This window comes from Haliotis rufescens, unplaced genomic scaffold (genome assembly GCF_023055435.1).
Source record: "Haliotis rufescens isolate VD_foot unplaced genomic scaffold, xgHalRufe1.0.p SCAF_32, whole genome shotgun sequence".
Taxonomy (NCBI): domain Eukaryota; kingdom Metazoa; phylum Mollusca; class Gastropoda; order Lepetellida; family Haliotidae; genus Haliotis; species Haliotis rufescens.
In genome coordinates, this window is record NW_025964024.1 from 3,151,195 (window position 1) to 3,295,373 (window position 144,179).

General features: G+C 42.0%; 3 protein-coding genes across 10 annotated transcripts in view; 1 reads left to right on the forward strand and 2 right to left on the reverse strand.

Moving 5' to 3' along the window:
- Positions 1–1,749: 1,749 nt before the first annotated feature.
- Positions 1,750–48,977, reverse strand: LOC124116619 (tyrosine-protein phosphatase 10D-like). The gene is made up of 28 exons (XM_048380660.1): positions 48,571–48,977; positions 42,450–42,506; positions 41,297–42,209; positions 39,567–39,821; positions 37,492–37,653; positions 37,282–37,371; positions 36,210–36,406; positions 35,483–35,645; positions 34,928–35,080; positions 33,045–33,164; positions 32,321–32,466; positions 27,647–27,727; positions 26,394–26,460; positions 25,557–25,718; positions 23,911–24,012; positions 22,826–22,898; positions 21,406–21,473; positions 20,601–20,712; positions 19,120–19,212; positions 18,478–18,559; positions 17,871–17,961; positions 17,561–17,637; positions 16,860–16,994; positions 16,372–16,494; positions 15,763–15,914; positions 15,125–15,260; positions 14,349–14,454; positions 1,750–3,737 (listed from the first exon to the last, which is right to left on the reverse strand). The coding sequence occupies exons 1-28, from the start codon at positions 48,619–48,621 to the stop codon at positions 3,718–3,720; spliced, it is 3,987 nt and encodes a 1,328-aa protein (XP_048236617.1). The 5' UTR covers positions 48,622–48,977; the 3' UTR covers positions 1,750–3,717.
- A 7,681-nt stretch (positions 48,978–56,658) lies between these two features.
- On the reverse strand, positions 56,659–91,271 carry LOC124116620 (feline leukemia virus subgroup C receptor-related protein 2-like). Of its 6 annotated transcripts, none has more exons than XM_046478023.2 (12): positions 91,106–91,271; positions 82,612–82,639; positions 80,331–80,908; positions 79,071–79,212; positions 74,007–74,144; positions 65,365–65,432; positions 63,785–63,888; positions 61,114–61,224; positions 60,515–60,620; positions 59,617–59,728; positions 57,837–57,886; positions 56,659–57,531 (listed from the first exon to the last, which is right to left on the reverse strand). In XM_046478023.2, the coding sequence occupies exons 1-12, from the start codon at positions 91,169–91,171 to the stop codon at positions 57,457–57,459; spliced, it is 1,578 nt and encodes a 525-aa protein (XP_046333979.2). In that variant the 5' UTR covers positions 91,172–91,271; the 3' UTR covers positions 56,659–57,456. The 6 variants fall into 6 exon arrangements, with proteins under 6 accessions (XP_046333979.2, XP_046333978.2, XP_046333982.2 ...); XM_046478022.2 differs by having other exon boundaries at positions 80,331–80,911; XM_046478026.2 differs by lacking the exon at positions 91,106–91,271 and adding an exon at positions 83,464–83,599.
- A 14,181-nt stretch (positions 91,272–105,452) lies between these two features.
- The window catches only part of LOC124116623 (feline leukemia virus subgroup C receptor-related protein 2-like), a 40,305-nt gene continuing 1,578 nt past the window's right edge, over positions 105,453–144,179 (forward strand). The window contains exons 1-11 of one of the 3 annotated variants that reach the window (XM_048380696.1): positions 105,453–105,604; positions 122,381–122,922; positions 127,916–128,057; positions 131,405–131,542; positions 132,721–132,788; positions 133,375–133,478; positions 135,234–135,350; positions 138,831–138,936; positions 139,308–139,419; positions 142,176–142,219; positions 143,115–144,179. The exon at positions 143,115–144,179 is cut by the window's right edge and continues 1,577 nt beyond it. In XM_048380696.1, the coding sequence (XP_048236653.1) occupies positions 105,601–105,604; positions 122,381–122,922; positions 127,916–128,057; positions 131,405–131,542; positions 132,721–132,788; positions 133,375–133,478; positions 135,234–135,350; positions 138,831–138,936; positions 139,308–139,419; positions 142,176–142,219; positions 143,115–143,243 (1,506 nt within the window). In that variant the 5' untranslated portion in view covers positions 105,453–105,600 and the 3' untranslated portion in view covers positions 143,244–144,179. The remainder of the gene's footprint in view (positions 105,605–122,380; positions 122,923–127,915; positions 128,058–131,404; positions 131,543–132,720; positions 132,789–133,374; positions 133,479–135,233; positions 135,351–138,830; positions 138,937–139,307; positions 139,420–142,175; positions 142,220–143,114) is intronic. The other 2 variants (XM_048380697.1, XM_048380698.1) reach the window with 2 other exon arrangements.

Sequence of the window (144,179 nt, forward strand, 5' to 3'; positions counted from 1 at the left end):
AACGTATGCGTATCTATAACCTTAAATGGTTAGAAATGCTGAATGCGACCTAAAACATAGTTGGGGCACAAAAAACGTTGTCAATAGCGCATGCTGGGCAACCAGGCCCACGTGTTTCGATGAGACCATGGCGACGTCTTCAACTAAACACTTCAAAACACTGCAAACCTAAGGTCCAAAACATGGCTATGATACCCTATCAACTGCATCACCATCTCTCTCTCTCTCTCTCTCTCTCTCTCTCTCTCTCTCTCTCTCTCTCTCTCTCTCTCTCTCTCTCTCTCTGTCACGTGTGTGTGTCGAATAGGGTGATATCATATAGTAAAATAGCATCACCTCTCGAGTCCTAATGTGTGTATATGTGTGTGTTCTGTAAACTCATTCTAAATTCATACACTCCTTTCAAGTAGCCTTTGTGTCTTAGTTATTTATACATGTATCGAATATTTTGGTGTAACGATGTTTCCTGTGTGAGTTTGGTTAACGTCCCACACTCAGTTCTGTATTAACCGAGGTCTTTAGATCTCCTAAACACCGGAATCAGCTACTCCCAGTTGTAATGACCCCCTTACCACAAATAACTACGGAGAAAGTGGCTGATAATGTTTTTTTGAAGCACTAGTCTTCGTTTATTTATACACAAGTGGACTTCAATAGGTCGTTTATCAGCATCAAAACACCGTGTCAAACACAATATAAAACCAATATTCCTTTACGATAACAAAACACAGCTGTTTGTTTTCTGTTTTGAGTGTATGACTCACAAAATCACTGACATGTAAACGATAAACTTCATTTCAAAACCCACCGTGTCAGGCTTTCCCAGTGCATCCGGGTTTGATTCCTCGTAAAATGATACCAGATCCTGGTGAACCAAACACTCTTCGAGGTTATGAGAGTCATCTTTAAACAAGAGTTACTGTGTCCAATGCACGCCCATGTTATGCAATAGCCCTGGTTATCGAGAATTGGTGAGAAAATGAATATGGTTTTGCGCCGCTTTTGCAAGATTCCAGCATGGCCGTGGACACCACAAAAGGGCTTCACGCATTGTACCCATTTGCAGAATAGAACCCTGGAGGGCGAACGCTTTAACCACAAGGCTACGTCTACGATCAAGGGTGTTACTGAGGTATAGTGAATGAGTGAGTATGGATCTACGCCGCTTTTGCAAGATTCCAGCATGGCTGTGGACACCACAAAAGGGCTTCACGCATTGTACCCATTTGCAGAATAGAACCCTGAAGGGCGAACGCTTTAACCACAAGGCTACGTCTACGATCAAGGGTGTTACTGAGGTATAGTGAATGAGTGAGTATGGATCTACGCCGCTTTTGCAAGATTCCAGCATGGCCGTGGACACCACAAAAGGGCTTCACGCATTGTACCCATTTGCAGAATAGAACCCTGAAGGGCGAACGCTATAACCACAAGGCTACGTCTACGATCAAGGGTGTTATAATTACTCAGGTAAAATGAATGAGTGAGTATGGTTTTACGCCGCTTTTAGCAATATTTCAGAAATATCACACCAAAAATGGGCTTCACACGTTGTACACATTCTGGGGAATCGAACCCGGGTCTTCGGCGTGACGAGCGAACCACTAGGCTACCCCACCGACCCTTACTCTGGTATAAAGAGTGTTCACATAGAGCCTATACCACCTGCCATACGTGTGCAGTATTTGTGAAGCACCTTCAAACAGTCACCTGTCACTTGATTCATATGAATATAAAATAAAACTTCACTTCTGAGAAAATATTTATATGCAAATATATTTAATGATATACATTGATTACATCTGGAGATGGCTTCCAAAGGGATGTGAGGAATGTCTTCTTGTGGAATGCATGTATGCATGGCTGGAACATTTGACCTTCACGCCATATATCACTTGAAACAATTTGACCAAACAAAGAGTTTTGCCAAAACACTGGTTTTGTTGTAACACGTTCAGTATAAACATATCTGATTATATATAAAAGTAAGGTAAACAAACAAATAACGCTTTAAATATACATATAGCATAAATTCTAAAAAATGGAATATTATGATATACATGTTAATAAGTTAACATTTCATCACGGGTTTGTTCGTCAGTGCGTGCAGTGCACGATCTCACAGCTTGGGATGTAGATACCTGGTTGTAAAATCCCATGTGAACGTGTTGCCAACTTATTTTATACAAACAGTTGCATGTTACAGCTATGGTGGATGATCTATATATTACTCATTGGCATTTCAAGAGAAAAAATGAGGAAACATAAATGAAATGTCAACCCTGCAGAGAAACTTCATTGAAGGCAGCCTATTGTTCAGATGACGTAAAGTATTCAATTATTGACGTCATAAAACCTGGATATCGAATTTCGAACAATGATCATTGTGACGTGTTATGGCTTCAATTGACCAATCACCATTGATAATCTCTAAAATGCACATGTGCAAATATTGGAACGTTTTTACACACGACCATTCTACCGTTATGGGTAATATAAGATGGATTAGGTACAGTTTGTGCCGTAAATAACGTAGGTACCTGACAGTGGTATACATTCTTTAAAAGAAACAATTCTGTTTTCTTACATTTGATACTTTGTTATAGTCGGATTCCTAACGGAATTGAAGGGTGGTGGAATTTAAATGTTATGGAACGTTCTGGTCGTTTGACATACAGGTAAATATGATGTGAATATTACTTGACATATGGTTTGCTCATGTAGTTTTCATTACCGTTATAGCACTCGATAGAGTTTGTTTATAGTGAATGGTATTTGCCAATATATACAAACACAAATATAAAGTGGAAAAATGATTGACAGCCAGCTTTAAAGCGATATTTCAGCACAAACAAAAAAAAACCAATAAAATATCAAAACAGATAAAAAACTATCTCCGTATCTTATATATCTAACCATCTCCTTTGCTCTCGTTATCCCCTTTAACCGCCCTAGGAAACTCGTGTTCGAGAGGGGAAAAAGAATAACCCTTTCAGCCTTGATCCAAGCGGAGACAACTCCGCAAGAACGCTTGATTCAAATCGTTGACGTGAAAATGGTAGGTACTGAAATTTCTTCTTGTATCGCAAGAAAAATGTGAACAGTCATCTTGAGACATTAAAAGGGGTCTATATATCTTCAGCAAGAACGAAATGTGGATGAGACTGTAATATGATAATATCCACACAGGCGAGTATTTGGATTCAAGTCTTAGTCATATGACTACCGTAGGCTTGTCCTACATCCTGAAAGACTCGTGCATGTCGTTTGTCCACACAGCCGTTGAGTCACAGTAAACAGAATAAACAAAGTAAACAACACCGTCCGTTGAGGCTTCCGAAATAATCGCATCGTCTTCCTGGCTGTCATTACGCAATGCACCACGGCGCATCAGTCGAATCCTGGTTCTGTGCAACATCCAAGTTTGGCGTTGAATCCTCCTTTGCACATAGATTACACAAATTGATGATATCACTATCCCGTGCAGTCCGGCAACGGGTTCACTTTCACCGGCTGTAATGTGTCTGTTGACTTCAAGGACATTTTACAGCAGGGTGGCTGCCACAGAAAGTTCAAAGTTATCGTTCCAGCGTGCCGTGTGCACACAACTCTCCGCACATATATCCAGGGCGTCTCCCGCGCTATGGTCCACCCTGAAAATTCTCACACTGTCAGTGTTTATCCTGTGGAGTTGGTCAGCCATTGTGGTGTTACCGCCTAGGCGTTCTGGTAGATGGCTGAAAAAGACAACTTGATTCATTATTCATTGACTGAATAGAACATTTAAAGAACCTATAATGATGTATTAATTTTGAATGCATTCAAGACATCCAACGCACCAACCACATCAAACATTCGAACACGCACAGACGCTAGAACACACACATCAGCCAACCCTACCTACCTACACAACCACATAACATCAACACCCACCTGACATTAACATCCACATCCAACACACAAACATCACCCATCCCTACTCACCAACACCACACACACGCACATACACACACAAAGACACACGCACACAGACAAACACCAAACACACACGCACACACAAACACACACCAAACACACACACACACACTTCCAATATTGCCCATAAATGTTAACATTAAGAGTTAATAACTGTTCGATATGTGCACATGTGCATTTAACAATGCTGACTTGTTAGTTGAAGCAATATGACGTCATCACTTGTTCATGATGTCATCAAAAAGTTGCCGCTTTGTCTTTTTATGTATTTTTTTTAACCTCGGTGAAGTTTCTCGGTGGTAATTATCTAAATATCAATTCAATGTAGCCCACATGTCACAGCTCACAGCAGGCCGTTGCTTAGTTTCACATTCCCACAGTAGACCTATGAATGTGATAATTTTGTAAAGATATTAATTAACGTAATGATGTCAGCCTCGATATAGCAATGCCGCGGAAATAGCTGCTAACGGATGTGTGGACGTGATAAAGACCATGTATGCCGATACACCACTAGGAGGCAGATAGCGTTAGGCACATTCACCAAGTCAATTATGTAATAGAAGTATCATGAGAATAAGTTGGAACCGGAAGTAGAATCAAATGATCCAACTTCCTGAATCAGCCGATTCGAGCGATTTCACTGACTTAAACCATGTTATGGTTGATATATATTATAATGTCTCTGTAAGTTTGCATAATGACCTATGGCAGCGTTGTACTGGATCAGAATCAACTGCAATAATAATAGCGGGACGTCATCGTAATGGTTTGATATCCATGTTAGTAATATGTTATTTGGGGGCATTTGAATAGCGTCCGGAGATAAATGTATTGTGGTGTGGGCACAGGCTACACATTCTCCGGCTAACCGGCGTATGCTGTAGTTCTGCAGCTGCTTTGGAATAAATAACATCAAGATAAAATTCGTGGATATTACATATATTTAAATAACATACTCCCCTAAATTACATTTTCACAATAAATGTTACAACGAGGCATACTCTTCATGCAGTTCCGACGGGGCTCCCTAGGAGACAAACCGTTTCCATATTCATAACAAATCTCTGCCAAAAGCAGAGTCCATTGTACGATTCCGACTATTTCACGAGCATGTGTTTATGTTCGCGAAAAAGTGAGCGTATCCTGCCCCCTGGTGGCACCCATCACAGACACATGCAAAGGCAATTCAATTGTTCACTATAAAAACACGGGAACATATGGTCCAAGTCAAAATAGGGAAATGCATAGGACATCATTTTTGTCACTGATGCGTCAAATTTGAAAATTTCCTCCACATGTCTACCATAAAACGCTTTGAAAGCTTAACTGAGGCCTTGAAGAAGAATAAGGTAATCTTGATGAAACAATTTCTGAGCAAGCGTCTCTTTGAAATATTGGTAAAAAGAGCATGCTTGATAGCATCTCAAAAGTTGTGAAATGTAGACACTAAGTGCTGGAGATGCTAGAACATTGCTCGACATGAAGGTAAAGCTGACTACGGGAAGGTTGAAGTCATCCATCTTGTCATACAGCCTTGTGGAGAGTGTTTTGTCATTCTGAATCTTTATGCATAGATCTAAATATGAAACAGATGAGGTTGTCTCACTGGCCTCCTATATTTCTAGTTCAGGTGGGTAAATCTGTAGAGGGCATTGGCTATTTGTTGGATATAACTTGTTCAAGTCACGATATGGCTGAAATATTGCCGATATGACTTTAAATATAAACTCACTCACACTCACTATTTGTTGGCCATTAAACGATTTCACATCATCGATACACGTGAAGCTTACGTGTAACTTCTTGGCCAAATTACTTTGTTTTTTTACTTTTTCAAATCCGAGCAGAAATTCCGATCCATATGCATAAAGAAACAGATCCGCAAGAAGGGCCATGGGGATGCCATCTTCTTGCCTGAATGTCTTATTCACCCAAAACATCAATGAGGAAGTCCAGTGTTTCGCATATTGTTTTCTCGGTAAAGGGCCTGCCACACTACCAATGTACCTCGCCGGGACTAAACCGGAGCAAAATATTAACAACGGCGAGAAAATCGGCGGAGCTCCGACGAGCAAGCACTTGAAAAATAAAAATTGACCATACCAATACCGATGTAGTACCGGCGTTCCCGTTGTGATACCTTTGTCCTACCGATGTAAGAGCCGATGTGCTACCGAATACCACTTTTCTGTCACCTAAGGTGATATACGGTTGTACTACGGTATGACATCGGTACCAGTACAGTACACATTGAGGCCACCGCCGATCCATTACGGGGCGCTTCCTGTGCTCTACCGACATTAACGAAGCGATACCCTGAGTATTGCCGTTGTACTGCCGTTGTACCGATCCCCCAAATCGCCAAATTTGTCCTCTGGTATAGCTCCAAATCGGCTAGGTGTGACAGGCCCTTAACCTTCTGATGGCATTTTCTTTCATCTTTTACAAAGTGCCCTGAACTTCTGAAGATAGGTATCTATAATCAACACGTTTTGTAACCAAAGTTCCATGGATCAAGGAATGAAGCATGAGTCAATTCAAAAGTTGACAGTACTGATTTATGGTTTTGGCAGATGTTTTCCTCACTTAACATACTGGCCTTATGCGCGGCATTTTTTGATATGTCACTTGTACCAAGTTCTTTGATCAAACAATTAACGTAGTGATGCTTACATATAAAAGTTAGGTTATTTGAGGCCTTGTCAGTGAGAAAAGCTACATACTTTTTTATATAAGGTTTGCCAGACTTTGGGTGACAGCTGGCTAGGGCAAAATGGGTTTATTCCCCTTCTGTTTCCTCTTTTCCAGTTTGTGCATTTTACCAATGACCACATCTCGCACTGACTTAACCCATTTGGGCCCATTTTTTGCACATGCTTCGACGGCATCCATAAAATTATGGAACACTTTGTCTGAGAATGTTACTTAAATTTAAGGCATCAATTCCTTTTTTGCAAATTTCACGGCTTTTTGTGATACCAGTCGGAATAAAACATATGTTGTAGTAGCAGTTGCCACATACATGTATGTGTGTTATAACAGTTGCCCCATACATGCATGATATGTTGTTATAACAGTTGACACATATACATATATATGTTGATATCACAGTTGCTCCAAACATGTATATGGTGTTATAACAGTTGCCACATACATGTTTATGTGTTGTTATAACATTTGCCACATACATGTATATGTGTTGTTATAACAGTTGCCATGGTATATGTTGTTATAACAGTTGCCATGATATATTTTGTTATAACAGTTGACACATACACATATATATGTTGATATCACAGTTGATCCAAACATGTATATGGTGTTATAACAGATGCCACATACATGTTTATGTGTTGTTATAACAATTGCCCCAAACATGTATATGGTGTTATAACAGTTGCCACATACATGTTTATGTGTTGTTATAACAGTTGCCACATATATGTTGTTATAACAGATGCCACATACATGTATATATGTTGTTATAACAGTTGCCATGGTTTGTGTTGTTATAACAGTTGCCACATACATGTATATGTGTTGTTATAACAGATGCCACATACATGTTTATGTATTATAACAGTTGCCCCATACATATATATGGTGTTATCACAGTTGCAACATACATGTTTATGTGTTGTTATAACAGTTGTCACATATATGTTGTTATAACAGTTGCCACATACATGTTTATGTGTTGTTATAACAGTTGCAACATACATGTTTATGTGTTGTTATAACAGTTGCCACATACATGTTTATGTGTTGTTATAAAAGTTGCCACATATATGTTGTTATAACAGTTGCCACATACATGTATATGTGTTGTTATAACAGTTGCCACATACATGTTTATGTGTTGTTATAACAGTTGCCACATACATGTTTATGTGTTGTTATAACAGTTGCCACATACATGTTTATGTGTTGTTATAAAAGTTGCCACATATATGTTGTTATAACAGTTGCCACATACATGTATATGTGTTGTTATAACAGTTGCCACATACATGTTTATGTGTTGTTATAACAGTTGCCACATACATGTATATGTGTGAGTATAACAGAGTATTGCCACATACACGTGTATGTGTTGTAACAACAGGTAGTTGGGACTTTTGTCACAAAAACAAACCACTTAAATCTTTTTGAACATTTTAGCACGAAAAATATTACAAAACATACAATGTATACAACGTATTTTGTTACTGTTTGAATTAAAACCCTAAAATTCAGGAGAAATGTATGTGTGAAATGTATTTCCCTGGCGTTAGGTTAGAAATATCTACTGAATTTCCGGTCAAGGGGCGTTACCGTACAAACTCCGTGGTGTTTTCATCTTTTAACCGGAAACATCTGCATGGCTGGGATGAAATAACGTTTTGCGTCACGATGTTTTCTTGTATTGTGTGAGCGGTGGGTGCGACCGGTAGGGCAGGGTATGCTTACCCTTCTGGTGAACAACCCGTGTCATCTGGTTTTCAGTGATCAGTTCATATCATTCTAACCGCTAAGTAACCATGTACGCCCAATGGAAATCTGTTTCAGTGGGTAATTGAGACCAGTTATTCTCTGGTGCTGATGTTTTATAGTTTAATAAAGTTTAAAAGTTTAACAAAAAGTGTTTTAAAATGAGTTATTCTCTGGTGTTGATGGTTTATAGTTTAATAAGTTTAAAAGTTTAACAAAAAGTGTTTTAAAATGAGTTATTCTCTGGTGTTGATGTTTTATAGTTTAATAAAGTTTAAAAGTTTAACAAAAAGTGTTTTAAAATGAGTTATTCTCTGGTGCTGATGTTTTATAGTTTAATAAAGTTTAAAAGTTTAACAAAAAGTGTTTTAAAATGAGTTATTCTCTTGTGTTGATGATTTATAGTTTAATAAAGTTTAAAAGTTTTACAAAAAGTGTTTTAAAATGAGTTATTCTCTGGTGTTGATGTTTTATAGTTTAATAAAGTTTAAAAGTTTAACAAAAAGTGTTTTAAAATGAGTTATTCTCTGGTGTTGATGTTTTATAGTTTAATAAAGTTTAAAAGTTTAACAAAAAGTGATTTAAAATGAGTTATTCTCTGGTGTTGATGTTTTATAGTTTAATAAAGTTTAAAAGTTTAACAAAAAGTGTTTTAAAATGAGTTATTCTCTGGTGTTGATGTTTTATAGTTTAATAAAGTTTAAAAGTTTAACAAAAAGTGTTTTAAAATGAGTTATTCTCTGGTGCTGATGTTTTATAGTTTAATAAAGTTTAAAAGTTTAACAAAAAGTGTTTTAAAATGAGTTATTCTCTTGTGTTGATGTTTTATAGTTTAATAAAGTTTAAAAGTTTTACAAAAAGTGTTTTAAAATGAGTTATTCTCTGGTGTTGATGTTTTATAGTTTAATAAAGTTTAAAAGTTTAACAAAAAGTGTTTTAAAATGAGTTATTCTCTGGTGTTGATGTTTTATAGTTTAATAAAGTTTAAAAGTTTAACAAAAATTGTTTTAAAATGAGTTATTCTCTGGTGTTGATGTTTTATAGTTTAATAAAGTTTAAAAGTTTAACAAAAAGTGTTTTAAAATGAGTTATTCCATAGGTGGTGGCCATACGGAGGTCAACTCTCGGATACTGTCTGTAAGGTGCAATGAGAACCCACTTTATGTCATAAATAGAGAATACTACACTCATTCTCGTTAGATACCATTTTTACGAAACGAGTGGACTTTCTACATGATATCTGACCGAGCGAAAGCGAGGTCAGATACCACAGAAAGTTCACGAGTTTCGTAAAAATGGTATCTAACGAGAATGAGTATGGTATTTTATTTATTACCAACGTTAAATATATATTTAAGTGTAAATACATAACAACTTTCGTTCGTTGACAGACCAAACTGAAACCAGTTGCAAAATCTGGTTTGGCATGACAACCGTGATGAACAGCGTTTTACGCTAGAGATAGTGAATGTTATTGTTCACATTTGGGATATTTTAGGCAACATAATCAGAAATCAGGCACACTTCTACGCAGTTTTCGAATGGTTTGTTCACTTTGAGTGATGTGGTCGTGTAGTCGTGAACAAACAACTCCCGAAACAGTACCACACAATACGCTTCGAAGGGGACACTGATGGAACAACCGGATCATCACAAATAAGTCTAGATATCTGACCAGATAGATTAAACTGACTTCATTTCACCTTGCTTATCCCTTTACGTTAAATCAAATTGAAAGTTGCGAAAGTAGTCGGGTGCGTCACGCTCATGGGGACCCTCGATCTATTGATCGGCAGTCGAACATTGTAAATTGATATAGCTCGATTATATAATGTCCATAGAAGCTCTATGCACAACTTTCATAGAATGCAAACCGAATTTGATGCGTGTGACTATCTTGAATGAAAAAAGTAGTCCCGGTGTGACAGAGGTCACGGTTATAAAATCAAATCAAATCAAATCAATCAATAAAACAAGGTCAACCTTGTACGACACACGTGTGACTTGCGGATTTATAATCTTATCACATGTATCTACACCACGTGGGCAATAACTTGAGACTAGTTATTCGCTGGCGTTGATGTTTTATACAGTTTAAAAGTTTAACTGATACACTCGAAAGCTGTACTGTCACAGGACTCGTGACACATTAACAAGGAAGAGATTTGTAAACCAGGAAGTGAAGGATCTACTTGACGTCATGTCTGTATCGCCCATACTTGTCACAAGAGACGCCGGGCCATCAGGCAGCATCGGATATGAACACTAAGTCCTGAACATGATATTATAGCAAGAGTAGTTTGATATCATTTGATATGGTATAAATGTGGAACACTCGACAAGGAGAGTGGTAAGGATGGGGTGGTGTTTGAGAGGGATAAAGAGGCAAACGGGGCGAACGAAGGAGAGCGAGAGAGAGAGAGAGAGAGTGAGAGAGAGAGAGGGGGGGGGGGGGGGGGGGGGGGGGGGGGGGCGTGTGTGTGGGGGGGGGGGGAGTGAGGGGCGTGTGTATGTGGGGGGGGGCGTGTGTGTGGGGGGGGGGGGGGGCGTGTGTGTGTGTGTCCGTGTGTTTGAACGTGTGTGTGGTTGGGAACAACGTGTAGCGGCCATTACTGACAGTTAGTTCACTAAATTTAGGGATCAGTAGATCGTCTATTAATCTAGTTACATGCCATTCAGTGTGTACTCGCACCTGGTGCCTTAACACAGTGTGTACTTGGACCTGGTGCCTTAACACAGTGTGTACTCGGACCTGGTGCCTTAACACAGAGTGTACTCGGACCTGGTGCCTTAACACAGTGTGTACTTGGACCTGGTGCCTTAACACAGAGTGTACTCGGACCTTGTGCCTTAACACAGTGTGTACTTGAACCTGGTGCCTTAACACAGTGTGTACTTAGAACTGGAGCCTTAACACAGTGTGTACTCGGACCTGGTGCCTTAACACAGAGTGTACTCGGACCTGGTGCCTTAACACAGAGTGTACTCGGACCTGGTGCCTTAACATAGTGTGTAGTCGGACCTGGTGCCTTAACACAGTGTGTACTTGGACATGGTGCCTTAACACAGTGTGTACTCGGACCTGGTGCCTTAACACAGTGTATACTTGAACCTGGTGCCTTAACACAGTGTGTACTTAGACCTGGTGCCTTAACACAGAGTGTACTCGGACATGGTGCCTTAACACAGAGTGTACTCGGACCTGGTGCCTTAACATAGATTGTACTTGGACCTGGTGCCTTAACACAGTGTGTACTCGGGCCTGGTGCCTTAACACAGTGTGTACTTGGACCTGGTGCCTTAACACAGAGTGTACTCGGACCTGGTGCCTTAACACAGAGTTTACTTGCACCTGGTGCCTCAAAACACAGTGTGTACTTGGACCTGGTGCCTTAACTCAGAGTGTACTTGGACCTGGTGCCTTAACACAGTGTGTACTCGGACCTGGTGCCTTAACACAGTGTGTACTTGGACATGGTGCCTTAACAAAGAGTGTATTTGGACATGGTGCCTTAACACAGAGTGAACTCGGACCTGGTGCCTTAACACAGAGTGTACTCGGACATGGTGCCTTAACACAGAGTGAACTCGGACCTGGTGCCTTAACACAGAGTGTACTTAGACCTGGTGCCTTAACACAGAGTGTACTCGCACCTGGTGCCTTAATACAGTGTGTACTCGGACATGGTGCCTTAACACAGTGTGTACTTGGACATGGTGCCTTAACACAGTGTGTACTCGGACCTGGTGCCTTAACACAGTGTGTACTTGGACATGGTGCCTTAACACAGAGTGTACTCGGACCTGGTGCCTTAACGCAGAGTGTACTCGGACCTGGTGCCTTAACACAGTGTGTACTCTGACCTGGTGCCTTAACACAGAGTGTGTACTTGGACCTGGTGCCTTAACACACAGTGTGTACTCGGACCTGGTGCCTTAACACAGAATGTACTCGGACATGGTGCCTTAACACAGAGTGTATAATTGGGACTGTTGCCTTAACACAGAGTGTACTTGGACCTGGTGCCTTAACACAGAGTGTACGCGGACCTGGTGCCTTAACACAGAGTGTACGCGGACATGGTGCCTTAACACAGTGTGTACTTGGACCTGGTGCCTTAACACAGAGTGTACTCGGACATGGTGCCTTAACACAGAGTGTACTCGGACCTGGTGCCTTAACACAGTGTGTACTTGGACCTGGTGCCTTAACACAGATTGTACTTGGACCTGGTGCCTTAACACAGAGTGTACTTGGACCATGTGCCTTAACACACAGTGTACTCGGACCTGGTGCCTTAACACAGAGTGTACTCGGACCTGGTGCCTTAACACAGTGTGTACTCGGACCTGGTGCCTGAACACAGAGTGAACTCGGACCTGGTGCCTTAACACAGAGTGTACTTGGACCTGGTGCCTTAACACAAAAGTGTACTCGGACCTGGTGCCTTAACACAAAAGTGTACTCGGACCTGGTGCCTTAACACAGAGTGTACTCGGACATGGTGCCTTAACACAGAGTGTACTCAGACCTGGTGCCTTAACACAGTGTGTACTCGGACCTGGTGCCTTAACACAGAGTGTACTCGGACCTGGTGCCTTAACACAGAGTGTACTTGGACCTGGTGCCTTAACACAGAGTGTACTCGGACATGGTGCCTTAACACAGAGTGTACTCGCACCTGGTGCCTTAATACAGTGTGTACTCGGACATGGTGCCTTAACACAGTGTGTACGCGGACCTGGTGCCTTAACACAGAGCGTACGCGGACATGGTGCCTTAACACAGAGTGTACGCGGACCTGGTGCCTTAACACAGTGTGTACTTGGACCTGGTGCCTTAACACAGAATGTACTCGGACATGGTGCCTTAACACAGAGTGTATAATTGGGCCCGTTGCCTTAAACAGAGTGTACTTGGACCTGGTGCCTTAACACAGAGTGTACGCGGACCTGGTGCCTTAACACAGAGTGTACGCGGACATGGTGCCTTAACACAGTGTGTACTTGGACCTGGTGCCTTAACACAGAGTGTACTCGGACCTGGTACCTTTACACAGAGTGTACTCGGACCTGGTGCCTTAACACAGTGTGTACTTGGACCTGGTGCCTTAACACAGAGTGTACTTGGACCTGGTGCCTTAACACAGAGTGTACTTGGACCATGTGCCTTAACACAGTGTGTACTCGGACCTGGTGCCTTAACACAGAGTGTACTCGGACCTGGTGCCTTAACACAGAGTGTACTCGGACCTGGTGCCTTAACACAGTGTGTACTCGGACCTGGTGCCTGAACACAGAGTGAACTCGGACCTGGTGCCTTAACACAGAGTGTACTTGGACCTGGTGCCTTAACACAAAAGTGTACTCGGACCTGGTGCCTTAACACAAAAGTGTACTCGGACCTGGTGCCTTAACACAGAATGTACTCGGACATGGTGCCTTAACACAGAGTGTACTCAGACCTGGTGCCTTAACACAGTGTGTACTTGGACCTGGTGCCTTAACACAGAGTGTACTCGGACCTGGTGCCTTAACACAGAGTGTACTTGGACCTGGCGCCTTAACACAGAGTGTACTCGGACCTGGTGCCTTAACACAGAGTGTACTTGGACCTGGCGCCTTAACACAGAGTGTACTCGGACCTGGTGCCTTTACACAGAGTGTACGCGGACCTGGTGCCTTAACACAGAGTGTACTCGCACCTGGTGCCTTAATACGGTGTGTACTCGGACATGGTGCCTTAACACAGTGTGTACGCGGACCTGGTGCCTTAACACAGAGCGTACGCGGACATGGTGCCTTAACACAGAGTGTACGCGGACCTGGTGCCTTAACACAGTGTGTACTTGGACCTGGTGCTTTAACATGGTGACTTTATCCGAGTCTATAGTACTCACGTTCCTCCTCCTCCTCCTCCTCTTCTTCTTCCTCCATCTCGCATTCATCGTCAGTTTCCTCCTGAAGAGCGTCCCGGATGCAGTCGTGGATATAGATGTACTGACTCTGTGGGCACAGAAGGTCAACGTTACAGTGGAGCCGATTAGCTGTAACTGCACTGATGTAACTGAATGAGTGGGTCACATCACGGTGTGCTCAGTGTGGAATGAGAGGACATTCAAAGCCAACCAGCATGGGTATGGTGTCTGTAGACCAAGGATAATAATCTAGGTTCGAACTAAAGGTCAAAGGATCACGGCAAACCGTGACAACGAGTCCCTTGCTTAAATTCCCAAACAACTGTCGTTTGCGTTGTGTTCGGCGTGGTTTGCGTATACTTCAGCTGCTCATATATGTATCAGATCACTTGCTGCAAGTGAGTTATGGTATTGCGCGTTGGGTCAGGGCGGGGGGAGGGGGGGGGGGGGGGGGGGGGAGTGGGGGGAATTGGATGACCCTCCCAATGTCCTCGTACATATTTTTTCATGACCCTCCCCGAAAAGGCTAAATGCAAAAGCATTTTACATTTTATTATGAATTTGTCCTTTTTTCGTTTCATGACCCTCCCAAATATGTGTATTATTTTTAAAACCCTCCCCTACAGACTGTCATATTTTGGGTGACCCCCGATTCCTCTGATCCACCCCTCACAATAATATAGGACTGGCCCCCTTCAGTACCAGTTTGGAATAGACGTTCAACGCTTGGTTCTCCCTACTGTAGACGTCCTACCCACCTCTGTCTGGACCATGTGGGGTCGGTTGTTCCTCATCTGCAGCACGAGGCCAAAGATGTCCAACTCGCCGTAGTCTCGGATCTGTTGCAGCAAGACGTCCACGGCAATGAACGTGCCAGTTCGACCTACACCCGCACTGGAAGCAGAACAAGCTACCCGTAACAATCAGTGTTACATCACTTGAAACAGGGTTCCTTAGCGTCATTTTCTTTAGCAGGACGTTTCATAATGTACCTTTGTAATATTTTTAACTGCCATTTTCTACGCTGTAGAATGAACGAAGACACGTTTCACAAGCTAGCAAGCTTCGGTAAGGACGCTAATGCCTTTACTTAGAAATGACGCCTGATAAAGGTACTAGCGCCGGTAACCCTGCATGACATAGTACCCCAACTTTGTAAATGGATGCTCTTTATGTCAATCACTGGATTGTCAGGTCCAAACACGATTATTTACATACCGCTGGACTCTGCTGTGCTGTGTTAACCAACAAACAAACAGGCGCCTTTCCGAAAGGTCGCATTACCATATATACAATTTTAAAGAAGTTGAAAACAATGTCAACTTTGATACCTGTTTATGAATGCACGTTCTGTCTGCGATGCACGTGTTGACAGTCTTCCTACCCACACACATACCTGCAATGTACAACCGTTGGTCCCTCTTGGTTGTGGGGCATGTGCGCGCGCACCGCCGACACAAAGTTGAGAAGGAGGCATGTTCTCTCGGGACAGCCAAAGTCGGGCCACTTCAGGAAGTGGAAGTGACGTAGCACACGTCTTTTGTTACCCTGGTAACGACAAAAAAGTTAAATTTGACTCAAATTCAAATTGACTGAATATATCGTTCTGAGTACATTTTGTTTTTCTGCTACGATTAATAATAATCGTGATCTTTACATGTATGTCCTTATTTCGGGATAAAGGGCCAATTTAATCAAACGCAAAAAAACTCACGTAAAAGTCAGAACGAGGCTTATATGTGCACGCACCCAGTGTTTCTCTATGGGGTCACCTGTAAGTCGTGATTCACGTTGCACATGGGTGGATAGAAAAAGCAAATACGTTCTGGACATTTTATTTCTTGCAGTAATGAAAAGCATCGGCGAAAAAGTCGTCATTTTCGTGGAGACACCTGGTTGTTTCAGTTATTGGGTATGGGACGCCCGTCATTATCCCTGCGTAAACGTGAGAACAGGGGTAGTATTTAACGTTATCATTATGTCATAGTGAGAACGAGGCTAGTACCTGTCTGACGTCAAGTATCCGGATGACGTAGTCTGGTAGGACGGACTCTGAGCGGAGTTGCACTATGAGGTCCCCGAAGTACACAGGTTCAGAGTTGTCTGGCCAGTACTTCTCACACTTGATCTGGGAACATTTATACAGTAAACTACGTTTATAACGAGCACGCTTATAACGAACTGACGGATATGACGAACTTATTTTTTGGTCCCGGCCACTGGTGTATCTATGCTGTACATATGCTTATAACGAACTACGGTTATAACGAACTAAAATTAGTGGCCCCTTTGAGTTCGTTATAACCGTAGTTTACTGTACAGAAGTCACGTATACACAGATTTCAAGAATAAAGCTGGAATATTGCTTACGATGGCATCATTCACTCACTCACACCAGTAGGACTCATAGTCAACAGCACCATACATTACGATGATGAGGGACACGCGGCTGTGGAGCATGCACCACATGATCATCACGTGACGTGTTCTCACCCTGCCCTTCTCCTTGCATTGCGTCAACATGACGACCATGCTGATCCTCTGTTCCCAGATGAGTCTCCAGAAGTCATCCTTCGTGCTGGGCAGCGGGCCCTGGGCGGCGATGTACTCCCGCTTACAGTTGTAGCCCTGTCAATGTAGAGAACAGCGTTACGTTTTCAGTCCTGGGACCAGAAAGTGGCAGGACGAAGAGGAACAGTGCCTAGGATTTTGGTTGCCTTTTGCAAGACATTTGGAAACGAGACAAAAAAAATAGATGTGTGACCACACGCATTGACAGATGTTTTAAAAGAAATTATTTCGACATGGTGGGAAAAGTGAATCATTTTGGTTTAACGCCACCTAAAACAATTTGTTTGTTTGTCGTTTAACGCCGCAATATTCCAGATATTTGACGGCGGTCTGTATCTGGACCAGACAATCTAGTGATTGACATCATGGACATCGATCTACGCATTTGGGATACGATGACATGCATGAACCAGGTCAGCGAGCCTGACCACCCGATCCCGTTAGTCGCCTCTTAAAACAAACATGGTTTGCTGAAGACTCGGACTTTTCACGGGACACCTTAAACAATACGTCAGTTTTAACATTGTTTAGGTGGTTTAGGGGAACGAAACTAAAATTGATGAAGGGGCGGTGGTTCTGGTGCTTATAAGACCCAAGGGCCCAATTCGTGTAACTGAACTTGCCGTGATGAAGTTGGCGTTGATGTAGTCGGAGCCCTCCTCGTCGTCCTGGGACAACAGCTTCACCCTGGAGTGGTCATCTACACAGAAACAGGTGGTCAGATTGATGTGATTGGCTGCCAATGGGTTGGTCATCTCAGTGCAGAGAGAGTTATTATTATTTTTTGTTTGTTTGTTTGTTTGCATATGCATCTGTTTCCCGTTACATAGTTTGTATCAAATCATCATTCAAAAGAAAAATTCTTCAGAAATGTAGAAATTTCAAGATACTCATCTGCATGTACATGGATGCGAAGCAGGCCGTTAAACTCACATGGTAGGACGTTGGTGTATCTGTTCTTTGTACGGCACGCCTGCTGTTCTGCTGACTTTGTAGGATGCCGCCCACACACCTGCGCCACCATCTGTCAAACACGCCAGAGAGATTCGTCATAGGGTTCGTCATAGTGTTCGTCATAGAGATTAATAACTGAGATTCGTCATAGATAACATCGTGGAGATTCGTAATAGAGATTCGTTATAGGGTGAGTCATGAAGATTCGTTATAGGGCACATCGTGGAGATTCGTAATAGAGATTCATTATATGGTGAGTCATGTAGATTCGTTATAACTTTGAGGAGTACATAGCAGTAATTCGTCATAGGCATGTTTATGTGGGGCTCGTTAAAAGGATAGCTGTATGAGCTTCGACATATGTACTACAGCAATACATGTTTATCATTTAAGTTCGTCGGAGCAGTTTGTCAAAGAGCTTCATCATAGAGAAAGGTAAAAATCACACCTATTAATTCAAATGTCTCGTGAGTGTCAGGTCACTGTTAATTAAGCGTTGTAAACATTGGGACATAGACGTCAAAATGAAAAGTGCATCCAGACACCACAAAGGTGTAAGGTGGTGTTTTAATGTGGAGGTGCCTACCTTAAATTCCTCTGCAAAGCCGAGATTGGAGTCTCTGTGTAACTGTTCCACGTGGTCCGAGAAATTCTGCAGCTTCACAGGTCTGAAACACGTCACAATCCAACTATGAATGTTTTCGACACCGGTATGATTGTCGTTACATGAACATACAAACACTTATGAAATTGTCTATTGGGTTAACGTTTACATTTCACAACTTTTGAGATATAATCGAGCATGCTCTTTCTACCAGGACTTCAAAGAGCGTCATATAAATCTGGAAAGAAGTTGTTTGATCAAGGTTACAACTTTCTAGGCCTCAGTGAAGCTTTCAAAAAGTTTTATGGTAAACATGTGGAGGACACAGTGCGCATCAGTGACAAAAAGATTGACTTGCCTTTGCATGTGTTTGTGACGGGGCGGATGCCACCGGTAGTGCAGGACAAGCTCACCTTTTTGTGAACACTATTTGATTGTGATTCATAAACACATGCTCATGATATCGTACTCTCGATTCAGCTTTATGCAAAAAATTCTATCGAATATGGAAACTTTTTGGTCGCTTCATGTATATATCGCAATGGCGTGTGTTGACCAATCATATGCTAGGACACATACTGGTGATTGGTGTGCCCTGAGGTTCACTGTGTATGCCAGACATACCTTGACTTCTGGGACTGCGACACAATGCTCGCCTTCTTGGCTCCCAGCTCGATGGTCGCCGGGTCGAAGTGGACACTAGGGCGTACTGCGGTCCTGGAATAAAAATCAACGTAGTTGAAACTATGCATCATTCAATGTAGGTGAAACTATGCATCATTCAGTGGAGATGAAACTATGCATCATTCAGTGTAGATGAAACTGTGCATCTTTCAATGAAGGTGAAACTATGCATCATTCAGTGGAGATGAAACTATGCATCATTCAGTGTAGATGAAACTGTGCATCTTTCAATGAAGGTGAAACTATGCATCATTCAATGTAGGTGAAACTATGCATCATTCAATGTAGGTGAAACTATGCATCATTCAACGTAGTTGAAACTATGCATCATTCAATATAGGTGAAACTATGCATCATTCAGTGTAGATGAAACTATACATCATTCAATGTAGGTGAAACTATGCATCATTCAGTGGAGATGAAACTATGCATCATTCAGTGTAGATGAAACTATGCATCCTTCAACGTAGGTGAAACTGTGCATCATTCAATGTAGGTGAAACTATGCATCATTCAATGTAGGTGAAACTATGCATCATTCAATGTAGGTGAAACTATGCATCATTCAATGTAGGTGAAACTATGCATCTTTCAATGTAGGTGAAAGTGTGCATCACTCTCTGTTTGTGTGTTTGTTTTGTTATTTAACCCCGCATTTAGCAACATTCCAGCTATATGACGGCGGTCTGAAGACCAATTCTAACCCGGATCTCCACGGTCGCATCATTCTGTGAACGCTGCTAAGATGTTCAAGGGGGGCACTGGTGGCCCAGTCGTCTAAGGCGCCGCGATTCGCTGTGCAGAGTTGCGTCCCTTAGGCACGCCAGAAACCTATGATTGTGGGTTCGAATCCCGGTTCGCCCCAATTATGTTTCAAGGTTTGTCAGCACCATACCCGTGCTCGTGGGTTTCACCGAAGTGGCAAACGTCTGAGACCTGCATCACTTCGGGCTTTCCTCCCACATTAAGCTGACACGCCGTGGTATAACTGGAATAATGTTAAAAGCGGCGTTAAACCCAACTCACTCACTCACTCACTAAGATGTTCTAGGCTCTAGGATGATCCAGCCTTAGTGGGAGTGTACTGCATGCAAGTGTTTGGCCAATCCATGTGTCTCGTTGATGTTCTGAGGCAGAATACCTGCTCAGTGTCCATGTATTCAAACATGTCAATGTTTTTCTGTTTAGGCCCTGGAGCCCGTTCCCCAAAGTGATCGTAGCACTACGATTTTCGTAAGTCTATGTCAAAGTATTGGAATTACGTTCCTCATAGAGATAAGATCGCTTTGTGGAAGTGGGCCCTGGTCGAGTGATCTGGGATTTTTCCAGTTCGATCTCACTGCTGCCCACCTCCCGAATGATCTGACTGTACTGAAAGAGGACGACCAAGCCCAGTGCTCACTTCCGGCCCCCTTTCTTACCTCTTCCGCCACAGCTTGTACAGCACCGCGGCCAACAACGACGACAGGGTTATCAGCACGATGCCAGCAACCACTCCCACTATGTACGTGTTTGACTCCTCCTCCTCGCTCGCTGTAACACCAACACATCAACATGTACATGGGATAGTAAATAATAACAGTCCTACTTGAGTCATCTTCCCGAGGCAGAGGAGTTAACTGACTGAAGTCCAGTTTCCACCCTTGCGAACTAGGCTGGTATTATGGAGTTATGTTTTATGCCGGACCAACGAGTCTATGCACAGTCCAATTAAAATCGCACAACGAAATCGAAATCCGGCTCGTAAAACGTCGTGCAGATTTCGGTCGATTGCAGGATTTACAAAGCATGTGCACCGCCAACTCGTTGTCAACAGATATCTCCAAATCTTATCATGTTTTTAATCAAGGTGCTCGCGTGATTTGATGCACTTTGCGGTGTATGATCCGTTTTAACACAACATAGATATTGATTGTGAATCAGATTGTCTTGACTGGGCGCCGCCATTTTGTTTGAAGCAAATGGAAGTGAAACGAGAGGTGGAATCTGATTGGTCCAGAGGAGAGGCATAGAAGGGACATAACTCGTAATAGCCACTGGTGGCGCTACGATCGAGCCCAGGAATTCCAGCCTAGTTCGGAGAAGGGTGGAAACTGGACTTTTGTAGGCAGTTAACTCTCTTGCCTCGGGAAGATGACTTGAGTGGGAATTCAGGCGAATAACACACGTTTTAGGCAGTGCCATTTAAAAATCATATTGTTGAGATCACTCTAACATTGTACATACCTGTCTCAAGAACCACAGAGAGGTGTGTCTCGCTGCAGCCCGTGGCCGTGCATGCGAACACAACAAACCTGGAACACAGAGCCATTAAAAGTGAGCGAGTTGAATTTTATGCCGCAGCTTTGAACAGTATTTCAGTCATTTCAAGACGTGTCAGTTTAATATATAAGGAAAGCTTAAACTATTGCAGATCGTAGACGTTTTTTAAAATTTGAAATGAGTTAGAGAGAAACGAGCACCTATGTGGCCTTGTCAGATCAAGGTCATATTCAGAGGTTATGTATTATGAAGGTTGGATGGATTTGCTTTTCGAAAAGCAACATTTTAGATAGCGGAGGTATCTGTGTAGGTGCCTCCTATACTATACAACGAGAATGGAACGAGGTCCTAGGTATTCACCTGTTAAACGCATTGTGAAATACATATTACAGAACAACGATATCAAGCCCGAGCTATAGATGCAGTTACGGAGAGGTGCTCTGTACAGATTTGCAGCTAATCCAGTAAATTGTGACAAACACATACATGCCGTCCATTTAAACAGTAGTGTTAAATAAAGCGACAAAACCCTTTCCATATCAATTTGAAATCTTTGCATAAAGCAGAGGCGACAGTACCATTCCGACTATGTCTGAAGGTGTGTTTATGAATCACTATCAAATGGTAATGATACCAGGTGTTCGTGAACAGGAAGATTGTTTAGCATATGTCACGACAATGGTATTATACACATATGTTCCGTGCATTCTGACAGTGGTGTTAAGAATATATATACTTCTTATATATTATTAAGCACATCAATTACGTGTATTTATAATATGGTGATAAGCACATATGTCACGTGCAGTTAGACAGTGGTATTAAGCAAGATGTGACGAGCAGTTAAGAGGTGAGGTGAAAATTTAATGGGGTTTAACTTCGGGTCGAAGATTAGTGCACTTATATAGCGACGTGCATGCACGTGTATGTGTGTGTGTGGGTGGCTGTTTGTACTAGTTCGGAATGATGCCGATTTATAGTGCTAGCACACTGAGATAGCATGCCGCAGTTTAACATGAATATCCCACTCAGACACAGTATTCTGACTCCGAGACAACCAGTCCTTGTTTTAGCCCCTTAATGCCGAGCGCCAGACAAGGTAACAACAAGTACCATCTTTTAACGTCTTTTGGTATGAGGCGGCGGGGGATCAAACCCCGGACCTTCTGCTCCCCGGGCGGACGCTCTACCATTAGACCACGGGGGCGGTCTCGTATTAAGAATATATATGTGACGTGTATTTAGACAATGGTATTAAGCTGATATGTGACGTGCAGTGACATAGTGGTATTGTTATAATGAACATATATGTGACAACAGCCTTGTGTGCACATATACTGTCTATTATATAATACATGCAAAATGGCCGGTGGCGAGTGTGTACCTATACTTGCTGGCGGGCTTCAGGCGGTTGTTGCAGACATCGTTTCCGCACCGGCCATCTCCGATAATTACGTCTGGTGTCAAACAATACACAGTGTAACTTCACGACAACAATATACAGGGGAACATCACGACAAACAATATACAGGGGAATTCACGACAAACAATACACAGGGGAAACATCACGACAAACAATATACAGGGGAACATCACGACAAACAATATACAGGGGAATTCACGACAAACAATACACAGGGGAATTCACGACAAACAATACACAGGGGAACATCACGACAAACAATACACAGGGGAAACATCACGACAAACAATATACAGGGGAACATCACGACAAACAATACACAGGGGAATTCACGACAAACAATATACAGGGGAATTCACGACAAACAATATACAGGGGAACATCACGACAAACAATACACAGGGGAATTCACGACAAACAATATACAGGGGAACATCACGACAAACAATATACAGGGGAATTCACGACAAACAATATACAGGGGAATTCACGACAAACAATAAACAGGGGAACATCACGACAAACAATATACAGGGGAACATCACGACAAACAATATACAGGGGAATTCACGACAAACAATTTACAGTGGAACATCACGACAAACAATACACTGGACATTTTAAAGAGACTAACAAACCCCACGAAGCGATATTAACTCAATAAATGACCATCTGTCATTATTTTGTCTTGTTAATGTGGAACTAACGTAAAAAGGAAGTCAACAGGCCTAAGACATTTAACAACTTTGGTGAAACCCACGAACACGGGTAGGGTGCTGACAGATCTAGAAACGGGGCGAATCGGGATTCGAACTTACGATTACAGGTTCGGTTGTGCCCAAGGGAGGCAACTCTACACAGGAGGTGGTGCCTTAGACGACTGGGCCACCCGTTCCCCACGCATGAACTGTGATCCATATTAATAATTAGTGACGCCCCACACCACGCAACACAGTGTTATCACACACGGAGCAATACGGAGTTAATAAAGCCATTCAATGACAACACTGTTATTATCGAAAGTTGCAAAAAAATCTTTCAGTTACCATTATCCTGCCTGAAGTCACAGTGATCCACGGACTTGTTGATGACGATCTGGGACGGCAGGTAGCGGTGGAAATACCCATCTCTCAGTCCACGGTATCGTCCTTCAACCCAGAAACAAAGGATCTTTCAGGGACCTCGCCATTATACACAAACACCACCACGTACAACATGAACACCCCTACATAAACTGCAGGGCAGAGGAAAGAGTGCAACTATGTTTGATAGTGGCTAGAGTGAGTGAGTGAGTGAGTATGGTTTTACGCCGCTTTTAGCAATATTCCAGCAATATCACGGCGGGGGACACCAGAAATGGGCTTCACACATTGTACCCATGTCGGGAATCGAACCCGGGTCTTCGGCGTGACGAGCGAACGCTTTAACCACTAGGCTACCCGACCGCCCCGATAGTGGCTAGAAAACAAACAAACAAATGATGGTTATTCAATGGTGATGCACTTGTTTCGAACTGACGTTCGCAGTGTTTCGCCGACTGTGTTCAACCTAGTTAGGTTTTGATAACGTTTGTGTTATTTTGGTCAAATCCAATTTCCAAGTGTATACTTCCTTTTGCTTGAAGTTTAGTTGAAGATGTCGCCATGGTCACATTGAAAAATGTGGGCGTGATTGCACAACGCTGCCGGCAGTATCGCAGCAACATCACGCCGGCGGACACACTTTGAAGAAGGTGTGTGCTCCAATACTTGTTGCCACTTTCAGAATGAGTCTGGACATTGCAAGTCAATGCTCCTGTTACAGTAAGGCATTGTCACCATATGAATAGGTTAACCAGTATATGCTAGACTTATGAGCCAATGAGCAAGAGATCTCATAACGATGACTCGGGGCGGTCAGATAGCCTAGTGGTTATAGCGTTCGCTCGTCACGCCGAAGACCCGGTTTCGATTCCCGACATGGGTACAATGTGTGAAGCCCACTTCTGGTGTCCCCCGCCGTGACATTGCTGGAATATTGCTAAAAGCGGCGTAAAACCATACTCACTCACTCACACATAACGATGACTCACTACCTAATCATATATGATAACATATTACTCGAATATGTATCAGAGTAAACATAATTTTATTTATCACTTAACTTAAACTCTTTAAGCGCATAATGTTAATGAGGGACTGGCATGTTGGAATCAAGCCTTTAAAAACTACTTACGACAAAGTTTTAACGGTTATAACCCTCATACTCGCAAACACCTGAATTCTTAAAAATATATACGTCAATAACAACTTCACATGCTGCTTATTAAATTAATAACATCCAAAATAACTGTGGACAACTATACGAAATTAGTGATATCGTTCAGGGGAAGAATGTAACACAAGCACCGCCCATTATATATATCATCAGCCAATCAGGAAACAGTGGTCCTTTAGTGGGCGTGACCTGTGTGTATTTTCGGTCAATAGGAACATAAACGAAAATAAATTGTTTGGTAAGCGAATCAGTTGCCAGGGAAACACTGGCAATGTATTTAATTGCATGTGACCTTGACATTTTAAACTACACAATGGGCACAATACAACCTTTTAACATGAAGGGTGTGATAACAATCGTTACCATGGGGATATCGAGGTATTAAATGTAAAAAAACATAATTCGTCTGGAATTTCAGAAAATTACTATGTCTCACCTTGATATTGGTCTATGTTTCTGAGAACCACCACGCCCCAAACTCGCACCTTCCCATTGGAGCTGTTGCACACGTCACGTGGTACGATTATCGCGATCTGGCGCTTTGGGTCGTCGACTCGGCTGTTGGATGCCATGACCCTCCTTCCCATCTCTGGCGGAGCTGGTAGATAACAACCATAATACGTATATCATTCACAACATTATAACGATTTCATAATTTGATGAAGTGAGTGAGTGTATGGGTGAATTTGGTTTTACGCCACTTTTAGCAATATTCCAGCAATATCACGGCGGGGGACACCAGAAATGGGCTTCACACATTTTACCCATGTCGGGAATCAAACCCGGCTCTTCGGTGGGACGAGCGAACGCTTCAACCACTAGGCTAAACGACCGCCCCTTGAGTGAGTGACTGAGTGTGTGAGTGAGTGAGTGAGTTAAACGGTTTTTGTAAAGGTAGTTCAGTTTAATCACGGTTGCTGAACATTTGTTGGAAGGACAACCCAAAGTGATATTGGATGTATCAAGTCGTGAACCAAGGAACATCAAAATCAGTGTGAATATAGGATTCCAACCTATGAGCAGCGTATCCAGGCATGGCTAAGGTGCGCAACTCTGCACAGCATACGCGACGTTTTATACATATTACATGTATCTAAACTTAGATTATTCCTAACGGTTTTATAAACCATTTTGCATCGTTTATCCATGTGTGTATGTGTTTAGTTAGACGTTGGACATATTTGAACTTTGAACCATAGCGGTGTTCATAACACCCAGAAGCCATGAAGTCATGTGACCTTGTCGCGTGTAGGTCAGTAGGTAGCGTCCTTACCCCCTGGTCTTGTGGTCAACTGACGGCTCACCCGGCTGCCATTCCCTTTACTTGTAGAAGCAAACACCTGCAAATGTGGTAGAGACGGATATCATACGTGGATTCAAAATGGTCTTAACACATTATATAAAATAATATTATATAATAATAAATTGACATATTGTTGCAATGTGTAGGCATTTGCGATCCAGTTATAAAAAAGCTAGGGTAAAATAACGGGTTAAAAAAAAAATCAAAATTGAATTCGACCCAAAAAATTACCAGGGTGAAAAAAATTGCCGAAACAATGCAAACTTAAGGCCCAAAACACAGCTATGATACCCGTATCAAATGTATCACCATCGAATAACCATTACTTCTTTGTTTAATTTCTAGGCACCATTAAACATGGGTGTATACTTTAAAGATTATTTTCGTGTTTTTTATCGATCAAGATTTAAAGAAATTCCGGTTGGCGTAGCCCGATTTAGATGCAGTTCTCAAGATCTCCTTATTGAATCAGGTAGACACCGCAGAATTCAAAGAGAAGGCAGAATCTCTCAGCTGTGTTGTTTTAATAAAACATAAGATGAATGTAACTTTTTACTTGTATGTCCATTTTGACATTAAAACCAATTCATTAATGATTATTTTTTCAAAGATCCTCCTCAAGACTAAAAATTCCGTCACAATTAAAAACAATTCATTTTCCATTCCATGAGTGAGTGAGTTGGGTTTAACGCCGCTTTGAACATTATTCCAGTTATATCACGGCGTGTCGGCTTAATGTAGGAGGAAAGCGCGAAGTGACGCAGGCCTCAGACGTTTACCACTTCGGTGAAACCCACGAGCACGGGTATGGTGCTGACAAACCTAGAAACATAATCGGGGCGAACCGGGATTCGAACCCACAATGCATAGGTTTCTGGCGTGCCCAAGGGACGCAACTCTGCACAGAGAATCGCGGCGCATTAGACGACAGGGCCACCCGTGGCCCCTTCCATGCCCTGGATCTTAGAAAGCATGCACTTCCTTAAAGACTTGATGTAACAGTTATCATGGCTATTGATGTATATGCTATTGCATAATAAAAAAATATATGCATAAATATAAGATTGATTGATTATCGTGTTCCGTTAAGTTACTTTACACGAGAATTCAAACTCCAGGTATAGCACAAAGTGACACTGTAAATCTCCTCTGGATATACGACCACCAGCCCGTGTATGTCAGGGTTGTCATCCAGTGATGAGGAGGTACATCTGGCCACTCACCGTGATGTTGTAGCTGCACTCCGGCTGCACATCTCTATTTAACGTCAGCGTTGTCTTACTCATCTTCCACGACGATAATTTCTAAACATACGAGTTCAGTACGTTAATAATACTGGAGAATAGAATCTGGCTTTTCATAAATGGAAGTAATGGTAGCGGCAGCAGCAGTAGTAGTAGTCATAGTCGTAGTCGTAGTCGTAGTCGTAGTAGTAGTAGTAGTAGTAGCAGCAGGAGTAGTAGTCGTAGTAGTAGTAGTAGCAGCAGAAGTAGTGGTAGTAGTAGTAGTAGTAGTAGCAGCAGCAGGAGTAGTAGTAGTAGTAGTAGCAGCAGTAGTAGTGGTAGTAGTAGTAGTAGTAGTAGCAGCAGCAGGAGTGGTAGTAGTAGTAGCAGCAGTAGTGGTAGTAATAGTAGTAGTAGTAGTAGTAGTAGAAGTCGAAGTAGTAGTAGTAGAAGTAGTAGTAGCAGCAGTAGTAGTGGTAGTAGTAGTAGTAGTAGTAGTAGAAGTCGAAGTAGTAGTAGTAGTAGTAGTTGCAGCAGTAGTAGTGGTAGTAGTAGTAGTGGTAGTAGAAGTCGTAGTAGTAGTAGTAGTAGTAGTAGTAGTGGTAGTAGAAGTCGTACTAGTAGTAGTAGTAGAAGTCGTAGTAGTAGTAGTCGTAGCAGAAGTCGTAGTAGTAGTAGTAGAAGTAGAAGTAGAAGTCGAAGTAGTAGTAGTAGTAGTTGTAGCAGCAGCAGTAGTAGTGGTAGTAGTAGTAGTAGTAGTAGTAGAAGTCGTAGCAGTAGTAGTAGTAGTAGTACTTATAGTGGTAGTAGTAGTAGTAGTAGTAGTAGAAGTCGTAGTAGTAGTAGTAGTAGTAGTAGTAGTAGTAGAAGTCGTAGCAGTAGTAGTAGTAGTAGTACTTATAGTGGTAGTAGTAGTAGTAGTAGTAGTAGTAGTAGAAGTCGTAGTAGTAGTAGTAGTAGTCGTAGCAGTAGTAGTATTAGTAGTAGTAGCAGCAGTAGTAGTGGTAGTAAAAGTAGAAGTCGTAGTAGTAGTAGTAGTAGTAGTGGTAGTAGTAGTAGTAATGGTCGTAGTAGAAGTCGTAGTAGTAGTAGTAGTAGTAGTAGTAGTAGTAGAAGGAGTAGTAGCAGCAGCAGTAGTAGTGGTAGTAGTAGTAGTAGTAGTAGTAGAAGTCGTAGCAGTAGTAGTAGTAGTAGTACTTATAGTGGTAGTAGTAGTAGTAGTAGTAGTAGAAGTCGTAGTAGTAGTAGTAGTGGTAGTAGTAGTAGTAGTAGTAATGGTAGTAGTAGAAGTCGTAGTAGTAGTAGTAGTAGTAGTAGTAGAAGGAGTAGTAGCAGCAGCAGTAGTAGTAGAAGTCGTAGTAGTAGTAGTAGTAGAAGTCGTAGCAGTAGCAGTAGTAGTAGTAGCAGCAGGAGTAGTGGTAGTAGTAGTAGTAGTAGAAGTAGAAGTAGTCGTAGTAGTAGTAGTAGTAGTAGTAGTAGTGGTAGTAGTAGTAGAAGTAGTAGTAGTAGTAGAAGTCGTAGTAGTAGTAATGGTAGTAGTAGTAGTCGTAGTAGTAGTAGTAGTAGTAGTGGTAGTAGAAGTCGTAGTAGTAGTAGTAAAAGTAGTAGCAGTAGTAGAAGTCGTAGTAGTAGAAGTAGAAGTCGTAGTAGTAGTAGTAGTAGAAGTCGTAGCAGTAGTAGTAGTAGTAGCAGCAGTAGTGGTGGTAGTAGTAGTAGTAGTAAAAGTAGAAGTCGTAGTAGTAGAAGTCGTAGTAGTAGTGGTAGTAGTAGTAGTAGAAGTCGTAGTAGTAGTAATGGTAGTAGTAATGGTAGTAGTAGAAGTCGTAGTAGTAGTAGTAGTAGAAGGAGTAGTAGCAGCAGCAGTAGTAGTGGTAGTAGTAGTAGTAGTAGAAGTCGTAGCAGTAGTAGTAGTAGTAGTGCTTATAGTGGTAGTAGTATAGTAGTAGTAGAAGTCGTAGTAGTAGTAGAAGTCGTAGCAGTAGTAGTAGTAGTAGTAGTAGTAGTAGCAGCAGGAGTAGTGGTAGTAGTAGTAGTAGTAGAAGTAGAAGTCGTAGTAGTAGTAGTAGTAGTAGTGGTAGTAGTAGTAAAAGTAGTAGTAGTAGTAGTAGAAGTCGTAGTAGTAGTAATGGTAGTAGTAGTAGTCGTAGTAGTAGTAGTAGTAGTAGTAGTAGTGGTAGTAGAAGTCGTAGTAGTAGTAGTAGTAGTAGTAGCAGTAGTAGAAGTCGTAGTAGTAGTAGTAGTAGTAGAAGTAGTAGTAGAAGTAGTAGTAGTAGTACTAGTAGTAGTAGTAGTAGTAGAAGTCGTAGCAGTAGTAGTAGTAGTAGTAGTAGTAGTAGTAGTAGTAGTAGTAGTAGTAGTAATGGTAGTAGTAGTAGTCGTAGTAGTAGTAGTAGTAGTAGTAGTAGTGGTAGTAGAAGTCGTAGTAGTAGTAGTAGTAGTAGTAGCAGTAGTAGAAGTCGTAGTAGTAGTAGTAGTAGTAGTAGTAGTAGTAGAAGTCGTAGCAGTAGTACTAGTAGTAGTAGTAGTAGTAGAAGTCGTAGCAGTAGTAGTAGTAGTAGTAGTAGTAGTAGTAGTAGTAGTAGTAGTAGTTCTTGTTGCTGTCCTTGTTTACTTCTGGCGCAGACATCTGCTACCACGCCTATGTGTGTCAGTGTGTGGTCAGTAAATGACTACCTGTGATCTCATGCCAAATGCGTCCCAACACCTTTGACGTACAAACATAGACACATAAGGGACCAGTTCAAAAGTTCGATTTCGGATATAATTACTTAAGTTTAGGGGTGGGTGGTTAATGGCCCAGCAACCTTTCCATCCGACAACATCAACTTATCTGATTTATCATTGTTTCATGTAGTAACTAAACTAAACCGATCATTTTTTTCATTCTTATTCTGTTAGGAGTTGTCATCAAATACATCCAGTCTTTCCACAAGGTAGGGTTTTATCCTCACCAGCTATAGTGGTAAGTCCTTCAAGTGCACATCTTCCTAACAGTTTTACTAGATACCCTACTTTACACACCTGCCACAGTTTTACCAGATGACCTACTTTACATGTCACACCCTCAGTTTTACCAGATGACCTACTTTACATGTCACACCTCCTACAGTTTTACCTGATGACCTACTTTACATCTCACACCCCACAGTTTTACCATATGACCTGCTTTACATGTCACACCTCCAACAGTTTTACCAGATGACCTACTTTACATGTCACACCTCCAACAGTTTTACCATATGACCTGCTTTACATGTCACACCTCCAACAGTTTTACCAGATGACCTACTTTACATGTCACACCTCCTACAGTTTTACCTGATGACCTACTTTACATCTCACACCCCACAGTTTTACCATATGACCTGCTTTACATGTCACACCTCCAACAGTTTTACCAGATGACCTACTTTACATCTCACACCCCACAGTTTTACCATATGACCTGCTTTACATGTCACACCTCCAACAGTTTTACCAGATGACCTGCTTTACATGTCACGCCTACTTTACCATTCAAACATCAAAGTTTTACCACTTGGCATAATTTACAAGTCACACATCAGAGTTTTACCACTTGTCCTACTTTACAAGTCATACATCACAGTTTTACCACTTGGCCTACTTTACAAGTCATACATCACAGTTTTACCACTCTACCTACTTTACAAGTCACACATCAGAGTTTTACCACTTGGCCTACTTTACAAGTCACACATCACAGTTTTACCACTTGGCCTACTTTACAAGTCATACATCACAGTTTTACCACTCTCCCTACTTTACAAGTCACACATCAGAGTTTTACCACTTGGCCTACTTTACAAGTCACACATCACAGTTTTACCACTTGGCCTACTTTACAAGTCACACATCACAGTTTTACCACTTGGCCTACTTAACAAGTCATACATCACAGTTTTACCACTCTCCCTACTTTACAAGTCACACATCAGAGTTTTACCACTTGGCCTACTTTACAAGTCACACATCACAGTTTTACCGCTTTACAAGTCACACATCACAGTTTTACCACTTTGCAAGTCACACATCACAGTTTTACCACTTTACAAGTCACACATCACAGTTTTACCACTTTACAAGTCACACATCACAGTTTTACCACTTTTCAAGTCACACATCACAGTTTTACCACTCTGCCTACTTTACAAGTCACACATCACAGATTTACCGCTTTACAAGTCACACATCACAGATTTACCGCTCTGCCTACTTTACAAGTCACACATCACAGATTTACCGCTCTGCCTACTTTACAAGTCACACATCACAGATTTTCCGCTCTGCCTACTTTACAAGTCACACATCACAGATTTACCGCTCTGCCTACTTTACAAGTCACACATCACAGATTTACCGCTCTGCCTACTTTACAAGTCACACATCACAGATTTTCCGCTCTGCCTACTTTACAAGTCACACATCACAGATTTACCGCTCTGCCTACTTTACAAGTCACACATCACAGATTTACCGCTCTGCCTACTTTACAAGTCACACATCACATATTTACCGCTCTGCCTACTTTACAAGTCACACATCACAGATTTACCGCTCTGCCTACTTTACAAGTCACACATCACAGATTTACCGCTCTGCCTACTTTACAAGTCACACATCACAGATTTACCAGGCCGTCGTTGGTTCACTCACCCCCTGGCACTGCACGTGCACGGTGTATCCCCGGATCCTGCCGCGCCTCTCCCTCAGTGTCGGGGGCCTCCAGGTGATGGTCAGCGATCTCAAGTCGAGGATATTATTGACCCCCGTCACATTTAACTCAGTCACCGGTCCCGGAACTGTAACCCATGATACAAAATACAGAACACGCGGTACATGGCACATGATTCCTGGTAAATAACGACACATGGTACACAACACAAGGTACGTGACACATACGGCAATATAGCCGTATAATTATTTTTTGCAGTTATGGAGGCTACAGTACATGACTAAGATCATAATTTCGAAATTATTTATTAAAAGCGACAAAACCCTTTCCATATTCAACAGAAATATCTGCTAAAAGCATAGTCGATTGTAGGATTCCGACTATATCATGAGCTTGTGAATCACGTTCAAATCTTGATGATACCACGTGTTCGCGAAAAGGGGAGCGTATCCGGCCCAATTGACGGAATCCATCACAAACACATGCAAAGGCAAATACAGTAAAGTACGGTTATAACGAACTCAAAGGGACTATCAATGTGTAGATCAATGCTCATGATGTCAATCACTGAATTGTCTGGTACAGACTCGATTATGTACAGACCGCCGTCAAATAGCTGGAATATTGCTGAGTGCGGCGTTAAACAACAAACAAACAAATAAACAAGTGAACGCGTGAGCTTGGTATAGTGTAAACACCTCTCACCGTCTTCCTCCGTTGAGAAACTGACGTTGTTGGAGAGTTTTGTATCCTTCGTATTTTTCGCTCTCACTGTTGATGTGTAGTTCCAGTATGGCGTCAGACCAACCACAAGACAGTGTCGTTCTGGGCAAATTGAAGACAAAATGAAGTCAAGCGCAGAAATCACTGGTATTCCTTATTCGCTTTAAATATGAGAATCAATCATTATTGATTATTATCAATTGTTATCATCCCCGCTCACCCCACCCACCAGGACCAATCCCCTCACCCCACCCATCTCTATCATCCCATCCGCTTACCCCACCCAACTCCCTCGCCCATCCCCTTCACCCCATCTCCCTCAAACCCAGCCCACCCCGCCCATCCCCTTCACCCCACCTCCCTCATCCCTACCCGCCCATCCTTCACCCCACCCCCTCATCCCACCCAAACCCCTATCTCAACACCCCACCCATCCCCTTAACCCCACTTCCCTCATCCCACCCAAACCCCTCATTCCAAACCCCTCATTCCAAACCCCTCATTCCAACCCCTTCATCCCCACCCCCCTCATCCCAGGCCATCCCGCCCTTCCCGTTCACCCCACCTCCCTCATCCCACCCCGCCCATCCCCTTCACCCCATCCACCTCATCCCACCCCAACCCCCTATCTCATTACCCCACCCATCCGCTTCACCCCCAACCTTCCTCATCCCAGCCCATCCCCTTCACCCCACCCCACCCCTTCATCCCAGTCCACCCCTCATCCCACCCAACCCCTCATCTCATCACCCCGCCCATCCCCTTCACACCACCTCCCTCATCCCATCCCACCCCCTCATCTCATCCCCAATCCCCTTCACCCCAACCCCTCATCTCATCCCCCATCCCCTTCACCCCAACCCATCATCTCATCCCCCATCCCCTTCACCCCAACCCCTCATCCCAGCCCAACCCCTCATCTCATCACCCCACCCATCCCCTTCACCCCAACCCCTCATCGCATCACCCCACCCATCCCCTTCACCCCAACCCCTCATCCCAGCCCAACCCCTCATCTCATCACCCCACCCATCCCCTTCACCCCAACCCCTCATCGCATCACCCCACCCATCCCCTTCACCCCAACCCCTCATCCCAGCCCAACCCCTCATCTCATCACCCCACCCATCCCCTTCACCCCAACCCCTCATCGCATCACCCCACCCATCCCCTTCACCCCAACCCCTCATCCCAGCCCAACCCCTCATCTCATCAACCCACCCATCCCCTTCACCCCAACCCCTCATCCCAGCCCAACCCCTCATCTCATCAACCCACCCATCCCCTTCACAGCACCTACCTCATCCCAGCCCAACCCCTCATCTCATCAACCCACCCATCCCCTTCACCCCAACCCCTCATCCCAGCCCAACCCCTCATCTCATCACCTCACCCATCCCCTTCACCCCAACCCCTCATCCCAGCCCAACCCCTCATCTCATCAACCCACCCATCCCCTTCACACCACCTCCCTCATCCCAGCCCAACCCCTCATCTCATCACCCCACCCATCCCCTTCACCCCAACCCCTCATCCCAGCCCACTCCCTCATCTCATCACCCCACCCATCCCCTTCACCCCACCTCCCTCATCCCAGGCCAACCCTTTATCGCATCACCCCACCCATCCCCTTCACACCACCTCCCTCATCCCAGGCCAACCCTTTATCTCATCACCCCACCCATCCCCTTCACACCACCTCCCTCATCCCAGGCCAACCCCTCATCTCATCACCCCACCCATCCCCTTCACCCCACCTCCCTCATCCCAGCCCACCCCTTCATCTTATCCCCCCGCCATCCCCCACCCATCCCCTTCACCCCACCTCCTACATCCCAAACCATAAAAAAGCATGCAACTCTTACTGTCGCACTGTGTCTCCCACGCTGTGTGATTCTCGAGGTCCCGCGTGATGACGACATAGGAGGTGTTACCACGAGGGCGTCCTGCTATCGACCACTTGATGGTAGCATTTATTGTTCCGGCTTGTACGGAAACGTTCTCGGGCTGCCGAGGCTCTAGAACACACGAGCGAGTGAGTTACGTGGAACACCGCTCTTAACAGTACATGTATTCCAGTTATATCTAGGCGCGTCAGATCAATGCAGGAGATAATCTCGAAATCTCAGACGTTTACCACCTTGACGAAACTTACGAGCACTTGTATGGTGCTGACAAACCTAGAAACATAATCTTGACGAATCGGGATTCGAACCCTACAATCAAAGGTTACTGGCATGCCCAGGGGACGTAACTCTGCACTGCGAATTGCGGCGCCCTTGACGACTGGGCCACCAGTGCCCCAGGGCACATGAAGACTAGACTACGTCATACAACGGTACACGGTGGGTGTAAAATAATGTGGCAGAAGCAGAATCTACGCGCCATCATGATTCATACGAGGATATTGGGTTACTCACTTCCTTCCAGCGTCGTGAAGTTGATGGAGACGGCCTGCCCAGTGTGATTTCTCGTAACGGCAACGACATCGACAGCGTAGTACGTGAACGGTTGCAAGAGAGAAAAGGTAGCGGTTAGCCTCTTCTGGGACGTATTGAATCCGGACGACTCTCGCAGTGACCCCTGTGTATAAAAAGAAAGGTGTCAAAACTTCATTTTCTGTAATAAAAATATGAAAGGATGGTACAATGTGTCTGTCAGAACCGGTATCTCCGTCATACGTATCTTTCTCAAGACACACAGGGTGGCCGGATAGCCCAGATATTATAGCGATCGCTCGTCACTCCGAAGTCCCGAGTTCGATACCCCACATACAATCTGTGAATCCCATTTCTGGAGTCTCCCTGATGGAATAATGATAAATCCATTCACTCAATATATTCACTTTTATTCTCAAGCCATCCAGCTGTCACGCGAACAAATTATTTTAAAGGATATATGTTATTATCACCCACTAAAGCTTTCAACGACTTGTACAGATTGACAAGTCTGCACAGGAAGACGATTCTGTTGTATACACCCCAGGGAGCTGAGAATGATATCCAAATAACATGATAACCGGGGCATTAACAAGTCATACCTTTGATCTGGGTCCGATACTAAAGCCACATTGATGTTCATGACAACATTCACGTGCCTGTCTCGTCACATTCTACACAAAATGCACGTGCAACTGTTGACCACTACCTGTAATTGCCCGGAGCAGGGTGACCCGCAATCTATACAGGTGAGCTTCTTCATCTTGACCTGCCCGGTCGTCACGTCCTTCACGGTGATATTGTACGCCATGACTGTTCCATTGGCGTCAGGCGGGGATGTCCACGACACCATCATCGTCCGCGACTTCACGTTGGTAACTCTCAGGTGTTGCACAACGCTCGGGACTGCAGCACACACCGAATGTTACACATTTAATTCCGAGGATGCACGAAAGATGTCGAGTAATCGATGTCTTGTCTGGATTTGTATTTGGCAAATGTTACCGTTATCACACATTCTTTACAACTAATAAAAATCATAATGAAGACTAAACGGATTATATGATAAAAAGATTATTACACAATTTGAGTGAAATAGCTGGAATAGTGTTAAAAGCGGCGTTAATCCCAACTCATTCACTCACTTCAAAATTTGGTGTACTTGGTGACTTGATGGAGTGTTAATGTGTATTTGTGTCAAGGAGAAAGTCACTATTCAAATTATCAAATTAACTGCTTTAACTCTCCAAGGTGGAATGATAATAACAAGGCATTTCATCATACTTGTATATGGGGCGGTCGGGTAGCCTAGTGGTTAAAGCGTTCGCTCGTCACGCCGAAGACCCGGGTTCGATTCCCGACATGGGAACAATGTATGAAGCCCATTTCTGGTGTCCCCCGCCGTGATATTGCTAGAATATTGCTAAAAGCGGCGTAAAACCATACTCACTCACTCACTCACTCATAATTGTATGTAAAGCACATAACGGTTGCAAGGCAGCATTGTATTCCTTCAGACCAAGCAAACAGTCGACGTTCACCGTCCAAAGAAAAGGAGTTAAGAGTTATGTGTTAAAACATCTCAATATGATGAATAAAACAGTCACCGTTTCTTCTGGCTTTGGGTCTATGTAAAATATTACTTCGCCAAAATATGGAACCTTATTCTTTCCGTTTTGATTGGCTGCTTTATTCCGAAGTAATACAGTGATATACGGTTGACATGTTTTGCCGGAACACTGTATTCACTCACTCACTCACTCTGAATCCTCTGTACTTACCCCCAGCATCTGTGGCAACCTGGACAACACGTGACTCAGGTCCTAACCCGGCCCTGTTCCTACCTAGAACGGTCACGTTGTAACATGTGTCTGAAAAACATCAGTTAACTAACAGTAAAATCCATTTTGTTATGTAAACACTCGATATCATTTGTTACATGGTACATTATTGTTTATGTGTTGGGTGGCAGTGACACAATGCAGGCGTACCGTATTCTGCTTTTAGTCTGATTTCTGTATCCTTCGTACTGTTAGATTTCCCGTTGATGTTCACAACGTATGATACGTTTGGTGTAGCCGGTAGAGAATTCCACCTGATCGTTATCTGCTTGTCTCTGCTAGATACAGCCACACCTTCCACGCTATCCGGGCCTGAAATAACATATATCCAGTGAAGTGAGTGAGGGAATGTACGATGGCCCATAAGGGACATGGAGTCTGTTTTTCCATATTTTGATATTTCACTTACTTTTATCGTTACCTTTTGCAAATTAACACGATTTGTCTTACAAATATGTGATAAATCATGTGTAAAGAAGATATTGAATCGCTGAAAAGTGAAACGAAAATGTCAAAAACTAAAACGAAAATGTCAAAGAACAAAAACGAAAATGTCAAAAACTAAAATGAAAATGTCAAAAACAAAAGCAAAAATGTCAAAAACTATATTGAAAATATAGAAAACTATTTCCAATGCGGTAGAAATATTATCACCGCGGTGGAAATAGTTTTCTGTATTTTCATTTTAGTTTTTGACATTTTCGCTTTTGTTTTTGACATTTTCGTTTTGGTTTTTGACATTTCCATTTTAGTTTTTGACATTTTCGCTTCATATTTCAGCGACTCAATAGCTACTTGAAAGTACATTTTCCATGTTTTCGGTTGTTTTTATACATGATTTATGACATATTTGTATGACAAATTGTGTTAATTTGCAAAAGATTACGATAAAAGTAAGTGAACCATCAAAATATTGAAAAACAGAATCCATGTCCCTTATGGGCCACCGTAGGAATGAGATATTACGAAGCATGTTAAAACAAATATTCCACCCATATCACACTACAGGAGACACCATCAATAACCATCACGCATTCTATGTTTTGAATGTAACCCGGATTCTCGATGACGAGTGAACGCTTTGACCACTTGACTATCCTGAGGCTACGATAAACTAATTGAAGGCAAATATTATTTCGATGGAGAGTTTAACCAGGACAGTGTCAATCGGTAACCAGTTATAGGAACATAGTTAAACCCTCTCAATTCGGACATTGCCAATCGGTAACCAGTTATAGGAACAGTAAACCCCCTTAATCCGGACATTGTCATTCGTTAACCAGTTATATGAAACAGTTCACCCCCCTTAATCCGGACACTGTCGGTCGGTAACTAGTCATTGGTAACAGTTAAACCCCCTTTTTACGGATATTATCAGTCGGTATCAAGGTATCGGAAACAGTTAAACCCACTTAATCCGAATATTATCAATCGGCAACCAGTCATTGGAAAAGGTTAAACCCCCTTATTCCGGACATTATCAGTCGGTAACAACTGAAAGGAAACAGTTAAACCCGCTTATTCCGGATATTATCAGTCGGTAACCACTGATAGGAAACAGTTAAACCCCCTTATTCCGGATATTATCAGTCGGTAACCACTGATAGGAAACAGTTAAACCCCCTTATTCCGGATATTATCAGTCGGAAACCACTGATAGGAAACAGTTAAACCCCCTTATTCAAAGTATTATCAGTCGTTTTCCACTTATAGGAAACAGTTAAACCCCCTTAATCCGGACATTGTCGGTAACCAGTTGTATGAAGCTGTAAAACCCCTTTAATCCTTTAAACTGGTTACCGACCGACAATGTCCGGATTAACCCCCTTAATCCCGACATTGTCGGTCAGTAACCAGTTTTAGGAAACAATTAAACCCCCTTTATCTGGACACTGTCAGTCGGTAACAAGTTTTAGGAAACAGTTAAACACCCTTAATCCGGACATTGTCGGTAGGTAGCAAGTTCTAGGAAGATAGTTAAACCCCCTTAATCCGAGTATTGTGAGTCGGTAACTTCTTTTCTAATTTTTAATCATTTATAATTTTTTAAATGTGAAAGGGGAGGCTTTTTAGACGTGTAAAACATCAATCTGTCGCCTGTGGTGGGAAACGGATAATCCATGATTAATGCAGCTGGATAAACTGAATTTACCAACGATCATTTCTACGCTGTAATCAGATTCTACGTCCGTCTTGTGCACGTCGTCACATAGACATGTACTCACGTGTGGTGTATTGGATTGTGTTAGAGGCGAAGGTCCGTCCATCTTTCGTCGTTACAGTCACTTGTATGTTGTAGTCCGTTCCAGGTCTCAGAGAGTATAATGTGGCGTTATCCGTGGTAGCATCAACGCTTAGACGTCCATAATATGTGACGTTGACGTCCATGACGTCACTGGAGCGTGCAATTGACCACCTCACCACGGCAGTTGTGTAGCTGAGGAATGTTGCCGTGATGTTTTGGGGAGTCACCTGTAACGCTGTAAATATAAATTGTCGATACAAGTGAATAACCAGTCTAGATCATCCGAAACAGATTAAATATTGTCGGAAAGGTCAAAATAGATTTGAAAATTATATGAATGGACCACTGAAAATCAGTGATGACTCAAGGTGGTCGGAAAAAAGTAAAACACATGTGTTCATTGTGTAAGAGATGGGTGCAACCTGTATATCAGAACACCTGGTGCTCTTGACGGTTTATATTTACATTCAGTGTACTGTGCACACGTGAGCGAGTGAGTCTGGTTTTACGCCGCTCTTGACATTATAACTAGACAACTTAAGAGGAGAAACGTCCACAGTAGCGTATGTCATGGACGCTGATAAAACTCCGAATATATTCGAGGTTCAAGGGTTTCCGAACCGACAAACACTGTATCCTGGCCACACATCCACAGCCGAGGGTAACAAATGTGTTACGCTATACTCTTGATAGGGTGGGCAGCCTCCGTGGTCTTGTGGTAGAGCGTCCGCCCGGAGAGCGGAAGGTCCGGGGTTTGATCCCCGGCCGCGTCATACCAAAAGACGTTAAAAGATGGTACTTGTTGTTACCCTGTCTGGCGCTCGGCATTAAGGGGCTAAAACAAGGACTGGTCGGCTCGGAGTCAGTATACTGTGTCTGAGTGGGGTATTCATGTTAAACTGCGGCATGGTATCTCAGTGAGCTAGCACTAAAAATCGGCATCAGTCCGGACTAGTACAAGCAGCCACACACGCACACACACACACGTGCATGCACGTCGCTATATAAGTGCAATAATCTTGGACGCGACGTTAAACCCAATTTCACCTCACCTTGATAGGGTTGCCGTTAAGGGAGGTTACTCCCAGTTGACGTTTCGAGGTGACGTGAAACCGGGATTAACGTGGCGTCCAAGATTATTGCATTTATATAGCGACGTGCATGCACGTGTGTGTTTGGCTGCTTGTACTACTGATGCCGATTTATATTTACCCCACTCAGACACAGTATACTGACTTCGAGCCAACCAGTCCTTGTTTTAGCCCCTTAATGCCGAGCACCAGACAAGGTAACAACAAGTACCATCTTTCAACGTCTTTTGGTAAGAGGCGGTCGGGGATCGAACCCCGGACCTTCCGCTCTCCGGGCGGACGCTCTACCATTAGACCACGGAGGCGGTGTTGACGTTTCGAGATGGAAGGAGTGTGTTGTATTTCAACATATTTTCAGTTTGTGTCACGAAGTGTCAGTTGAATGTGGGCGAAACCTCAACAGTGACGCAAATCCATAGTTTATCTCTTTGAATACCTTGAGCACGGTATGGTACTGACAAACCAAGGATTTGAACTTATGACTATTGGATGCTGGTAGCCAAGGGGCGTAACTATGTTCTCTGGGCTTCGACATGGACGTATTTCAGAACTGTTGTGACAAACTAAGGCCTGACGGTGCTGGTAAATGTAATTTATATTTCTGTTTCGTCATACTCACCAGAGACACATGACTGGTCCGACTGATAGAATTTGGCACTACACTGGCAAGTATTGACACAGTGAGCATTCGGAATGTGGTTACAACTGTCTTTGTGACTGCATGGAGAACCAAGAGTAGGTGGAGGAGTTGTCGTAGTCGGTGGTAGGGTTGTGGGTATGGTGGTAGGGGTGGTTGTCGTTGTTGTTGTTGTTGTTGTTGTTGTTGTTGTTGTTGTTGATGTAGTGGTAGTTGTTGATGTAGACGTGGTCGTTGACGATGTGGTTGAGGAGGGTGACGTTTGTGGGAGGGTGACATCGTCACCTGTTGTAGATGCACTCTGATCAAAGGCGGATGCTGTAGTGGGCACAGGCGGTGTGGACGTAGATGGAGACGTGAATGGAGACGGTGAAGTAACAGGAGCGTCTGAAGCAGATGGGGGTACTGTCTGCATACCCTGCTGCACTGTTACCGTGTTTGTTGTAGAAGAATCCCCCGTAAACTCAGTCGAACTACTATATGTCGAATCAGTCTTAGTCGATGTGGCAGTTGCAGTTGTTGACGATTCCGACGCCGTGCCCTGATCCTGGGACGTCTCTTCCTCGTGACCAGTCACCCCCTCTGATGTCATTTGTTTATCAAAAGGATCAGTCGACTTCTGTGTGGTGCCGCGAGTAGTTATCTCCCCTGCACTACCGCTTGTTACAGTTGACCTCGTCGAAGAGGACATTTGACTTGGGGCAGAAAATGTCGTCGCACCGTCGTCCCGTATCGACATCTTCGACACCGCACTACCTGGTAGAACATTCTGTTGAGTAGAGGTGTCTCCAAAGGGCGTTGACCCCTCCCATAGGGACGGCATACTTTGGGTTATCTCCCCTGATCCTTCGTGGGCAAGGTTGGTAGTGTCCGCGCTATCTGACGCATCTGTTTGCTGAATATAACAACAACATATCTCATCAGCATGGCATCAGAGAAAATAGAAACAATACATAGGACAAAAGAGAGATTTGATGGTTTTTGCTCTCGTCACTTGCAACTGCATAACTGCTTATTTATCATCATCATCATCATCATTATTATTACTATTATTATCATTATTACTTTATTATTATTATTATTATTATTATTATTATTATTATTATTATTATTATTATTATTAACAACAACTGACCAGGTCGGAGGTTCCATCCCACACAATGACGGTTGTGTTCTGCTCACTGCTGGACACCTGTAGACAAGAGGAGGACATGTTATTGGTCTAGTTTACTCATATAAGAATGGTATCGTGCAATTATATTTCAATCTCATGCTGACTGGCCAGTGCATGTCAACTGTTCCATTGTCTACAGTGTTTGCGACGCGGTCCGTAGCAATATGGCATCATATCAACAACCAATTGTCGCAAATAATTCCAGATGACCCCAGATGGTTGTTCACTCATTTAACACTGAAAATAATTGATTCCAGCCATCTGGATTTATTTATTGTTTAGTTGTGTGTGATGCCTCCCTCATCAAGGTGACGTCATTGTGAATTGAGGCCCAGAAAACTGATAGAACATATGCTTTCAAATCTAGTGAGATATACATGGCCATAGAAAAAGACGATATCAAATCTAGTGAGATATGAATGGCCATAGAAAAAGACGATATCAAATCTAGTGAGATATGAGTGGCCATAGAAAAAGACGTTTTCAAATTTAGTGAGATATGAAGGGCCATAGAAAAAGACGTTTTCAAATCTAGTGAGATATGAAGGGCAATAGGAAAAGACGATATCAAATCTAGTGAGATATGAGTGGCCATAGAAAAAGACGTTTTCAAATCTAGTGAGATATGAAGGGCCATAGGAAAAGACGATATAAAATCTTGTTAGATATTGCTATAGCAAATCTAGTGTGATATGGCCAAATAAAAAGACAATATCAAATTCAGTGAGATATGAATGGCCATAGAAAAAGACGATATCAAATCTAGTGAGGTATGAGTGGCCACTGAAAAAGACATTATCAAATCTAGTGTAACATGAATGGCCTTAGAAAAAGGCAATATCAAATCTAGTGAGATATGAATGGCCATAGAAAAAGACGTTTCCAAATCTAGTGAGATATTGCTATAGAAAATGACGATATCAAATCTAGTGAGATATGGCCATAGAAAAAGACATCATCAAATCTTGTGAGATATGAAAGGCCAGAGAAAAAGACGATATCAACTCTAGTGAGATATGAATGACCATAGAAAAGGACGTTTTCAAATCTAGTGAGATATGAACTGCCTAAGAAAAAGACGATATCAAATCTAGTGAGATATGGCCATAGAAAAAGACGATATCAAATCTAGTGAGAACAACATAGCCATAGAAAAAGACATCATCAAATCTAGTGAGATATGCACTGCCATAGGAAATGAAATCATCAAGTGTGATATGCATGGCCATAGAAAATGACGATATCAAAACTAGTGAGATATGGCTATAGAAAAAGACGATATCAAATCTAGTTAGATATGCACTGCCTTCGAAAAAGACTATATCAAATCTAGTGAAATATGCATGGCCATAGAAAAAGACGATATCAAATCTAGTGAGATATGGATGGCCATAGAAAAAGACGATATCAAATCTAGTGAGATATACATGGCTATAGAAAATGACGATATCAAATCTAGTGAGATATGGCCATAGAAAAAGACATTATCAAATCTTGTGAGATATGAATGGCCATAGAAAAAGACGTTTTCAAATTAAGTGAGATATGCACTGCCATGGAAAAAGACGTTATCAAATTCAGTGAGATATGAATGGCCATAGAAAAAGACGATATCAAATCTAGTGAGATTTGAATGGCCATAAAAAAAGACGATATCAAAACTAGAGGGATATGAATGGCCATAGAAAAAGACATTATCAAATCTAGTGATATATGAATGGCCATAGAAAAGGCAATATCAAATCCAGTGAGATATGAATGGCCATAGAAAAAGACATTATCAAATCTAGTGAGATATGGCCATTGAAAAAGACATGATCAAATCTTGTGAGATATGCATGGCCATAGAAAAAGACGATATCAAATCTAGTGAGAACAACATAGCCATAGAAAAAGACATCATCAAATCTAGTGAGATATGCACTGCCATAGGAAATGACATCATCCAATCTAGTGAGATATGCATGGCCATGGGAAAAGACGATATCAAATCTAGTGAAATATGCATCGCCATAGAAAAAGACGATATCAAATCTAGTGAGATATGAATGGCCATAGAAAATGACATTATCAAATCTAGTGAGATATGAATGGCCATAGAAAAAGACGTTTCCAAATCTAGTGAGATATGGCTATAGAAAATGACGATATCAAATCTAGTGAGATATGGCCATAGAAAAAGACATTATCAAATCTAGTGTAACATGAATGGCCGTAGAAAATGGCAATATCAAATCTAGTGAGATATGCATGGCCATAGAAAAAGACGATATTAAATCTAGTGAGATATGGATGGCCATAGAAAAAGACGATATCAAATCTAGTGAGATGTGCACTGCCATAGAAAAAGACGATATCAAATGTAGTGGGTTATGAATGGCCATAGAAAAAGACAATATCAAATCTAGTGAGATATGCATGGCCATAGAAAAAAACGATATTAAATCTAGTGAGATATGGATGGCCATAGAAAAAGACGATATCAAATCTATTTAGAAAAACATAGCCATAGAAAAAGACGATATCAAATCTAGTTAGATATGAATGGCCATAGAAAGAGACGATATCAAATCTAGTGAGATATGGCCATAGAAAAAGACATTATCAAATCTTGTGAGATATGCATGGCCATAGAAAAGGATGATATCAAATCTAGTGAGATGTGCACTGCTGTAGAAAAAGACGATATCAAATCTAGTGAGATATGCATGGCCATAGAAAAAGACGATACCAAATTTAGTAAGATATGCACTGCCGTAGAAAAAGACGATATCAAATCTAGTGAGATATGCACTGCCATAGAAAAAGACGATAACAAATCTAGTGATACATGCAATGCTATAAAAAAAATAGACGATATCAAGGGTAGTGAAATATGTTTGATCAAAGCAACAGACGTTGTCAACGGTAGTGAGATATGTTTGATCACAGCAACAAATGTCATCAATTCTCGCGAGATATGCATGACCCTAACCACATACGTTATCAAGGGTAGTGTGACATGACTTGCATATCCACAAAAACTGATATAATGATGTGTGCATGGCCATATGCGACGTTGCCACGTTGATTGCCATATGCATGGCCATAGAAAAAGACGATATCAAATTTAGTGAGATATGCACTGCCGTAGAAAAAGACGATATCAAATCTAGTGAGATAGCACTGCTATAGAAAAAGACATTATCAAATCTAGTGAGATAGCACTGCTATAGAAAAAGACATTATCAAATCTAGTGAGATATGCATGGCCATAGAAAAAGACGATATCAAATCTAGTGAGATATGGCCATAGTAAAAGACATTATCAAATCTTTTGAGATATGAATTGCCATAGAAAAGATGATATCAAATCTAGTGAGATATGCATGGCTATAGAAAAAGACGATATTTAATTTAGTGAGATATGCACTGCCGTAGAAAAAGACGATATCAAATCTAGTGAGACATGCACTTCTATAGAAAAAGACATTATCAAATCTAGTGATATATGCATGGCCATAGAAAAAGACGATATCAAATCTAGTGAGATATGGCCATAGCAAAAGACATTATCAAATCTTGTGAGATATGAATTGCCATAGAAAAAGATGATATCAAATCTAGTGAGATATGCATTGCCATCGAAAAAGACGTTATCAAATTTAGTGAGATATGAATGGCCATAGAAAAAGACGATATCAAATCTAATGAGATATGAATGGCCATAGAAAACACGATATTAAATTTAGTGAAATCTGACTGGCCCATAGAAAAAAACGATATCAAATCTAGTGAGATATGCACTGCCATAGAAAAAGACGATAACAAATCTAGTGATACATGCAATGCTATAAAAAAAATAGACGATATCAAGGGTAGTGAAATATGTTTGATCAAAGCAACAGACGTTGTCAACGGTAGTGAGATATGTTTGATCACAGCAACAAATGTCATCAATTCTCGCGAGATATGCATGACCCTAACCACATACGTTATCAAGGGTAGTGTGACATGACTTGCATATCCACAAAAAACAGATGTCATGAAAAATAAGGATGTGTGCATGGCCATAGGGACAGACGTTGCCACGTTTATTGACATATGCCTGGCCAAATTATGAATTATTAATACAATAACGCCTTACTTCTGATGTGGTTAACAAACTAAATCTATATCACACTGTGAGATTACAGATACGCAAAACCCGATGAACGTGTGTCATAACAGCATAATTGAATTATGTAAAATTCTCAATGCGTGTTAACTGAAGGTTACCAGGCTGATTTCAGTGGTCCCTTTCAACAGATACCCACACAAATACAATTGTCCAAACGTTCTCCATTTGGAAACGGCCATAGGACGATCCCTGTATCTCCAGGTGAAATCAACACTAAGTCTTGGCCCTCAGTAATCATTAAAACAACCGATTATGGTAAGTGATAGGCAAGTACTAAACGGGTTTCACACTCTTGGCCGACGCGAGTCTGGTGATGGATACTGTTGGCTACAGTAATAGCAGGATATATGACACAACAGTCTTCTCTTAATTCAGTGAGACTAAGGGGCCGACAACTTGATGGTTCACAAAATAATCTGTTCCTACAAATGTTTGGCTCTCCTTTAAGAGAAAAAATGCTTTTAAGTGTTTACTCAAACAAAAAAACGTATACCAGGGTATAATGCTTCTGGGATCCAACGGCAAGCATGGCAGACTAGGGCCATCCTGGTTTGACAGTCCAATGTGGAGACAAGCATGAGATACTTGGGAATTCTGTTCCGGATCCAACGGGAAGACAAGCATAAGATACTGTGGAGTTCTGTTCCGGATCCAACGGGAAGACAAGCATGGCTAACTATTGCCACTCTGGTTCGGCAGTTCAATGTGGAGACACGCATGAGATACTGGGGAATTCTGTCCCGGATCCAACGGGAAGACAAGCATGGCTAACTATTGCCACTCTGGTTCGGCAGTTCAATGTGGAGACACGCATGAGATACTGGGGAATTCTGTCCCGGATCCAACGGGAAGACAAGTATGGCATACTAGGGCCATCTTGGTTTTGCAGTGCAATGTGGAGACAAGCATGAGATACTGGGGAATTCTGTTCCGGATCCAACGGGAAGACAAGCATGGCACACTAGGGTCATTCTGGTTTGGCAGTCCAATGTGGAGACAATCATGAGATACTGGGGAATTCTGTCCCGGATCCAACGGGAAGACAAGTATGGCATACTAGGGCCATCTTGGTTTTGCAGTGCAATGTGGAGACAAGCATGAGATACCGGGCAGCGTATTAGCGGAAAGACAAGCTTGGGGGTAACGGTTCGCGGGGAGGAATTCAGTTCTGGAAACACTACGGGTAGAAAAACGTGGTGATTGGAGACACCCCGCCATGGGGAGACAACATGATGATCTACGGGAATACAGAGTATGGCAAAATAACACTGAACCTTAAAGGTGATAACAGTGACCGATTTATATTCAGTCATAATGCGTAGCACTTGTTGAATAAGATTTAAGTGACGCACTTATCGAAATTATACCGAACTTTGATCGTCGGAAGGGAAGGGAAGGGAAGTCTTATTGCTTGTCATGTCAGTCGGGCGGATATTTACTTCCCGAGACGCGATGACAATAAAATAAACAATCCCACGGACACCCCCTTGTATGCAATATCGCTAAACTTTCACCTAAGATATTTCATGTCTTTGAAAGGTATTTATAAGTAATACACATAAGGAAGAAATGAAGAAGTAAGTATTTACTCCGCAACGTTGTGTTCCTTACAATAAAGAAGTGACATCCATAAATTCTCTTCCTTAAGATATTTCAATTATGAAATACATTTCACGAAATACAACCTAAACATTTGTACTCTATTGGTTAACAATAGGGCAGTAGCTGTATATATTAGACTCTTGTAGACAAATATTGTTGATAGATGTCCCGGATGTAGTACAGGAGAACCTTCTCTGTCAACACGATTCTAAGTATTGAGAATATGAGGGTAGTTTTATTTATTAAACTAATAAATATCGACGTAACTCGTCTAACAGACAAAGGGGCTGACTAATGTAAGTCAATAACGGGTATACTCACATTATTTATGAAGATCAGGAGAAACAAGGCTGTAACATGCGTGTTTCTCATGTCGGCAGTAACACGGCCGTAGGCGCTCTGGCCCTGCCGAAGTCAATGCCTGAAGCACTTACATCCGCTGCCGTGACGTCACACCGGATGCCCGCATCTACATCGGCTCACACTTCGGCGACATTGAGCCGTCACTTCGACAATCTCCGTGACGTCACACAGGATGTGTATGCACTGAACTGCAATACAAGTTAAAGATCTTTTCGGCCACCTGCGAACCAGGAGCGTGAAGAAAGGATGGAAGATCAGATCTGAGCAAAAGACTTCAGTGAAACGTCTGTTCTATCCATGTAACGTTGCTGAATTCGCGCACAGAGAAGTAACATAAGTGAAGTTCACGATGCACATTTCAAGTAGGAGCTGTTTTTATCCAAAACAGCATCACGTGATTTCCGTCAGTTCATGGCAAGGGAAGTAAATCTACACCTTGTTTTGAGTTCGTCAAGAGCGGGTCTCGAGTCATTCACGTCTTCCTGTGGACGGTGTCTAGTTGCGCTGTCCACACTCAACACCGTCAACACAAATCCATGTGTTTCACCGACCATGTCGTATAGACACTAGACTGAAACACGGATGTTCTGCCAAGCTGGTACCTTCCTGGTAGATATGCGTCTGATGTTTTGTGAATGTCTATCTGTGGAGCTACTGTCATGATTGTGGAAGCGTGTCTCATTTTGTATAGCTATGTCTTCGTCATGTGTGACTCCTGTCTCGTGCATCGGGCATCTGTGACTCCTGTCTCGTGTATCGGGCATGTGTGACTCCTGTCTCGTGTATCGGGCATGTGTGACTCCTGTCTCGTGTATCGGGCATGTGTGACTCCTGTCTCGTGAATCGGGCATGTGTGACTCCTGTCTCGTGTATCGGGCATGTGTGACTCCTGTCTCGTGTATCGGGCATGTGTGACTCCTGTCTCGTGTATCGGGCATGTGTGACTCCTGTCTCGTGTATTGAGCACGTGTGACTCCTGTCTCGTGTATCGGGCATGTGTGACTCCTGTCTCGTGTATCGGGCATGTGTGACTCCTGTCTCGTGTATTGAGCACGTGTGGCCCCTGTCTTCGTGTATCGGGCATGTGTGACTCCGGTCTCGTGTATTGAGCACGTGTGGCTCCTGTCTCGTCTATTGAGCACGTGTGGCTCCTGTCTCGTGTATCGGGCATGTGTGACTCCTGTCTCGTGTATCGGGCATGTGTGACTCCGGTCTCGTGTATTGAGCACGTGTGGCTCCTGTCTCGTCTATTGAGCACGTGTGGCTCCTGTCTCGTGTATCGGGCATGTGTGGCTCCTGTCTCGTGTATCGGGCATGTGTGACTCCGGTCTCGTGTATTAAGCACGTGTGATTCCTGTCTCGTGTATTGAGCACGTGTGACTCCTGTCTCGTGTATCGGGCATGTGTGACTCCTGTCTCGTGTATCGGGCATGTGTGACTCCTGTCTCGTGAATCGGGCATGTGTGACTCCTGTCTCGTGTATTGAGCACGTGTGATTCCTGTCTCGTGTATCGGGCATGTGTGGCTCCTGTCTCGTGTATCGGGCATGTGTGACTCCGGTCTCGTGTATTAAGCACGTGTGACTCCTGTCTCGTGTATTGAGCACGTGTGACTCCTGTCTCGTGTATCGGGCATGTGTGACTCCTGTCTCGTGTATCGGGCATGTGTGACTCCTGTCTCGTGTATCGGGCATGTGTGACTCCTGTCTCGTCTATTGAGCACGTGTGGCTCCTGTCACGTGTGTCGGGCACGTGTGACTCCTGTCTCGTGTATCGGGCATGTGTGACTCCTGTCTCGTGTATCGGGCATGTGTGACTCCTGTCTCGTGTATCGGGCATGTGTGACTCCTGTCTCGTGTATCGGGCATGTGTGACTCCTGTCTCGTGTATCGGGCATGTGTGACTCCTGTCTCGTCTAACCCCGTTGGGCCCACCTTAGCAGTAACCGCGTCAGTTTGGCGCACATATGCAATAATGGCGTCTGTTTGGCGCACCTGTCAGTTAGGCCTACCATATTAGGAGCCCTGTCAATTATGAATTTTTATCACGAAACAATAAAATTGTCTATCCAAGCTAAATGTCAGTGCTGCAACTTCCTTTTTATATGCTTTCTCTGAGACAGTGAGTTGTATTTAAACCCCTTCCCGTCATCGTCAGTCCATTTTATTAGCTTCATTCACAGTGTAATAGCACCAGTTGCATTTTGTATTTAACACTCAAGGCGGCATCGACACACACATAGTTGCAGTTCGTTATAACCCCAGAAATTATGACGGAATATCCATAGTTCGCTTTTCACATGAACACGGACATTGAGTACACTCAAGAGTGGATATCTTCAGGTTACATCGAACTCAATTTCAATCATTTGGGAATGTGCATTGTCATCTTGTGAGATGAGGTGAGGTGAAATGGGGTGTAAGATGATTGCACTTAAATAGCGACGTGTGTGTGTGTGTGTGTGTGTGTGTGTGTGTGTGTGTGTGTGTGTGTGTGTGTGTGTGTGTGTGTGTGTGTGTTATAGATCGGACTAATGCCGATGTTATAGCACTAGTCCACGAGATACCATGCAGCAGTGTAACATGAATACCCCACTCAGACACAGTATACTGACTCCGAGCCGACCAGTCCTTGTTTTAGCCCCACAATCTTTAAACGTCTTCAGGTTTGACGCGGTCGGGGATCGAACATCCGACCTTCCGCTCTCCGGGCGGACGCTCTACCACTAGACCACGGAGGCGGTCCGTTCAACCACCCACGATCACTCCATCTTTGGTAAACCGCCCCTGTGTTGTACTAGATAGAGCGTTTTCCCGGTAACCCCACCACAGTGATTCCTGTCAGCGATGTTCCTGTCAGCGATGTTCCTGTCAACGATGTTCCTGTCAACGATGTTCCTGTCACGGGTGATCTGTTCACAGATGATTCTATCAGGAAGACCACCTTCGTGCCTGGAGAGCGGAAGTGAGTGAGTGAGTGAGTATGGTTTTACGCCGCTTTTAGCAATATTCCAGCAATATCACGGCGGGGGTCACCAGGATGGTCTTCACACATTGTACCAACGAGCGAACGCTTTAACCACTAGGCTACCCGACCGCCCCGGAGAGCGGAAGGTCCTGGGTTCTATTCCCGTCCGCGTCATACCTGCCTGACGGTCGGAACGCATGCACGCATGCACGCACGCACGCGCACGCACGCGCACACACGCGCACACACACACACACACACACACACCTGCAGTCCTGAAACTGTGCATCTTTAACTCAGCAGTATATTCGAAAGCATGTCTCCTATCGGTATACGGTACAGAAAGTAAAACCAACTCGTCTATCATCGAAAGGGACTTTGTTCTTGAAGAAATCGCATTCAGTAATAAAGCGAATACCATAGACGTTAATGAACACTAAGAAAATGCGTACAAGTCGACGTGTACAGTGTTCAGGTGGAATTGTACAGGTACAAATGTACAGTGTTCAGGTAGTATTGTACAGGTACAAATGTACAGTGTTCAGGTAGTATTGTACAGGTACAAATGTACAGTGTTCAGGTAGTATTGTACAGGTACAAACGTAGTGTTCAGGTAGACGTGTACAGGTACAAATGTACAGTGTTCAGGTAGAAGTGGGCGGTCAGGTAGCCTAGTGGTTAAAGCGTTCGCTCGTCACGCCAAAGACCCGGGTTCGATTCCCGACATAGGTACAATGTGTGAAGCCCATTTATGGTGTCCCCCTCCGTGATATTGCTGGCATATTGCTAAAAGCGGCGTAAAACCATACTCACTCACTCACTCAAGTAGAAGTGAACAGGTACAAATATACAGTGTTCAGGTAGAAATTGAGTATTCTAAAGTTGTGTCATTTAAGGTACAAAACAAACAAAACTGATATATCAGATACAGCTCTAGGTTTTCATTAATAGTGTTTTTTAATATATATGCTCACAATCAATATGTCAATGTCCATGACTAGAATTAACTACTTCCCTACATAAACATAGCCATATAACTTTTTGGCTTTTAAAAAAAATCAAATTAAACATTTAATGAATAATATAATATCGCAGTTGTGCTCTGCCGCTCACCAATATTAGAGTAACTGAGCGAGTCGTGTTTTACGCACCTTTAAGCAATATTCCAACAATATCTGGGCGGGGATCACCACTAATGGGCTTCACACATTGTATTTAGGAAATCTTTGGCGTGACGAACAATTAAGCTCCCATCTGAAGCATCATAGATACTCTTGACTATTTTGAAACTCATAATAATGACACTAAAGTGGGTGTCTGTGTCTGCTTTCACAATTCCAGACGAAAGTAGTGCTGGAAATGATAGGAAAATGCTTTTCTCGATTCATTTAATAAATACGAAGAATATGGCTATGTAAATAGCATACATGTATATCAAAATAACGCAAATCTATCTTATCTAGCCTATCCTAGCTGACACTGTGATCAGCCTAAAATGGTACTTTAACAGGTAAACTGATGATAAACATAGAAAATATTCGTGTGGTATGTATGTATGCAACGGCCTATAGCCTGAGGTAATTACCCGACACCTGTCCCTAGGTGACTACCTCACACCGGCCCGTGTATTCTCACAGGTGCAAATGTCACCCGAGTTGGGGGTAATCTGAAAATATTGCTGTTATTGTACTTTATTGAGATATGGGTTGACGGGGCGTAGGAATTAAGACACGTACTGCATTATATTTGCTTCAAAAAATGTTGGAATAGATAAAAGCTATTAAACGGGATGAGTATTGAAAGGGGGGAAATTTCTAATCAAGAAGTATTTTTGTTCTACAGATGAGCTTTTGACTCAGCTGATGACGTATCTGAATCTGTACTATCACCCAAAGGTATGATAACTAGGCAACATGGCTGATACCAAGCCGTCACGTACTGACGTTCTATTTCCAGCATTTAGCCCCACCTCTGGTGTGATTCTAGCAAAGGCTGGGTTGATCACCCCTTTGCCATGTGTGAGTGGGAATGTTGTGTTATGTCTTGTCACGAACCCTTTACAGTTAGCCCAGGTAAACTCCGGGGTTCGATCCCCGGCCGCGTCATACCAAAAGACGTTAAAAGATGGTACTTGTTGTTACCCTGTCTGGCGCTCGGCATTAAGGGGCTAAAACAAGGACTGGTCGGCTCGGAGTCAGTATACTGTGTCTGAGTGGGGTATTCATGTTAAACTGCGGCATGGTATCTCAGTGTGCTAGCACTATAAATCGGCATCAGTCCGGACTAGTACAAGCAGCCACACACACACATACACGTGCATGCACGTCGCTATATAAGTGCAATAATCTTGCACGCGACGTTAAACCCAATTTCACCTCACCTCACCTCACAATGTCTGACTGGCGTACGTAAGACAACGTAACCGTGTTGTGCCTCCAGGACATCTGTCTTGTGCTGGTTTCTTATTCAGGTGAATTTTCTCCATGAGATGAAATTTCAGATGGCCTGGAGTCGACATTACAAGATGTCAGATATTCCTGCATGGTCGCCTTCAGACTTATTCATGACAATAACACTAGGGTTGTTAAGATTGGGCAGCAGCTGATGTTTAAACCAGTCTACAAACATATCATTATTCATTTCCTTTCTCTTTCACCTTGAAAACTAGCTCAGTGGAATGATCCTTGTTCACCCAGGTTTCATAAAGGTAAATGGTCAGGAAGCCCCGACTCCGATAGTCATAGTTGGTGAGTTAGGTTTAACGCCGCTTTATTAACATTATTCCAGTAATATCACGGCGTGTCAGCCGTGGGAGGAAATCCCGAAGTGATGTAGGTCTTTACTGCTTCGGTGAAACACACGAGCACGGGTATGGTGCTGAGAAACCTAGAAACATAATCGGGGCGAACCGGGATTTGAACCCACAATGAAAGGTTTCTGGCGTGCCCAAGGGACGCAACTCTGCATAGCGAATCGCGGCGCCTTAGACGACTGGGCCACCCGTGCGACATGCATCGTGGGAGAAGTGTCATTTTGATTTTTTATAGGATGCACATCTAGAATTTTCTCCAAATGAGTTACTTTTTTGTGTGGATTGGATGTCTTATGAAGACTACGTATACATAGCCTTAAAATGAATCTGAACTTGCTATAGTCGCTAGAATTTGTCTCCTGTGAAATTGTTGATTGGACTCAAACGTCGCCTTTACAGTATTAAAGAAGTTGTTATCCATAAATTGTGTGTACTTTGTTTCCGTTAGTAGTTTAACAAAAGGGGTATCTAAAGATACCATCAATTTATGAAATTACACAAAGGATTGACAAGTGACCAAAACATGTTGTTTTCAATATGGGTGCAAATATTTGGATTTGCATGGAATAGGCGGTTTAGTAATGAAAGTATATAACAGCAGATATGAACGTATACTACATATATCATACACCACAACTAATATACTAAAACATACCACATTGCACACACGTGAGTTAATGACTTTGAAAAAAACCAACATAGCGTTATGAATAATTATAAAAAGTACAATATATATGTAGGTACTTTAAGCTACATCAAAATTGTGGTTTTACAAGGACAGACAGCGGACTAAGTAAACTGGCAGTGATGATTCGAACTCGGGATGCACCTTCATGCTGTTTACAAACATAGAGGCACCAGAGGTAACACAAGTAACAGAGGTAACACAAGTAACAGAGGTAACAGAAGTAACAGAGAAACTGAGGTAACAGAAGTAAATGAGGTAACAGAAGTAACTGATGTACCATAGGCAACAGAAGTAACAGAAGAAACTGAGATAACAGAAGTAACTGAGATACCAGAGGTAACAGAAATAACAGAAGTAACTGGGGTAACAGAAGTAACATAAGTCACTGAGGTAACAGAGGTAACTGAGGTAAAAGAAGTAACAGAGTAACTGAGGTAACAGAAGTAACTGAGGTAACAGAAGTAACAGAAGTAACTGAGGTAACAGAAGGAACTGAGGTAAAAGAAGTAACAGAGTAACTGAGGTAACAGAAGTAACTGAGGTAACAGAGGTAACTGAGGTAACAGAAGTAACTGAGGTAACAGAAGTAACAGAGGTAACAGAAGTAACTGAGGTAAAAGAAGTAACAGAGTAACTGAGGTAACAGAAGTAACTGAGGTAACAGAAGTAACAGAGGTAACAGAAGTAACTGAGGTAACAGAAGTAACTGAGGTAAAAGAAATAACAGAGTAACTGAGGTAACAGAGGTAACAGAAGTAACAGAAGAAACTGAGATAACAGAAGTAACTGAGATACCAGAGGTAACAGAAATAACAGAAGTAACTGGGGTAACAGAAGTAACAAAAGTCACTGAGGTAACAGAGGTAACTGAGGTAACAGAAGTAACTGAGGTAACAGAAGTAACTGAGGTAAAAGGAGTAACAGAGTAACTGAGGTAACAGAAGTAACTGAGGTAACAGAAGTAACAGAAGTAACTGAGGTAACAGAAGTAACTGAGGTAACAGAGGTAACTGAGGTAACTGAGGTAACAGAAGTAACTGAGGTAACAGAGGTAACTGAGGTAACAGAAGTAACTGAGGTAACAGAGGTAACAGAAGTAACAGAAGTAACTGAGGTAAAAGAAGTAACAGAGTAACTGAGGTAACAGAAGTAACTGAGTTAACAGAAGTAACAGAGGTAACAGAAGTAACAGAAGTAACTGAGGTAACAGAAGTAACTGAGGTAAAAGAAATAACAGAGTAACTGAGGTAACAGAGGTAACAGAGGTAACAGAAGTAACAGAAGTTACTGAGCACCAAGATAAAAACACATAAGGTATTTCTCCCTATCACAGAGGGTTCCCTCAACGATCGCTATGTTACATTGCTACATCGCTAATGACAACAAAACAAAAACGTTTGATGTAAGCGGATAAATATGAAGAGAGAGATCCCTTGGTCAAAATAATAACATAGTCTTTGAATAATATATGTGGAATTTATATCCTCATTATATGAACCATATAGACATTGCATACATGTAAAAATAAAGCCACATATATGAAGAGGTCCCTTGATCATGTCAAAAATAATAACATAGTCTTTGAATAATATATGGTTTATTAATATACTCGAGATTTGAACCATATAGACATTGCATATACTTAAAAATAAAGACACACGGCTCTGCAGCTCACCTGATGTAAGAACAAACGGTATGGAAGTTTGTGTGACACGGTAACTCAGAGGATTCACACAAAGTTTTACCTCCAACAAAAACATCAGAAAAACAGTGCCACGCCACTTTAGTTCACCTCGAAATCTAAAAAAACATTTTAAAGAGACAGACACTTAAAATAGTTGTCGTTAGTATTGATATTAAAATATTTTTTTACATATATACAGAAAACTAAAATCTAATGATGAGTATGGTATAGTGATAAGAAGGAAATATACAGGCCAAAGTTCAGCTCCCTCAGTCAGGCGAGCTAATATTAGGCATTATTTGTAGACCCTACAAATGACGCCCAGACATACCCTATTTCTCATTTGTTATCCTCACTATCGTGCAAGGGATTGAAGTTGTCTGTTCCGAAAAATGTTGAAGCCTGGACCATGTTTGTTAATACTTTCGTACCTCAGGAAGAACACACATGGGTGACACTATTCCTTCTTCAAACTGTGTTATAACTCAAAGCCATGACTGTCTCCAGAATTGTGTTTAAGAGTACTGTTTCTGTTGACCTGTTGTTCAAATGGGAAGTGCCTTTTTCAGATTTATCTTGGTTTGATTTTGTGATGGATGAACTCTGTGCTTGTTTTATTAAAACTGTCCTTGGTTACTGTGAAGGCTGTTCTTGGTTACAGTGAAGAAGGCTGTCAGATCTAGGTTGATTGTTATCATTGTTGGATGTCGATATTTCCTTTACGTCTGAAGCAGCAGCACCAGCCAAACACGTCCTTCAGCCGGTTGCCCTGGAGACAGAGATGTTTAATCTTATATCTAGAAATCCCCGACGTTCAGGATCGGAAATGACAGGAACCAATTTCAAAGGTTTTTATTGTCTTACTTCCTTATCTCACTGGCTAGTTGGGCGGAAACATAAACACATTGTAACGACAGAGAACAAAAATCAAGTATGGCCTGAGTTTTCAGAAAAGAAGCACGCATGACACTTTTGCAAGAGGTCAGCCATATGGAGGCATTCTCTAACATTGAAGTAGAACATTTGGAGAGGACAGTCAGGCGTTTCTAAGATACCCATGTTATAACTACCTACCTTTGCCTCTCCACCAGCTGCCTGACGTTTGTAGGTGGCTCTAATCAAGGCTGAAAAGAATTCGAGGTGGTATAATTGGTGCTTTCTTTCAAGGGCAACTTTCTTAAGCTCTCAATATCAGTATATGCCGCCGTACGTTTCCAGTGTGATATCAAGACCTTCGGTTTCAGTTATGGCAAGTGAAATTGATTTTATTGTTCGTTAGGTCTTCGGCCTCTGATCATGGTCTTGTAAAACTTACTGGACATATTTTTAGACTGTCTGTTCATTAACGACATGCCGGACAATATGAACAAGGCACGGTGAGGCTGAGTGTATACGTCATGGGAAGTGACACTAAATTGTATCTTTCTGTTAACACTGAGCATGATACGTACCATTCTATATTATTTGTCAAAGGAAATGAAACTCGTCTTCAACATTGGCCAATACTAGTAGTTAGACTTAGTTTGAAAATCCTGAGGAGAAATCTTGTCAAGGTGTTGAGACGTTTCAGATTGATTGGATCTTGGTGTCATATCGTGAACTACTTTTGAAATCATTACTCCAGGTTTGCCTCAATATGCAAATTAACTTTTCTCGGAATTTGTTATTAAAACGTCTTCATTTTAAGACACCCTAATTTGGACATGTCATGACATAAACAAATATGTTTTTGCCCTTACTGCTAATAAAGACCTTCTCATGGTATGAGTAAATAACACATCCAGACATGTATACTCCAATACCACCTTAACCTGTCACTTCTCTCGTGAGGCCACAGGACAACCCCTTCGAAAGAAATATTTTTGCTTTTGGATTTTTTTACATGTAGTTTATTTGTTCAAACATATAAAATATTCAGTTGATTTTATAAAAATGTATCAGAGAAGCATAATAACTTCAAGTAAATCGGGATGCAGTTGTGCGACAGGTCTGCCGTGTCTGCCAAAAGGGAATCTTTATATCCTGCGCGTCAGTCATTTATATTGTTTCAGATTCCCGGGACCCGCACCATATGTTATCTCTGCTTGACACCTTGACCAGATTCCCAGCACCATATGTTATCCATTCTTGACACCTTGACCAGATTCCGAGCACCATATGTTATCCATTCTTGACACCTTGACCAGATCCCCCGCACCATATGTTATATATGCTTGACACCTTGACCAGATTCCCCGCACCATATGTTATCCATTCTTGACACCTTGACCAGATCCCCCGCACCAAATGTTATATATGCTTGACACCTTGACCAGATTCCCCGCACCATATGTTATCTCTGCTGGACACCTTGACCAGATTCCCCACACCATATGTTATCTCTGCTGGACACCTTGACCAGATTCCCCGCACCAAATGTTATCCCTGCTTGACACATTGAACTGTTTTCAAAACCCATGATACAACGACTCTAAAATAACTATTAGCTACCTTAATAAGATAGTAATTTGCACTTCCGTTTAGTGACTTCCGGTTTGGAAGCCCAAACACGACGCTGTTCCCTTTCAAAACAGAAATTCCAATGCCTCCAACTATCTTAATAAGGACGAAACACAATGTCTAACTCATAACCCTCAGTATATGGCAAGTGAAACTATTTATGATCAACCTGTTCACGGCATCACCTATGGGACTGGGATGAGTGAGTGAGTTTGATTTTACGCCACTTTTAGCAATATTCTAGCATTATCACGGCGGGGGACACCAGAAATGGGCTTCATACACTGGAACCCATGTCGGGAATCGAACGCTTTAACCCGACCGCCCCGGGACTTTGATGAAGTGGACCACCTACCTGTCATCACCGTTCCCAGTAGAAGAGCGCAACACACGGCGATGTTGGCACTAAGGACGCTCAGTCTGTTCATCATGGCTCGCATACCCAGAGTGAAGATTATACCGAAAATCTGCATAACAAATTCACATTTAAAGCATGAAGGACAAATGACGACAAAGATAAACTGACGAGGCACTATTTTAATGTCTAAATTTGACAACTTCAGTTGATTTCGGGGAAGCTATACATGCTATATTATTAGACGAAAAGACTCTCAGTCCGTTATACCCCAACAAATTTGGTCAATATTTACAATATTATGTAGAAGTGAGTGAGTATGGTTTTACACCGCTTTTAGCAATATTCCACCAATATCACGGCATTGTACCCATGTGGGTAATTAAACCCGGGTCTTCGGCGTGACGAGCGAACGCTTTAACCACTAGGCTACCCCACCGCCCATTATGATATACGGCAGCAGGTCAGTAAGCTATTGTGGGCCCATCAATGTCCAGAACTAAAAACCATGATGAAATGTTTGTATAAAGACTGACCTTGTTCACCATGCTACTAAATGTCCTAAATGGCTTGAAAAGGCAATGTTCGAATGTTAGAGTGTATTAGTGAGTGAGTAAGTGATTGAGTTGGGTTCAACACCGCTTTGAACAGTATTGCAGGTTTTTCGCGGCGAGTCAGTTTCATGTATGTGGGAGGAAAGCCCGAAGTGATTCAGGCGTTCACCACTTTGGTAACCCACAAGCACGGGTATAGTGCTGACAAACCTACAGACGTAATCGGGACGAACTGAGACGGAGCCCACAATCAAAGGTTTCTGGTGTGCCTTAGGGAATCGCAGCGCCTGAGACGCCTGGGCCAACCGTGCCCCCAGTTCCAAAAGAATAGCATGGACACACACCTGTGCCGACGCGTTCAGCAGACCGGAGGATGTCCCTTCTGGTTCAGGAAAGGTGAGCTCAGCTGCGAACTCGAAGCCGACCGGTAGGTATCCAGTCATGAAGAATCTAGGAACAGAGGTCGAAGAAAGACGTCACAAATACCTGAGAGTTTTAGGGCCTCGATCCTGCCCCACACTGAAACACAGGTTACATATAGCCTCTCCTTCGGCAAGAGAAATATGCCTCTGTCCATCCAGCAGTGAATGGGTACCCGGTAGGATAGGATGATAACGTGACAGTTACCCTTCTGGCGCCTCATAAGACAGTTTGGCTTGAACTTATTAATATACTTAATATAAACACGACATATAAACTTATGATTTTCATGCTGGGAATATCTCATTCATATCCAGTTCCGTAAATGTCTTTTGTATATTAAGTCTCAAAATTGACTTTAAATTGTTTGAATTCGCTATGCACTCAGATGTTGTATAAGTAATGAATGTCTTACGCGTGATGGTCTTCTTTTTGGGGGGACATATCCCATGTACAGTGGTTCCATGCATAATATCAATGGAGTCACATGATATGAAACACCATGCGTATCTTGAATACCTACCCCAAGGACCCAGCCGTGACGAACACCACCCAGATGTGGCCTGTATTCATGGTGAACGTGAAGAGCACCATACACCCCATGGACAGGAAGTAGATACCGAGTGATGTCCCCCTGAAAGTGTAGACAATTTTGTATGGTCTATTAATGAAGCTTACAAGAAAGGAACGCTCCCCTTCAATGTGCTATACATCGATTAAAGTTGTAATTCATGACTGGAAAATACGTCTAACATACAGGTATCATTATATTCTGTATATTATAGATAGTTCCACACAAACCAAAATACGTCTGCTCAGGAAACCTGCTGATTTGTAGGTAGGTCTTGGAACAACATTGTGCACTCCTTTCAATGAGTGAGTGAGTTGCGTGTAACGCCGCTTTGAATAGTATTCCAGTCATATCACGGCGTGTCAGCTTAACGTGGGAGGAACGCCCGAATTGATGCAAGTTTTAGACGTTTACCACTTTGATGAAACCCACGAGCACGGGCATGGGGCTGCCAAACCTAGAAACATAATCGCGGTGATTCGATCCAAAAATGATAGATTTCTGGCGTGCCCGAGGCTCGCAACTCTGCCTTTAGTGGAGCGGTTTTTTGACTAAACTGTGCACTGTGAGTTTAAAGCATGACACATGGTACACAGGTTCTTCATCCCAGTACAAACATTTATGGAGAGATCCTTATTTTTGGACATTTGTAAACGTTAGGCCCTTAGTATAGGCCTTAGTATAGATTTCCAATATTTGGTACTATGGTACTTCTCTTTCATTTGATCATTTTTAGATACTTGGTTACCATGATGTTTCCAAAATGACCCCCAAATCCAAGATGGACGAAAAGAATGCAATAAATACGCAATTTTCACCTGATCAACATTAAACATCTATTTACTGAAATGACATTTTCAAAATTCACATGTTATCCTGTTCCATCAATGTGATCATAAAACAATACCGACCCCAACTATATTTATGCAAAATCCGCGATACATTCCCCACATTCCCGTCATTTTCAACATTATCTTACACAGAGAAATGTCATCATGAATATACTTGTTACCAAATAAGTTATACAATAGTTATACAATAGTTATACGATAGTGGGGATACATTTATGAATATTTGGTTAAAGTAGTTTTTTAAAGATGGCCGACAAATCCAATATGGCCGACATGGATTGAAACATTATAAACATCTCAACAAAATATAGATGCACAAGGGTGCAAAACATGGTATTTCATATATGATATGAATATATGCGATAAAACTATTTCCGTATTTATAAGAAATTTCTGCTAAACACAGATTCAGCATTTTAAATATTTATCCAACCAGATATTGATGAATCTACAAAATCCGTCAAATACAATGCAGCAATGAGACCTAATTTGGAACACTCCAACTTAATACACCAAATAGATATAAATAGTGTGTAAGTGGCACAAAATAACTATATCCAAAGCCCTTGTCACATTCAACACATCTGCCATAGTTCACAGTATGTTCATAACGAAGTTAATCCGATCTGCAGTTAGATTTCCAGGCTTTTTTAGAGCTGTTAATATGTCATATTTCATTATTTTGACTCAAAAATCAAACAGAGGGTTATTCTTCAATCTCGGATAATTGCTTGAAACTTTTTTCAACCATTTTTACCTTAAAATTAACCATCTGACTATCTGTTTTGCACATTTCAACATACTTACTCATATCAAAGTAGTAATTGGGTTTCATTGTATTAACTGTGCTAATTCTCGTCCATATTGGAAATGGCGGCCATTTTGCTTGGCTCTATAGCCAAAATTAATCAACATGGTTAAAGCTTTTATTGTACCAAGTTTCATGCTTTTAACTGAAAGTGCACAATTCGGCCCTTTTTTGACACTTAGCCGCCCCACTACAGGAGAAAGAATTGTAAACAAGAGACAAGGTGTAAGCATGACAGGTAACATCCGATGATATTATTTTTTTCAGTTTTTTGGTTGTTTAACGCCGCAATATTCCAGCTATATGACGGAGGTCTGTAAATAGTCGAGTCTGGATAAGACATACCAGTGATTGACATCATTAGCATCGATCCACGCAATCACTGGATTACCTCAATCTCATTAAAATGAGATCTTAGTTCTCGCTGCCGCTAAGCAAAGATCTGAGGACACCCCATTACGGGTCACGTCAGACTGACCTTTCGCGAACTCTGACCGACCAATGGAATTACTGACAAGAAGTCGACATTAGCCAATCAGGCAGCTTTCTCGCTTCAAAACATATTTTGACAAATTCTCGCTTAAAAATTTGAAACCTGAACAAAAGTACATTCTCGAATGGCTAATATATGGTCAAGATTGTATAGATTCAGTCGTTTACCCCGTGTTAAAGTTTTCGACATTGCATGATTAGAAATCATATTCCGACTGTCATTTTCATGATCTGGTAAGCGACGCTCTGATTGGTCGGATTAAAGGTCGTTCTGACGTGACCCCTAATATGATGTCATCAGATCCTTGTTTAGCGGTAGCGAGAACTAAGATTTGATTTTAATGAGATTGTGGATTACATTGTTGTGGATAACAAACAAACAAAAACACACACAAAAATGTTATCAGGAACTAAGTAACCCGACTGAGAAGGGTTTTGAATTTTTCCATTATTGTGCTGAAACATTGCTTACTTGAATGTTCTTGTTTTATCCAGCCAAACCCCGGCCAAGACGGCTCCCACTATCCCCGTGATAACAATGGTGAGGCCTATCCTCCCTGCGTTCACCTCTTCTCCCTGAAATCAGCAGCAACATGTCATGCATGAGCGAGTTGTTCGTTTGTTTGTTATTTAACGCCGCTCTCAGCAATATTCCAGCTATATGACTGGTCTGTAAATAATCGAGTCTGGACCTGAAAATCCAGTGATTGACATCATGAGCAACGATTCACGCAATTGGGACAGATGACATACACCAACCAAGAAAGCCAACCTGACCACCCGATCCCCTTTGTCGCCTCTTACGACAAGCATAGTCGCCTTTTACGGCCAGCATGGGTTGCTGAAGACCTATTCTACCCCGGATCTTCACGATGAAGAATAATGGAACACAAGGAAAAAACTCCATTACAAGACCACTGTCAGTGTGGATTGAGAAGGGGCTACCGAAAATCAGATAATGCATTTGTTCTTTGAACTTTGAACTGTTCTTTGATATATTCAATTGGGATACGATGACATGCATCAACCAGGTCAGCGAGCCTGACCACCGATCCCGTTGTTGTCTCAAAAGACAAGTATAGTCGCCTGTAAATGTAAGCATGGGTTCTAAAGACATATATTACCCCGGATCTTCACGGGTTTCAAGCTACATGTGATAAACATTAGACGGTGATGTAACAGACACATATTCGCATCATAATGTCACTGCATATATACACACCAAATATTCACTGTATGTACCCCGGATCTTCACGGGTTTCAAGCTATATGTGATAAACATTAGACGGTGATGTAACAGACACATATTCGCATCATAATTTCACTGCATATATACACACCAAATATTCACTGTATGTACCCCGGATCTTCACGGGTTTCAAGCTACATGTGATAAACATTAGACGGTGATGTAACAGACACATATTCGCATCATAATTTCACTGCATATATACACACCAAATATTCACTGTATGTACCCCGGATCTTCACGGGTTTCAAGCTATATGTGATAAACAATAGACGGTGATGTAACAGGCACATATTCGCATCATGTCTTCACTGCATAATATACACACCAAATATTCGCTGTATGTATTTACATCATGTATTAACTGCATGTATTCACACCATGCATCCACTGCATGTATTCACATCATGTATTCACTGCATGTATTCACATCATGCATCCACTGCATGTATTCACATCATGCATCCACTGCATGTATTCACATCATGCATCCACTGCATGTATTCACATCATGCATTCACTGCATGTATTCACATCATGCATCCACTGCATGTATTCACATCATGCATTCACTGCATGTATTCACATCATGTATCCACTGCATGCATTCACATCATGCATTCACTGCATGTATTCACATCATGCATCCACTGCATGTATTCACATCATGCATCCACTGCTTGTATTCACATCATGCATTCACTGCATGTATTCACATCATTCATCAACTGCATGTATTCACATCATGCATCCACTGCATGTATTCACATCATGCATCCACTGCGTGCATATGCTATACTCACGGGGAAGTAGTCGAGCACGACAGCGTTCAGCAGTGTAGCAATGGCGTAATAGCAGCCAACGTTCACTCCTGAAAAACAGGAACTCGTTTGCATATGTGTTGGTAATTACTAGGCTGTGCTTACCGTCCATATTGAACAGACTGGGTGTTCTCAAGCTTGTTCCGTTTGCAACCAACGGGAATGTCAAGCATTAAATTCAAAATGTCGCTCTTTTTTCTGGGTAACTGTATATTGACTGTGAGAATGTGGCACTCATTGCCCGGAATACACGTTTCACGCACATAGATTGCGCTGATCGCACAACATCATTGAAAATATATGCCATTTCAAATACCGAACTTTTATCTGAAAATATATATGTCCCGACATTAGTGAACATAATATTAGTTATATTACTTATATACTCCTACAAAAAGTAGTGGATACTCGGAAATAACTTGAAATTTCCCAAATTGTAAGAGATTAGTTTCTAGTAATAGTTGTATGATGATAATGAACTATTCGGGAACAAATTACAGCCGGTAGTGAAGTATGACAGTTAATGGTATGGTCGCTAACGATCTTGAAAAAAGAGAGGGCTAAGAAGGACAATTTCAGTGTTGACGTTTTTGAATCAGTAGTGCGTAATACCGCCACGATTTGTCAAACATCTATTCATTCGACTGCGTATGCGTTTTCCAAATGGCGATTTGAGGGAGTCTGTCCCACTCCTCTTGCAGCGCCTAGCCAAGTTCAGCCAAAGTGGTCGGCGGCATCTGACGTTGACGTTCACGTCTCCCTATCATGTCCCAGACGTGTTCAATGGGGGAAAGGTCTGGGCTCATTGCTGGTCATGGCGTTTTATGGATGTTATCCGGCTGGAGTCGACCGTTGCCGATTCGTGCACGATGAGCACGGGCGTTGTCGTCCTGAAAGACAAAACGTCGACTAACACGCCTTGCACACGGGACACCAAAGGGTGTCAGTATGCTGTCCCTCGTTGAAAGTTCTGTCCAGTGACCCTTCCTTGCACAATATGGAGTGGGGTTCGCTCAGTCATAGTGATGCCATCCCACACCATAACCGACCCACCACCACATTTGTCATGAGGTCTCACTTTGACATCGGCTTGAAGATCATTTCAACGTCGTCAGACACGACCACGACTATCAAGGAAGTGCCAAGTGAATCGTGGCTGGTCTGAAAACATGACACGTGATTAGCGACGGTTACCCCAGTTTCGACGTTGTGCACACCATTGACGTCTGTTGTCAATATGACGACTACCAAGGGTTGCACAACACGTGGCCGTCGAGCATGGCGATGAGCTACATGTAGACGATTTCTAATCGTCTGACCCGCATCTCGTACTCCAGTAGCCTGAAGAAAGTTTGTAGCTATTTGATTTGCCGTTTAAACTCGATTTCGTAGAGCCTAGTTTCGGATCAATCAATCGTGTACTCTTGTCGTTGACCTGGGACGCCCTGAACGGGGGCGATCGTCCATATTTTGGGTTTGTTGGTAAAGTTCAATAGTCTGCTAATCACAGACAGTGAAACATTGAACGTATTCGTTACTGCACGCTGACTTCTAAGGGTTTCCTGCATGCCAATAGCGTGTAGACGCTCCGCGCGTTGCAGACGCCGCACCTCTAGTTAATACACAAACAATAAATTAACTCAAGTAAGTCACAACTGTATGATAAGCAGAATCAATCAGATTGACAAAAGAATGTTCCACAGAGATTATCGACCTTCTTTGAAATGACACCCTACGTACGTGTCAAGTTTTACAGACATAAACGTTTTTTGGATAGGATGTTTGTCGTCAACACTTACCTTTGTTCAAATACCTGGTATAATACCCCCATTCCACTTAGCGGCGCTCTGTGCTCTTACAAAACGCCATAGATCGCCATATAGAGCGCTTAGATCTCCAAAAGCGTTAATTGATCGCTATCTGATCTCTAATTGATCTTCATGATCGTCAAGGACGCCGCTTGTCGACTGCCCTGCACAAAGATCCGTGGCGCTCTGCCCAGAATGCCGTCAGATCGCTACTTGATCGCCGAGATCGCAATCAGAGCGCTATCGTATCATCTCAGAGCGCCGCCGATCGCGACGGAAGACTAGGACCTACCCCTCTGCTACCAAGCGTATAACTGTTGAGCGCCTCAGAACGCTACGAGTTTTTATAGGATCGGACCCAAAATTCGGCGATCGGGTCGCAATAGGATCCCATAGAGTGCTAATTGAGTGCTTATGGACCTCCATAGGTCGCCTAGATCGCTCTCGGATCGGAGTAGAGCGCGTGAGATCGCAATGATCGCCATCGGAGCGCAAATAGAGCACCATTGGATCGCATCCTGATCGCCTTTGATCGTAAAAAGGAGCGGGAACTGAATGGGCAAGATCGCCACATTTTGGTCTTCATGTCGCTATCGGATCGCATAGATCTATTGGGTCGCAACAGGAGCGCTATCTTATCGTAATCAGATCATAAGTGCCCAACCGAAAAATAAGGAGACCTATGGCGCTCCCTCAGAGCGCGTAGAACGCAAAAGAGCGCCGCCTAGTGGAATGGGGGTAATATATATAACATTTACATTTCATGACCCCCTACTTTTTTTAATAGTATATGTGATATTGACGACATGGAGGGTAATAATCTCTGTTTACCACTTTGGTGAAACCCACCGGCACGGGTATGGTGCTGACAAACCAGAAACCAGGAGCTATTCTTGAATTCGAACAATAACAGGTTTCTGGCGTGCCCGAGGAACGCAAATATTCCATAATAGAAAAAGTAAACAGCTGTGTGTACATACATGAATTACTCTTTTTGTTAATGGGAGCGGGGATCCTTCTGTGCCATTATTGTTTTCCCTCTTTAAACTGAATTAGGAGCTACTCTACATGGAAACTGAAGCAGGGAAACTTTTAGTAGACAAATACCAAATATTTAGACATTACTTTTTGATGATAATATATATTAGGATGTGCGGATAGAACAGGGACAGACTACAGGAACAGCTTCATATAGTGGGCATGTTTTGTTGAGTGAGTGAGTGAGTGAGTGAGTAAGTATGGTTTTACACCGCTTTTAGCAATATTCTAGCAATATCACGGCGGGGGACACCAGAAATGGGCTTCACACATTGTACCTATGTCGGGAATTGAACCCGGGCCTTCGGCGTGACGAGCGAACGCTTTAACCACTAGGCTACCCGACCGCCCCCTGTTTTGTAAAGACGCAGGTGTGAAGATTAATGTGAATAAAACCAAATTATTGTTTTCAGAAATAGTGGAAAATTACAAAATTATGTCAAGTGGTTTTATGGGGTACAGCTAGAAACAGTTTCCTTTTTATAGATATTTGGTCGTGTTGTTTACTCCAAAACTGTCTTGGACTCATGCAAAATATTTGTTTAAGTAATCAAGCAAGAAAAGCAGATGGATCCGTTAGGGCATTTTAGAAGAAATTTGGGAAAATTAATGTCGAAGACATTTTCAGAATATTTGATTCTATTATAAGCCCAATTTTATGTTATGGGTCAGGAATTTGGGGCCCACAATATTTAGAATATAAAGAGAAAGTCCAAGTACAGTTTTGTCGGATTTTGTTTGAAAGTAAATAAATCGGTCAGTAATAATATGGTAATGGGAGAATAAGGAAGGAAACCATTCTTTGTGTTGTATATGGTAAGATGCACAATATGTTGGTGTCAATTATTATCAATGTCTCCGGAGAGATATCCAAAACAGTGTTATTCAATGTTATAAATCTGTGGCAGATAAATGGAAGAGATACTTGGGCTTTAAAGATGAAGACTATGCTATATTGGGATGGATTTGGGTGTGCTTGGTTATCACAAGAAATAGGTAACGAGAACATGTTTATATTTTCTTTAAACAAAGTTTGAGTGATATTGCACAACAAACTTGGTCTTCTGAGTTGAATAATATGTCTACAAGTAAAAGATTTTATTGTCATTTTTAAAGTCTTTAAGATGTTGAAAATTACCTGAATTGTGATATCCGAAATGAAGTAAATATGTATTTCAAAATCTATATGTTGCAATTTTAAATTAATGACAGAAATTGGTAGATTTAACGGCATTCCATTTCATCGGAGATATTGTTTATATTGTTTGCAGGAAATGTTATGTTTGATGGAAGATTAGCTCCATATACTTGCAGTCTGTCCATTGTACCCTGATCTTAGATTAAAGTATACCAAACTTTGAATATGTTTGCATTAACTCTGATATTGAACAATGGTAATATTAACCACGTTCAAAGAACTGCTACATATCTAGTTCACCTGTTTAGACATGAAATATTTATGTCGACTCAACCCATAAAATAATACCATACATGATGTAATTATTGCTCAAGCTTATTTCTATCTGTGACTTACAGACACTTTGTGTCTAAATCATGTAACCTCTCACTGTGCCAAGAAGGGTTGTTATGCCTATTGTACCATGGGCTACTGCCCTCCAAGTACCGCAATACTGTCTCATGTCTCTCTAAAATGACGGACCGCCTCCGTGGTCTAATGGTAGAGCGTCCGCCCGGAGAGCAGAAGGTCCGGGGTTCGATCCCCAGCCGCGTCATACCAAAAGACGTTAAAAGATGGTACTTGTTCTTACCCTGTCTGGCGGTCGGCATTAAGGGGCTAAAACAAGGACTGGTCGGCTCGGAGTCAGTATATTGTGTCTGAGTGGGGTATTCATGTTAAACTGCGGCATGGTATCTCAGTGTGCTAGCACTATAAATCGGCATCAGTCCGGACTAGTACAAGCAGCCACACACACACACATACACCTGCATGCACGTCGCTATATAAGTGCAATAATCTTTGACGCGACGTTTAACCCCATTTCACCTCACCTCACCCCACCTCTAAAATGACGTGGTTGCGTGTTACCTGTCGGCTACGTAGACAAGCTCGGTGTCTGTTTCGTCACGTGACAGGTCACACGTGCGATATATCAAGCGTGTCAGACAGGCACAGCTGTCAAGCAATGTGAATGGCGGATCTAGGCATACCAACGTAGAAACCCGTGGTAGACACAATCTGCAATTTTTTATGAAACATTCTTAAATTTACTCCGAGGTAAAATGTAGAGATACAATCAAAATCAGGTAATACGATACCTCCTGCCATATCCCCCACACTGCATAGCTGGACCATGTAGAGTACCAATGCCTGTCAGCCTCCATTAGACCACGCGGTTTAAATTCATGCACAGAGTGAGGGAGGGGCACAGTGAGTCGGGTTTGCTCTTTTTTAAACGAAGTGAGTGAGTGAGTATGGTTTTACGCCGCTTCTAGCAATATTCAAGCAATATCACGGCGGGGGACACCAGAAATGGGCTTCACACATTGTACCCATGTCGGGAATCGAACCCGTGTCTTCGGCGTGACGAGCGAACGCTTTAACCACCAGGCTACCCGACCGCCCCTAAACGAAGTGAGGAGAAGAAAGAATGGCAGTTTTAGGATATATTCACAATGTGAATGACACCCATGAAAAGTTAAAATGTGTATTAACAGTACAATCATAATATTTATATGTTCTCTTCTGCATTAAGTTTTGAAATATATTTTTTCATAAAATTGGCATATTTTTTCATAAGCCCACAAATGTAACCTTTACTAAATACAGGGGTAGAAGGCGCTGGCATTCCAACAGTCACATATGTGTTGAATATACTTCTTTTAGCTTAAATATTCAAACAAATTAATGTTAACCTCTAGCCCACAAGATAGTTCTGAATGTGAAGCAGTCGTTGGTGCCTTCTCTGATATTTTTCAAACCGTCAACAAATTATCAACAAAGCTTGAAAAAATAAATCAACTGTACTGTATGGTTTGATGTTAAATGTAAAGAGGCAATAAGAAATCAATATATCAATTAATATTAGGGCTCTTTTTGTCAACAACAAAAAAAGAATACAAAAGTTACTCATAAGAAAACAACGTGTATATAAACAAACTCAGCTGGAACAACAGGAAACCTTATCAAAACAGGGACAAAAAACATCAGGAAACTATTAAATAAACTGAATTTTTTATCCTGATCCCGAGGAGCTAACAAATGACTTCGGGAATATTTAAACTAAAACAAAGAGATATGCACATATGTGACAGTCTTAGAAATCCAATTACAGCAAATGAAGTTCTCACTTTTATAAAACAATTCAAAACAAACGAAAGTCCAAGGGATTGTGGTTTTACGCCGCTTTTAGCAATATTCAAGCAATATCACGGCGGGGGACACCAGAAATGGGCTTCATACATTGTACCATGTCGGGAATCGAACCCGGGTCTTCGGCGTGACGAGCGAACGCTTTAACCACTAGGCTACCCGACTGCCCCTAAAGTCCAAGGGAAGATAACCAAAGGAATAAACTTTTAAAATGAATAGATTGTACATTGTTAGACCAGTGGGTTAAACTATTTAATATCTTTAATAGTGGTCACTTCCAACAGAGATGGGCAACCTCGGTTATCACCGCGTTACATGAGAAAAGGATGATGAGACTAATCCAAATAACTACAGGCGTTTTGCACTAAGCAGCTGCTTGGGTAAACTATTTTGCAACTTCATAAATGACTTGTTTGTTTGTTTGTTGTTTAACGCCGCACTCGGCAATATTCGAGCTATGTGACGGTGGTCTGTAAATAATCTAGTCTGGACCAGACAATCCAGTGATTGACATAACGAGCATCGATCCACGCAATTGGAATCGATGACATGCACCAACCAAGTCAGCGAGCCAGACCACCCGATCCCGTTAGTCGCCTCTTTCGACAAGCATAGTAGCCTTTTACGGCAAGACTGGGTTGCTGAAGACCTATTCTACCCCGGATCTTCACGATGAAGAATAATGGAACACAAGGAAAAAACTCACATTACAAGGATTTAGAAGGGGCTACCGAAAATCAGATATTGTATTTGTTCTTTAAACATTGATATATATTACAAAAACTAAAAAGAAAAGATTCAAAATTAAACACTGACTTTCAAAAGGCTTTTGATTCATTTGACAGATCACTACCCCTAACAAAGATATTATCAAATATAATCTCAGGAAATTTTTTAAAAATAATAACATCACCATATAATGATATCGCTTATTTAGTGAAAACTGACGAGAGCATTTCAAATCCTTTGACTCCAACATCGGGGTAAGACAAGGATACATTTTGTCTCCCACATTATTAAATATATGATCTTCCACATTTTATCAAATCTGATTTTGTAAATCCATGACTGAAGGATTTGCAAAGCATGGGTACCGCCAACTTGGCGTCGACAGATATTTTGCAAATCTTGTTCTTAATCAACGTGCTCACGTGATTTAATCAACTTCGCGAGGTAAGGCCCATACACCCACACGCGTATAATAACAGCAGTCGAGGTGAATAGGTAACACTGCTCATATTTAAACTGACCTGCATGGTTTGCTGCCTCTTGCGTCGGTATGTCGCTGACCTCTCCTGCCTTTAGATTGCCGATTGTACACATGAAACCACCATCGGGGCGTGGGAAGAAATCTCGAATGTGATTCTCAAAACTTCACCAAATTATATATCTAAATTAAAATATAGCTGCAAGCACCAATTGCGGGTTCCAAGTGACGCGCGTACAAACGTACGCAAAAATATTCGGCCATATTCAAATCCTTAAATGGTTTGATAGTACTAACGCCGTCAAAAGTAAAGCATGCCTGAGTGTCCCAGGGTGTTCTATACCCATTTCCGACCTCTTCCATAATCGAATCCTCAAATGGTCTGCTTGTACAAACGCCGTAAAAGGTTAGGCACCGCTTGTAGACATCGCCGCTAGGAAACTGGCGTGTGCCGGAGCATCCTTGGATGTTCTTAACCCATTTTAGACCTCATCCATATTCAAGAAACTTCAACGTGCACCGCGATTCGCCTTCATGCGAATACCTAAAATTTAATAAAAGTCGCCTTCGTGCAGGACCCCAATACACCTGGCTGTTAAGGCCTTGGACATGGTTAGCGCTTGGGCGATAAGATGGCGCTCTAGTGTCAAGCTAGTCGGCAGTGAAGGAGAGCAGCGCTCTGATTGGTTTAATGGCTCCCGGTCGGAACAATGTATTATCGATCAGGTCGTCTTGACCTTGCGTCGCCATTTTGTTTGAAACAATTGCATGTGATATGAGAGGTGAAATCTGATTGGTCAATAGGAGGGACATAGAATGGACATAACTCGTCATAGCCATTGGTGGCGCTACGGTCAAGTCTAGAAATTCCAGCTTAGTTACGAGTCCTACTACGCATGCGTGTCTTACATGCCAAATCTGGTATAATTTGCAAACTGGTCTTGTGCTTATTTTTAATATGTCGACATTTTACATTCCCAACCGAACATACAAGTCAGCCATGTTCATAAGGTGAAAGGGGTTACCTCCCCTAATATGTTAACCCAAGTGACTCAGCATTTTCATCATCATCATCATCATCATCATCATCATCATCATCATCATCATCATTATACTTATAATAATCACGAAAAATTTACATGTCAAGTAGTCGGATGGCTGGTACGATGTAGGAGTAATGAAATCGAAAAAATATATTCGACAGAGCCATTGCATGCAGTCATGTTATCGGCAATCTCACCATAGGATATGACGAGGAGGACAAAAGGGAGAGTCTTGACGAGCCGCCAGAGGGAGGAGAGATAGTGCTGCCCCTCCGTCTCCTGCATTGCAACCAGCTGCGCCCTACTAGGGGGGACAGGGGGATGGTCTCTGTACCCTGTGTAGCGAGAGGAGAGATTCGTTAATTAGTATTCGTAATGTCTTTAAAAAAATACGTTTGCTTATTACTGACAAAATTGAGTTGGTTACTCGCTCCAAGACGTCTTTGAACAGATTCTGGGAATAACCATTATTCAAATGAACAGTGTGGCGTAAATAGTTGCGACTCGGAGATGACAACTGAATCAATGGTAGCCAGTATTATAAATGAAAAATTCAATTATAACCGACGGTTTCAAATGCTGAAATGTTGACGAACTTCGATAAAACATCTGCAAATGTATAATATTCAACTTCCAGAGTCCTCATCCTATACGTCGCCATGCTGAAAACAGCGTATAGTTTCTCTCATGAGTGAAAACTACGGCACACACATACGTTCGTTAAACAATTCGCTATAACAGTGAGTGAGGGAGGGAGTATGGTTTTACGCCGCTTTTAGCAATATCCCAGCAATATCACGGCGGGGGACACTAGAAATGGGCTTCACACATTGTACCCATGTCGGGAATCGAACCCGGGTCTTCGGCGTGACGAGCGAACGCTTTAACCACCAGGCTACCCGACCGCCCCTCGCTGTAACAGACAACGCTCGATGAGGTCATTTCGGACATGAAAGGTTTATGACCTCTTTGATAAGATTTGTTTATGTGTTTGTTGTTTAACGCCGCACTCAGCAATATTACAGCTATATGACGACGGTCTGTAAATAATCAAGTCTGGACCATCCAATCCAGTGATTAATATCATGAGCATCGATCCACGCAATTGGGATGTGCATCTACCTGACCACCCGATCCAGTTAGTTGCCTCTTACGAAGACCTATTCTACCCCGGATCTTCACGGGTTCTTTGATTGTATACTCCCTGATTGCTCCTCTTGGTCCGTCAGTCAGTATCACCTCACCTCACCTCACCTCACCTCACCTCACCTCACCTCACCTCAACTCAACTCAACTCAACTCAACTCAACTCAAACGTTATGTATGTGTGTGTACCGGGAATCAATAATACATTTATCAAATATGATTCTTGAACGCTAAGACAAAAACGGGAACCATTTTAAAAGCCACGACTAAGTTCACGTAAAAACTACTTTGATACAGTGCTTGCATATTTTTAATGTCGAAAGACCCGGAAACGGGAGGTCCTGACAGGATAAACTGTCAATTGTGAACGTTGTACTAGTCTTGATATCGCACAACACGGATGTCGATCTGCTATGAATGTCCGGGAAGTAAGATGATGACGTCAGGCTATTGTTCTTGTAGTTGAATCTGTGCCAGTAATTCACAGGCCATTCTGAACGTGCATTTCAAAGGATTAAATCTGACGCAGCTATAGGTCATTATGCAAAAGTATAGAGATATTACGGTAATAACGTGACATGTTTTTATAATTCCGAGAAATCACTCGAGTCAGCTGACCTCGAAAGAAGACTCAACTCCCGGAATCGTGGAGGTCGCTCTCCCCGAGAACACTGACAGATACGGAACATACGTGCAGATGAGAGGTGGATTGTGTGGGATAGGCTGTCGTTATTTGATTACACGCTCTGTCCACCGATCCGCTTACATAATGCATCTGCCAAATCTGTTATTTATGGTGGTGTGTGAGAGAGTGTTCGTCTGGAGAGATTGGTTAAGCTGTCACTCATTGAACCTTTTACATAAATCATAAAATGGGCTCTTTTCACACAGTGTGCTGTTGGTACAATTTGGAATCCTACATTTGAACGTATCTCTCAATTCTTAAAACACTTTCAAGGAGAAACTTCCAAACAATAACACGACCAAAATCATGTATATGTATAGACATGTATAGTCTTTATGCAGTCCTTTGTCCTTAACATGTTACACTGCTGAACAAAAGTTTGTTTAATTCAAATGTGAAAGAAGTTGCACGTCATCATACATACATGAATCCCGCTTTGGGATATCGTTGGAAAGAAAACTGAAGGGGTATGCTAACATCCAGAGAAAAATTCCGGGGATCAGTACAAGACACACTGGTGTTCCCTCACAAAGGCTCCCTCCAACATTATACGACAGCATGCCCAGAAGAATCAAGGCAGTATTGCATGCCAAGGGTGGGAGTACTCAGTACTAATACGGCAACTTGATCAACTACTGTCTGAACCCCTATTGCAGTTATATATGTATTCAATCCAGTTGTCTGTTGGAGTGAGTGAGTGAGTTGGGTTTAACACCGCTTTTAACAGTATTCCAGTTATATCACGGCGTGTCAGCTTAATGTGGGAGGAAAGCCCGAATTGATGCAGATCTCAGATGTTTACCACTTCGGTGAAACCCACGAGCACGGGTATGGTGCTGACAAACCTAGAAACATAATCGGGGCGAACCGGGATTCGACCCCACAATCATAGGTTTATGTCGTGCCAGAAACTCCGCAACCCTGCACAGCGAATCGCGGCGCCTTAGACGACTGGGCCACCCGTGCCCCCTATCTTTTGGAAATAAATCATGATTACTGTGTTTAACAAACTTTTGTTCAGCAGCTGTACATAGCAGCTGACAGTACATCCTCGATAATACAGTGTATTATATATCCATTCTCTACGACGAATACCCTGGACCCTAGTTCCTTTAGGAAATGAGGTGACGATCTCTATCTTCACATCGCCGCAACAACACACACGAAAACTATAGATGCATCAACACGGCGGCAAAGACTTTGTTCGTTACATTAAATTTACAAGAAAATAATTTTCCCTAAATGTTTATTCGACACAGGTATTTATCATAACAGAAACATTCTACACTGGAAAATCGAGGATGTAGGCAGTACCACATTGAGTATCAAAGGAATCACGGTGCTAAAGTTAACGTTTGCTCGATGCTCGGGGCAGTTCGCGTGTTCCAAAAGACAACTGAAAATCATCACGGCCCATTATGACAGGGGAGGTCACTCCACCTTCACAAGGGACGTCACTCCACCCAAGCTTCTCACAGCGATAGCCCGTTCGCGGAGCTCTCTTTACAATCGCTGCCACCAGTCGAAACTCCCCACTGTGATAAGTGGTTACAACCATGCTTGGAGTTGAACTCGCAACCGTTATGACCGTTATGTTTACAAACAAGCGATGACTGCGACGCCGAATACTCTTGCCCCAACTAAATTATTTTCTTTGTTTGTCAATTTGAATTTCTCTTTCATTTCAGCTATCATGTAATTGGTATAGTAAGTATGTAATGGGAAATTTGAATCTTATCAAACAAACAAATAGTTAAATTCATCTGCGAAATATGATCGTTCGTAAACCTTTTTTAAAAATAAATATATTGGCATTCCCAGAAAAATAAACAAAAGTATTTACGTTGCTACATTTGGGGTTAGAGGGAAAATTTCAAGATTATTGTAATGGCCGCGTCCACCCTGTTGGCAGCGATGTTACCGAGAGTGTAACGAAGGTGTTACGCGCTGGGAAGGAGCTTGCACTCCACCTTGACAGGGGAAGTCACTCCACCTTGACAGGGGAGGTCACTCCACCCAGACGGAACGAGAACGAGAAGCCCAGGCGTTTTCCATTGACTCATTGTTGGTGACTACGTATAGAGGGCCACCCGTCGGGTCCTTTAGTTGTGTGGGACTTGTTAAGGATTCTGGTAATGGCATGTTAGTGTCCCGTCAGTATTGGCAGCGGGGTACTGCACAGACACAACGCGGCCATTGTTTTGAAAGCAGGATTGGCAAGTAATTATTAAGAACGTCATGGCATGGTGTCAGACAGTATTGGTGTAGTGGTGCTCATACAGTGTTTGTTGAGTGGCGCTAAGCCAATATTGCAATAGTCGTGGTCAGACACTATTCACATAGTGTTTTGGTCAGACAGTATTGATAAAATAGTGTCGCTCGGAACACGACTCCACTACCCGGAACATAACGGTACATCATCATCAGTGTTGCGACGTTCACGTGGAAGGTTATTCCCGTCAGTGCCTCTCGTTTCCGAGACTTCCGACATTAAAAATAGGCAAGCATTGTATCACAGTAATTGCACGTAGTAATTCGTTACACTTGAAACGGTGTTTTATCTTAGCGTTCAAGAATCATATGTCATAACGTGTTTTTGATGACAGATGTACACATTTTCAGAATGTTGAGTGGGTTGGTGAGCGGTTGAGTGTTTTGTTTGTTGTTTAACGCCGCACTCAGCAATATTCAAGCCGTAAGACGGCGGTCTGTAAATAATCGAATCTGGACCAGAAAATCCAGTGATTATTATCATGAGCATCGTTCCACTCAGTTGACATGCCCCCAAGGCTCTCCCCGCCACACTGAAACGCTGCGTCCCCCTCCATACGGTGGCACCGGAAGGAGCATCCTTACCATCTTGTACTCATGAATGGGTTTTGGTGTTAAGCCCGTTTTTTCTGCAAGTACGTGGTCAATGCACATTTGATCGAGTTTGTCTATTTTCCAAAGGCCACAGACACTTGCTTATTTTACTGACTTGTCACAGCCAAACAATTTGATCGATTTACTCAAGTTTTTTGTGTGGATATGCCTCTATGACATCATGTTCACTATTACACAGTTCCTTCTATGTGAGGCTTAGAACTTCTCAATCATCCCTCGTGGGACTCGTTCTCGCAATTTCCTGGACTGTAACTGTCCCGACAAGGCTACTTGATGTGTTTGTTTGTTTGTTGCAATATTCCAGCTATCTGTAAATAATCGAGTCAAGTGATTGATATCATGAGCATCGATCCGAGCAATTGGGATACGATGACATGCAACCTCAGCGAGCCTGACCACCCGATCCCGTTAGTCGCCTCTTACGACAAGCATAGTCGCCTTTTACACCAAGCATCAGTTGCTGAATACCTATTCTACCCCGGATCTTCACGGGTCAAGACTACTCGAGCTGACGGGGCTGACCCAACAGTCACTGGTTCCTTACCTATGAGTATTAATATGAAGATCGCCGTCGTGACCCCTGCGGTGATGTACATCATGAGGCTCATGTCCCTGCCAACCTGGTCCAGGTCGGGGGAGTTGGGCACGAGGACGGGAGGGAGGAGAAACCCGACTGCAGCACCTACCTGGATGAGTGAGTTATATTCCGAGGTTAATAAAATCTTTCTGTTATATCGGCAAATAAATGGAGGATATTTCATGTGTCGAGTAGCCACGAGTGAAAATATCTTCTTTCCCCCGTCACGAGACACATGGAATATCCTATTTATTATATACAATTTGTGTAGTTGTCTACCGAATTTTTTTTTTATTACAAATATAAAACCATGAAACGTAAATTCTTCCTAGCTAACACGCAGGGACATTTAACCTTGTAACTGCGACTTCAAGAGTCGTTCCAAGTTTCCTAAATCTTAGAATACACACTGGTCAAGTAATAAAAATGGCGATTTGCGAAACGAACTGTCTCGATTGAGTTAAATGAGAAAATTGCAGTCTACAACGAAACATTTTCAAGAGAATAGCAAACGGCAAGAGCGATATTACCCCATAAATGTAAAACCGTCATTATTTGGGGGCGGTCGGGTAGCCTAGTGGTTAAAGCGTTCGCTCGTCAGGTCCAAGACCCGGGTTCGATTCCCGACATAGGTACAATGTGTGAAGCCCATTTCTGGTGTCCCCCGCCGTGATTTTGCTTGAATATTGCTAAAAGCGGCGTAAAACCACACTCACCCACTCACTCATTCATTATTTTGCCTTCTCAATGTTGAACAAACGTAAACAAGAAGTCAAGAGTTTGTGTACGGGAGACAGTTTGCGGGGAGATAACTCTTGTATGACATTAATTCCGTCAAAGTGTCAAAGTCTTCACTGCAGTGAAATATCAAGTAGTAGTAGTAGTAGTAGTAGTAGTAGAAGTAGTAATAGGATTTACGGCGGGTTTTTTTTGCTCCATTTGCGCCCAACGCATCACTTTGGTATATACTGCTGATTAGGGCTCGCTTGTTTAGCCTTGTAGTTAAAGCGTTCGCTCGTCATGCCGAAGACCCAGGTTCGATTCCCCACATGGGTACAATGCATGAAGCCCACTTCTAGTGTCTCCCGCCCTGATTTTGCTGGAATAGTGCGAAAAATGGCGCAAAACTATACTCACTCATTCACTGCTGAATAGAGGGGTAATATGGACAATAATACATGGAAATATTTTGATTTTAATTGTAGTTTATAAATTGAGTTATCTTACCTGATTTCCAAAGACGCCTAAAGATGTCGCTGTCGAGACTTCATCCGGGCCAAACCAGGCAGCCGCTAGAGGCGCTGGCATGCCCAGGACCCATATCTGTGCCACTGAGCAGATTGTCTGAGCAAACATGAGGACGCCAAATCGGTCAGGGCTGACGCTACCACACTTCACCCACGCTCCCACAGCGTTGAGGAACGACCCAACAACGTTACACACCCTCAGACCCTTACTGTCCATCAGCCACGTGGCTGGGAAGATTAGAGGCACGTAGGCCAGCATGTAGACCATAGACAACCAATCGACAGCGGTCTCCTGCTGTAGCGTGTCCCCTGGGAGGCTGGTGTTGTAGTAGCGCAAGATGACGTTGGCGATGATGTTGAGGTGGATCCATTGGAAGGAGTTGCTGAAGGAGTAGAGACAGAAGAGCCCCAGCATCAGCCAACGCTTCTTGAATACCCGCGTCTCTCCATACTCTGCACCAGCCTCAGTTGACCCTTCTGGAGGGGGCGTGATCGGCTGCTTTGATTCTTCGGGCCCACCATCGTTCTTCATCTGTAGTTCGGTGTCGCCGCTCGTATCTACTGGATCATAAAAAGAGGATACCATAATACAAAGGATCTTGAAAGTGACAAGTTTAGAAGTTTAGATGTTGCAATTGGCCTGACAGGACGACATACATCTACATTTGTTTGCTGTTCACTCAGCAATATTCCACCTATATGACGGTCCGTACATAATTAAGTATGGACCAGACAATCCAGTGACTGATATCATGAGCATCGATTTACCCAATTAGGAAACGATGACATGCATCAACCCAGTCAAAGAGTCTGAGCTACCGATCCCGTTAGTCGATCTATCTTACGACAAGCATACAACGAAACATGGGCTGCTGAAGACCACTTCTAACCCGGAGGGATTCAGCTACGTGGATACACTTCTGCTACTATGGCGTTTCAGCGGTCCTTGGACCGCCTCCGTGGCCTAGTGGAAGAAAGTCCGGGGTTCGATTCCCGGACGCGTCATACCAAAAGACGTTAAAAGATGGTACTTGTTGTTACCCTGTCTGACGTTCGGCATAAAGGGGCTTAAGTGAGTGATTGATTTTGGTTTAAGGCCGCTTTTAACAGTATTACAGTTATATCACCGCGTGTCAGCTTAATGTGGGAGGAAAGCCCCAAGCAGGTCTCAGACGGTTACCACTTCGGTGTAACCCACGAGCACGGGTATGGTGCTGACAAACCTAGAAACATAATTGGGGCGAACCGGGATTCGAACCCACAATCATAGGTTTCTTGTGTGCCCAAGGGACGCAACTATGCAAGCGAATCGCGTCGCCTCAGACGACTGGGGCACCTGTGGCCCCTTTAAGGGGCTAAAACAAGGACTGGTCGGCTCGGTGTAAGTATACAGTGTGCGAGTGGGGTATTCATTTTAAACTGCGGCATGGTACCTCAGTGAGCTAGCACTATAAATCTGTATCAGTCCGGACTAGTACAAGCAGCCACACACACACGCACGTACACGTCGCTATATAAGTGGAATAATCCTCGTTAAACCCTATTTCACCTCATCTCTCGCTTCTCTGGTTATTGCCAGAATATTGACTAGAAAGATAAAACCAGTCACAACACAGTAAGTCAATCATCAAATTACCAGTAGCACACACGAAACATGGCCATGCAACAGATCCAGTCATCGGTCAGCATACAGCCGGTCAGCATCTCAAGCGTGTTTCCAACTACACGAACTAACCGATACAACGAACTTATATATTGGTCCCGGTCATGTGTTGTATATACAGTAAACTACGGTTATAACGAACACGCTTATCACGAACTGACGGATATAACGAACTTACTTTTTTGGTCCAATATTTTTTTGGTTATGCTGTATATATGCTTATAACGAACTACGGTTATAACGAACTAAAATTAGTAGTCCCTTTGAGTTCGTTATAACCGTACTTTACTGTATGTTGTATATATGCTTATAACGATCTATGGTTATTGCGAACTAAAATTAGTGGTCCCTTTGAGTTCGTTATAACCGTAGTTTACTGTACTGATAACCAATATGGCTGCAACGGCGATATACATTTGCCAATCAACACGTGTCGATCATTACCTGATGAATTTATGAAGTTATTAACAGTTATATAAGTTCTTATTTCATATATTTGTCTTCAATCATCTCGTATAAGGAAGTACATGAAGACTTAACTACTAGTATTCACGCTCCAGAATTTCTTCAATATTATCTCGAGTACTGCAAGGTTTACCTGCATTCTTGTGGGCGATGTCGTGATTCTGTAAATAAAAACAAGTGGGCATTTAGTCAGTTTGTTTGTTTGTTGTTTAACGCCGCACTTAGCAATATTCCAGCTATATGACGGCGGTCTGTAAAAAATCGAGTCTGGACCACACAATCCAGTTAATGACATCATGAGCATCGATCCACGCAATTGGGATACGATGACCTGCATCAACCAAGTCAGCGAGCCTGACCACCCGATCCCGTTAGTCGCCTCTTACGACAAGCAGACGCTTTTGTTATATTTCAGAAACATTTCCAAATCATCTACACAACAGGCATCCTACTCATTCACTGTTACAGGAACAACCCTACACGGTGATGCTCAAGTAACCCTCGCTGGTATACAGCATACAAACTGTATGACCTCTAAGTATACGGGGTCAGTCTGCTTAATGCAACGCAGTTCCCGGGACAGCGATGGCAGCGAATAAGACGCAAAGCAACCAATTCAAAATATAAAGACGTTCAGATAATGTATCCCTGGAATTATGGTTAAAACGTATCCCGTGAAGCATGTCATATCATCAATTATGTCCGTTGACCTCTCAAGCTCAGTGTCCTTAGCCAATCGCTGTGTACCGTGTCTCCGGATCCGGAGGTAGAGGGTTATTATTCCGCCCGATTATGACCCCTTGGCCTACTTGCACAAAGCGATCTTAGCGCTAAGATGATCGTAACTCCCATACTTTGACATCGGCTTTCAATAGTCGTAGCGCTAAGATCGCTTTGTGCAAGTGGACCCTGGTCCCATTAGGCTTTCCTCTGTGTCAAAGCCATCACATGACTTTGTCGCTAGGCATCAATCATCACTACTTACTGCTATCGCGCACTCGGTGGAGGCAAAGGCCAAATACTCGCTGCCAAGTGTCCAGACACTCGCTGCCCGTTACCTCGGGCATGTGGGACAGTGACTACACGAGACTCATCAACAATAAACATATTCAGTGTGTCAGCTGGTCCTACATCGTTATCAGACGTGTTCAAAGTACGTTGAACGTTACTGAATCAATAATAATATATAGATATGAATAATATGCTACAGTTAACTCAGATGCCGTGACATTATTACTGCGGTGCGCAGTATCTAATAAAGTACCGGGCGAAGCTATAATATGTTCATTAAGTGTATTGTGATGCAGAAAAATACTATGGAAACCTAGAAGGGACATCGTCGCGTTGTCTCGTTGTCGCGCATTTTACACATTTTTATGGGGCGACAATGCGACAACGCCACCTATTTCTTTTACCTTGAAAAATGTCGCGTTGTCGCATTGTGGCCCTTTGGTAAAATAAACAAAATGTATTCAAAGCGCGTCAATGCGACAAATGGCCTAAAATGTCGCATTGTCGCACTCTGTTTATTTTGGCACGTGCATGTTTTTGAAATAACGACAACGCGACAATGTCCCTTCTAGGATTTCATATATAACAGTGGTGTGTTAAGGTTGGGAGAAATGAGAATTGTTGATTTGATGGGCCGTTTTTTGTTTTATAATTATTTTTGTTTATGATGTTTTGTGTCGTTTTGTGTTAAATTTGGTTTTCCTTTGTGGTTGATTTTTTCATTGATTTTTATGGGCTGATGTTAACTGAATTTTGGAGGTGTTGGAGCTTGGTTCAAGGGTATGGGGATGGTGGTGACCTGGCGTTGACTGGACCATGGCTGACGGGGGCTGTGGGCTGCAATATGTGGTTGTTTTGGTTTTGATTCCTATTTGAGGTAAGACTGAGTCAAGGAGAAACTTAAAATTAGGTCACAAGATCCTGACTCGTCCAAGGGACGCAACTCGACAAAGCCTTGTAAAACAGGGTGACCTGTGCTGCAGTTATAGAGGGCGAGATAATGTTAGGAGAACTCCACCCTGTGTTCATGTATACTATCTTGTATGTTGAGGTGTTATGTTTACCCCTGACACGGTACATAGAGTGCAAACATACCTAGTGCAAACATCAACCTTAGTCAGCTCCTTGTCAAGCGCGGAGGTATATGTGTACGCAAGGAAGACATATTACACGGAGCCATGGCTTCTCCCAGTGTTTACGTGTATCAAATAACGTGTAAGTCCACAGCGACTTTACAGAAAACCTCACAGCTCGATTCTGTAACAAGAGATTTTGAACCTTAAACTCTATGCCGAAAGACAAAGAAAAGCATCAATAAGAATCACGATCTCATCTGTGTACTGTACGTGTCAAGTGATTGTAGGACTACCGAGACTGCAGAATGGCTCAATACTCGATTATAAGAGTGTGTTCCTCAAATTCCAGGCCGACGGACGAAGGAAAGTATCTGTTTCAATAAGAGTAAGTGAGTATGGTTTTACGCCGCTTTTAGCACTATTCCAGCAATATCACGGCGGGGGACACCAGAAATGGGCTTCACACATTGTACCCATGTCGGGAATCGAACCCGGATCTTCGGCGTGACGAGCGAACGCTTAACCACTAGGCTACCCGACCGCCCCGTTTCAATAAGAAGCATTACGACCATTACGTGACACTGAAACCCTAATATTAAAAAGATTAAAACATATGAATGAACTATGACAACACGGTGTCCTTTATTCCTTCTGCAAATGATAATGCCCTGAAAAATTGCGTTACTATAAGGGTAACGCTATTTTTCAGGGCATTATCATTTGCAGAAGCCCGAGGTCTTCCATTAAGTGCCGGACGAAGAAGGGCAGTTGCAAAGACCGAGGGCTTCTGCAAATGATAATGCCCTGAAAAATTGCGTTACTATAAGGGTAACGCTATTTTTCAGGGCATTATCATTTGCAGAAGCCCGAGGTCTTCCATTAAGTGCCGGACGAAGGAGGGCAGTTGCAAAGACCTCGGGCTTCTGCAAATGATAATGCCCTGAAAAATAGCGTTACTATAAGGGTAACGCTATTTTTCAGGGCATTTTCATTTGCAGAAGCCCGAGGTCTTCCATTAAGTGTCGGACGAAGGAGGGCAGTTGCAAAGACCGAGGGCTTCTGCAAATGATAATGCCCTGAAAAATTGCGTTACTATAAGGGTAACGCTATTTTTCAGGGCATTATCATTTGCAGAAGCCCGAGGTCTTCGATTAAGTGCCGGACGAAGGAGGGCAGTTGCAAAGACCGAGGGCTTCTGCAAATGATAATGCCCTGAAAAATAGCGTTTCCGTAATTATAGCAGAAAATGGATGGAATTTGTTATCAGATAAAGAGAAACAACAATATCGGTTTGGAATCATTTACTGCAGTCAACACGAACGTCACTGACCCACTTTTACAAATATGGAAACGTCATAGAAAAAACAAGAGGACGTCACCTATCCCTACCCTATGACGTCACCTTACAACAGGCGTGATAATGGCCCGGCGTCAAGCAATATGAGGGCATTATCAAGTTACCGTGGCCCGCTCATTTCTGATAACGTGAGGGCGGTTTAATGACAATTCTATCCATTTTTGCTATAACATAAGGGTAACGCTATTTTTCAGTGCATTATCATTTACAGAAGCCCGAGGTCTTCCATTTACTTAAATGATAAAGCCCTGAAAAATAGCGTTACCCTTATATTATAGCTAAAATGGATAGAATTTGTTGTCAAATAAAAAAATAATATACAATATCGATTTTGAAACATTTAGTGCAATCAACACGAGTTTCACAGACCCCCCTTTACAAATATGGAATGATAACATTTCTGATAACAGGCGGGCGGTTTAATAATAATTCTATCCATTTTAGCTATAATATGTGGTAACGTGTAATTCCATGGAATCGAATCGACGCCATGTGTGTACGACGTATATTGTTTGTTTAGCGTGGATGCTATAAACTTGTGTCCACTGAGCGTATCATCTGCTGTATTGAAGAGTCTCTTGGCTGTAAATCTACATGTTATGACTAACTAGCGAAGCACTTATAGTTTATAACCACTTAAAGTTAAAAGCCTCTGAACATAAATACAAGAGACAAAACCCTTTCCATAATCATAAGAAATCTCTTCTAAAAGTGTCCGTTGTCCGGTTCCGACTATACCAGGAGCATGTGTGAACTTCAACTTAATGTTAACATCAAACTAATTAATCACACTTATTGCGTGCGCGTTTTTATTTTGTCCATGGCGTCGTGGAAGTTGTATAATGAGATATGTAACCGTTGACATAGAAACACAATATCAATAAAAAAAGGTCAACTACATCGGTCAAAGGAGAAATAGTATGTGCGTCTGTTGACTTTCAATATCTTTTAATGCCACACGGTGCTTTGGAAAACAATGGTTGTATGATAACACTGACATCTGTATCATCCACAATATATGGTTGTGTGACAACACACTGGCATCTGGCATCTGCATCGTGTACAATAAATTGTTATGCCAAAGCACTTAGATCTGCTTCTAAATCGTAGGCAATAGTTTCAGAAAGGCTGCTGTGTGGCGTTGTCTTGTGGCAGAACGTTACACAACGTTGTTGTGTTGCGTTATAGGGCAAAGTTGTCATGTTGTGTTGTGTTATAGGGCAAAGTTGTCATGTTGTATTACGTTAAGGTCAAAGTTGTCATGTTGTGTTGGGTTATAGGGAAACGTCGTCATGTTGTGTTACGTTATAGGGAAACGTCGTCATGCTGTGTTGCGTTATAGGAAAATGCCGTCATGTTGTGCTGCGTTATAGGGAAACGTCGTCATGCTGTGTTGCGTTACAGGGAAACGTCGTCACGTTGTTTTGGGTTATAGGGAAACATCGTCATGTTTTGTTACGCTATAGGGAAACGTCGTCATGCTGTGTTGCGTTATAAGGAAACGTCGTCATGCTGTGTTGCGTTATAGGGAAACGTCATGTTGTGTTGCGTTGTAGGGAAACATTGTCATGTTATGTTGCGTTATAGGGTAACGTTGCATTATAGGGTAACGTTGTCATGTGGTGTTGCGTAATGAGGAAACGTCGTCATGCTGTGTTGCGTTATAGGGTAACGTCATCATGTTGTGTTGCGTTGTAGGGAAACATTGTCATGTTATGTTGCGTTATAGGGAAACGTTGTGATGTTGTGGTGCGTTATAGGGTAACGTTGCATTATAGGGAAATGTTGTCATGTGGTATTGCGTAATGAGCTGTCGTCATGTTGTGGTGTGTTATAGGGCAACGTTGTCATGCTGTGTTGTGTTATAGGACACGACGTCGAGGCATAATGGCACACGCGCAATCAATCCCCATTCGGCCTTACTGGGGTCTATTCTAGTCCGACTCAGGGCGAACATCCTAGTGATCAATGTTTACAGTATGGGCTTTGTCTAGTTGGTTTGTTTCGGGGAGAGTTACACCTGGTGTCATCCCTGATTTTCAGTTATCCATTCATATAATTCTTACCCCTAGACTGCCTTTACGCCCACTCGAATCTGTTTCGGCGGATAATTGAGGCTGGTGTTCACGTTCTATATATATATTGTATATGTACGTCGAAGGTACAGTCGGCCGGTGTAGAATACGGACATGGTTTTGTCGGACAGAACGACGAGACGGACATGGCCTACTTTCTACAAAACAATGCATTGTTGGTTATAGAGGACATGTATGGACGAAGTGATGAGCCCCTCAAATCTTTGGTTCATAGTTAGGCCCTTTCTCACTGTACTGATCAATAAAATGAAAGGAAGAGCTCATTTTCCCACTATGTATAACATATAATATGACGAAAATGATAACCCAATTAACTATAGAGATATCTCACCAATTGACTCATTCGCCAAAATATTACTCTCCATTTGGAATAAGAGGTTGCAAACCTGGTGTGAAGAGAAAATGTATCATTAGTGGGTCAAAGGCTATTATAGGGCCAACTACCCTCCGACAGATGATATATCTACAGTACAGTAGTTTATAACGAATACGCTTATAACAAACTGACGGATATAACGTACTGCGATTTTCTTTTGTCCCGGGCATCCCGGGTAAATATCCTGTTGTATGCTTATAATGAAATACGGTTATAACGAACTCAAAGGGACCACTAATTTAGTTCGTTATAACCGTAGTTCATTATAAGCGTATATACAGGATACATACAGCAAACGCCCGGGACCAAAAATAACCACAGTACGTTATAAGCGTTGCGTTATTATAATGAACTACGGTTATAACGAACTAAAATTAGTGGTCCCTTTGAGTTCGTTATAACCGTAGTTTACTGTATATGGAACTTGTGTACAGACACGGGGCATCATATATTGGTGAAGAGTTACTTATCTCCACACAACACATAACCACCGACACATCATGCTGACGTCTTCAGATGACAGTCGGCGAATAACATGGGCAACAACAGTGAAACCTATTCTTGTTAGTATGCATTTGGATATGTTTGGTGAAGGCAAGAAGTACATATCTTTATTAATATGATTAAAAAAAAGTTTTCTAAAACCCTGCAACACCCATGGCAGTCCTTTTCAGATGATTCATCAAAATGCTATCATTATAAACAATTTCAAATCCTCTTTAATGTTTTATTATTAAACATATTTCATTGTCTAAAAAGACAAAGGGATTGGGCACAAGTGCAAAATGTTGACATATAATGTCCTGGCATCCCTAGACACTGGAAAGTGGTTCTCTCTCGCTTTAGACGCCGTTCTTGTCGTCACAAATAGCTGTTGTGGGTTATGAGAAGGTATTTTCTAATAAAAGCCACACAATCCTTTTTAAAATGACAATAGTATTCTCTGCTTAAACCACAGTTCATTGTAAGATTCCGACAATACCATCAGTATGTGTTTATGAATCACTAGTGTCAAATACTGATGATACAAGGTGTGCACATCCTGCTCCATTAGTGACACGTCACAAACACATGCAGGTGCTTGTCACTGATGGGGAATTTGTGAAATGTCCCCCACATGTCTACCATAACGCTTCACTGAGGCCTTGAATGCCGTAAACCTGATCAAACAACTTTTGAGCAAGTTTCGTATGACGCTCTTTGTAAAAAGTGTTGGTTGGTTGGTTGGTTTGTTGTTGAACGCTGCACTAAGCAATATTCCAGCTATATGACGGCGGTCTGTAAATAGTCGAGTCTGGACCAGACAATCCAGTGATTAATATCATGAGCATCGATCCATGCAATTGGGATCGATGACATGCATCAACCAAGTCAGCGAGCCTGACCACCCGATCGACTTTTACGACAAGCATAGTCACATTTTACGGCAAGCATGGGTTGCTGAAGACCTATTCTACCCCGGAATCTTCACGGGTCTTGTAAAACGTGAACCTGATTGCACATTACACCTGTGTATACATGGTAAATCAAAAGGCTTGCACCATGTTGAACGCCCGCATTCTGGGTTAGAAGATCCCTAGCAACCTATGGTAGTCGCGACTAGTGAGTGAGTGAGAATGGTCTTAAGCTACTTTTAGCAATATCCCAGCAATATCACGGCGGGGAACACCAGAAAGGGTCTTCACACATTGTACCCATGTCGGGAATCGAACCCGGATCTTCGGCGTGACGAGCGAACGCTTTAACCACTAGGCTACACGACCGCCCTTGGTCGCGGTGGTCAGACTCATTGATTTGGTTGATGCATGTCATCGTATCGCAATGCGTAGATCAATGCTCATGATGTCAATCATTGGAGTGTCTGGTCCAGACTCCATTATTTACAGACCGCCGTCATATAGCTGGATTTTGCTAAGCGCAAACCACAAACTAATTGTTGACAACAGGGAACCATTAATATAACCAGTGCCCAAAAAAATAATTTGCACTGAATGTATTTTGAGCTGAGGCCTTATACTGAATAAATTCACGTAAATCTGTCTGTTTATTTACCTTCTATACGGCCTTGTGCGTTTCTTTACTATCATCATGAAAAACTTGCAGTGTCTATATCATACAAAGAAACGCGTACCGTCTAGTGGCGATACAATTAGCATAGCTATAATACATACCCTGCTACGCTGCACCCAGCAAGGAGAACAAAACGACCTTTTAACACTGCATAGCTTTAATATGACGCTGCATGCTTCAATGTCCGTCATGCAATCGCAACGTGCAGTGAGCTCAGGGTGAAGCCGCGACCTGTTATCTCTTAAAATAAATTGCCATCTTTGACATATGTGTGGTGATATTAAGATTAACATAGCCCACTCCGACACAGTAATACTGTCCAGAGCTGACCCGTCCTTGTTTTATCCCCTTATTAACTCATTTTAGGGATACGTTTTCGAAAATAATAACCACGGCAACTAAACGCACATTCTGTTTTCATTCATCTAATTAGTAATTTGTGATCAGAAAATCTATATCTCCTTTTCCAAAACCCGCATCCGCCCTCACACCAGATATTCCTCACTTTGTGGCCATCAAATCTAGTCATAACCGTCCGATGTTCCAAACAACACTCAGAACCAGAGAGGTCGGGGGCAGAGGTCAGCGCGTGAGATGCGGAATGCCCATTACTCTGGAATGTACACATCTATCGTTCTTACCTCAACTTCCTGTAGTACTTTAGAGAAGGTTGGCGACACAATGTCTCCTTGACTTTCCGAGGCCATGACTGAGCTAAACTGCCAGTACAGTGTCGGCTAGTGACACGACAAGAGGCTGTGTGTGGAGTCCCAGTCTCTCTCGCTCAGAGCGGCACAGCTACGTCGACTGTATACAACCACTTTCAGGGGGGGGGGGGGGATTGGGGGGCACTGCTTGTAGAACACCCTCAATAATTCATTTCGCGGTTGATAACCGCGTCAGCATCATCAGCTACATTGGACCAGGCTTATCTATTAGCGGTGAAATTTGGCTATTAACTCCGAGCGGAACGGTTAGTTTAAACCACGGCATTTGGCATTCCTCAAGCCTTGCTCCAGCTAGGGTTACATTAACAAGAGACCATGTATGTATATGTTCTCTGGTTGTATTTAGCAAAGCCTATACCTCCATGAACAGGAATAAGCTGTATAAAAACAAATTTAAAATATTGATGCATGTGTCGTAAGCCCCACGAATACGAAGCTGTATAAAACATTTTTTTTAAATTGAATAAATCAGATCAACAGTACCTTCAAAACATTCATAATAAAAGATATTTTTAACTCAATTGCTGGTGTATTTATATTTCGACCACCGGATCTGTCTGGAGGATAAAAGCTCCACAGTTGGTTTATGACACAAATCTAGTGAGTGAGTGAGTGAGTGAGTGAGTGAGTGAGTGAGTGAGTGAGTGAGTGAGTGAGTGAGTGAGTGAGTGAGTGAGTGAGTGAGTGAGTGAGTGAGTGAGTGAGTGAGTGAGTGAGTGAGTGAGTGAGTGAGTGAGTGAGTGAGTGAGTGAGTGAGTGAGTGAGTGAGTGAGTGAGTGAGTGAGTGAGTGAGTGAGTGAGTGAGTGAGTGAGTGAGTGAGTGAGTGAGTGAGTGAGTGAGTGAGTGAGTGAGTGAGTGAGTGAGTGAGTGAGTGAGTGAGTGAGTGAGTGAGTGAGTGAGTGAGTGAGTGAGTGAGTGAGTGAGTGAGTGAGTGAGTGAGTGAGTGAGTGAGTGAGTGAGTGAGTGAGTGAGTGAGTGAGTGAGTGAGTGAGTGAGTGAGTGAGTGAGTGAGTGAGTGAGTGAGTGAGTGAGTGAGTGAGTGAGTGAGTGAGTGAGTGAGTGAGTGAGTGAGTGAGTGAGTGAGTGAGTGAGTGAGTGAGTGAGTGAGTGAGTGAGTGAGTGAGTGAGTGAGTGAGTGAGTGAGTGAGTGAGTGAGTGAGTGAGTGAGTGAGTGAGTGAGTGAGTGAGTGAGTGAGTGAGTGAGTGAGTGAGTGAGTGAGTGAGTGAGTGAGTGAGTGAGTGAGTGAGTGAGTGAGTGAGTGAGTGAGTGAGTGAGTGAGTGAGTGAGTGAGTGAGTGAGTGAGTGAGTGAGTGAGTGAGTGAGTGAGTGAGTGAGTGAGTGAGTGAGTGAGTGAGTGAGTGAGTGAGGTTTTACGCCGCTTTTAGCACTATCCCACGAGCGAACGCTTTACCACGAGGCTACCGGACCGCCCCGACACAAATCTAGAGAAAAGACACAAATCCAAATAATGACACAAATCCAAGTAATGACACAAATCCAAATAATGACACATATCTAACAAAGATATCAATCCAAATAATGACACAAATCTAAGTAAAGATATAAATCCAAATTATCCATTTGAATACCAGGAGTGTCCATAATAAGCAAAGGTATCTTACAGACTATTTGTCTGAATATGATGTAGTTTGTTTCACTGAAACACATCTGGATGAATCTGTAGATAATGAAACTTTACAGTGGCAATCATTTCATGATCCAATACGGAAAGATAGAAATGCTTTTGGGGGAGGGGTAATGATATATATCACTAAGTGTTTAACATACAAGAGAATGCACGTACTAGAAAATATTACTGATGAAAGTATATGGATAAAAATATTTCTTTCTCAAGGGCCTTTATTACTCTGTGTTGTTTACAGACCAGAACACAAATCTATACAGTTGTAGAGTCGGTTAGATAATTCCATCGAAGTTGTATTGGATATATCTAGTAAAATGGTGATTGTCGGTGATTTAAATGAAAATTTATTATCTAACAGAAGAAATAATATAAACGACATTTTACATGGAAAAAATTTAAGGAATGTAATTGTTGAGCCCACCACTTCTAAATCTAGCACACTTTTAGATCCAATCATTGTTAGTGAAGATGTTGATGTAAAGGTCAGTGGTGTGATCGACTTCGATAGTACAACATCTGATCACAGAGGTACCTATATGGAAATGGACACACACATATGCACCAAGATAGCTTAGAAACGCAAGGTTTTATGTTATAACAAAGGAGACTTTGGTAATTTGAATGATCTCATAAACATTACCAATTGGTCTGTATTATGTAATGAATGTACAAATGTTGATGATATGTGTGAAGTGTTGTATGAAAGATTGAATGATTTTGTAACACAATGTATTCCATCCACTATTCGACCAAATGACAAACCATGGTTTGATTCACATTTAAGAAAGAAGTGTAGGATACGTAATAGGTTACGAAAGAAATAAAAAAGGAGTAATAGGGAGACAGATATTATAGCATACAAAAAACAACGCAATAAAGTCAACAACATGAAAAGTTATGCGAAAGAAAAGTTCTATTCTAACATCGATGAATTTCTTTCGGAACTATATATAGTAAATAAACAATCATATTTGAAATTACTTCGAGCATTCCCCCGTTAAGGAAACAAGATAACGATGACTGTCCCACTATATTTTCAGATTCAGAAAAATCAGAGAGATTAAATGAATATTACCAATCCATATCTACCCTAACTGAGGACGGGAAGAATTGTCATATTTCAAGCAACGCACTAAGAATTGTTATTTTTGACAAATTAACTGTCTCAGAAAATGAAATATCTGACGTTATAAAATGTCTTCAAATAAACAAGGCATCTGGTCCAGACAGAATAAGTAACAACCTATTAAAGAAAACAGTAAACAGCATTAGTATTGTTTTATGTATACTGTTCAATCATTCATTGGCTTTAAATGCATATCCAACAGAATGGAAAAGAGAGCATGTTATGCCTTTGATAGTCCTGCACCATGACCGTGGAATATATTTATTTTATGAAAAAACATAATCTAGAAATGCATACAAAAGCAAGTCTAGCCAGCTCAAGCTAGCTCTAATCAGCATAGGGAAATTTATTTTTTTTAGAGTCAAGAAGGATCTTGTGTAATATAAGATTTCAGAGACTAAATGTTAGTCTATGCCTTTGTAAAAGAAGGGAGATCATTCAGTTGTGACAAATTACAGACCAATATCACTCATTAGTTGTATTGGTAAAGTGTTTGAGAGAGTTGTATTTAATCATTTTTATAAATACTTTCATGACAATAAATTGCTATATAAATACAGTCGGGCTTTCAAAAAGGCCATTCCACTGTCCATCAATTAATTTAATTGTATAATCAAATTTGTATATCTTTAGATAATAAAGAAAAATATTGCATGTTTTTTTTCGATGTGTCAAAAGCATTTGATCGTGTCTGGCACAGAGGACTTATGTACACATTAGAAATGTATGGTATAAAAGGGAATTTACTTGAATGGCTGTCTAGTTACATAAGCAATCGCACTCAATCAGTGTTTGTAAGCGGGGCTCTATCCAAACCAAGGATTTTGAAGGCTGGCGTTCCACAGGGGTCGGTGTTAGGTCCCTTTTCATTCACTGTATTTGTTAACGACATTGCTGATGAACCAGATTGCATAACAAGACTCTTTGCTGACGATACAGCACCTCGGCTTTTCTTCACCAGACAATCAACTTGTTGAATCAACTCTAAATTTAAATCTGAGCAAGTTGTGTAACTGGGCAAAACGCTGGTTAGTTAAATACAACCCAGATAAAACAGAAGCGGTTATATTTTCCTTAAAAGATGAATCAGACCTTATTACCTTGTACTTTGCTGAAAGTAAAGTTAAGAATGTTCAAAGTCATAAACATTTGGGTATAACGTTTGCGTCCTCTCACGTAGATAATTAACATAATTAAATCAACATAAAAAATGATAAATTCAATGAGAAAATTAAAATTCATATTGAACAGAAATACATTAAATATAGTATATACAATGTTCATAAGACCCCATTTCGAATATGCGTGTGAAGTGTGGGATAGGTGTAATATAGAATTATCAACCCAGTTAGAAAATCTCCAACTAGAAGCTGCCAGAGTAGTTACTGGGCTCCCAAAGTATACTTCGCACACACATCTGTATTATGAAACAGGATGGGAAACGTTAATAAAACGAAGGAGGAAACGTAAGCTATGTTTGTTCTACAAAATACAAAGTAATATTGCCCCAACTTATCTTAAAGGCATTGTACAAACCACTGTAGGTTCAAATGTATCATATAATTTAAGAAATTCAGACAATATTGAGAATCCATATACTAGATTAAAACGCTCAACGTGTTCTTTTATTCCATCAACTGTAAGGTTATGGAACACTATTCCTGCAGCAGGCAGAAATTGTACATCTACATCCCAATTCAAGACATACATACAAAAAGAGCAAGTCAATGCACCTCCATATTTTTCCTATGGTGTTAGAAAGTTGAATATTTATCATACTCGATTAAGATACATGAAAAGACAGTTAAATTATGATTTATACAGAATAGAGATAAAATGTGATGCAATATGTCAATGGGGTAATCCATGTGAAAACGCATATCATTATTTATTAAAGTGTCCATGGTATGTCCACCAAAGAAAAACTATGTTAATAATAATAATTCGGGACATTTTACAGAACGCCGTGAACAGAAATGTTAAATTAGATTTAAGTTTGATGTTAAACGGAAATGAATGTTTGTCCATTATCGAAAATCAACATATCTTTAAAGCAGTGCAATTTTTTTTAAGTCATACAAAGAGATTTGGGTAACACTTTTAAGTAAATATACTAGTCTCTCTTTTGTACATTTCTTTTGTTATCTATACACTCATACATTCTCTGTTTTCCTTGTATATGATTTACTGTACAAGCTTTGTAAATACCATGGAGAGGGAGTCCTAAGTTGGATAACTTGTTCCCAATCCATTTCAATCTGAATAAAATATGTTTAAATCAAAATCACAAATCCAAATAATAACCCAAATCCAAATAAAGACACACATCCAAATAATGGCACAAATCCAAATAATGACACAGATCCAGGTAAAGACATAAATCAAAATAATGACACAAATCCAAATGATGACACAAATTCAAATAATGACACAAAACCAGGTAAAGACATAAATCCAAGTAAAAACACAAATCCAAATGATGAAACAAATCCAAAAAATGACACAACTCCAAACTGTGACACGAATCCAGGTAAAAACACAAATCCAAATAATGCGAATTGTATGTGTGGTGTTTGGAACGTCATGACATTCGAAGCCATTCAGCTCGTTATGTGATTATTTTAAGGAACGCTCGGAAATATACTGTACATGTATATCTACTATCAACACTGACACAGAACGTACATACACAACGCCCGGAATGCAGTGTCCGAGACACAGAGGGGAAGTCGAGAAGGGTGTTGAATTGTCAGGGCCTGGCCCTCCTAGTTACTGGATATTATTGCCTATGTTTATAACGTTAACATTCAGTTCGTACACTCAGGTACGTGGGTAAGAGACATTGACCTTGTTGATACATTTACTGACGACATGTCTCACAGTTCGAATGCTGTTATACTGCTCAGTACGAGTGTCTACCCCCATTATAAGGGTAACGCTATTTTTCAGGGCATTATCATTTGAAGAAGGTGGTGAGGTGAAATGGGGTTTAACGTCGCGTCTAAGATTATTGCACTTATAAAGCGACGTGCATGTACGTGTGTGTGTTTGTGTGGCTGCTTGTACTAGTCCGGACTGATGCCGATTTATAGTGCTAGCTCACTGAGATACCATGCCGCAGTTTTACATGAATACCCCACTCAGACACAGTATACTGACTCCGAGCCGACCAGTCCTTATTTTAGCCCCTTAATGCCGAGCGCCAGACAGGGTAACAACAAGTACCATCTTTTTTAACGTCTTTTGGTATGACGCGGCCGGGGATCGAACCCCGGACCTTCCGCTCTCCGGGCGGACGCTCTACCATTAGACCACGGAGGCGGTATCATTTGCAGAAGCCCAAGGTCTTCCATTAACTGCTTCTGCCAATGATAAATCCCTGGAAAATAGCGTTGTCGTTATTATAGCTTTAATGGATAGAATGTGTTAGCAAATACAAATACACAACAAAAACATTAACTGCAATCAACACACAACGAATGTCACTGACCCACTTTTACAAATATAGAGAGTGAGTTGGGTTTAACGCCGTTTTTAACAGCATTCCAGTCATATCACGGCGTGTCAGCTTAATGTGGGAGGAAAGCCCGAAGTGATGCAGGTCTCAGACGTTTAGCACTTCGGGGAAACCCATGAGCACGGGTATGGTGCTGACAAAACTAGAAACATAATCGGGGCGAACCGGGATTCGAACCCACAATCATAGGTTTCTGGCGAGCCCAAGGGACGCAACTCTGCACAGCGATTACAAATATAGAAACGTCATAGAACATACAAGATGACGTCAAAGGCTGACTTCCTATGACGTCAGCTAACAACGGGCGTGATGATAGCCCGTCGTGAAGCAATATGAGTGCATTATCAAGATACTGTGGCCCGCTGATCTTTGATAACATGCGAGCGGTTTAATGACAATTCTATCCATCTTAGCTATAATACTGATTAGAAAACCATTGACGTCGTTTATAAACTATGTTCCTATTGGCTAATGCTATTATATTTGACATGCGGCTATGTTCCTCACATAGAACCTGGCCCGTCATCAACACCCATGGTGTTCAGGAGGCTACCAACGATGTTTTTGACACGCAGCCCCTTGTTGTTGAGAAGCATCATGGCGGGTACGATCGTGGGGAGGTAGACCAACATGTAGATGAGGGAGAGCCAGTCAACGGCAGCTTCCTGTTGCAGGGAGTCCCCGGGGAGGCTGTTGTTGGAGTAGCGGATGACGATGTTGGCGATGATGTTGAGGTGGATCCACTGGTAGGCGGTTGTTACGGAGAAGGCGCAGAACAAGGTCAGCATCAGCCAGCGTCTGAGAAAAACTTTCGTCGATCCATCAGTTTGGATGAGGAGACCGGATTTTTCTGCGTTCTGTGGCAGCTCCTTGTCCTGCGGTGCGTCATCTGTAGCTGGAACAACAAAAGTGAGTGAGTGAGTGAGTGAGTGAGTGAGTGAGTGAGTGAGTGAGTGAGGTTTTACGCCGCTTTTAGCACTATTCCAGCAACATCACGACGGGGGACTCAAGAATGAGTTTGACCTCTAGATTTGTTTTATGTTATTCAAAAGGTGATCGCCTTAGATATTGTTGCTGCTGAAGATCATCTAAAGTAGAACAGAGAATACGGTTCAAGGTTCTCATTCTTGTGTTCAAGGCACAGCATGGTCTTGCTCCAAGCTACCTGGAGGATCTCATCATACAATACCAGCCAACAAGAACCCTGCGATCTTGTGATCAATCGTTGCTTGAAGTGCCACCATCAAGAACAATCTCCTACGGGGATCGCTGCTTTGCAAGGGCTGGTCCTCTTCTTTGGAACGCCCTGCCCAAAAAACTCAGAATGCTCAGTGGACTTAACAGTTTCAAAAAAAATTTGGAGACACACTTGTTCAACAAAATATATACGGCCATACCAACTGTGCGAGCTTCAAGAGCGCTTTTGAGCAGTCAGTCTGGAAACTAGCGCTATATAAATACCATGTTAATAATAATAATCAAGATTGTGGATGGGTGAACTTTCAGATGTAGATTTCTTTTATTTTATGTCTGGCAGTCTGAATTTTAACATATATTTATCACATAAAATAGTTAACAAAAACGGTCGAAAATTGTTTGATCTTGTGCATGTTTAAACACATTGAATGTACGGTCAGATTTTCATGCTTAAATAGGAATGTTTATCAGTTCCTTAGGAACAGGTGGGACCGATTCTATCAAAGTTTCAAGTTAATTCGCTGTCTTGACAGGGGAATCCCCTCACTTGCCCGTAACCCGTACATTTCAGTCACGCGTTAAGATTCTCGTTTAGAAAGTAAGATGCACGTGTCAGTGAGAGTTGCATTATAAAGGTGTGTTTCACTGAATTGTCAGAATTTAAGGGAAAACTCAGATCACCAGGAATATCAGACATGTGAATGTCTTAATAAAGCAATGAAAAACGTTGATACAGTTATGATGATCTGTTCATTCATGTTATTTCCAATACATATACGCCACAGGCTAGACTAAAATCTAGTCTCTGAAATGAACATATCGTACATAAAAAAACAGTTGTTCAGTTATCTTAATAAAAATATAATAAAAAGGAGCCCAGTGACTCTCTTCATTTTCAGATACTGCAGTGATCTAGACTTGCCAAACATTATAGACTTGCATGGGCTGTATTTGATATATATTTGTATCAGGGTCTGTAAGACAGACTAGCCACAGGCCTTTGTGTACAAAAGTTGAGTACAGACAGGTTTAAAGCTTTTAGTTTCGCATTTCTTACTTCATAATATAGATATTTTGCTAGATTTGTAATAATATATGTATCTGGTGATGACAGAAGCATATTAAATTTATGGACGTTAGGATGACAATAGAACTTTGCTTTGAGATATAGTTGCCGTAACTTGACATACGATGGAAAATTAAGCAGGAAGTGGTACTCGGTTTCAACACAGTCTAATTTACAAGGTTTGCATTTTCTTAAATTTCTTGGGATTTTATAATGACCTATTTATTATGATCTATCATTACCACATGTACATGTACTTCAGCATACTGCATGGAAACAATATCCATAGTAGCATAGAGACTGTTACATGATGTAGAGCGATATATCTTCTAACGATAATGCATCACTTCAGAACTTTGTCACAGCTCATCATTATTAATTAAGGTTCTCGGGAACTAAAATACCCGTGAAGAACCCGGTTATAAATTGTCTTCAGCTTGTAATAAGATAGAACTCACGGAATCGGGTGGCCAGGCTCGCTGACATAGTTGATGCATGTCATTGTATCGTAATTGCGTACATCGATGCTCATGATGTCAGTCACTAGATTGTCTGGGTCAGGCTCGATTATTTACAGACAAATATTGTTAAGTGCGACGTTAACACATATAAACAAACAAACAAACAGGAACATGAGGAGGACTTTAAAGTGATAGGACAAGAGGCAAACTATAAGTCCTTTGGAGAATATTGAAGTTTATACTTAAGTTTACTTTGTTGTTTATCGCCGCACTCAGCAATATTCCAGCTATATGATTGCGGTATCTAGACAGACGAAGAGCTACACACATGACGCTATTCGGTAGACAGACGAAGTGGCTGCATACATGACGCTATTCACTAGACAGGCGAAGTGGCTGCTTACATGACGCTATTCACTGGACAGGCGAAGAGGCTACGCACATGACGCTGTTCAATAGACAGGCGAAGTTGCTGCATACATGACACTATTTTCTAGACAGACGAAGAGGCTGCATACATGACACTATTCACTAGACAGACGAAGAGGCTGCATACATGACACTATTCACTAGACAGACGAAGAGGCTGCATACACGACGCTATTCACTAGACAGGCGAAGTGGCTGCATACATGACGCTATTCACTAGACAGACGAAGTGGCTGCATACATGACGCTATTCACTAGACAGGCGAAATGGCTGCATACATGACACTATTCACTAGACAGACGAAATGGCTGCATACATGACGGTATTCACTAGATAGGCGAACTGGCTGCATACATGACGCTATTCACTAGACAGACGAAGAGGCTGCATACATGACGCTATTCACTAGACAGGCGAAGTGGCTGCATACATGACGCTATTCACTGGACAGACGAAGTGGCTGCATACATGACACTGTTCACTAGACAGACGAAGTGGCTGCATACATGACACTATTCATTAGACAGACGAAGAGGCTGCATACACGACGCTATTCACTGGACAGACGAAGTGGATGCACACATGACGCTATTTACTAGACAGACGAAGTGGATGCACACATGACGCTATTCACTAGACAGACGAAGTGGATGCATACATGACGCTATTCACTAGACAGGCGAAGTGGCTGCATACACGACGCTATTCACTAGACAGACGAAGTGGATGCACACATGACGCTATTTACTAGACAGACGAAGTGGATGCACACATGACGCTATTCACTAGACAGACGAAGTGGATGCATACATGACGCTATTCACTAGACAGGCGAAGTGGGTGCATTCATGACACTATTCACAAGACAGACGAAGAGGCTGCATACATCACGCTATTCACTAGACAGGCGAAGTGGCTGCATACATGACACTTTTCACTAGACAGGCAAACATGTTGCATACATGATGCTATTCACTAGACAGGCGAAGTGGCTACATACATAAGATTCTATTCACTAGACAGGCGAAAAGGCTGTTATTTCCTTCTTAAGACGAGCAAATTTTAAAAAGACATGCATGTACTCTACAAGTATCCTGGGGAAAAAACTAGGTGTTTCTTTGAAAATATGATTAACGACTGAGCATCTGAAGTCGATCTAAAGTGACCTAGACTTTTTCCGGTGTGATACCATCATACAGAGGGCAGGGATCAAAGCCATGGCTGCTGTTGACACGCCAAGAACATAAGCACACACTACCTTCATAGAGAAAACTTGAAGGACAGTTCATGAGAATATAGACTGAGGCCTTGATCAACTGTGAGAAATATGGTGCCCGATACATGACTGAAAAATGTCAAATAAGGTCCATTACAGGACTGTATAATATTAAATAAGGCTCCGTCACAGGACTGTACAATGTCAAATATGAAATAAGGTCCCGTTACGTGACGGTATAATATAAAACAAGGTCCCGTTACATGATGGCATAATATGAAACAAGGTCCCGTTACATGACTGAATAATATGAAATAAGGTCCCGTCACATGACGGTACAATATGAAATTAGGTCCTGTTACATGACGGTATATCAAATAAGGTCCCGTTACATGATGGCATAATATGAAACAAGGTCCCGTTACATGACTGAATAATATGAAATAAGGTCCCGTCACATGACGGTACAATATGAAATTAGGTCCTGTTACATGACGGTATATCAAATAAGGTCCCGTTACATGATTGCATAAATATCAAATAAGGTCTCGTAACATAACTGTATAATATAGAATAAGGTCCCGTTACAGGACTGTACAATATAAAATAAAGTCCTGTTACAGGACGGTATAATATGAAATAAGGTCCCGTTACAGGACTGTATAATATCAAATGAGACCCCGTCACAGGACTGTACAATGTGAAATTAGGTCCCGTTACAGGATGGTATAATATGAAATAAGGTTCTGTCACATGACGGTACAATAAATTATGAAATTAGGTCCCGTTACATGACTGCATAAATATCAAATAAGGTCTCGTAACATGACTGTATAATATAAGATAAGGTCCCGTTACATGACTGTGTGATATAAAATGAGGGCCCGTAACATGACTGTATTATTAGTTATGGTGTCTTCCGTTGCCGTATACGGTGTCATATTAGGTTAGCAGCAAAATGTTGGGCGAGGCGAGACGAGGCGAGCCTAATATTTTTTCTGCATACCTAGTATGACACCGTATACGGCAACGAAAGACACCATAACGAATTTATTATGATGCAAAAAGTTTACACTATTTGGTATCTTTGTCGCACATGTCATGTCAAATCTTAAAACTCAAAACTTAACACTTACAACCAAAGACGTTTAAGGGTCAAAGGGAGACTACTCTTCAAACCTCAGAGGCCAAACCTTGTTGATGATTTTAACTTTATATTATCACGAACGCGATGCAAAAAAAACCATAAACGTCTTTGTACATCAAAATTAATTATATTAAAACACAAAGCAGTGTCAATAACAAAATTTCTGTACCAGAATTTTCATGTGAAATATGTGACGTGGGTTTTGGAAAAACCAAAATGGCTATTACTGACGGTCAACGGTCTCCCATTTGGTCAGTAATAACCATCTGGGAGTTTTGCTGACGGTATCAGGCTCATATAGGGTTAGTAGTTCTGCCCTCTGATTGGTCAAACTCTCTTTTAGGCATAATAAAATATAACATAAGGTCCCGTAACATGACGGTATAATATCAAAAAATGTACCGTTACATGACTATATGATATAAAATAAGGTCCCGTAACATGAAGGTATAATATCAAATAAGGTCCCGTAACATGACGGTGTAATATCAAATAAGGTTCCGTCACATGACGATACAATATGAAATAAGCAGACGTGGAACAAATCGACCAGAGTGTTGCAGCTGCATAAACTATCGAGGGGTTCTCATCCATTACCAAACAGTACCGACATAACAGAGTGAGTGAGTTGGGTTTTACGTCTCCTAAACGGCGTTCTAACTATATCACGCGTGTCAGCTTGATGTGGGAGGAAAGCCATAAGCGATGCAGTTATCAGACGTTTACCACAATATTCAGCTTTGTTTAACTGACTGAGTATGGTTTTACGCCGCTTTTAGCAATATTCCAGCAATATCACGGCGGGGAACACCAGAAATGGGCTTCACACATTGTACCCATGTCGGGAATCGAACCCGGGTCTTCGGCGTGACGAGCGAACGCTTTAACCACTAGGCTACCCGACCGCCCCCTTTGTTTAACAAAGCATGTGAGAGTATTGCAGTGTGTGTAGCAGTCATTGTGTTAGTAGCCGTCAGAGTGTGTGTAGTTTAAAGAGTGTGTAGCTTAAAGAGTGTGCAACTGGTACGGTGTGTATATCGATAATAGAGTGTTTAGCAATGTGGAACAGTTACTTGAACAGTACGAGTGAGTGAGTGAGTGAGTTGGGTTTAACGCCGCTTTTAACAGTATTCCAGTTATATCGCGGCGTGTCAGCGCTAATGTGGGAGGAAATTGAACCGTACGAGCTGCATGTGTTAGAGAGTGCTTTCTTTGGTGTGTGTTGTAATCCACTACGTATTGCTGTCACGTAGTGTATCAGGTATGTATGTCCTAGTTGCCGACATGTACAGACATATATATTAATAATATACATCTGGTTGTCAGTTCAAGTATGTATATATGGTGTGTGTGTGTGTGTGTGTGTGTGTGTGTGTGTGTGTGTGTGTGTGTGTGTGTGTGTGTGTGTGTGTGTGTGTGTGTGTGTGTGTGTGTGTGTGTGTGTTTGCGCGTGTGTGTGCGGCTGCTTGTACTAGCCCAGACTTTCGTGCTAATCCAATGAGATACCATACCCAATTTAACACACAGAGACCAATATACTGACTCCGACAGGACCAGACCTTGTTTTTAGCCCCCAATACTGCCGAGCGCCAGGAAGGGTACAACAAATACCCGGACCGCCTCCGTGGTCTAGTGGTAGAGCGTCCGCCCGGAGAGCGGAAGGTCCGGGGTTCGATCCCCAGCCGCGTCATACCAAAAGACGTTAAAAGATGGTACTTGTTCTTACCCTGTCTTGTGCTCGGCATTAAAGGGCTAAAACAAGGACTGGTCGGCTCGGAGTCAGTATACTGTGTCTGAGTGGGGTATTCATGTTAAACTGCGGCATGGTATCTCAGTGTGCTAGCACTATAAATCGGCATCAGTCCGGACTAGTACAAGCAGTCACACACACACATACACGTGCATGCACGTCGCTATATAAGTGCAATAATCTTGGACGCGACGTTAAACCCCATTTCACCTCACCAACAAATACCCCCCGATCTACGTGCAGACGCTCTATCCGCTAGAACACGGAGGCAGTCTCCAAGTTGAAGAAACATAAGGAACCATGACGATGCATGATAAATTATGTCTATTCTGGAATCCACATTCTTTTCTGTTTGACAGCATTGATAATTAAGTTCTGACATATACATGTATATATATATATACCACTCAAAAGAAGCTAAAGAACACCCGTTTCTGTAATGCAGAAATCATGAGAATATCTTGAGTGTCGAGTGATATCATGGACTTAAACCATGTAAAAGTAGATCTATAATTTCTTAATGCATAATGTTCCTATAGTTCCATCGGATTTACTTGTTGAAAGGCGAGTGTATTGACAATAGCTTAGAATCAACTCCAACGACAACAGCATTTATCGTACTGTAGTAATGTGGAAGAATCGGGTGTTCCTTAACTTCTTTTGACTAGTATCTACTTGCTTAATTGACCAGTTTGTGTCGCAGTTTAATCGCAAACAATGACTGCTCCCTGTCCCTGGCCCTATGAATATATGCGCCCATGATCGGTGATTTTACTACATACTCATTTTCTTTTCGGATCGATGTGACCTGAACAGATGTTGGCAAGTCTACGAGGAACGAGCAGGCAGACATGAGTGAGTAGTATTGTTATCATGGTCACATTCTTAAAGGCAGTTAACGTGGCCGTTTCTTTGTGACTGACTGCAAGCGAGCTCACCAGCGTGTTGGGTGCCCGCAAGGGTGTATCCACTGTTGACAAGAAGGGTAGCTGGTTTGAAGTACTTGTTCAAGGTGCAGTGTCGTACAGGATATTGTCAAACCATAGGGTGGATTCGAGTCTTAGAAGAGATTGCGGTTATTTTTGGAGGCTTCTCCAGGTGGTAGCAGAACCCAGACAAGATCGATCGATATCGGCGAATATATTACGTCAAGTTGAACAGAGAGACACCCCTTCCACACACACACTGCCAAACGTTGTATCGTGACCCACATCCATATACCCTCAGACGTGATCAGGGTATATACTCATCTACCTATATATAGTCATCTATTATCAACGTCTGCATATCAGCACAGACAAAAGGAGGCGTTTGAATGACGAATATGGGGGGTAGGCGTGTGACCGTAGTGTTTCATTCAAGACAATTTGGATAATGATGATGATGATGATGATCATCATCATCATTATTTTTGTAGGCAATCAATAATGCAACTATGCTGTTAGCCACAATCAGCCATTTTGTCACCAGCCACCTTCAACAACCACCTTCGATAACAACCCGCCTGCACACAATCTAAAATCCCACCACACCATCCATTCGAAACCATCCACAACACCTGCAAACAACGACAGTTATTATTCTGCAACAGGTCATACGAGTAATCCATTTCGACAGATGGTTAACGCAGTATACACGTGAACGAGTTTCATAAAGCATTTTGTGTCGTTAAATTATAATAAAATTGACACGTTGCATGGCTGTGTTATGTGTCGAGAGGTCTCAGCAGAACTAGGTCCGATCGGTCTTCTAATCATGAGGGGGTTGCAGCACATCCCCTCGGACCTGTCATCCGGGTGGTGCTCGCAGTTTGATGGGGGCTAGATATCGATGTATGTAAAGCCGAATAGAATATAGCTAAATATAAACCTGACGCTCAATTCATCCTATTACTTGTCACCTAGCCATTTCTGTTACTTGTTATACCAGCTCAAGCTTATGGTGTCTACTTTTTCCAGCTGCTTCGGTACTTCAGACACATTTGCATTCGACTAAGCTTTTCAATCACGGTTTCACGTTCAAAAACCTGGTCAAGTCATTCCAGACAATACGACAGACATTCAGAAGTACTGGTGTGTGGGTACCGCGGATATAAATACATGTGCAGTGGGGTGTACCTTAATTGTTTATTTGACTCACACTATGACTGCTACACACACAATGACTGATACACACATAATGACTACTACACACGTAATGACTGATACACACTATGACTACTACACACATAATGACTGAAACACACACAATGACTGCTACACACTATGACTACTACACACATAATGACTGAAACACACACAATGACTGAAACACACACAATGACTGCTACACACTATGACTACTACACACATAATGACTGAAACACACACAATGACTACTACACACATAATGACTGCTACACACTATGACTGTTACAAACATAATGACTGCTACACACACAATGACTGATACACACTATGACTACTACACACATAATGACTGAAACACACATAATGACTGATACACACACAGTGACTGAAACACACATAATGACTGATACACACTATGACCGCTACACACACAATGACTGATACACACATAATGACTACTACACACGTAATGACTGATACACACTATGACTACTACACACATAATGACTGAAACACGCACAATGACTGCTACACACTATGACTACTACACACATAATGACTGAAACACACACAATGACTGCTACACACATAATGACTGAAACACACACAATGACTGCTACACACTATGACTACTACACACATAATGACTGAAACACACACAATGACTGCTACACACATAATGACTGCTACACACTATGACTGTTACACACATAATGACTGCTACACACACAATGACTGATACACACTATGACTACTACACACATAATGACTGAAACACACATAATGACTGATACACACACAGTGATTGAAACTCACATAATGACTGATACACACTATGACTGCTACACACATAATGACTGAAACACACATAATGACTGCTACACACACAATGACTGATACACACATAATCACTGCTACACCCATAATCACTGAAACACACATAATGACTGATACACACTATGACTGTTACACACTATGACTACTACACACATAATGACTGATACACACTATGACTGATACACACATAATGACTGAAACACACATAATAACTGTTAGACACATAATGACTGCTACACACAGTATGACTGAAACACACATAATAACTGTTACACACAAAATGACTGCTACACACTATGAGTACTACAAACATAATGACTGAAACACACACAATGAATGAAACACACATAATGACTGATACACACATAATGACTGAAACACACACTATGACTACTACACACATAATGACTGATACACACATAATGACTGAAACACACATAATGACTGAAACACACATAATGACTGATACACACATAATGACTGCTACACACATAATGACTTAAACACACATAATGACTGCTACACACATAATGACTGCTACACACAATGACTGAAACACACATAATGACTGCTACACACATAATGACTGATACACACTATGACTGTTACACACATAATGACTGCTACACACACAATGACTGATACACACTATGACTACTACACAAATAATGACTGATACACACTATGACTGCTACACACATAATGACTGAAACACACACAATGACTGATACACACTATGACTACTACACACATAATGACTGATACACACTATGACTGCTACACACATAATGACTGATACCCACATAATGACTGATACACACTATGACTGTTAGACACATAATGACTGAAACACACACAATGACTGATACACACTATGACTACTACACACATAATGACTGAAACACACACAATGACTGATACACACTATCACTGCTACACACATAATGACTGAAACACACACAATGACTGTTACACACACAATGACTGTAACACACGTAATGACTGTTACACACATAATGACTGCTACACACACAATGACTGATACACACATAATGACTGATACACACTATGACTATAACACACTATGACTGAAACACACATAATGACTGAAACGCTCATAATGACTGTTAAACACATAATGACTGATACACACATAATCACTGATACACACATAATCACTGATACACACATAATCACTGATACACACATAATCACTGATACACACATAATCACTGATACACACATAATGATTCTTACACACATAATGACTGCTACATACAGTATGACTGAAACACACATAATAACTGAAACCCACATAATGACTGTTACACACATAATCACTGATACACACATAATCACTGATACACACATAATCACTGATACACACATAATGACTGTTACACACACAATGACTGATACATACATAATGACTGCTACACACATAATGACTGATACACACATAATGACTGAAACACACATAATGACTGTTACACACACAATGACTGATACACACATAATGACTGATACACACACAATGACTGATACACACAAAATGACTGATGCACACATAATGACTGATACACACAGTATGACTGTTACACACATAATGACTGCTGCACACACAATGACTGATACACACATAATGACTGATACACACACAATGACTGATACACACATAATGACTGATACACACAAAATGACTGATACACACATAATAACTGATACACACATAATGACTGATACACACACAATGACTGATACATACATAATGACTGATACACACAAAATGACTGATACACACACAATGACTGATACATACATAATGACTAATACACACATAATCACTGATACACACAAAATGACTGATACACACACAATGACTGATACACACAAAATGACTGATACATACATAATGACTGATACACACAAAATGACTGATACACACACAATGACTGATACATACATAATGACTAATACACACATAATGACTGATACACACAAAATGACTGATACACACACAATGACTGATACACACAAAATGACTGATACACACAAAATGACTGATACACACACAATGACTGATACACACACAATCACTGATACACACATAATGACTGATACACACAAAGTGACTTATACACACAAAATGACTGAAACACACATAATGACTGATACACACAGAGTGACTGATACACACATAATCACTGAAACACACATAATGACTGATACACACATAATGACTGATACACACATAATGACTGCTACACACGCAATGACTGATACACACTATGACTACTACACACATAATGACTGATACACACATAATGACTGATACACACATAATGACTGAAACACACATTATGACTGATACACACATAATGACTGATACACACATAATGACTGAAACACACATAATGACTGCTACACACACAATGACTGATACACACTATGACTGTTACAAACATAATGACTGCTACACACATGATGACTGCTACACACGTAATGACTGATACACACAAAATGACTGATACACACATAATGACTGATACACACATAATGACTGATACACACACAATGACTGATAGACACATAATGACTGATACACACTATGACTGTTACACACATAATGACTGATACACACACAATGACTGATACACACATAATGACTGATACACACAAAATGACTGATACACACATAATGGCTGATACACACAAAACGACTACTACACACACTATGACTGCTACACACAGTATGACTGCTATATACAGTATGACTCCAACATACAGTATGACTGCTACACACACTACAACTGCTACACACACTATGACTGCTACATACAGTATGACTGCTACACACAGTATGACTGCTACACACAGTATGAGAGCTACACACAGTATGACTGCTACACACACTGTGACTGCTACACACTCTATGACTGCTACACACAGTATGACTGCTACACACATAATGACTACTACACACACAATGACTGATACACACATAATGACTGATACACACATAATGAGTACTACACACATAATGAATGATACACACACTATGACTGCTACAGATACAATGACTGCTACACACACTATGACTAATACACACACTATGACTAATACACACACTATGACTGCTACACACAGTATGACTGCTACACACATTATGATTACTACACACTGTATGACTGCTACACACACTGTGACTGCTACACACACTATGACTGCTACACACACTGTGACTACTACACACACTATGACTGCTACACACACTGTGACTGCTACACACACTATGACTGCTACACACACTATCACTGATACATACACTATGACTGCTACATACAGTATGACTGCTACACACACTATGACTGCTACACACTCTATGACTACTTCACACACTGTGACTACTACACACACTGTGACTACTACACACACTATCACTGCTACACACACTGTGACTGCTACACACACTATGACTGCTACACACACTATCACTGCTACATACACTATGACTGCTACATACAGTATGACTGCTACACACACTATGACTGCTACACACTCTATGACTACTACACACACTGTGACTACTACACACACTATCACTGCTACACACACTGTGACTGCTACACACACTATGACTGTTACACACACTATGACTACTACACACACTATCACTGCAATACACTCTATGACTACTACACACACTATGACTGTTACACACGCTATGACTGCTACACACACTATCACTGCTACACACTCTATGACTACTACACACACTATGACTGTTACACACACTATGACTACTACACACACTATCACTGCTACACACTCTATGACTACTACACACACTATGACTGTTACACACACTATGACTGTTACACACACTATGACTGCTACACACACTATCACTGCTACATACACTATGACTGCTACATACAGTATGACTGCTACACACACTATGACTGCTACACACTCTATGACTACTACACACACTGTGACTACTACACACTTTATCACTGCTACACACACTCTGACTACTACACACACTATGACTGTTACACACACTATGACTGCTACATACAGTATGACTACTACACACACTATGACTGCTACATACAGTATGACTGATACACACACTATCACTGCTACATACAGTATGATTGCTACACACACCATGACTGCTACACACACTACGACTGCTACACACTCTATGACTACTACACACACTACGACTGCTACACACACTGTGACTGCTACACACACTGTGACTACTACACACACTACGACTGCTACACACACTGTGACTGCTACACACACTATGACTACTACACACACTACGACTGCTACACACACTGACACTGCTACACACAGCATGAATGCTACACACACTATGACTGCTACACACACTATGACTGCTACACACATCATGATTGATACACACACTATGACTACTACACACACTACGACTGCTACACACACTGACTGCTACACACACTATGACTGCTACATACACTATGACTGCTACACACACTATGACTGCTTCACACACTATGACTGCTACCCACACTATGACTGCACACACACACACACACACACACACACACACACACACACACACTCGTACACACACTCATTGGAGTGCTACACAAGATTCATTCATTTACTTGAAGTATTTCGGCCAGATTCGGCCAGTCACCGATTTAAAAAAATAACTAATTGTTTGCCCTTGCTGGTCGCTTTTTAAGGAGCTAAACTTTTTCATGTGACTGTATCGCCAACATATGGTAAGGTCGCGAAGCAGATCGTCGTGGTTAATATATATCAAATGGACGGTTGGGCTATAGTTTATTTCAAATAGAAGCCAATGTGTGTGTAGCAGCCATAGGGTGTGTGCGTGCGTGCGTGAGTGCGTGCGTGCGTGCGTGCGTGCGTGCGTGCGTGCGTGTTTGTTGACAACATGTCCGCATGGAGGACTGTTGGGACTTTGCCCCTTCAGTTGGAGATTCTTGATGACAGTGCGGTGGCCAATTTTGTCCATTTTAAACAACAAAGAATACCTAGTCACTTTGATGCCTGCAGACAGGTGTACTTCCTGGTGTCACGGGACCATATATTGTCCCTCACTGTGCAAATTCCTTAGTCCCAAGGGGCCATATATGGTCCTCTGTGAATTAAGATGGCAAACGATGAGTGCAGAAACTCAACATAATAACCATCATCATTGATCTCAGCTGTAACATCGTGTCACCCATACGTAAGTTATACGGTGCTACCGATTAGGAAATATGGCGAGATGAGTAAAGTGGTTACCGCGCTTCTTTACCCTTTGCTGCCAAATGTGTACTTCAAGCAAATGACGAAAGATACATGCACGTATTGTAGTGACGTACACATGTTTGTATCAGGCTAAATAATCTACCCACTGTGAAAGTATTGGCATAACACCTTTGATGTTTCTGAGCGGAGGTGTCATAAAAATGATTATACCCACTGTGCAAGTATTGGGACAAGAGCATTGATGTTTTGTCCACAACGAAAGGGGTTTTGACTAGAAGTGCATATTTTTGTCGACTGTGTGTTGCAGGAATACGGTGGGTACATGGGGTTTCATGCGCCCCGCGTTAGGTTTTATACCCCGGACATTTAAAACCACATGCGCCCCGAGTGATCCTGCTACAACGAATATATCTTACCGACATGTTTTATATGACATTGTAAAAGAATTGAAACAAATTGACAACAGACATCTTTAGAAGTACATTCCAGTCTCCTGATCAGGGATTTTACTGGTCACAATGCTTTAGAAGCCTGTTCAGAAAGTGTTTTACATGTTCTGTCCAAATGAGTTGAACTGAGCCAGGTTGAAGCCAGGCTGAAGTTGAACCAGGTGTACCCCTTCACTCTGGATCCATGTGCCATGAGACGTGTCAAGAACTATATCAGGTCCACAATGACAAAGAAGCGGTTAATGCACTAGCATTAATTCATAGTCACAGAGAGTCTAGGGTTGACTTTGATAAGGTTGTTGACATCTTTGCAAAAAAGAAAATTGCGCTACTTTTCTGGCTTGGCTGGATTTTTTTGTATACACAGTGTTTGTAGTTGAATTTGAATGTTTTAACCTGCTCAAATTTCTTTTCTTCATCTGTGAATGATATATCAGTCACATTTGTCCCTGTGGATTGTTTGGTTGTTGTTTTTAAATCGTTTTGCATTGGTCTGCAATTTGTAAGAAAATGTAAACGTGGCACTATTAATTAAAAATACTATTTACTATATCGAAACTGCTTGCGTTTTGATCGCCTTTTTGTCATTTCCCCCAATTCTGTAGTTTGTGTTATTTTACGTCGTCGTGGTTTGTACAATTTTCCAAAACCGTTCTTGAGACATTGTTGTTAGAACCTGCTTGTGTTTGGTTCCCGATGTTCTCTTCCCACTGTTTCTCTCCTCTATTTGTGTATTGGTTATTGTCCTTACATGGATATTTCAAAATATGTTTTCTGGTGAATACTTCAAAATGTGTGATTTCTGGTATGTTCTGATGATTAAAAGTGCATAATAAACCTATCCTGTATATTCCTCAAAATGTGTGTTTCTGGTATGTTCCACTTTGATGAAAGGTAAACAGGTAACCGGTGCTTTACTATCCAACCATGACTAATCCTGGTGTCAGCTGTCAACTGGGGCACCTGACAACTGAGAGGCGACCATCTCCATGCATGAACATGTACAATGTATACTATGACGCTACACTGTGAATGAATGGCTGGTAAAATATAAGTTTGTAAAATATTCCTGCTATAATAATGCTGTCATTATATTTTCTTTTTGACATGAATATTTGGTTGATGATCAACTTGTATCTCTTTTCTTGTACATGTTTTTCATAATGCTTATGTGTGGTTTGATAAAAAACACTTTGACACTAGTTTGATATATGTACATGTTCTTGGTTAGAATGTAGTCACTTTATGGAGAGACGTCCTGATAAGAGTAGCCAGACAGTTAACGTTGATTACAACGTGACCTGAATTACTCCTACAAAGCTGATTATTATATTCGCATTTGCATTAGATACATATACTTCAATTCCCATGTTATTTAAATGAAAACCAATTATCAAATATGGATTTATCTGCGTGTAACATATACTAAGTGTCATTGTGAAATTACAGTAGAAGCTACACATGTACATTCAAACCCGTGTTACACGGAGAGTTCAGGGTAACAATACGACAGACAGTCAGTAAGACAGCTATATCGTGAATTATTTTGTAATTAATGTGTAATAACAATCAAATGGTCAATTCCCTTCCACTGATTTATCCACCTGAACTAGAAATAAAGGAGACCAGTGAGACCGCCTCATCTGTCTCATATTTAGATCTCTGCATAAAAAAGTGACAAAACACCTCTCCACAAGACTGTATGACAAGAGGGATGACTTCAACTTTCCAATAGGCAACTTTCCCTTCATGTCGAGCAGCTCCATCCTTTGGTGTTTACATTGCACACTTTTTGAGATACAATCGAGCATGCTCTTTCTACCAAGATTTCAAAGAGCGTCATACGACTCTTGCTCCAGAAGTTGTTTGATCAAGGATTCACCGTTCAGAGCCTCAGTGATATTTTTTTTTAAACAATATGGAGGGCATCTCGAAATCTGACGCATCAGTGACAAAAATTGTGTCCTATGCAATTCCCAATTGACTTGTGCCATATCTTACCGTGTGTTTTTTTTAAGGTGAACAATTGACTTGCCTTTTCATGTGTTTGTGACGAATCACTCCGGTGGGGCAGGATACGCTCACCATTTCGCGAACACCTGGTTTCATTATAGTGAATCATATAGTGAATCGTACAATCGACTCTGCGTGATTATTATTGGATATGGGCGGTCGGGTAGCCTAGTGGTTAAAGCGTTCGCTCGTCACACCGAAGACCCGGGTTCGATTCCCGACATGGGTACAATGTGTGAAGCCCATTTCTGGTGTCCCCCGCCGTGATTCTGCTGGAATATTGCTAAAAAAAAAGGCGTAAAACCACACTCACTCACTCTATTAGCTATAGAAAGGGGTTTGTTGCTATATTTATGTACATAAATTGCCGCCAGTGCATCCAAGTAGTTTCCTACACCTTGCCATGTTCCTTTTCCACTGTAAACGTAGTTACGTGTGCCAACAAGCAATGTTATACCTGATGACTTAGCTACATGTACCATCATATGTTTTGCATATACAAATACATATTTTCAAGATATTCCATATTTGCCCTGTGCGGCATGATACAAGGATCAATTTATTTTTATACTCAGTCGCTCATATCACGTGACATATTTCAATTATTGTCCTTGAAGGTTTATAAAAGGGCCTTTAAGTAATCTTTGTGTTCTTTGTAGATGTGCAACAGCACATTCAAGTAATGCTTTCGCGAATGTGTGGGATGGAAGTTGAACCAAACTCTTGGGTTAGATGTCCCATACTTCTACAGTGTGATCCTGTAATCTGGTGCATCTACATGTATACATATCCTGTCGACATATTGCTGGTATATTAAATAATGCAGCGTATATGCACGTCAGGACTCAGAAACAAACAGAGCATGACTAATAGATTCTACAGTATGGGTATAATGATCAGTTCATTGTGGCAAAAACACAACGCAATATTCATGTTTAATCTGAAAAACTCTCCAGCGAATTTAACTGAATAATGATTAACGTTGAAGGTTTTTGTAAATATTGGTAGTTTATGATAATTACTGAACCAGGTTTGGTGTTTACGTATGGTGTTTGCAAGACATACATGTAGTTTGTATGTATGTTTCTATTTCGGAAATATAGGCCATCCAGTCCATAGTTCACAAATTATTCAAAGACAATATATTGATGAAAGGTCCGCCTTTTGCGTTGAATGCATTACCATCAATATACATCATCAACAAATGCTATTAAGTCATATCTTTGTGTTTTCCAATCCATCGTTTTCACGCAATGAAACCTATATATATATGCACCTAGTTGTCATGTGTGTTGGTTGTCATAAATTTTCAAGATAATGATAGCGTTAAAATGTCCTTTCACAAAGGTAAAATACTGTCTCCTCAAATTGTCATACATTTTTTCCAAGATAAACGTTATCTTTCTTCGTACAAAATATTTTCCCAATTTCAATACACTATACGTAAATTCTGATTTCCACAACGGAACATAGATAAATAAATTCTTTAATACCTGATTCTTATTATTTCCTGGATACTGGTTGTAGCACATATTTACACTGTTCCTAAAATCTTAATTTTACCTTTCCATGAAGATTATAAGCAAATGTCGACGTGGTACATCTTTCAATCGTTGAGCAAAAAAAAAAAAAACTATTTCCGGCTTCCAACAACCTGATGTAACCACACGAATACATATTCATGTTCAAACAAAACATTTGTGACAAATCCGAACCATGTTTGCCTTCCGCCATTATCAAGTGAAGGCAACATATTACATCAAATTCTGGGGTACCTATGACATTAACAATAATTATAGTCAGTAGGATGTACATTTCATAACATATAGAAATGACTGGTACAGTCTTTCTTCACCAAGAACAACATCATTGCTTGTATTACTAGAAATGGCTAAAATTGATTTACAAAAATATATAGATACCCTTTCAATACACGTTACATGTTCATATCCCAAAACATCAGAGGCGTAGATTAAAATAGGTGCGACCATTCTGTCAAACAAACACATTGATGTATTGACATTGAGCTTATTACGCGTAATAATCCTTAAAAAACAAAATGTTGGTTTCTTAGCTTGTTGTGATAAGTGTACACAGGTTTTCCCCTAACTCAGTGTAGATGTGAAATAGATACCGAGATATTGATATACAGAAACAGCTTCTAAAATATGTCCGTCATTTTTCAGTTGTTTGAAAATGTGCGCCTCTTCTGAATACAACTATCTTAGTGTTTTGTCTATTCACTTTCATATTCACTGCAAAACGAACATAAACCATCGATTTGTTGCTGGATTGTTGCTGCAAATAATAAAGTGGTGACATTTTCTAGAAGATTACCAATATATATACCTCTGCAGTCAGACTATTTGATCATTTCAATGTAATAAAATAAATGATATAGGGCTTAACATACAACCCTGTCTTGTTCCAACACTGCAGTCAAAAAAATCACTTGAACCATAACTTGTAGTTACACAAGAACTCAGCTGCGGATACATATTTCAAAACATAACGAGTGTCTATGCTTCCAGCCGTATTGTCAGAATTCTATTTTTGTCTTTCCTAATCCCCAGATCGAGCCATGCACACGGCGTTGACCTTTTCCTCTAAGTCGAACGCCTGAGTACCAAAAGGTCGACGTCCTGTGCATGAATATTTAATTATTTTGCTGAAATTTATAACTTTTCTCTTGTACAATCGAGGGTGATTTTTTAGAATACATTTGAGTTGAGTTGTGCTGTATGCTCATTAGGCAATTGACACAATCACAAACTCTAATCAAATCCTGTCTACATGGTCACATCCGGGGATTGTTAAGATCACAAATCTACAGTAAGACAACATGGCAGTCTATATTTATTTCCAATATCGTCTTATAATGGAAGAGTCCACAAATGCCCACAGTGACAAATGCCTACAGTCTAAAACAAACATTTATATGCTTTAGTGGTTTTACATGTGATACCCTGCTACCTCTCTGCAGAGTTGAACTGGCCCATGTTAGTGTACTATTGCCTACAGTGACAAATGACACACACTAGCAAATGATATCTAGTGGTTTTTCTTTATTCATACATATCATATTTCATGTACATTATGATTCAAACATCACATTCACACTCCCATTTTATCACAGATCTTACAATATCCACATATACATTTCATTCAGTTTCATTTATCATATCTCATGTACATTATATACATATCAGACTTACATTCATGGGTCACAGAGTTGCACAAACTAGTTGCTTTGTTAGCCCAGTTTTACAACACATCCAGCTGCATCAAAAAACTGGAGAGGAGACTTGATACCCAGTCGAAGCTGCTCCTGTAGCCTTTCTAGTCTCTGGTTGATCTCTAGGTAGATGCTCTTGCGGGGTGGTGGACGGGCGCCATGGAGATACTGAGCAAGCTTGTTTCTTTCCGTCTTCTCTTGCCTCTGGATCACTTTGATGAAGGCAAAAATGTTCGGATGCGCTCTCGGTTGTCTGCTTGTAGATATCAGGAAGATCTACTTCACCCAGGGACTGTGGAAGTGGGGGAATCGTCTTTCTTCTCTGTTTGTAGAGGCCACTCTTCTTGCTGTGGTAAGCCGGGAAGACAGCAACATCCTGAACGTCGAGTCGGGCAACCTCCTCGTCGTAAATCATCTGGATGGGAGTTTTCTCTGCTTGAACTCTCTGTCGAATTGTGCTTACAGTCTGCAATGCTACAAGGTCGTATGGTTGATGATTATGAGGTGACTGATTCCTAACAAACTGTCCAACTGTTGTGCATTTCCCTAAGCACCCACGTTGTACACATTTCCAGTGCACACATGTTAGCCTACGGTTGTTGAGTCTGTACCTGTAGCCATCTAGTAGGACTTGCTGACCACCTTTTTGTGACATATGATGCTGGACCTTCTTCGGGTTTGCCATGTCTGGATCTCTAACATGCCAATGTTGTTGTTGTTACATTAAGTGTTTAAGGGGTCGCCTTCTGCCTTAGCAATTTCGGCTGACCTGTCCCTCTTTGGGACTCCTGTGTGTGAGTAGGGCACACATATCTATTGTGAGTTTGGTGTTCACATAATTTCTGTTTTTGTATTGATATGATTTCTATTTTCTTATATTGATATGATTTCATTTTTAGCCTTGGCTGCTCTGTTTATATACGTTCGAGTAGCTGTCCAATAGAGTTAGTTTGGCCTTCGCTATTGCATCTCTTGGCTTTATCAGATCTATGACAGATAGCGGATCTAACTGCAATTCTTGTTTTAACCTAGCCCGGGCTGGGGCATGGTCTTGAGATTCTAGTAACACGTGATCAATGGTTTCAGCCTGATTGCAAGATGAACAAACCATGTCACAGTGCTTTCTGTAGAGTAGACCACTTGAGTGCAGGGGTGCGTGAAACAATGTGTACACTAAAACAACTTTTGTAGGCATTAGTCACTGTAGGCATTTGTCAATGTAGGCATTAGTAGACCTAGCCCTTATAATATACTGAGTCAAATAAAAAACTTCACATTTAAAAGTAATCCCATATATGATATACAACGGACAAATGTATCAGAGAAGGTAATTTAATGTCCAAAGAGGGATTTTAATTAACGGTGGTAACCATAATTTGTTCCAAGCACCTACGGTATTCGGTAATAACATCAACGGTTTAAATCATAAGTCCCAAGCACGAGAATCTGATGGCAAACAAGTTCAGTAGCGTGTATGGCCACCATGTGCGTTGACAACTGCCACACAACGCCTCCGCATGGACCTTGTGATGCTTGTGAACACATGATTGGGAAGACGACGCCATTGTTGCTGCAAAATGGTGCCAAGATCTTACAAATTCTGTGGTTGGTTCTGGAGAGTGCGCAGACTTCTGCCAAGAGCATCCCAGACGTGTTCGATGGGATTGAGGTCGGGAGACCTTGACGGCCAGTCCATGACGTTGACTCCCGCATTCTGAAGGAAATTCCTTGTCAAAATTGCTGTGTGGGGTCTGGCATTGTCGTGTTGGAAGATCAAACCGGTTCCATGTGCTGCCATAAAAGGCAGAGGTTCTGGTGCCAGTACCTGGTCGCGGTAAGCAGCAGCGTTGAGGTTGCAACGGATGACAAGAAGCCTGGAACGTGCAGTGTCACAGAAAGCACCCCACACCATGACACGTCCGCCTCGAAATCTGTCAACTTCCTGTACACAACACTGGGCGTAACGTTCATGACGGCGCCTCCGCACCCTCGCCCTACCATCAGCAAATCGAAGATTAAATCGGGATTCATCACTGAAGACGACTTGATTCCAATTCCTCTGAGTCCATCGTAAGTGTCGATGTGCCCACTATTGACGTTGACGTCTATGTAATTGAGTCAGAATCGGCCCGCAGTATGGCCGTCGTGCTTGAAGGTGAGCAGTTCTCAGACGGTTTCGAACAGTTTGCGCACTCAGTCTACCCCTAAACAGTTCATTTCTGGTTGATGTAGCCGTCGGTTACGGAGGTGACGTAAGACAATCTGACGATCCTCTGCATGTGACGTCACACGTGGTCGACTTGGCCGAGGGCGATCAGCGGTGGTACCCGTTTGCTGTAGACGCGTCTGTAAATCATAAACAGTCCGTCGACTACAACCCATTGTCCTTGCGACTTCAGCTACGGACGTTCCCGTCTGCAACATGCCGATGGCACGTTCACGTTGCACATTTGAAAGGCGTGGCATGACAAATGGCCGTAAAGACTTTTGTTTTCTTGTGTTTTTCTTTTTTTGTTAATGACTGCTAACAAGTATGGCTGAAAACACGTGCGGTATTATGGCCACGTGACCAGTTGCACGTGAAAAAACACTTTTGCCACTATAGTGCTGTGCACATGATTTTGATCGATTCACCTGCACAAAAACGGGTGTTATCTGAAGACAATACGTGGCCATTACTGTTTAAATACACAATAAGGGCCCACAATGATAACTGGTCAAAATGTTAAAATTTTAGGATTGTGAAGTTTTTAATTTGGTTCAGTATAGTTGTAAATACTTGGATAACGAAAAGACAATTATCCTTGCCCTGTGGTGAAATGTCTATGGGCAGGAATTGTCCTTGAGGTGATATGTCTTGATCCCGTTCACGTGATTGGATGATTGGCACCACACATTCCAGCAGATATAAACGTTAACTGCCGTTAACTGTACACCCATGATTGATGGTGGCCAAAACTGAAACAAACAAGGACTGGTTGTTCGACGGTGAGATATTTCATGCGGGTATCATAGCTGTGTTTTCAACCTACACTTTGAAGTGTTTCGGCGACTGTTTTCAATATAGTAACGTTTTGTGGTCAAATCCAATTTTCAAGTGTATTGAATTTCTTTTTTTGCCCGGCAGTTTATTATGATGAGATTCAATTCAAAATAAAGTCATTCCATTGACTGATTCTGCTTTTTCGTTATTTTATTTGTTTTTTTTGTAATTTCCAACCACGTGGCTTCAGTACTTGTTTCTTGCTGATTAAAGTTCATAACTGAATGATGCACAATACATAAAACCTCGTTGATACGAACTCCGTGAGAACATGGAACATATGTCGTGTTTTCTATATTTCTAGACAAGTGGAAGGCAGATATTGTGCAGTTGTGCAGTTTTATGTCTAGTTTTCAAATCTGTATCGTATTTCATGACGTTTGATCCGAGTTTGAATTTGCGACGAGCTGTGTGTTTAAGTGTTCGTATGTATGAGATGCCTATTATTCATCTTGTTGTTTTGGGGCGGCGGGGTAGCCTGGTGGTTAAAGCGTTCACTCGTCACGCCGAAGACCCGGGTTCGATTCCCCACATGGGTACAATATGTGAAACCCATTCCTGGTGTCAACCGGCGTGATATTGCTGAAATGTTGCTAAAAGCTAAAATACTTACTCACTCACTCACTCACTCACTCACTCATGTTCCAGGTACAGATGACGCACCGCAGGACAAGGTGCTGCCACAGGACGCAGAGAAATCCGGTCTCCTCATCCAAACTGATGGATCGACGAAAGTTTATCTCAGACGCTGGCTGATGCTGACCTTGTTCTGCGCCTTCTCCGTAACAACCGCCTACCAGTGGATCCACCTCAACATCATCGCCAACATCGTCATCCGCTACTACAACAGCAGCCTCCCCGGGGACTCCCTGCAACAGGAAGCTGCCGTTGACTGGCTCTCCCTCATCTACATGTTGGTCTACCTCCCCACGATCGTGCCCGCCATGATGCTTCTCAACAACAAGGGGCTGCGTGTCAACAACATCGTTGGTAGCCTCCTGAACACCATGGGGGCGTGGTTGAAGGTAGGGGCGCTGGGACCGGAGCGGTTCCCGGTGTTGATGACGGGCCAGGTTCTATGTGCGATGGCCGAGGTGTTTGTGGTTAGTATTCCTCCTCGGCTGGCGGCTGTCTGGTTCGGACCTGACCAGGTATCTACTGCAACCTCCCTGGGCGTCTTCGGAAATCAGGTAACTACATTTGACGTCACTCGCTAAGATTGTCTGTCCAGATATTAAAACATTTCATTTCAGTTCGGCTACTACAGGAGGTCATGGGTAACCAAAATGCCGATGAAATTTGCTGTGCAGGATCCGCTGAACGGGGGTTCGACGCCCCAATACACCTTTATGATCCTTTGTTTGGCGGTACATGTCGACGACCTGCGACATGTTAAGACATTCCACCCGGACGACGCAGTGGCGCAGTGATATAATTGTTCAAAGTAGCGTTAACACAGAGTCACTAAGCTCTGGTGTCACTCCGTGTGAGCATGTACGCCTAAATGTTGATGTGCAAAACAACTTTAGCGCCAGGACTATCGTGAGTCTATGTTGAGGTATGGGAGTTACGATCACCTTAGCGTTAAGATCGCTTTGTATAACGGCACCCTGGTTTTAATTCCGAGCGCGGAAGTGTCCGTTTCCCAATGCGAAAGGTAGATGTTTTGATCAATGAATAGTGTAACATTTGACTAGAAAAATAATTGAGTATTGAAAAATAAAAACCATTTCATGAGGCTAATGCAATCTAACGGCAAAATAAATATATTACCCGCCGCCCGTCCAGTAGTGAATTTAGGACTGGTAAAATTGTACAGGACGTTCCTGTATGATTACAGATATCACGTAAATATCCTTTGAACTGTCATGACAATGTTGTGAGAAGCTCACCCTCGTGTCTTTATAAAGACGTGTGTTGATATATTTGATATTAAAAGACACGAGGGTGAGAATGTGTTTATCAGCTTTCAGTTTGTAAAACGTACAAAAAACTGTGTCCTGAGTGTAAAAAAGTACAGCTAACCAGCTTCAATGACTTGCGAGATTACTTATGTTATTTGATTGTTTGTATTATGGGCCTATGGCCTAAAGTACGGAATAGATTCCCTGTGTCAGTCTGTCTGTCTGTCTGTCTGTGTTTTTGATATGGTCGGAATCGTACACTGCATTTTTCTTTTACCAGTTTTTTCATCATTATGGACATTTTTTGTCCCTTTTATTCAAATATATATTCAAAATGTCCTCTATTACATGCCCTATTGACGTCACTATGCACCATGTCCAAAAGATCAGACAAGGGCCATAACTCCTTACATATAAATTGTCGTTGCTGGTTCTCAGACACGATCAACATATTTAGTCCCTTTTAGTGTATGCAAAATATTATCCTTGCATCACAGTGGTTTCCGAGAAAACGTCTCCAAGTTGTATATAATGATGTAGCAAACTTCTCCTTCTTTATAAAGCAAACATGCATCCTTGTATCTACAGAGGTTTCAGGGAAAGCTTGCCCGTATTGAAATCGGACGGACAGATGGAAGGGGCCCAAACATATTCTCCCTCTCCCCCATATTGTAGTGTAAATGATGAGGTTTCAAAGGTTCTACCTATTATGTGTTCTGAGTTTGGTAATTGAAGTGTTCCCAACTTTCCACAAGTGCCTCAGAGAGCTGACCTTCACAAGTCTATTGCACATAAAACTTATATTCGCTAACTTTGAGGACAATATGAACCTTTCAACATAGTTCAACGAACACATTCTCGAGAAATAGCGTTGTATTTGCTGACTTGGAGATGGACCTCTGAATGACCGAGCCTGACTTGGAGGCGGTGGAGGTGGACATCTGACTGACTAAGCCTGTTGTTGTAAGCGGACACATACCTGACTTGGAAGCGGACATCTAACTGACCAAGCCTGTTCTTGTAAGCGGACACAGCCCTGACTTGGAAGCGGACATCTAACTGACCAAGCCTGTTCTTGTAAGCGGACACAGACCTGACTTGGAGGCGGACATCTGACTGACCGAGCCTGTTCTTGTAAGCGGACACAGCCCCGACTTGGAGGCGGATATCTGACTGACCGAGCCTGTTCTATTAAGCGGACACAACCCCGGCTTTGAGGCGGACATCAGGACTGACCGAGCCTGTCCTCGTGAGCGGACACAGCCCTGACGGGACGACGGACACCTGAATGGCCAAAGGGTTCTTGTAAGCGGACACAACCCTGACTTGGAGGCGGACATCTGACTGACCAAGTGGTTCTTGTAAGTGGACACAACTCGGACAAGAAGGCGGACACATGAATGTCCAAGTGGTTCTTGTAAGCGGACACATACCTGACTTGGAGGCGGACATCTGACTGGCCAAGTGGTCCTTCTAAGCGGACACAACCCTGACTTGGAGGGGGACACCTGAATGTCCAAGTGGTTCTTGTAAGCGGACACAACCGTGACTTTGAGGCGGACATCTGACTGGCCAAGTGGTTCTTGTAAGCGGGCACAACCCGGACTTGGAGGCGGACACCTGAATGGCTAAGTGGTTCTTGTAAGCGGACACAACTCGGACAAGGAGGCGGACACCTGAATGTCCAAGTGGTTCTTGTAAGCGGACACATACCTAACTTGGAGGCGGACATCTGACTGACCAAGTGGTTCTTGTAAGCGGACACAACTCGGACAATGAGGCGGACACCTGAATGTCCAAGTGGTTCTTGTAAGCGGACACATACCTGACTTGGAGGCGGATATTAGCCACCACGAAATCTGACGTTCACAAATTCTTATCTCAACTTCCTTCAACTGCCAGACGTGTAATTCACAGATATACGCATGGATACCTTTCGCATTAAAAAGTATTATTCTAAAATCTGATTAAGTAAGATTTTTGTTATTTCGAAAAGATAATTGCAACTGATAGCTGAAATCGTAATGTTACACATCGTTCACTTCATGTCTAGACAAATCCCCAGGGGAACTTGGCGACTTGCAACAAGAATTTGTATCATGTGTAAATGACAAAAAAGTATCCGTGAAAAATGTCGCTTTTCTAAACATCATTTCAACCCCACTGTGCAGACTCGTACACATATGAATGGGCGCTTAAAGTATAAATGGGTGGAATCTGTTACAGAGATGTTTGTAGGCCTTGTGCTCAGCAGTGCATTAAATGTATTCTTGATATATTGTGTTGGTCTGAATGTATTTGAATGGTAGATGTAAGGATCCACTACAAAAGGAATGTTTGACCAGGGCATGAAGTATGTGCGTTATCAAAGTAAACATCGACGTGTAATGTCCGTGTTTGTAGTTTGTATGATACTGTATGTGTGTGTAGTCTGTGTGTGGTCTGTGTGTGTGTGTGTGGGGGGGGGGGGGGGTCCGTGAGTTTGAAACTGTATGGCTTTGTGGTCTGTGTGTATGATACTGTATGTGTATGTGGTCTGTGAGTTTAATACTGTATGTGTATGTGGTCTGTGTGTATGATACTGTATGTGTATGTGGTCTGTGTGTATGATACTATATGTGTATGTGGTCTGTGTGTATGATACTGTATGTGTATGTGGTCTGTGTGTATGATACTGTATGTGTATGTGGTCTGTGTGTATGAAACTATATGTGTATGTTGTCTGTGTGTATGATACTATATGTGTATGTGGTCTGTGTGTATGATACTGTATGTGTATGTGGTCTGTGTGTATGATACTGTATGTGTATGTGGTCTGTGTGTATGATACTATATGTGTATGTGGTCTGTGTGTATGATACTGTATGTGTATGTGGTCTGTGTGTATGATACTGTATGTTTATGTGGTCTGTGTGTATGAAACTATATGTGTATGTTGTCTGTGTGTATGATACTATATGTGTATGTAGTCTGTGTGTATGATATTGTATGTGTATGTTGTCTGTGTGTATGATACTGTATGTGTATGTGGTCTGTGTGTATGATACTGTATGTGTATGTGGTCTGTGTGTATGATACTATATGTGTATGTGGTCTGTGTGTATGATACTATATGTGTATGTGGTCTGTGTGTATGATACTGTATGTGTATGTGGTCTGTGTGTATGATACTGTATGTGTATGTGGTCTGTGTGTATGATACTGTATGTGTATGTGGTCTGTGCGTATGATACTGTATGTGTATGTGGTCTGTGTATATGATACTGTATGTGTATGTGGTCTGTGTGTATGATACTGCATGTGTTTGTGGTCTGTGTGAATGGAGCTGTATGTGTATGTGATCTGTGTGTATGAAACTGTATGTGTATGTGGTCTGTGTGTTTCATACTGTATGTGTATGTGGTCTGTGAGTTTCATACTGTATGTGTATGTGGTCTGTGTGTATGAAACTATATGTGTATGTGGTCTGTGTGAATGGAGCTGTATGTGTATGTGGTCTGTGTGTATGATAGTGTTTGTGTATGTGGTCTGTGTGTATGAAACTGTATGTGTATGTGGTATGTGTGTATGATACTACATGTGTATGTGGTCTGTGTGAATGGAGCTGTATGTGTATGTGGTCTGTGTGTATGATACTGTATGTGTATGGGGTATATAGTTATACCAAGATTCCGTCCGTCCGTCCGTCCATCTGTCCGTCTGTCCGTCTATCCGTCCGAAAACTTTGTCCGCGCGATTACTCTTAAACTATTCAGGGGATTCATCTTAAACTTAGTACATATAATCTGTGTCATATGGAGGGGTGCAGTCAAAAGAAAAAAGTTGTTTTTATTAATTTTCCCTTTTTTCTGAATTTTTCAAACCCTAACGTCCGTCCGAAAACTTTGTCCGCACGATTTCTCTTAAACTATTCACTGGATTCATCTCAAACTTAGTACATATAATCTGTGTCTGTGTTTTTATGAATTTTCCATTTTTTTATGAATTTTTCAAACCCTAACCCTATCCTATTTATTTAATTTGAAACTACTGACACACTAGGCGGGTCGGGGGTATAAGTGAGCCACGCTCACTTTTGCACTTGTTTTAATTATATCACGAATCGCTGCGCCTAGGACAACTTGATTCCATGTAGATTCCATACCAATACCATGGGCTAATAGCAGCATCCGTTTTCTCGAACTACGCACAGCTCGACCTGTATCACACGACTTCGAGCTAACTATGTTTCATTGTATCCATGGTGACCAGATACCTAGTGTTTGCTCCCTTCTCTCAGATAGGCGTGGCCGTCGGCTTCCTCATCCCTCCCATACTTGTGAACAACTCCCCCAACATCACAGACATCGGCGCCGGGCTCACCGTCATGAACTACGGCACAGCTTCAGTCACCACCGCCATCTTTCTACTCATGCTTGTAGGTGAGCTTAATTTGCCTTCTCTCACTGTTTCCAAAGTCAAGGCTGCCTCCACAGTGGGTGGAATGTCTGCTGGGAGAGCGGTAGTTCAGGGGTTCGCTCCCCTGCGGCGTACGCGTCATACCGCGTACTTTAAAAGATGGTACTTGTTGTTACCCTTCCTGAAGCTCGGCACCAAGGGGATGAAACAAGGACTGGTGGGCTCGGGATAAGTATGCTGCGGCGTAGTATCTGAGACGGCTAGTACTATAAAACCGGCAACAGTTAGTACAACAGCCACACCGCACACAAACGCTTGCACGCACGTCGCTATGAATACATAATCTTAAACCCCGTTTCACCTCACCTACTAAGTGTGTTTCTCTGATATGATGTAAGACATGCGACAACACATTGACATGCATGTACTTACGTGACTGTAAGCATGTCAAACAGGCATATACAGGCACGGGTTTGGCGCCAACTAATACCACTAGACAAATCACCTCAACATACCGATGTTTGTTATGCAATGTTTTCATTTTAAACCACTGATACTATTACACTGTCAAACTTAACCTTTAGCTGCTGCGAATGAAAGGGCTCGCATAGCTATCTGCATGAAATGTAAGGTGGAAATTTATTTTTTTTACATGATAAAAAAATATAAGGTCTTAATATGATGCCACAAACGGAGATCACAAATCCTCCATAGTGCTAAGGCTATCGTAACTACTATACTTATATTAACATATTGAGTGAGTGATAGAGTTGGGTTTAACGCCGCTTTTAACAGTATTCCAGTCATATCACGGCAGGTCAGCTTAATGTGGGAGGAAAGCCCGAAGTGGTGCAGGTCTCAGACGTTTACCACTTCGTTGAAACCCACGAGCACGGGTATGGTGCTGACAAACCTAGAAACATAATTGGGGCGAACCGGGATTCGAACCCACAATCATAGGTTTCTGGCGTGCCAAAGGGACGCAACTCTGCACAGCTAATCGCGGCGCCTTAGACGACTGGGCCACCCGTGCCCCCTTAACATATTGAGAGGTACGATAGTCGTAGCGCTAAGGTCGCTTTGTGAAACGGGCCCTGGGGTTCTCGTGACACTCTACCGGATATCGGTGGACGACAATGTTGATGTGCATTTGAACGTTTGTTGAGATATATAGTATTTTGCTTTAAAGGATAACGGTGACAGTGCCTCAGAAGGAGCAAGCTGTTTGTTTACTCCTGTGATTCACATTAATTCTGTTTTGTGTTTACAGCACCATATCAAACGTTTAAAATATGCATTAAAACACGTTTAAAAATGCATGAAAACACACACACGCACGCACGCACGCACGCACGCACGCACGCACGCACGCACGCACACACGCACACACACACACACACACATACATACATACATACATACATACATGTATTGTTAACATGTACATGAACTGTGTTCAATCTTACTCCACTATATTGTGCCTGAGAGTTATAAATTTACATTTACATGAACATCAGTGTACACGAATAATAACCCCGACGTTTATCACAAGGCTTCTACTATTCTGGCTGGGGATACAAATATTCAAAGCTATTTAACTACTGTAACTGTCATTATGCTAGAGAATAATTATCTGGTGTTTCATCAATAACGTGATCTGATTGTTCGTCGATCGGCGGGACCTCACTAACTGCTGCATCATAGTTTGGATATTCGTGTATAATTTATTTATTTATTTTTTATTTCTTATTTTTCATTTTTTTTATTGTAGTGAAGGTGACGGTAATTTGGGAACATGGGTGTATTTATATTGAAAGTCTTATTGTTGGGCTTTTGATTGTACGTGTAACAATAGGGAGACTAGACCTGGGTCTATCGGCAGTCACAGCAATTGCCTCAATCATACGTCTCTTGCATTGACACTTAATATTTACGTAACACATGCGCGCTGACTACGATTTTCATGTTGCTAGGTTACCAAGCAAGAATTACGCCAAATGGAATCTGTTTCGGTGGATAATCAAGACTGGTAATTCTCTTGTATTGACACTTTATATTTACGTAACACATGCGCGCTGACTACGATTTGCATGTTGCTAGGTTACCAAGCAAGAATTACGCCAAATGGAATCTGTTTCGGTGGATAATCAAGACTGGTAATTCTCTTGTATTGACACTTTATATTTACGTAACACATGCGCGCTGACTACGATTTGCATGTTGCTAGGTTACCAAGCAAGAATTACGCCAAATGGAATCTGTTTCGGTGGATAATCAAGACTGGTAATTCTCTTGTATTGACACTTTATATTTACGTAACACATGCGCGCTGACTACGATTTGCATGTTGCTAGGTTACCAAGCAAGAATTACGCCAAATGGAATCTGTTTCGGTGGATAATCAAGACTGGTAATTCTCTTGTATTGACACTTTATATTTACGTAACACATGCGCGCTGACTACGATTTGCATGTTGCTAGGTTACCAAGCAAGAATTACGCCAAATGGAATCTGTTTCGGTGGATAATCAAGACTGGTAATTCTCTTGTATTGACACTTTATATTTACGTAACACATGCGCGCTGACTACGATTTGCATGTTGCTAGGTTACCAAGCAAGAATTACGCCAAATGGAATCTGTTTCGGTGGATAATCAAGACTGGTAATTCTCTTGTATTGACACTTTATATTTACGTAACACATGCGCGCTGACTACGATTTGCATGTTGCTTGGTTACCAAGCAAGAATTACGCCAAATGGAATCTGTTTCGGTGGATAATCAAGACTGGTAATTCTCTTGCATTGACACTTTATATTTACGTAACACATGCGCGCTGACTACGATTTTCATGTTGCTAGGTTACCAAGCAAGAATTACGCCAAATGGAATCTGTTTCGGTGGATAATCAAGACTGGTAATTCTCTTGTATTGACACTTTATATTTACGTAACACATGCGCGCTGACTACGATTTTCATGTTGCTAGGTTACCAAGCAAGAATTACGCCAAATGGAATCTGTTTCGGTGAATAATCAAGACTGGTTATTCTCTTGCATTGACACTTTATATTTACGTAACACATGCGCGCTGACTACGATTTTCATGTTGCTAGGTTACCAAGCAAGAATTACGCCAAATGGAATCTGTTTCGGTGGATAATCAAGACTGGTAATTCTCTTGCATTGACACTTTATATTTACGTAACACATGCGCGCTGACTACGATTTTCATGTTGCTAGGTTACCAAGCAAGAATTACGCCAAATGGAATCTGTTTCGGTGGATAATCAAGACTGGTAATTCTCTTGTATTGACACTTTATATTTACGTAACACATGCGCGCTGACTACGATTTGCATGTTGCTAGGTTACCAAGCAGAGCCTAAAATCCCACCCAGCAGAGCCAGGCTATTGGCTCAACACACCAGCCGGCACCAGAACTACAGGCAATCTCTACACGCGCTCATCACAAACCTCAACTTCATACTTCTTGCTGTATCCTACGGTAATACTTACATAGTGGGCAGTCATTCTATATATTACGGTAACACTATACGTATAAGTACTCGTCAGTAGTCAATGTCTCCTTGCAGATCAAAGATTCTGTGTTTTGGACCTTCCAAACATTTATATGTCTGTTCGCATGCCAACTTATAAATACTCACCGCCAAAAGAAACGCGTACACGTTGGTTAATATTTGAAGAATTACTCATATTAAAGAGATATTAGATTGGTTCGATGCACAAACGAGCATAATGTTATGCTGCGTGACCGACGCTCATGGGTGCATACCGGTGCATACCATGTGCTGGTTGTGTCTCAGATGAGTGACTCGATATGCACTATTTGTCTCATGCAGTATTAGCATGTAAAGTTTGGAAATCACGTGAAGCATATCTGATAAGAATAAAGGCACTCTGTCTTAACACTTGACTGACTGTTAGTTTTGTCTTAAATGGTACACATCACATGGAAACATCTCTTCTTAACTTTCATACAGTAAACTACGGTTATAACGAACTCAAAGGGACTACTAATTTTAGTTCGTTATAACCGTAGTTCGTTATAAGCATATATACAGCATAGCTACAGCATATAGTCGGGACTAAAAAGTTAGTTCGTTATATCCGTTAGTTCGTTATAAGCGCGTTCGTTATAACCGTAGTTTACTGTACTTCTCTTTCTGTTTCTATGGTTTGCGTTTCTTTTTGCGGTCAGTATAGACCCCTGTGCTGATATTATTGTTGCATAGACTGATCAACACAGAAGGGATAGCTTTGGAAATGAGTGAGTGTGGTTTTAGCAATATTCTAGCAATATCACGGCGGGGGACACCAGAAATGGGGTAGCTTTGGGCAGGGGTCTATGGTTAGGCGGGGCTTCTGTGGTTGGGTGGGGTTAGTGGCTGGGTAGGAGTCTGAGGCGGGTCATGGGTCTATTGCTTGTCTTGTGTCTATGGCTGAATGGGGGCTTGTGGCTGGGCGGGTCCGTGGCTGAGACGGGATATCTCTCTCTCTCTCTCTCTCTCTCTCTCTCTCTCTCTCTCTCTCTCTCTCTCTCTCTCTCTCTCTCTCTCTCTCTCTCTCTCTCTCTCTCTCTCTCTCTCTCTCTCTCTCTTGTCGTGTAACTATTTGTACTGCCTGGCCCATACAGTAGTCTCGCTTGCCTTGGTTGTGTTGCAGGCATCCTGACGGGGGCCTTCTATGCCATCTCCACCCTCCTGAACGGCATCATGCTCTACTATTTCCCGGTACGTCATCAGTGCCAGAGCTTGTCACTCACTCACTCACTCACTCAACCTCCCACCCATCCAGTCACCCACGTCCGATTTACAAAAGACCTACATTTCTACTGTTGTCCCTCTGTTCTTTAACACCATGTAAAACTGAATCAGTAAGGCTGTTTATTGCCACATACTCACTTTTTCCGAGCCATCTGTTGTATAATGTTGATATCATATATCATATATCATATGTCATAAAAATGCTGCAGCATATGTGTATCATATCGCACACAGGTGCACTCGTGGCTAAGCAAGGATAATGTCAACACTGAGGGAGCAGTTATTGTACAGTTTGATTTTTTTTTAAATCAGATTAGATTGAACTTTAGATTGAAAAAATAATAGATTTTCACTCACTCAATCAACCATGCATTCACCGACTCACTCACCAACTAACTCAATCATTCACCCACTCACTTAACCACTCACTCCCTCACTCACCCACCCACCCACACTCACTCACTCACTCACTCACTCACCCGCCCAATTCTCACTCACTCACTCAATCACCATCACCCACCCAATTCTCACTCACTCACTCACTGTTCCCCAGGGAGAGGAAGAGAATACTGGGCGTATTGGCCTGACGATCGTCCTCGCCGGTATAGCAGGAGCCATCATGGCGGGACTGTGGCTGGACAAGACGAAGGCGTTCAAGTATGTAACGTCACTGTGTTTCCGTTTTGACCAAAAGGTATGTTGCAATTCTGATATAGATGGACATTCCTTCTTAAAACAATAGTCCGAGATGTCAAATTGGACAGTGGATCTGCATGTTTCCCTTCGGCAAGATAGGTCTCTATGGCAACATATAGTTCCTTCAGCTGTTGTGGAAGGCAAGGGAGTTAACTGACTGTAAATGTCCAGTTTCCACCCTTTGCCGAACTAAGCTTGAAATTCTGGGCTCGATCGTAGGGTACAACCAGTAGCTATTACGAGTTGTGTCCCGCTAAGTTGACGGAACACATGTTTTGCAAATCCTGCAATCAACCGAAATCTGTATGGCAGTTTACGAACTGGATGTTGATTTCGTTACGCGATTTTGATTGGACTATGCATAAACACGTTAACCCAGCCAAAATATAACTCCATTATTCCAGCCTAGTTCGACAAGGGTGGAAACTGGACTTTTATAGGCAGTGGACTGCCTTGCCTCGGGAAGATGTCCTTTATGAGACTGCATACCCCCTTCTGGTATTCGGGGTCCATTAAGAGGGTGTTCGGGACTCAGCAGTGTTGTACGCGGGATGCAAAGAAAATCGTAATCTGTACTCAGATTCAACATTTAAATTAAAATAATTATATTCGAAATATGTTCCTTATATATTTTTTTTTTTTCAGCAATTTAACCCGAAAAAACCGCACCCTTTTATGAGACAGGAACGTGAGCTATGTAATACGGGTCTGCGTCTGTGATGGCAATTCTACCTTCGTCGAGTGAATTTTGACATGTGCTTTTGGAATTTGTGTTATGTAGTATTTTGGATTCCGCTGAGCAAATGAAAAACATGATGCTATTAGGGACTCAGGGGGTGGGGTGGGTGGTACAATCAAGTATCTCTTTAGACTTACCTCTGTACATGAAGGGGATGTACTTAAGGTCCCAGATTAAGATGGTCATTCCAGATTCAGATGGTTATTCCAGATTAAGATGGTCATTCCAGATTCAGATGGTTATTCCAGATTCAGATGGTCATTCCAGATTCAGATGGTCATACCAGATTCAGATGGTCATTCCAGATTCAGATGGTCATTCCAGATTCACATGGTCATTCCAGATTCAGATGGTCATTCCAGATTCAGATGGTTATTCCTGATTCAGATGGTCATACCAGATTCAGATGGTCATTCCAGATTCAGATGGTCATTCCAGATTCAGATGGTCATTCCAGATTCAGATGGTCATACCAGATTCAGATGGTTATTCCAGATTCAGATGGTCATTCCAGATTCAGATGGTCATTCCAGATTCAGATGGTCATTCCAGATTCAGATGGTTATTCCTGATTCAGATGGTCATACCAGATTCAGATGGTCATTCCAGATTCAGATGGTCATTCCAGATTCAGATGGTTATTCCTGATTCAGATGGTCATACCAGATTCAGATGGTCATTCCAGATTCAGATGGTCATTCCAGATTCAGATGGTCATTCCAGATTCAGATGGTCATTCCAGATTCAGGTGGTCATTCCAGATTCAGGTGGTTATTCCAGATTCGGGTGGTTATTCCAGATTCAGACGGTTAGTTGAAAAAGGATCAGGAATGGTATAGTACAAACCATCAGAGAGTGTCTGATGAAGGCCGGGGCGCCGAGAGCTTGACTTTATTTTATTTAGTTGAATACCCCTTTGTGTATGGACACAAAAGCAGATGTATCATGCTATGCTCTGTCCTTGTTCTGTCCTACAGGTGGACGTCGGTCGGAATCTATGCCCTGTCGCTGGTAGGAATGATAGCGTTCACTGTCATCATCGAATGCGACCTCAACCGCATCTGGATCATCTACCTCGTCGCCGGATTTCTTGGGTAGAAATATCTCTAACTTACCATCTTAATGTTTCATTTTGGCATCACCCCGATTACAATTTGTCTTCAGCAACCCATGCTTGTCGAAAGAGGCGACAAACTTGATTGATGCATGTGTTCGTATCTTAAATGCTCAATCAAATGTCAATCACTAGACAGTGACTGTTTGGGGCCATCATACAGATGGAATATGATTTGTCAAGACTATATTTACTCCTTGAAATACAAATATGTGTCTACAAAATAAAACCTAAACTCCAAATGTAGCCCAGAGTAATCGTTCTAGACTTGAGTGGGATTCGATTTTTTAATATTTTCTCTCGGATCTAGGAGGGACTGTGATTTGTGCTGTGATTAAACATTTACTCAAGTTTGTCGTTTCTACAACAAAAGCAACAGCAAAATATCAAATGTATTTGTTTGTGCAAACAAGTAGAGGATTCTCGGTTATACTACAGTTGTATAAACATAAAGTCAGCTGGTAACATGTTGTGAACAGCGTTCAAGTTAGATGCCATAAAGATAGTCAGCCACCTGGTACTTCCCATTGATCGTTCAGGGCAAGACATCAACCAGTTAGGCTTGCAACATCTATGTAAGATAAACTACTCCCATTGTCCTAGATTCAATGAAATATACTTGTTGCAATTCCGGGTTACAAAAAAAGTCCCCAATGTTCCGTCTCGTATAAACATGTCCCACATTCAGTCCCGACCTACATTCAGTTCCGTGTACACATGTCCTACATTCAGTCCCGTGTATACATGTACTACATTCAGTTCCGTGTACACATGTCCTACATTCAGTCCCGTGTATACATGTCCTACATTCAGTCCCGTGTATACATGTCCTACATTCAGTCCCGTGTACATATGTCCTACATTCAGTCCCGTGTAGACATGTCCTACATTCAGTCCCGTGTATACATGTCCTACATTCAGTCCCGTGTATACATGTCCTACATTCAGTCCCGTGTATACATGTCCTACATTCAGTCCCGTGTATACATGTCCTACATTCAATCCCGTGTATACATGTCCTTCATTCAGTCCCGTGTATACATGTCCTACATTCAGTCCCGTGTATACATGTCCTACATTCAGTCCCGTGTACATATGTCCTACATTCAGTCCCGTGTACACATGTCCTACATTCAGTCCCGTGTATACATGTCCTACATTCAGTCCCGTGTACACATGTCCTACATTCAGTCCCGTGTATACATGTCCTACATTCAGTCCCGTCTATACATGTCCTACATTCAGTCCCGACCTACATTCAGTCCCATGTACACATGTCCTACATTCAGTTCCGTGTACACATGTCCTACATTCAGTCCCATGTACACATGTCCTACATTCATTCCCGTGTATACATGTCCTACATTCAGTCCCGTGTATACATGTCCTACATTCAGCCCCGTGTACACATGTCCTACATTCAGTCCCGTGTACACATGTCCTACATTCAGTCCCGTGTATACATGTCCTACATTCAGTCCCGTGTATACATGTCCTTCATTCAGTCCCGTGTATACATGTCCTTCATTCAGTCCCGTGTATACATGTCCTACATTCAGTCCCATGTACACATGTCCTACATTCATTCCCGTGTATACATGTCCTACATTCAGTCCCGTGTATACATGTCCTACATTCAGCCCCGTGTATACATGTCCTACATTCAGTTCCGTGTACACATGTCCTACATTCAGTCCCGTGTATACATGTCCTTCATTCAGTCCCGTGTATACATGTCCTACATTCAGTCCCGTGTACATATGTCCTACATTCAGTCCCGTGTACACATGTCCTACATTCAGTCCCGTGTATACATGTCCTACATTCAGTCCCGTGTACACATGTCCTACATTCAGTCCCGTGTATACATGTCCTTCATTCAGTCCCGTGTATACATGTCCTACATTCAGTCCCGTGTACACATGTCCTACATTCAGTCCCGTGTATACATGTCCTTCATTCAGTCCCGTGTATACATGTCCTACATTCAGCCCCGTGTACACATGTCCTACATTCAGTCCCGTGTATACATGTCCTACATTCAGTCCCGTGTACACATGTCCTACATTCAGTCCCGTGTATACATGTCCTTCATTCAGTCCCGTGTATACATGTCCTACATTCAGTCCCGTGTACATATGTCCTACATTCAGTCCCGTGTACACATGTCCCACATTCAGTCCCGTGTATACATGTCCTACATTCAGTCCCGTGTACACATGTCCTACATTCAGTCCCATGTACACATGTCCTTCATTCAGTCCCGTGTATACATGTCCTACATTCAGTCCCGTGTACACATGTCCTACATTCAGTCCCGTGTATACATGTCCTACATTCAGTCCCATGTACACATGTCCTACATTCAGTCCCGTGTACATATGTCCTACATTCAGTCCCGTGTACACATGTCCTACATTCAGTCCCGTGTACATATGTCCTACATTCAGTTCCGTGTACACATGTCCTACATTCATTCCCGTGTATACATGTCCTACATTCAGTCCCGTGTATACATGTCCTACATTCAGTCCCGTGTACATATGTCCTACATTCAGTCCCGTGTATACATGTCCTACATTCAGTCCCGTGTACACATCTCCTACATTCAGTCCCGTCTATACATGTCCTACATTCAGTCCCGTGTACACATGTCCTACATTCAGTCCCGTCTATACATGTCCTTCATTCAGTCCCGTGTATACATGTCCTACATTCAGTCCCGTCTATACATGTCCTTCATTCAGTTCCGTGTACACATGTCCTACATTCAGTCCAGTGTATACATGTCCTACATTCAGTCCAGTGTATACATGTCCTACATTCTGTCCCGTGTATACATGTCCTACATTCAGTCCCGTGTATACATGTCCTACATTCAGTCCCGTGTATACATGTACTACATTCAGTCCCGTGTACACATGTCCTTCATTTAGTCCCGTGTATACATGTCCTACATTCAGTCCCGTGTACACATGTCCTACATTCAGTTTTATTCATGCTCCTCCTACATTTTAGACGCCTGCTTTCGTGTACTCCAGCTGCCTCCGTGGTCTAGTGGTAGAGCGTCCGCCCGGAGAGCGGAAGGTCCGGGGTTCGATCCCCGGCCGCGTCATACCAAAAGACGTTGAAAGATGGTACTTGTTGTTACCCTGTCTGGCGCTCGGCATAAAGGGGCTAAAACAAGGACTGGTCGGCTCGGAGTCAGTATACTGTGTCTGAGTGGGGTATTCATGTTAAACTGCGGCATGGTATCTCAGTGAGCTAGCACTATAAATCGGCATCAGTCCGGACTAGTACAATCAGCCACACACACACACATACACGTGCATGCACGTCGCTATATAAGTGCAATAATCTTGGACGCGACGTTAAACCCCATTTCACCACCCACCTCGTGTACTCCATCCAACCTCGTCTGTTTGTGTCCTTGATTCAACCCTGTTTCAAAATGTCTTAGATTTTTTATGACTGGCTACCTACCAGTTGGGTACGAATTTGCTGCCGAGATCACCTATCCCGCGTCTGAGGCCACATCGTCCGGCATTTTGACATCTTCAGCAATGGTAAGAGGTTATGTAATAGGATTTCGTCTTCACAATTTCCCTCACAAATCAGATATCCATGCGTTACCACACACGTTCCATTAATTTCCGCACAATCACCATCAGTGTTGCCGCACAAACTTTAACAAGTAACACATGATCTTCATCGGTTACCGCACAATCTCTCTCGGCCCGTGAAGATGCGGGTAGAGAATAGGTCTTCAACTAACGGGATCGGGTGGTCAGGCTCGCTGACTTGGTTGATACATGTCACACAATCTCCTCAGTTAACAAACAACATCGAGTTGCAAGATTACGTTTTCAAATGTTTACAACGTATTAACGATGGTGTTCTTTGGGAGGTTATTGAAATATATTTTCCAATCTTACAGTTCTGTGGAATGATTCTGACACTGGGGATGCGCGCTGTGATGAACCGTGTGAGCATCCTCGCAGCAAATATCACGTTGTGCTCGGTCGTCTGCCTCGGCGTTATTCTAACAGGTAAGTTAACACTTTATACACCACACTGTGCTCGGTCGTCTTTGTCGGCGTCATTCTAACAGGTAAGTTAACACCTTATACACCACACTGTGCTCGGTCGTCTTTGCCGGCGTCATTCTAACAGGTAAGTTAACACCTTATACACCACACTGTGCTCGGTCGTCTTTGTCGGCGTCATTCTATCAGGTACGTTAACACCTTATACACCACACTGTGCTCGGTCGTCTTTGCCGGCGTCATTCTATCAGGTAAGTTAACACCTTATACACCACACTGTGCTCGGTCGTCTTTGCCGGCGTCATTCTAACAGGTAAGTTAACACCTTATACACCTCACTGTGCTCGGTCGTCTTTGCCGGCGTCATTCTAACAGGTAAGTTAACACCTTATACACCTCACTGTGCTCGGTCGTCTTTGCCGGCGTCATTCTTACAGGTAAGTTAACACCTTATACACCTCACTGTGCTCGGTCGTCTTTGCCGGCGTCATTCTTACAGGTAAGTTAACACCTTATACACCTCACTGTGCTCGGTCGTCTTTGCCGGCGTCATTCAAACAGAACAGGTAAGTTAACACCTTATACACCACACTGTGCTCGGTCGTCTTTGTCGGCGTCATTCTAACAGGTAAGTTAACACCTTATACACCACACTGTGCTCGGTCGTCTTTGTCGGCGTCAATCTAACAAGTAAGTTAACACCTTATACACCACACTGTGCTCGGTCGTCTTTGCCGGCGTCATTCTAACAGGTAAGTTAACACCTTATACACCACACTGTGCTCGGTCGTCTTTGCCGGCGTCATTCTAACAGGTAAGTTAACACCTTATACACCACACTGTGCTCGGTCGTCTTTGCCGGCGTCATTCTAACAGGTAAGTTAACACCTTATACACCACACTGTGCTCGGTCGTCTTTGCCGGCGTCATTCTAACAGGTAAGTTAACACCTTATACACCACACTGTGCTCGGTCGTCTTTGTCGGCGTCAATCTAACAAGTAAGTTAACACCTTATACACCACACTGTGCTCGGTCGTCTTTGCCGGCGTCATTCTAACAGGTAAGTTAACACCTTATACACCACACTGTGCTCGGTCGTCTTTGCCGGCGTCATTCTAACAGGTAAGTTAACACCTTATACACCACACTGTGCTCGGTCGTCTTTGCCGGCGTCATTCTAACAGGTAAGTTAACACCTTATACACCACACTGTGCTCGGTCGTCTTTGCCGGCGTCATTCTATCAGGTAAGTTAACACCTCATACACCACACTGTGCTCGGTCGTCTTTGCCGGCGTCATTCTTACAGGTAAGTTAACACCTTATACACCTCACTGTGCTCGGTCGTCTTTGCCGGCGTCATTCTTACAGGTAAGTTAACACCTTATACACCACACTGTGCTCGGTCGTCTTTGTCGGCGTCATTCTAACAGGTAAGTTAACACCTTATACACCACACTGTGCTCGGTCGTCTTTGTCGGCGTCATTCTAACACATAAGTTAACACCTTATACACCACACTGTGCTCGGTCGTCTTTGTCGGCGTCATTCTAACAGGTAAGTTAACACCTTATACACCACACTGTGCTCGGTCGTCTTTGCCGGCGTCATTCTATCAGGTAAGTTAACACCTTATACACCACACTGTGCTCGGTCGTCTTTGCCGGCGTCATTCTAACAGGTAAGTTAACACCTTATACACCACACTCTGCTCGGTCGTCTTTGTCGGCGTCATTCTAACACATAAGTTAACACCTTATACACCACACTGTGCTCGGTCGTCTGTGTCGGCGTCAATCTAACAGGTAAGTTAACACTTTATACACCACACTGTGCTCGCTCGTCTTTGTCGGCGTCATTCTATCGGGTAAGTTAACAGCTTATACACCACACTGTGCTCGGTCGTCTTTGTCGGCGTCATTCTAACACATAAGTTAACACCTTATACACCACACTGTGCTCGGTCGTCTGTGTCGGCGTCAATCTAACAGGTAAGTTAACACTTTATACACCACACTGTGCTCGCTCGTCTTTGTCGGCGTCATTCTATCAGGTAAGTTAACACCTTATACACCACACTGTGCTCGGTCGTCTGTGTCGGCGTCAATCTAACAGGTAAGTTAACACTTTATACACCACACTGTGCTCGCTCGTCTTTGTCGGCGTCATTCTATCAGGTAAGTTAACACCTTATACACCACACTGTGCTCGGTCGTCTTTGTCGGCGTCATTCTAACACATAAGTTAACACCTTATACACCACACTGTGCTCGGTCGTCTTTGCCGGCGCTTTGCCTAGATGCAACATGTCTTCTATTGTGTTCGTTGTTCATGACGTTACTTCAGAGCATCCATACCTTGACACACACAAAAACTTATTCGGTTATCTCTTTAACGCCGCATCAGCAATGTGTCAGCTATTCGCGGCGAATCTTATTGTGGAGCTTATTATAGGTAGTTCCTGGATTGAGTGAGTGAGTATGGTTTTACGCCGCTTTTAGCAATATTCCATCAATATCACGGCGGGGGGCACCAGAAATGGGCTTCACACATTGTACTCAGGTAGTTCCTGGAAGTTTCCACTGAACTTTCATAGTCAGTCAACTCCCTTACCACGGGAAGATGACATTTTCCCTGATTTGGTGGATTATGATATCAAGCTTATCGGACAGGTTTAATGTATGTACCTCACTCTGCAGCATAAGATAACATGGAGGATGAGATTTGTCTCATGAATTCTTCATTCTGTCATGTGTAGCGATGGTTCGTCCCGACTACCGACGTCAAGCGGCAGAAACGCAGGTCAGTATTATCCATAGCCAAAACGTTATTGTACTTTGCTCACTGTAATATTATCAACATATTTTTATGAATTATCAGCAAATGAGAAATATGTTAATATCATTCGTGGCTTATTCAATACATGTCTTTATGTATATCGTTCTTCATTGTTTTTTTACATTTATCGCGTAGCTATCTTATATATAAGAATATAAGATAACTACGCTATAAATTGCAAAGAACAATGAAGAACGAAGCGTGGTCTATTATTCTATAAAACATTGTTCGATCATGATGTAATTTCTGGAGATTCGAACACGCACTCGCAGTTGACGACGTGGCAAAATGGACGACGTTATTTGATAGAAGTGTTTGTTTGTTTGTGTTTTGTTTAACGCCGCACTCAGCAATAATCCAGCTATATGACGGCGGTTTGTAAATAATCGAGTGTCCAGAGAGAGAGAGGTGTGTTGTGTATCCAATGAATGTAGCTGGTCAACGCAGATGAACGATAGCATTCAAAAGTGGGAGAGATATGGCAATCGGTATGGGGAGAAAAGATACAGAAAATCGACGTGAACATTGGGGGAATATCCAGAGAATACCAAACGTAACCCCCTGTTTATGAAATGGACTTGTCCGAGATTGTCTATGTCGGATTATTTTCATTATTTAAGTACGTGAATGCTTTTGAAGCTTGTACTATATTTTAACACCCTTAATGAGGTTGAATAAAAAGTAGATCTCACATAAGCTATAAACGACGGGTGGGAGTTGATTATCGTACAATAAAACGCTTCAAGACATGGTTTATTCTCCATTCAGTGGTTTGCTGTACGACAAACATCTCCCACTCGTCGTATATTTCTTAAACATAAAGTTAGAACAATTCACTCATGATTGTTGTTTTCCGCAGGTTGTAGAGAAGCTAAACCATATTGAGTTAACGATAGCACCGCCAGCTAACAGCACAAGGGAGACAACTCTACCTGGCCTAGCAGAGCCTGGCCCAGATGAACAGTTTAATAAGCCTCTCACGCAGTGACCGACAGAGACAGTATTGTTGTGATCGCGGCTGTGTGCATGGGGAAATCGGTAGACCACTGGTCAGGAAATACACTCACAGTACATTGCCACAGTGGGAATAAGACTGCACTTAAAACCAGCATTAACCTGAACATGTATGACCGGATGTGTCTCCATGGAGACTTTTAGGAAGTCACGTGATCTGATCGGCATGAATTGGGTACTATTGTAATTGCTATTGGATTTAATCTTTTTTATTGCCAGAGTTTCACGCTAATTTTACATTTTGTAATGTATACACCAGCCACAACGGTGCGCGAAACCAGAAATAGACTTTTCGCATTGTACCCATGTGGGGAACCACTACACTTCCCTAACGGAGGAAAACATAGATTGGCATATATGTTCAAAACTAATCATTGGCTCTTGTAACATAAAAGTAGGTATGTTCTCTGATCTGATTGGTTAAAAAGTGTTGTCGAATGAGCATAACATCACTCTTTTGGTCTCATCACCGTGTATGTATACATTGGTTAATGGAACTATTTTTTAAATCATCAACATGGAGGAACAGATGGAAATTTTCCCTGACTTCCACATCGGAGATTTCGATGCAATATTGAGCAATGGGATGACGAGACATTTTCTGAGAAAATTTAAGTCATTGAAGGTAAATGAAATTTGCCTTTTTCCATTAATTACTCAATCAAAATAATAATTGATGTAATTTTCTTGGGCTTGGCAAAAGGGGAAAAAAACAGTGTCTAACAGAGTAAAAAACATTTATTGCAACTCTATAATAGTTAAGACATTCATACACCCACCTAATTTGGTTATTAGTATTACTCACAACAGCTGTTGAAGCTGAAACCCGTTCTGAGATGGCCCCTGAACTAGGAAATACAGCCAGCGTTTCCGTAGAGCCAGAAGTTCAAGCGTCAAGTGACCGCTCCTG

Coding starts and splice junctions, on each gene's coding strand:
- LOC124116619 (XM_048380660.1), bottom strand. CDS start 48,621: ATGAGAAACACGCATGTTACAGCCTTGTTTCTCCTGATCTTCATAAAT. Junction 18,560..19,119: donor TCGCAGTCCCAGAAGTCAAG/GTATGTCTGGCA, acceptor GACGTGTTTCAG/ACCTGTGAAGCTGCAGAATT. Junction 15,915..16,371: donor GGATACTTGACGTCAGACAG/GTACTAGCCTCG, acceptor TGTCGTTACCAG/GGTAACAAAAGACGTGTGCT.
- LOC124116620 (XM_046478022.2), bottom strand. CDS start 91,171: ATGGCCTCGGAAAGTCAAGGAGACATTGTGTCGCCAACCTTCTCTAAA. Junction 65,433..74,006: donor CCTCCTCGTCATATCCTATG/GTGAGATTGCCG, acceptor CCTGTTTTTCAG/GAGTGAACGTTGGCTGCTAT. Junction 57,532..57,836: donor CAGCTGGTGGAGAGGCAAAG/GTAGGTAGTTAT, acceptor CTCTGTCTCCAG/GGCAACCGGCTGAAGGACGT.